Raw genomic sequence first — 144,179 nt, forward strand, 5'->3', positions numbered from 1 at the left:
AGCACCGAATCTTGTGGTGGCTGAGATTGTGTTTGTGTGGTTGTGACTGTGTGTTTGTGTTAATATGGCTATGACTGTGTTTGTGTTAGTGTGATTGTGTGCATGTGTTTGTCTGATTGTGTGGCTGTGATTGTGCGTGTTTGCATGCTGTATCTGTGTGTGCAATTTTGTATGTGTTTGTGTGACTATGTGTGTCTGTATGGTTGCGACTGTATGTGTGTGTCTGTGTGGTTGTGACTGTATGTGTGTGACTGTGGGTCTGGGTGTGGTTGTGACAGTATGTGTTTGTGTGACTGTGTATTTGTGTTAATGTGGGTGGGACTGTGTTTGCGTGAATGTGTTTTTGTGGCAGTGTTTGCGTGACTGTGCATGTATTTGAGTGGCTCTTTTTGTGCGTGTGTGCTTCTTGGTGTGTTTGTGTGTATTTGAGTCTGCCTGTGTGTATGTGAGTCTGTGCGTGTGTGCTGGTGTCAATGTGTTGGTGTCAGTTCAGTGTGTTGGTGTTATTGTGTTGGAGTCAATGTATTGATGTCAATGTGTTGCTATGCAAGTACTTGTGCACCTGTGCTTGTGTAACTTGGCGTGTCTGTGTGATCGCGATTAAGTGTTTGAGTGTGTGTGTGTGCTGTACACGCAATCTACCAGCCCCATCCGCTGGTGTGCCTCCCCAGTGACACATTAGCCCTACAACCGCGAGTGCCTCTCAGCTTGTCGAACTAGCTTGTGCTTTACCAGCGGGAACTACCGCGGTTGAAAAGTTAACCATAACAAACATTGGCGGCGGTGTTGGTGTCTGTGTGTGTGTGGGGGGGGGGGGGGGACAATTCCTTTCCAAAATTGAGATTTGGAGTTTGGTGGAGAATGCAAGATGGATGTTGTTAAAGACCTGAAGCCAGCAGCGAGTTCAAACACAGATATGCTGCACGCTTTGCTAGCCCAGAATGATGATGGACCAAAAGGTATTCGATCATAACCTTGTACAACACCATCCTACTCTCCAGGTATAGAGTCTGTAACTGTGACCTGAGCTCCCTCACCTCAATCCCAAATAATTCTCATCATCTACCTAGACCAACACCTCACCGGCCACATCTAAACATTCGCTGGTGGATTTTGCGCTCTGGGTGTTTGACGGCGTGTTATACAAACAGTCTGATATCAAAAATCAGTCATTAACAGAAATTAGGCTAAAGAGGTTCTCATGCAGTGCCAAGCCTCGAACCAGCCAATTATCTAATTAGATGATAGTTCCCTTTTCGAACTTTTGCACCTGAGCGTTTTACTTAAAACACAGAATCAGCCATAAAATAAACCACCACTCACCCCTACCTCAGGTTAACAATCTTGTTTGGGATTTAATTTGCTAAACATCGTTGATATCGCCAATCTGATGACTCTTAATGTATTATAGTGGTCAACTTTTCGATACAAGCGCGGCGTTCGTGGTGGTACCATAATAATACCTGGAAATAAATGTCAGTGTTATAATTGCGAAACCTAATTAGCTGTTAATGCTGCAATATGATTTTAAAAAATTGTTGAAGATTCTGAGGCCCCATCTAGCGCGCACAGGTCTCTCCCTCTATTATCGGGAGGTCTTGCTCTTATTTCGGTAATGCATCGGATTATAGCTAAACCCGATGGTGGATTAGGGACATGTTGGATGTTCCTGGTGTGGCATAAGCCTGGTCTCCCCTCAAACCCCCTTTCCGCATAGCAGCTAGCAACGTGTTTCTATAAAACGCGCCCCCCCCCCCGTATTTATCAAATTAAATAAGTGTTAAATTCTGATCTCAGTTCTTCAGAGATTTCGTTTGGATTCATCTGTATGTTTTTTAAAGTATGGGTCAGAATAACAAGGGATGCGCCAGTGGCAATTAAGGTGAAGGAAGAGTGGGGCCTCAAATTCCCTTGTCGATGAGTTTAATCGTATACACAATTATATAAAACAACCTAGCTGACGGAGAGAACCGTGTGCATTTAACACTGACCGAAAGTTCCTGTAAATTGCTTATCCCCTTTTGCAATCATACGAAAATATGTTTTTTTTTAAAAGCGTATACGTGCAGTGTCGAAAATCAGTGTTTGTCCCATTTTTATTCTGGGAAGGGAGGCTGCTGTCTTCGCCTCCCCTTCCAGAGAGGGTGCAGTACAGAGCGAACCCGGTTCCAATCCAACGGGACCGAATAGAAAACACAGCGAAAGCCAGAAGTTGATCCTCACACTCTGTCCGGCATCCATTCGAGATAAGCAAGGGAAGTGAATTTGATTTTATTTAAAGAAAGCATCCCATAATAAATTTATTAGATTTAAAAAATTAAACCCGAACAAAATTATTAAAAAGGCTGATTTATTTGGAGTTTAAACTATAAACAGCTCACACAGAAACATCACAAATTAATCACCATTATAATCTATATACAACCACCGCACCGTGCATCTGACTAGAGGAAGATACAACGGAAAGTAGCAAGCTTTGCAAATTCTAGCGGTATATTTAATGATGCAGAGCCTATTGAGGCCTATTATTTGTGATGTTCTGCTGGGCCGTACGCAGAATATTTATATCTGCGTTTCACTATTGGGGTATAAAAACAAACTAGTCGTTTCAATACTTCAACAATTAATGTTGTGCATGGATGCAATTGCGTGTTTGTCTTTCTCTGGTTTTATTCCCGGCTATGCAGTTTTAATATGTCCCGTGAAGTACTTACATTTCACCAACTTGGACTTAGCATGTAAGTATACCCGTGTGTGTGTGTACATGTGTGTGTGTGCATATGTGTGTGTGTGTGTGTGTATGTGTACATATGTGTTGTATGTATGTGTATATATGTGTGTGTGTATATGTGTGAGTATATGTGTGTATGTGCGTGTATGCGTGTGTGTATGTGTATATGTGTATGTGTGTGTATGCATGTGTGTGTATATGTGTGAGTATATGTGTGTGTGTGTTTGTGCATGTGGGTGTGTGTATATGTGTGTGTGTATGTGTGTGTATATGTGTTTGTGTATATGTGTGTGTATATGTGTATATATCTGTATGTGTGTATTTATGTGTGTATATGTGTGTGAGTATATGTGTGTGTGTTTGTGCATGTGTGTGTATATGTATATGTGTGTGTGTATGTGTGTGTGTGTATGTTTGTGTGTGAGTGTACTACTCCCTCCTCCTGACCGGGGAAATCTCGCCTTGGTTCTGAACCTCGCTTGGCTGCTACCGGGGTTGGCGGGACTGCCCTACGAGAAGAGATTGGTTCGACTGTACCTGTATTCTCTGGAATTTAGAAGGTTGAGAGAACATCTGACTGAAATACATAAAATTCTAACAAGGCTGGGACAGATGCAGGGAGGATGTTCTCCCTGGTTGGGGAGTCTAGAACCAGGGGTCACAGTCTCAGGATACCGGCTAGACCATGTAGGACTGCGGTGAGGAAAGAAATCCTCACTCAAAATAATTCTCTACCACAGAAGGCGGCGGAGGCCAATCACTGAATGAATTCAAGAAAGAAATAGATACATTTTAGATTTTAATTGTATCGAGGGGTGTGGGGGGAAAGCGGGCGTTGAGATAGAGACATGATCATATTGAAGGGCCGAATGGCCTACTCCTGCTCCCAGTTTCTCTATCCATTATTCCCGTTTAATTCGCCGTTATCATTTCACTCGCCGTCTTGGTGACATTTATTGGGTTTCACTGGGCGGCAGATTCTTGCTGCATTATTGATGAAGAACCGGATCTTTCCCGTGCTTGGCAAGTCCCAATCGGTTACATCTCTCTCCCCGCTTTCAGCGTCCAAGTGTTTCAGTTTTAACGGGCTGCATTCTGAAAGCGGGGGTGAGGGGTTGGGGGGGATACTTGCAAAATATTACACCTCGTAAACGTGAAGGCAGATGGAAAGGAATCGTACAGCAATTAAAATGAGGCGAATTTATCACATAGAGAGTTTACAGCCAAATGCCAGCCGTTTTTTTGCTGATTCCAAACGGAATTAAATCAGTTTACACATTTGACAGTTTTATTATTGAATAAAGTACCAATTATCAATATTCCACTCCGGGAGTTCGAAATCAAATCGATGATTCAGTCGAGAATTTTATATATCAATAATTTCATGAATACCTGATTAATAATTTTATTAATACATTCATTTAAAACACATTTAAAAAGGTAGGATTTGTTTCCACCCTGTATGATGTGAAGTGGACGGTTCGATTAATAATTTCACTAATGCATTCGTAAACGAACCACATTTAAATGGTAGGATTTGTATCTACTCTGTAAAATGGGAGGACAGTGCTTCGATAAGGAACGCCCATTCAGAAGATAAAACCCCGGAGCATTTGCCTCGTCCTTGTTTGGCGGAGATGAGCTTAACTTTTGACTATGGGCCCGATTTTACCAATCGGAGCCGAAGGGCGGGCTCTGGGCGTAATACAGATCCGCGCCTGGAATCCTCTTTCCAGCGCGCCCATATGCGTTTTGCTGGCTCGGGTCCGATTCGCGCTGTGGGCGGGGCTTAGTGCTGCCGGAACGATCGGAGCTCTGAAATGCGCATGCACAGTTCGAAAAAAATCTGAAGCAGAAAAATAGCAGAGAGAGCGGCTCTCTGACACAGCCCATCTGGGTGGGGCGGGGGGGGGGGGGAGATGGGAGAAGAGGGGGTGTGACGTATCACCTTCTGGGGGTGGGGTGGGAGGGGAGGGGGTGTGACCGATTATCCCCTGGGGGGGGGAGGAGAGGGGGTGTAACGTATCATCCTCTGGGGAGGGGGTGGGAGCGGAGGGGGTGTGACCGATCATCCCCTGGGGGGGGGTGGGAGGAGAGGGGGTGTGACATATCATCCTCTGGGGGGGCGGGGGGGTGGGGTGCGCTGCCACTCTGCGGCCGATCGGTGGGGAGGGAGGGGGCAGGGGATTCCACTGAGGTGAATAATGACAGTCGTGGTGTTTGAAGTATGCGGCCTCTCCGGAGAGGAGGGATTTGTTCCTCCGGTGGGGAGGAGGGATCGGCCGCAGAGTGGCAGTGGAACCGCCTGCCCCCTCCCTCCCCACCGATCGGCCGCAGAGTGGCAGCGCCTCCCCCACCCCTCCCCCAGAGGATGATACATCACACCCCCTCTCCTCCCACCGCCCCTCCCCCCCCCAGGGGATGATACGTCACACCCCCTCTCCTCCTCCCATCCCCCTCCCCCCCCCAGAGGAGGAGCTGGGTCAGAGAGCCATTGCAGTCTCTTACCCCGCTCTTCGAAGACTGCAGCGGCGACTTCGGATTTTTATTCGGCAGGTCAATTAGAGCACGGATCCGCATCGGACCAGAAGACGGTAAAGTGGGATTTGGCGGTAGAGTTGGGCGCGCAGTTCATTAAGTTGATTTAAATGCATGCAAACACATTTAAATCGTCGGGCCACCCGACTCAGGCACAGGCCGGACCCACGCCAGAATCGGGTGTCGGTAAAGCCGCGATCTGCTCGGAATCAGGTGCAGATCGTGGTATCGGCCCGACGCCCAACTTTACCACGATTTTGCGCCCGAAAACGAGCGCGAAGTTTTGGTAAAATCGGGCCCTATGAGTTTGATTTTTGACTGGAGGGTGAGTGGAGAGCAGGCCAAGAGGGGGAGTTTCCAAAGCTGCCTTTAACTAGCCCACCCAGCAGCACTGAAAGGTCTTCATATCACGGCTGAGTTCAAAATCTCCCTTGGCTCTTTGGCCAATTTTAAATGGAATTAATTATCTATTTCTTATTAATATCAGTAAATGTGGGAACGGCTTCATCCCAGTAACCTGATGCAACCGTCACACAATCCAGCCTCCCATCCATTGACTCTGTCTACACTTCCCGTGGAAAAGCAGCCAGCATGATCAAGGACTCCATGCACCCTGGACATTCTCTCTTCTTCCATAGGGAAAAAGATACAAAAGTCTGAGGACACGTACCAACCGACTCAAGAACAGCTTCTTCCCTGCTGCCATCAGACTTTTGAATGGACCTACCTCGCACTAAGTTGATCTTTCTCTACACCCTAGCTATGACTGTAACACTACACTGCACGCTCTCCTTTCCTTCTCTATGAATAGTATGCTTTGTCTGTATGGCACGCAATAAACAATACTTTTCACTGTATACCAATACATGTGACAATAATAAACCAACATCAAATCATGCTGTTTGGGGAATGAAACCTGCCCTAACTGTGACTGCAGAACCGCACCTGAGGGACACTACACATCTAGACTGGAAGTGAAGAGTACATTACAGTGTACGTAAACACCTTGAGAAAATGCTGGAAGATCTCAGCAGGTCTGGCAGCATCTGTAAGGAGGGAAAAGAGCTGACGTTTCGAGTCCAAATGACACTTTGTCAAAGCTTTGGTGACAAAGTGTCATCTGGACTTGGAACGTCAGCTCTTTTCTCTCCTTACAGATGCTGCCAGACCTGCTGAGATTTTCCAGCATTTTCTCTTGAGGTTTCAGATTCCAGCACCCGCAGTAATTTGCTTTTATGCACGAACAGCTGGTTGTGGTACCCCGAAGACATCCACTTTCTCAATGGCGACAGTTTCTCAACAAGGTAGCGATCTACCTATGGGGAGGGCCTTTTGTCCCTGCGTTTTCTGCGGGACTGTAGGAATTCGGTGACCCCCCTCGCCCCCCGCGCTTCCGCCCCCTCCCCCGCAACCTGTCCCCCCCCCCCCCCCCCCCCACCACCGCCACCATCTGGAGGTCACAATGCAAAGTAAGGTTTTGCTTTATTCTCCGTTAGGGAAATGAAGTTCTTAAGCGGTAGCGATGGGAACTGGATTCATTTAATGTCAGTTCATTTAACTGGAAACTTCCACCTTCCTCACCCCCACCGCCTCCACATGAATAGATCATCCTAGATCTACAAATCAGATCGAAGGATCGGAATATCCCTTAAAAATACTAGGACACCAGAACATTTTTTTTCAATCTGGTCCTGTCTATTTCTCGGCGGCTACAATGACAGGTAAAGACCAATCTCACGTTTTAGTCTCAACATTTTTCCTTTCATTTATATTTGGCCCATTCTGCAGACTTCTGTGGCAACTCATCGAACCAAAGGCTACACTACTGACTGGTGCGAATGAGTGTGTGTGAATGTGTGTGTGCCCCTGTGTGTCAGTGTGAATATGTCTGTGTGTGTGTCTGTGTGCGTGTGAATGTGTGTGTTTGTGAGTATGTGTGTCCCTGTGCGTCCGTGTGTCAGTGTGAATATGTCTGTGTGTGAAAGTGTGTGTGCGTGTGCCCCTGTGTGTCTGTGTGAATATGCCTGTGTGTCTGTGTGTGTGTTTGTGTGAGTGTGTGTGTGTGAGTCTATGAGTGTGTGTGCCTGTGTGTTTGTGTGAGAGTGTGTGTGTGTGTGTGTGTGTGTCAGCAATGAAAATTTTCCTGAGATCGGGAGGGGAATTGGGCACAACTAAAGAGTTCGGGTTGCTTCATAAGCCCACTTTTTTGACTGGAACTGACACTGTTTAAAATTTGTACATAAAGCGGAAACACTCATTTTCATTACATCCAGGGGTTCACGCTTTTAAATGGAATTGTTCGGCACGGGAAAAACTGAATGAAAGCCAATATGCTCTGCACTAAACATTATTGCTTTAACGCTCGAACAGTAATATTTCACACTGTATTCACACAGTAATATTTCACACTGTATTCAGACAGTAATTAATATTTCACACAGTATTCACACAGAATTATTTCACACTGTATTCAGACAGTAATTAATACTTCACACTGTATTAGACAGTAATTAATATTTTACACTGTATTCACACAGTAATATTTCACACTGTATTCAGACAGTAATATTTCACATTGTATTCAGACAGTAATTAATATTTCACACTGTATTCACACAGTAATATTTCACATTGTATTCACACAGTAATTAATATTTCACACTGTATTCACACAGTAATATTTCACACTGTATTCACACAGTAATATTTCACACAGTATTCAGACAGTAATATTTCACACTGTATTCAGACAGTAATTAATATTTTACACTGTATTCACAGTAATATTTCACACAGTATTCACACAGTAATATTTTGTACTGTATTCAGACAGTAATTAATATTTCACACTGTATTCAGACAGTAATTAATATTTTACACTGTATTCACACAGTAATATTTCACACTGTATTCAGACAGTAATTAATATTTCACACTGTATTCATACAGTAATATTTCACACTGTATTCAGACAGTAATTTATATTTCACACTGTATTCAGACAGTAATTAATATTTTACACTGTATTCACACAGTAATATTTCACACTGTAATCAGACAGTAATTAATATTTCACACTGTATTCACACTGTAATATTTCACACTGTATTCAGACAGTAATATTTCACACTGTATTCAGACAGTAATTAATATTTCACACTGTCTTCAGACAGAAATTAATATTTTACACTGTATTCATACAGTAATATTTCACACTGTATTCAGACAGTAATTAATACTTTACACTGTATTCACACAGTAATATTTCACACTGTATTCACACAGTAATATTTCACACTGTATTCAGACAGTAATTAATATTTTACACTGTATTCACACAGTAATATTTCACACAGTATTCACACAGTAATATTTTGCACTGCATTCAGACAGTAATTAATATTTCACACAGTCTTCAGACAGTAATTAATATTTCACACTGTATTCACACAGTAATTGATATTTCACACTGTATTCAGCGAGTAGTTAATCTTTCACAATGTATTCAGACAGTAATATTTCACACTGTATTCAGACTGCAATTAATGTTTCACACTGTATTCAGACAGTAATATTTCACACTGTATTCAGACAGTAATTAATATTTCACACTGTATTGAGACAGTAATACTTCAAACTGTATTCAGACTGTAAGTAATATTTCACACTATTCTGGCAGTAATTAATGTTTCACACTGTATTCAGACAGTAATATTTCACATTGTATTAACACAGTAATTAATATTTCACACTGTATTCAGAGAGTAATTAATATTTCACACTGTATTCGGACAGTAATATTTCACACTGTATTAAGACAGTATTGTTTCACACTGTATTCAGACAATAATTAATGTTTCACACTGTATTTGGACAGTAATTAATATTTCAAACTGTATCCTGACAGTCATATTTCACATTGTATACAGGCAGTAATATTTCACACTGCATTTGGGCAGTAATTACTATTTGACACTGTATTCAGACAGTAATATTTCACACTGCATTCAGTCAGTAAATAATATTTCACACTGTATTCAGACAGTAATATTTCAAACTATATTCAGATGGTAAGTAATATTTCATACTGTATTCGGGCAGTATTTAATATTTCACACTGTATTAAGACAGAAATATTTTACACTGTATTCGGACAGTAATATTTCACAGTGTATTCGGACTGTAATTAATATTTCACACTGTATTCAGGCAGTAATTAATATTGCACACTGTATTCGGAGAATAATATTTCACACTGTATTCAGACAGTAATTAATAATTCACACTGTATTCAGACAGTAATTAATATTTCAGTCTGTATTCAGACAGTAATATTTCATACTGTATTTGTACTGTAATTAATATTTCATACTGTATTCGGACAGTAATATTTCATACTGTATTCGGACAGTAATTAATATTTCACACTGTATTCAGGCAGTAATATTTCACACTGTATTCAGACAGTAATGAACATTTCTCACTGCATTCAGACAGTGATATTTCACATTGTATTCGGACAGTAATTAATATTTCACTCTGTATTCGGACAGTAATATTTCACACCATATTTGGGCAGTAATTAATATTTCACTCTGTATTCAGAGAGTAATTAATATTACACATTGTATTCGGACACTAATGTTTCACAGTGTATTCAGAAAGTAATTAATATTTCGCACTGTATTCAGACAGTAATATTTCACAGTGTATTCAGACAGTAATATTTCACAGTGTATTCAAATAGTAATTAATATTTCACACTGTATTCAGACAGTAATATTTCACAGTGTATTCAAATAGTAATTAATATTTCACACTGTATTCAGACAGTAATATTTCACACCATATTTGGGCAGTAGTTAATATTTCACTCTGTATTCAGGCAGTAATTAATATTACACATTGTATTCGGACAGTAATTAGAACATAAGAACATAAGAACTAGGAGCAGAAGTAGGGCATTTGGCCCCTCGAGCCTGCTCTGCCATTCAATAAGCTCATGGCTGATCATTTCATGGACTCAGCTCCACTTACCTGCCCGCTCACCATAACCCTTAATTCCTTTACTGTTCAAACATTTATCTATCCTTGCCTTAAAAATATTCAATGAGGTAGCCCCAGCTGCTTCACTGGACAAGGAATTCCATAGATTCACAACCCTTTGTGTGAAGAAGTTCCTCAGTCTTAAATCTGTTCCCCCTTATTTTGAGGCCATACCCCCTAGTTCTAGTTTCACCTGCCAGTGGAAACAACTTCCCTGCTTCTATCTTATCTATTCCCTTCATAATCTTATATGTTTCTATAAGATCTCCCCTCATTCTTCTGAATTACAATGAGTATAGCCCCAGTCTACTTAGTCTCTCCACATAAGCCAACCCTCTCAACTCTGGAATCAACCTTGTGAATCTCCTCTGCACCCCCTCCAGTGCCATACATCCTTTCTCAAGTAAGGAGACCAAAACTGTACACAGTACTCCAGGTGTGGCCTCACCAGCACCTTATACAGCTTCAACATAACCTCGTTGTTTTTAAACTCTATCCCTCTAGCAATGAAGGACAAAATTCCATTTGCCTTCTTAATTACCTGCTGCACCCGCAAACCAACTCCTTGTGATTCTTGTACAAAGACACCAGGTCCCTCTGCACAGCAGCATGCTACAATTTTTTACCACTTAAATAATACTCCATTTTGCTGTTATTCCTGCCAAAATGGATGACCTCACATTTACCAACATCTGCCAGATCCTCGCCCACTCACTTCGACTATCAATATCCCTTTGCAGACTTTCAGCATTCTCTGCATACTTTGCTCTGCCACTCACCTTAGTGTCATCTGTGAATTTTGACACACTACACTTGGTCCCCAACTCCAAATCATCTATGTAAATCGTAAACAATTGCGGTTCCAACACTGATCCCTGAGGCATAACACTAGTCACTGATCGCCAACCAGAAAAACAGCCATTTACCCCCACTCTTTGCTTTCTGTTAGTTAACCAATCCTCTATCCATGCTAATACATTACCCGTAACACCGTGCTCCTTTATCTTATGTAGCAGTAACTAATATTTGACGCTGTATTTGGACAGTAATGAATATTTCACGCTGTATTTGCACAGTAATTAGTATTTCACACTGTATTCAGGCAGTAATATTTCACACTGTATTCAGGCAGTAATATTTCACACTGTATTCAAACTGTAATTAATATTTCACACTGTATTCAGACTGTAATTAATATTTCATGATGTATTTGCACAATAATTAATATTTCACACTGCATTCAGACAGTAATATTTCACACTGTATTCAGACAGTAATTAATATTTCACACTGTGTTCAGACAGTAATATTTCACACTGCATTCAGACAGTAATATTTTACACTGCATTCAGACAATAATATTTCACACTGCATTCAGACAGTAATTACTATTTCACACTGTATTCAGACAGTAATATTTCACACTATATTCAGACAGTAATTAATATTTCACACTGTGTTCAGACAGTAATATTTCACACTGTATTCAGACAGTAATTAATATTTCACAATGTATTCAGACAGTAATATTTCACACTGTATTCAGACAGTAATTAATATTTCACACTGTATTCAGACAGTAATAGTTCACACTGCATTCAGACAGTAATATTTCCCACTGTATTTGGGCCATAATTAATATTTCACACTGTATTCAGGCAGTAATATTTCACACTGTATTCAGACAGTAATATTTCACACTGTATTCAGACAGTAATTAATGTTTCACACTGTATTTGGACTGTAATCAATATATCACACTGTATTCAGACAGTAATATTTCACACTGTATTCAGACAGTAATATATCGCACTGTATTCAGACAGTAGTATTTCACACTGTATTCAGACTGTAATTAATATTTCACATTGTATTCAGACAGTAAGTATTAATTCACACGATTCAGACAGCAATATTTCACACTGTATTCAGACTGTAATTAATATTTCACACTGTATTCAGAGAGTAATTAATTTTTCACACTGTATTCAGACTGTAATATTTCACACTCTATCCAGGCAGTAATATTTTGCACTGTATTTGGGGAGCAATTAATATTTCACACTGTATTCAGACAGTAATATTTCACACTGTATTCAGAGAGTAATTAATATTTCACACTATATTCAGACAGTAATATTTCACACTGTATTCAGACAGTATTATTTCAGACTGTATTCAGACAGTAATTAATATTTCACACTGTATTCAGACAGTAATATTTCACACTGTATTTGGACAGTAATATTTCACACTGTATTCCAACAGTAATATTTCACACTGTAATCAGGCAAAAATGTATATTTCACACTGTATTCAGGCAAAAATTTATATTTCACACTCTATTCGGACAGTAATATTTCACGCTGCATTCAAACAGTAATATTTCACACTGTATTCAGGCAGAAATTAATATTTCACACTGTATTCAGGCAGTCAGGTTTTGCACTGTATTTGGAGAGTAATTAATATTTCACACTGTATTCAGACAGTAATATTTCACACTGTATTCAGGCAAAAATTTATATTTCATACTATATTCGGACAGTGATTAATATTTCAGTCTATATTCAGACAGTAATATTTCACGCTGTATTTGCACAGTAATTAATATTTCACACTGTATTCAGACAATAATATTTCACACTATATTCAGACAGTAATTAATATTTCACACTGTATTCGGACAGGGATTAATATTCCAACCTATATTCACACAGTACTATTACAAATTAAATTCAGACAGTAATTTATACTTTAGTCTGCATTCAGACAGTAATATTTCACCCTGTATTCAGACAGTAATAATTCACACTGTATTCCGACAGTAATTAATATTTCACACTGTATTTGGACAGTAATTAATAATTCACACTGTATTCAGACAGAAATTAATATTACACACTGTATTCGGACAGTAATATTTCACACTCTATTTGGAAAGTAATTAATATTTCACATTGTATTCAGGCAGTAATTAATATTTCACACTGCATTGAGGCAGTAATTAATATTTCACACTGTATTCTGGCAGAAATTAATATTTTACACTATATTCAGGCACTAATATTTCACACTGTATTTGGACAGTAATATTTCACACTGTATTCTGACAATAATATTTCACACTGTATTTGGACAGTAATTAATATTTCACATTGTAATCTGGAAGAAATTAATATTTTACACTATATTCAAACATTAATATTTCACACTGTATTCAGACAATAATATTTCACACTGTATTTGGACAGTAATTAATATTTCACATTGTATTCAGACAGTAATTAATATTTCACACTGTAATCTGGAAGAAATTAATATTTTACACTATATTCAAACGTTAATATTTCACACTGTATTCAGACAGCAATAATTCACACTGTATTTGGACAGTAATTAATATTTCACACAGTATTCAGACAGTAATTAATATTTCACGCTGCATTCGAACAGTAATATTTCACACTGTATTCTGGCAGTAATTAATATTTTACACTGTATTCAGACAATAATATTCCACTGTATTCAGACAGTAATTAATCATTCACATTTTATTCAGGCAGAAATTAATATTTCACATTGTATTCAGACAGTAATTAATATTTCACACTGTATTCAGACAGTAATATTTCACACTGTATTCTGGCAGTAATTAATATTTTACACTGTATTCAGACAGTAATTAATAATTCACATTGTATTCAAACAGTAATATTTCACACTGTATTTGGACAGTAATTAATATTTCACACTGTATTCGACAGTGATATTTCACACTATTCACACAGTAATATTTTATTTTGTATTCAGGCAGTAATTAATATTTCACACTATTCACACAGTAATATTTTATTTTGTATTCAGGCAGTAATTAATATTTCACGCTCTATTCAGGCAGTAACATTTCACACTGTATTCAGACATAAATTAATATTTCACACTGTATTTAGACAGCAATTAGTATTTCACACTATATTCGGACAGTAATTAATATTTCTCACTGTATTCAGACAGTAATATTTCACACTGTATTCGGACAGTAATTAATCTTTCACACTGCATTCAGACAGTAATTAATATTTCACTCATTCGGACAGTAATATTTCACACTGCATTCTTACTATAATCCTGAATTTCTTGCAAATCGGAGCCGTTAAATCTAAGTTTTGCTGAAGGAATATTTTTGAAGTGTTTAGTCTTGGACAATTCGCAAGGACACCAATGTCAGGTGAAAGCAACAAATTCGCAACTTGGACAAAAAGTCTAATTATTTTCGGCAAGGCTTCGGATCTGAACTACAAAGCGGCTCCTTAAATATTTGTTTTAACATTGGTTAAACCGTTTATTTTTTCACGATTGTCCTTGTGAACTTAGGGTTAATAATATCGGGAAGATTAATTTTCCAACAAATGCAAAAATACCGCTTGCTAAATTGTCGAAGAACTGCGTTGATGGTTTGACGGCGCCGATGCGGATTCACTTTAACCCCTCGGAAATCAGCCCCCTTGTGCAGAGGCTGTGTCTGATTTCCCGTTTGCCGTAGAATGTAATTATCCCGGATAATAAATTGCCATGTTAATTTTAAACGCCGTTTAATCCCTTCGATAGAAATGGCTCAGTGTCACACGCCGGGGCTGTTAAAAAGGGGGGCTCGTATCGTGAATGCAGCTCCCAGTCTGCAGTGTACATTCCCTTTAAATTAGTGGCTGTTGCAACGAACAATTTTTATTTTGAGTGGGCGGAAGTTTCCTTGTCGTCTGTTGCTGGAAATTGTAGAAATCAATTTCACTTTTATTAAACCTCAGCTCGTTTCAATATTGCTGGCTTGGATAGCAAATCGGGCACAAAAATTCTGAGAAATATCCCTTTAGCCACCTGCCCCCACAAACAAAATCAGCGAGAAGTTCAACATCTTGTGACGATTAGAATGATAGAAAGCCTGATAGTTTTTTTTAAAAATAAATCTAATAATTCCCTAGAGCAATAACTGCAGAAGGTTAGTAGAAACAAAACAAATGCGTAGACCTTGTATTTCGATAAAACACTTGAAAACTAAATGTAAATGTCTGATCCAGAAATTGGGAACATGTTATATGAATGTGTATGTATCTCCTCATGTCACTTTGCAAGTCTCTTGCGGGAGACATGTTTGACCTGGGAAGCTGGAGGCGGCGAAGCCAACATTTGCCCCCGGAGAAGCAGTGATTGGGGATTTCACTTTCTGTTAAGTGGCAGAGAGGCAACTGGTTTGTAATTGGGAACATGCCGGGAAGTGATGGTGTCTTTCAGAAGGTTCCTATCTATATGGGGGAGGGGGTAGTGGGGGGGGGGGGGGGGGGTGGAGGGGGGGTTACTACCTGGCCTTCCATTTTCAGATTGGCTGCTCCGCGTGGCTCCCAGAAATTGGTGACCCACCCTTCCCCCCATCCGCAAACTACCCCGCCGCCCTGATTTTATTTTGGTCATCGAATTAGCTTGGGGTTAATTTTGAAGGGGTTACCTCCAAAAAGCTACCCTGAATGGGGCCCGCTTGGTGCTGTGGCAGTGTCTCCAGGAGGGGACATTCTCCATTCAGTGGGAGAGCTGGGAGGGTGTATATAAAAGGGGTTGGTTTTGTTCATTCCCCCCCTCTCCCTCCTTTACCTCCCTACCCTCAATAACACCCACCCCCGGCCTCCCCCCCCCCCCCCCCCCCCACCTCAGGCTGCTGACACCAGAAGACACCGTTGAAAAATATTCCGCCCGGTTCCTTTAACCATCCGGAGGTCACAATGCAGAGTAAGGTTTTGCTTTATTCTCCGTTAGGGAGAAGATGGGAACTAGATTTTATCGTTATGTCTGTTCACTTACCGCTCTCCCCCTCCATCCCCACCTCTCCCATACGGGGAGATAATCTCAGATCTACAAATAAGGCGGGAATACTCCTTTTTTTTCTACAAAAAAAACGAAGACAGCAGCAGCAAAAACAGAGACGTTTGGAACTGGTCTTGGCTGTTTCAGAACTGAATTGCTGGCCAGTATTGTTGAGACTGAAGGTGTGACAGTCACCTGTCTGTGTGGATGTATGTGTGTGCCCCGATATGGGCTGTCAACCTTGGAGCCTGACTTTAGCTGGCAAGTTCCATTTCTTATGAAAATGAACGAGAGCCTTTATTTAATGCTACACAATCCATTCGCTGAATTCAGCATCGGCAATTGATTTGAGTTCAGCTCCTATAACTTGTTCAAGCGGCAACCTTCAGGACATGTTCCCGTCCCTCCTGGCATTGTTCCTATTTCGATACAATGGAAGGATCCACAATTACTCAAAAATATCCGCTCTGGAAGGCTTCGGGTTGCATTTATCTGTAAAATTACTTGTATGTAAATTGCCTTGTATGTAAATGTCACCCCAGATGATGTGTGGGAAAATGTTCAGATGCAAATTCCATTTGCTCAGAACTCGCCTTTTTTATCTTTCAATTGCAAATTAAACGGGATTTTCGCTTTATTCGTCCCCCTCCAGATTAGCTGTTCTGTGGCGATTCTTGTTTTTAAAATTGTTACAGCGTTCGCGGCATGTTTTTTTTATGTTGTTGCCTGGACTAAACGAAGAGTGTTGTGTGTTGTGTTGGTGTGTGTGTGTACAGATATTCCACTATGCGCCGGCTGCAATCAACATATCGTGGACAGGTTCATTCTAAAGGTCCTGGATCGCCACTGGCACAGCAAGTGTTTAAAATGCGGCGACTGTGAGAAGCAACTGACCGAGAAATGCTTCAGTCGAGGCGACAGCGTTTACTGCAAAGAGGATTTCTTCAAGTAAGTGCTCTCTCCCTGTCTGTCTGAACCGTCTATCGTTCCACACACACACACACACACGCACGGTTTGGCTGATGGTTTGGGAAAATTAATTCTCCAGCCGTTCACGTCTCACGTCTCGCTGCCAGCGAGAACGGAGAATTTGACGCTCAGCCTAATCTCCGTCCCCTGCAGCGGGAGAGGAGAATCCCATCTTGCGGGCGAGGTCGGAGAATCCAGCCCAGGATTATTTGCGACACCTCTCAGGCGGGGGGAAGAACGACTATAAAAGAAAGACTGGCAACTTGCTTCAACCGTACAAAAGCAAGAATCGAAATAAGATTCAACGAAAAGTCCTTTTCACTGTCTTCATAAAACAGAACAGAAAAATGCTGGAAATACTCAGCAGGCCCGACAGCCCCTGTGGAGAGAGGAAAACAGACTGAGGCCTGTGACCTTAGACTACGATGTGGAGATGCCGGCGGCCACTCACCTGAAGAAGGGGCTTGGAGCTCCGAAAGCTTGTGTGGCTTTTGCTACCAAATAAACCTGTTGGACTTTAACCTGGTGTTGTTAAACTTCTTACCTTAGAATACAGCATTTCCAGCATTTTTGCTTTTAGTTTAGATTTCCAGCACCCGCTGGGTGTTGCTCTTGTTCACCACTTGGTTTCAATTAAATCCAGAGATCATCCAGACTCGAAACAATAGCCGTATTCTCTCTCCACAGATGCTGTCAGACCTGCTGAGATTTCCAGCATTTTCTGTTTCAGTTTAAAATTAATTGACCTATATTTAAACAAAAAGTTCCCGAAGAGATACCTGTACCCAATCCTACTAAATAGGACCATAAGAATATAGCTCTTAATATAGAATATTTTGGGGAAAAAAGTATATATAAAAGTAATTATATATTATTACATATAAGAGTCAATACTTGTCCCTTGCTTGAACACTGGTGACAAGAGTTGGATAGAGCACTGAACCCCACTCCTCATTTTAACCGCTGGCTGAGAACATACAAAGTTTTTATTTCAATTACTTGATTTTGCATGTATTTAAAAACTTATGATAAAGTTGCTGACTTTAATCAACTGCAGTGATCTCACCCAGGTTTCTACCTCAGAAACTCGTGGGTTCAAAGGCGTACTCCAGGACCTAGGGCACCTACTCCAGGCTGGCACTCAGGCGGTGCAGTACTTGCGGGAGGGCTACATTGTCCCAGGTGCTCCGAGCCCCTCACAGCGAGGCCTCGTCTTTCCTCTCTCAAGTCAACATCAAAAATCTGATTACAGTGTTTCTAAGGACAGCTGGGGAGGTCCACCACCCCCTCCCCCCCCCCCCCCCCCCACCTTCCATGTGTCCGGGCCAATATCTATCCTTCAACCAACACCTCAGATCGGATAGTTTGGTCATTATTGCGGTTGCTGAGGAGTGAGGTACTGTGCCCAATCCCACGCTGTCACCAGTGTTCAAATAATGGACCAGTATTCACTCTGTATAAGTAAATTTATATATACTTTCTTCAAAAAATATATTGTTTGTTGGATCCTGCTGTGCATGTTTTGGTTGCTCAGTTGTAACAGCGACTACACCTCAAAAGCAATTTATTAGCAGTTAAAAGCGCTTTGGGACTGCAGGTGAACGGCGCTATAGCAACGCAAGTCGCTTCCATTCAGCAGAAAAGGATCGGTGTTTATATTTCCAGCCAGTTAAATTTTTTAAAAACAAAAAGAAAGCTCAGATGATCCCAGAGAAACACATGGATTCCGGGTCAGGGGTCGGAGTGTATTTAAAAGGAAATCGCGCAAGCGTTTGAATGTTGCAGATTTCCGATTTTAGATGATCGCTTTCATCTGAGCGAGTTTACCACCAAAGATATCCACCACAACACAGGAAAAACAGACATCCCCTGTCACTGACCGCTGTGAAGTTGAACCATTGTACCACATGCATTTCAAACTTGTCTTCTTGACTTAACAGGAATAGTTCCCATTTATTATATGCTAGGGACTGATGTATCTGTGTATATTGTAAATTTCTATATTTGAACTTTATATTTATTAGGCACTTGCATACCTTTTTTGTTTCATATTTACTTAAAACCGTTTGTATTCTGGCTCTTAATTCGGTGCCCTTGACTTCCCAATAGTAGCTATTGGGGCAGCACGGTGGCACAGTGGTTAGCACTGCTGCCTCACAACACCAGGGACCCCGAGTCTGTGCGGAGTCTGCACGTTCTCCCCGTGTCTGCGTGAGTTTCCTCCGAGTGCTCCGGTTTCCTCCCACAGTCCGAAAGGGGCACTGGTTAGGTGCATTGACCATGCTAAATTCTCTCTCAGTGCACCCGAACGGGCGCCGGCGTGTGGGATTTTCACAGTAACTTCACTGCAGTGTTAATGTAAGCCGACTTGTGACACGGATAAATAAATATTTGTTTAAAATCATTAGCGATAACCTTAGCAAATTTCCTACTGAATTTAAGATTTGGAAAGTGATCGCTGGCTGTTTCACATGGGTTGGAGTGTTGCTGAGACACACACACCCTCTGCCTCCTCAGCACTCCGTCCAGCCACGATAAGCCGCTTATTTGTCCTCCCTCCCCCGCCCTCCTTATTTTTATTTTCGGATCTCAGATGATTAATATCTCTTTTCTATCTTCTTGCTCAAAACATGAGATTTAAAGGCGAGGATTAGTCCTTCCAAATCCGCCCCTCAGCCGCTGAACTGGGTCAGTGCACTGTCAAGCGGCGAAAGGGGGAGAGACGAGGGTTCTCTGGATCTTGAGTTTGATTTCAGTAGCACTCAGCGAGCGCCTTATTGACAGCACCGATTAGCAACCCGACTTGGAATTAAGCCAGGGTTACTATTTTCTAATTTCTGTGTTATTGTGTCTGTGTAATTAACATAGAATGTCAATATAACACAATGAACATAATATGCATAATTCATTACTATATTAATCCATTATGTATATGTAATTTTTATAATAGCGAATTGTATGAGAACTCTGTAGCCTGCTTTCTTTGTAGAGTTTCCTTAAACGCGGTTTTAAAGATCTTTATATTACATTCGAACGCACGGCACACGTGAAACATCATAACAAGATGCATCGCTTTACACACACATCTTAACGCACTTTTAACAATTAAAAATAATCTATTTGACACATTTAATTATTTTCATTTCCAGCCTTTTATGAGCGTGTAGAGAATTCTACTTAGAAAGGGGGGTGTCTCCGGCAAAAAATCAATTTACAGTCTAAGGTTGTGATAGAAGGGCTTGTGTTAGATGAGGTAGGAAGTTGGATAGACTTTGAACTTTAGTTACATCCGCTGCCCATTTACTGGGAACACTCACTTGTGAAGAGTTCCGTTTCAGTATCGATACCTATCGGTATCTGTAACAAACTTTGGTCTATTTCATTGCCGATATTGTATAGCATATTGAAAATATATAGGGATATATATATTATATCGAATATATAGGAATATTTGCTATATGAAATATATGTGTGAATATTTATAATATATAGTATATACAATATAAAGGAATATGTAATATATAGTATAACGAATATATATATATAAAATGTATTGTATATCGAAGTGAAGCCTTTACAAAGGGAATATTTTCATGCGATTAGAGTTTAAAACATGTGTAAAAATCCGAGGTTAGAACAAGGTTAAAGGATGGTGGTAAAATCCAGTTAATCCATACATTGTACATGCTTCCATTGACCATCCAGTAAATTACATTTCCCACTGTTCTCTGAGGTGAGTTTAACCATTGTTTTACAATGTTAAAATTAATGAAGATATAAGGTCGGTGGAAGGGGATATGCATTACGCTACATCTTGGATTAATAAATGCGATATAGACATGAAAACAGGTAGAAATTCTCCCTTCAGCCGCTGGGATGAATTTCGTTACAAAGGCGGGTAAGAGAGTTCTCTAAAATATAACTTCAAGGGGGAAATGGCAGAAACATTGATCACTGAATGGTACCGCGCCGTTACAAATTGGCAATATAAACAGCATTTAAAATCAGGCCATCATTAAATCCACAAATAAATGAAAGGCGAGACATGTTGTTCACTTAGTGCGGTGACACAGTGGATGTCCCTGCTGCCTCACAGCGCCAGTGGCCTCGGGTTCAATTCCGGCCTTGGGTCACTCATTGTCTGTGTGGAGTTTGCACGTTCTCTCCGTGGCTGTGGGTTTTCTCCGGGTGCTCCGGTTTCCTCCTACACTCCCCCTTAGTATCCAAAACTGTGCGGGATTGGTGGATTGGCCATGGCTAATTGCCCCTTGGTGTCTAAAGATGTGCGGGTTAGGTGGATTGGCCATGGCTAATTGCCTCTTACTGTCCAAAGATGTGCGGGTTAGGTGGATTGGCCATGGCTAATTGGCTCTTACTGTCCAAAGATGTGCGGGTTAGATGGATTGGCCGTGTCAAATTGCCCCTTAGTATCCACAGATGTGCGGGATAGGTGGATTGGCCATGGTAAATTTCCCCCTTAGTGTCCAACGATGTGTGGATTAAGTTGGTTAGCCATGCCATGGGTTACGGAGGTAGGGCGGGTGAGCAAGTGGGTCTGGCTATAATCTCGATGGGCCGAATGGCCCACTCAGAGGCAAAACAAGAAAGTACCTTTGGGGTTCCCTTTTCAAACATGCACCTTTCAAAAATGGACGGAGCTGCTCTATACTTCTTGCATTTTCTTGTGTTTTCAGCCTTCTATTTGCTATCCCGAGAACTCACTGCCACATCCACAGCTAACGAAAAATTGTCGTTTATATTTTAACTGATAATTCTCTGATGGAAATGGAAATTTCGGCGTGGGTGCTTCTTAATGCGTGGAATCGTGCGGGAATTTTCGGATTAATTTTACTGCGGCTTCCCTTTTCCTTTGACATAATTCTACAGCTAAAACAGAGTTTACACGCCAATCCCTCTCCCTTTAAAAACAATAAAGTGAAATTGGTTATGAACGAGAGAGAGGAACAAAAATGTCGAGGAGGATACAAGGCATCGGAGCTTTGGGAACTGGATCTTGTAGCAGTCGAATTTGAGCTTTCCAACATCCAACAGCAATCCCAATTTCAATCCTTCCTGCTAAACTGCACCCAAAGTGAGTGAAATAAATGGCCCACGAATAGAGGTAGAAAGAGGTAGCAGCATGCGTGGAAGAGGGAATCAGAGAAGTTTCAAGCCTTTATGTCAATAACAGGAATGTGTGAAGAGAGGGACCGCTTTTATATAGGTTCGAAATGTGCGTTAAATGGGACCTCATCTCCCTAGTGTAATGTGATCAAAGTTTGGAGTTAGAATATTAAATAATAAACCCATGTTAAAATTTCTCTTGTTTTTAAAAAAGTATGTTTCATTCACACAATACCTCAAGGAAAACATTACAAAATATTGCAGAACAGGAAAGGGCAATGATATTCGCGTTTCCCACACAAATCATAAAACACTCTGCTGTGTTTCGATGCAGTCACGAGAACACCTTTCTGTATTTTCCTTATAGAAGATATCACGATGTTCCGATTATTCGCTTTGGCCATTTTACACTATGAGCTGCTTCGACACAGCTGCCTTCACTATCCGCAGGCAAGAACAAGCTTACGGTGCTAAGCTCTACACGGTCACCCAATCCTCGGTTTTATTTTAATTATTTTCTTTAATTTTTATTCCAAGTTCCGAAGCCAGTGCTCAGAGTGGACCCGGGGGCAAATCCGAATCCATTCCCTGCTTGCTCCAAAAAAAACAATTTCGAATTCCAATCGAACCCTAGTCCCCACAAAAGAGACAAGCAAGATCCAAGCTGACAAGATAAGGCACCTTGGGCTTGATCGGAAGCTTGATCTTAGCCCGAAAGCCGAGAAGCGACGGGTTTCATTCCGTTTGCTGGAGTTTACAAGGACCAGTGATGCGGCTCGCAGACTTTCAGAGCGGTTTACCCTGCCCAAGCACTTCACGCCAAGCCACCAACCACTGACATCAGAAGTGGTTTGATTCTGTGTCGCGAACGGATTCTCATTCAAATCAAAGCTGGCTGTCCAACAATACAGTAAGAAGTCTCACAACACCAGGTTAAAGTCCAACAGGTTTATTTGGTAGCAAATACCATAAGCTTTCGGAGCACTGCTCCATTTACAGTAAGACGTCTCACAACACCAGGTTAAAGTCCAACAGGTTTATTTGGTAGCAAATACCATAAGCTTTCGGAGCACTGCTCCATCAAGGAGCAGTGCTCCGAAAGCTTATGGTATTTGCTACCAAATAAACCTGTTGGACTTTAACCTGGTGTTGTGAGACTTCTTACTGTGTTCACCCCAGTCCAACGCCGGCATCTCCACATCATATCCAACAATATCCAGCTGACAGTTTGCACTTGCCACCCTGTGTAATTTAGGTATAAATGGTCAGCGCAAATTAGCAATCAAATTTGATTTCACGGTAGGTATGGTTTAATTTATTTTAGTTCACATAGGGAGGGAGGGGGTAGAATTGAAGGTTCTATGTAACATTATTAGGAGTGTGATTGTGGAGCAGAGCAGTGTGGCGTGGAAACGCCGTTCTTTATCTAAAGAAAAGCAAATTCAGCAATTCTAAACTGAAATTGTTAAAAAAGACAGATCTTACCCGAGAAATTGACAGGGGGTTGGCATTTCTGGTAAATATGGTTCATATTAATGGAACCCCTGCGTTTTAAATCAAACAATCACTTTATAATGTCAATAACTATATTTAAAAAATAGAAAATACACTTTGCATCATAAGGACAAAAAACGGTCGGGCTAACAATGTATCTGAACCACGGTGTGGACAAGCAAAGTAATAATATGATACTTTTCTACCTCTTGCTTCTATCTATCCGAATATTTGTACCATAAAATACAATGCTGCATGCAATGTGTATTATTCCAATAAGTATTTTATATTTATCTATCTGGTAGGCATTGTAATCATTTACCTGTCTGATCTTGTCTCTTTTTATCCATCTGATATTATCATTGTGTAGTTATCAATGATAAATAGGTGCTCCATCTATTTGAATTGCTAGGGTGGCACGGTAGCACAGTGGTTAGCACTGCTGCTTCACAGCTCCAGGGACCTGGGTTCAAATCCCGGCTTGGGTCTGTGTGGAGTTTGCACATTCTCCCTGTGTCTGCGCGGGTTTCCTCCGGGTGCTCTGGTTTCCTCCCACTGTCCAAAGATGTGCGGGCTAGGTTGATTGGCCATTCTAAATTGCCCCTTAGGGATGCATAGGTTACAAGGATTAGTGGGTAAATATGTAGGGATACGAGGATAGGGCCTGGGTGGGATTGTGGTTGGTGCAGACTCGATGGGCCGAATGGCCTCTTTCTGCACTGTAGGATTCTATGAATGGGTTATTTATTAAATGGTTTACCTCTCAATCACCCTGACAACAAAAAATAAATACTGTGTGATTCATTACCTCAGGATATCCCAATGAGGTATAGTCACTTTTCCAATACAGGAAATGTGGGAGCCAATTTGTACACAGCAAGCTCCCACAAGCAACAAGGTGATAAGGACCAGTTAGTCTGAATTTGAGATGTCAGTTGAGTGATACATATAAGAAGAACCACCAGGTAACTCTCCATCCTTCATTGAGTCCTCAATTGAAGTTGTAGTTGAATCCTTGAAAAGTGCAACTTTAAGTGAAACAACTTTAAATAAATCAGATTGAAACCAATATAAAAGCTACAGTAAAAGTTATGTTCTGTAAGATATTATCTGTTAAAAAAACATTAAAACCCTGTAAGTTGGAATACTTAGCATTGCTAATTTCCCATATTGGCCAATTAAATGACTTTGAAAGTTAAAATCAATTTTGAAATATGGAAGAAATCTGATAACTTTCCACTTGCCCCTGGCTGGCGGTGGATCCTGTTTCTTGAACATTCAGGTTACCATATCTCCGTTTCCTGACCCTCCTCCTTGCTCTGACCATCCAGCTGGCGGTGTCTGCGGTTCCTTGGCCCTCCCTTCTCGCTGCTGATCCTCCCTCATGCTGAACCTCCTGCTCCATGACTCTCCCACTTACTGCTTCCCTCTCCCAAACCCTGGCTGCGAGCGAGGGCTCTGAGGATGAGAGGCAGGTGGGACAACTTCAATTTGCATGAGGAAGGTCCTGAACTGAGGGGTGGGCAGTGAGAGGGTGGGACAAGGACTGGGAGAGGTCACAAACCGGAGGTTGAGCAGTGAGGCAGGAGGTCAGTAAGTGGGAGAATCTGGTCAATTTGGTGCTGGTTGGCATTATGTCAGACCCAATGCAAAACGATTTTAAAACAAAACTGGTTACGCTAAATGAGGATACTAACTCCATTGAGTGACTGATGTGAAAGGGAAATCCCTTAAAACAGGACAGCTTAAGAGGACTTATTGTAGTGCATTGGGACCATCTATGCTATAGAATTCCTACAGTTCAGGAGCAGGCCATTTAGCCCATCAAGTCTGCACCGACACTCTGACAGACAGAGCATCTTACCCAGGCATGTCCCCATATTCCCCACATATTTCCGTCACTAATTCTTCTAACCGACACTGAGGGACAATTTAGCATGGCCAATCTGCCTAACCTACACATCTTTGATCTTTGGAGTGTGGGAGGAAACTGGAGCACCCGGAGAAAACCCACGCAGACACGGGAAGAACATGCAAACTCCACACAGTCACTCAACGCTGGAATCGAACCCGGATCCCTGGTGCTGTGAGGCAGCAGTGCTAACCACTGTGCCACCGTGCTACCCTGTTCATTGAAAAGGGCAGATGGGACCTTGGTTTAGCATCACATCCAAAGGGCAGCATCTCTGACAGTGCAGCACTCCCTCAGTACTGCACTGTAGTGTCAGCCTAGGTCTTTATGCTTAAGCCTCTGGAGTGGAACGTGAACCACAGTGTCCTGACTCAGAGATGAGAGTACTACCAAGCGAGCCACAGCAGACACCACTCAACTCCTCATGTCACTTTCCCATGTTAGTGAAAAGATGCAAGCTTGCTCTTCCATCACCTCCCTTCCCATTGTCCAGGGCCCTGGCGACTCCTTCCAGGTGAATCAATGATTTACACTTGTTTTCCATTCAATATTTGCTGCTCACTCTCTTTCACCATGTGACATTGCATTTTGGGTGGCTACTTTGTGAAAACCTCGGCTCTGTCCAAAAGCATGGTCTTGAGCTTACGGTCACCTATTGTAGTGACCCTCAGCAGCATTCCCACTCTGACCTCTCTGCACTCATCTCCCACTGCACTGCTCCAATGGAGTTTGACCTTAATTCAAGGGACAACACCTTGCCTTTCATTTAGGCAGCTTACAACCTTCTGCATTCAAAGTTGTGTTCAACAATTTCAGATCATAGCCTCTGCTTGCATTTTTATTTTTATTTTTGGAATTTTTTAATTTTTGGAATACAACTGTAGCTGATCCTTCTGCTTTTCACATTTACACCTTTTATGGACTCATCAGTTGATTCTTGTCCTGTGACTACTCACCATCATTTCATCTGTCATTTAATTTCTGGTACATTCCAGCCTATCATAAATCTTCTCTTTTTTCTTTCCATCCATCACCACTTTCCCTGCCTCTGTATTTGATTAAAAACCGTCACATCTCCACATTTTTCCAATTCCAATGAAAGAGGAAACATTTGACTCTCTTTCTCTCCACAGATGCTGCCAGACTTGCTGAGTATTTCTTACATTCTCTGTTTTCACTTTGTATTTAAAAAAATATATATATTTAACTCCCGGCCCCCATCCAATGTCTATTTCCATGACTAGTTCTTTCCTGGAATAAGTTACCAAGCCTATTGCCAGAGGCTACAGCTTAAGGGATGCCACTCTGCATCAAGTATGGCTGATCAAGAGACTCTCCCACCCTCACTGCCCGGATGATTTGCAGGTTGATAATCAACCTCCCTCATTGTATTAATGTACCTTCCTTGGCCATCACACCCTGGAGTGGAATTCAAACACAGAGGCTGGAATTCTCTGGCCTCCTAGCCACATGTTTCCTCCAGTGGCGCATTGTTTGCTAGCGGCGGGATTCTCTGTTCCCGCTGCTATCAATGGGAATTCCCATTGACAGCTGTGGGAAACCTCTGGGCGGGGGTGCTCTGTCAGTGGGACAGGAGAATCCCACCGGCATGAATGGCTGGAGAATTCCGGCCCAATTTCTGTCTCAGGGGAAGGGATGCTACCCACTGTATCACAAAACCTCCCAATATTTATTTAGCTATGTACCCTAATAGGCGTCGGAGTGTGGCAACTAGGGGATTTTCACAGTAACTTCACCGCAGTGTTGATGTAAGCCTATGTGTCACACTCATAAATAAACTTTCAAAACTTTAGATGCACTATCTATCTCTTTTTTACTGCATCTATTTATCTATCTGGTACAGTATCTAATGTCTATCTGCCTGGAGACAGTCTATTTAGTTACCTGGATGCAGTCCCTATTTAAGTCCAGGTCGGTAATTTTTTCATGTATTTGGGTACATTTTGTATCTATTGCTCTGGGTGTTGCATCAATTTATTTCTCTGGCTACTTTATCTAGAATTAATCTTGGTATTCTAACCATTTTTCTATTTGGATACTGTGCAGATTTATAGATCAGAATCATGCAACTACTTGTTTTTAGTCTTTCATGAGCTGAGGATGCTGCTGGCAAGATCAGCATTTATTCCTCATTTCTATTTGTCTTTGTGAACTGAGCGATGCACTGCTTTCTTGAACTGCTGCAGTCTGTGTAGTGAATGTATTCCGGGAACTTGCAGGTGGCGGTTGTCCCCTTGCACTTGCTGCCCATGTCCTTCGAGGTGGTAAAGGTCAAGCGTTTGGGTGGTGCTTTCAAAGAAGGCTTTGTCAATTACTGCAGTGTAGCTTGTACTTGGCATACACTGCAGCCATGGTGCATCATGGGTGGAAGGCATGAATGTTTAAAATTATGGGTAGGATGCCAATGATCGAGGCTGCTTTGTCCTGGTTGGTATTGAGCCTCTTGGATGCCATCCAAGTCTTCTTGCATGTGGGCACGAACTGTTTCACTGGCTGGGGAGTTTAGAATGGAACTGAAGATTGTTAAGTCATCAGCAAGCATCCCTTATGATGGAGGGGAGGTCACTGATAAAGCAGCTGAAGACGGGTGAGCATACTACACTACCCTGAGAAACACCTATAGAACTAGAGCTGAGATATTGACCTCCAACAAATATTTTTCTTTGCGCTTGGTATGACTCCAATGAGTGGAGAGTTTTCCCATAAGACCATAAGACATTGGAGTAGAATTAGGCCACTTGGCCCATTGAGTCTGCTCCGCCATTCAATCATGGCTGATATTTTTCTCATCCCCATTCTCCTGCCTTTTCCCCATAACCCCTGATCCCCTTATTAATCAAGAACCTATCTATCTCTGTCTTAAAGACACTCAATGACCTGGCCTCCACAATCTTCTGCGGCAAAGAGTTCCACAGATTCACCACTCTCTGGCTGAAGAAATTCCTCCTCATCTCTGTTTTAAAGGGTCATCCCTTTAGCCTGAGGTTGTGCCCTCTGGTTCTAGTTTTTCCTACTAATGGAAACATCCTCTCCACATCCACTCCATCCAGACCTCGCAGATTTCCCTGATTTCTATTGCCTTTGATTTTATTAATGTTAGTTGATGCCATGCTTGTTCAGCTGTTGCCTTTGATGTCAAGGGCAGTCACTCGCACCTCAGCCCTGGTTGTCAGCTCTTTAGTTTATGTTTGGACCATGGCTGCTTCAGAGGCTGAGACTGGCAGAAACCCAATTTTTGCAACAACTGTTGGCAGCGTCTGCTGTTGTTTTGCTGGCATCTCGCCTCTGAATGGATTTATAACTGACAGTATTGCTCATCCCAAGTAGCTTTATGAGATGTAATATGGTACCAGAGGATTTTGTGATTAGCGCGTAGGTAATCTAATAATTTTGGGAGTCTGGCATCAGGAAAGTATAATTATCAGTTGTAACTTGTGTTGGCACTATTTTGGTGTAGAATTGTATACCAAACAAAAACATGAAAAAACACATTGTTTTCCTATCCCTCGAAAACTAGGGTCGACTTATACACGAGGTATATGAAAAATTAAGGAGTTTTTGGCCAAAGGTCGGGGGTCAACTTTTACACGAGATCGACAATTACTCAAGTGCACACGGTATTTATCTAGCTGGGTACAGTATTGATTTACCTATCTGAATGCTGAATCTATTTATCAATCAAGAATTTGCATCTATTTATGTCTTTGACTACAGTGTCTACTTATTTATCAGGAAGTGTTCCTACTTATCTGGGTGACGTATTTTTCTACTTCATTGTCATGATGTGGGTGGGCATCAGAGGTAAAGCCAACCCTTATTGCTCATTCTGAATTACCTTTATAAAGATTGTGGTGAGCCAAGTTAATGAATATAATTAGGGAACATTTCAGAGGGCACTTTGGAATCAACCACATTTCTGTGGATCTGGATCCATAGATAAGACTGGGTATAGCTGGCAAATTTCCTTCCCTAAAGGGGCATTAGTGCACCAGCTTTTTGTAATGACAGTCCTGCAGTTCCATAGTTACCATTATTTGTGCTAAATTCCAGATTTATTTAATTAACTAAAATTAAATTTCCCAACCGTGTGGTGGGATTTGAACTCAGAATCCCTACAGTGCAGTAGGAGGCCATTCAGTCCATCAAATCTGTACCGACTCTCCGATAGAGTATCTTACCTAGGCCCACCTCAGCTTTATCCCCATAACTTCACGCATTTACCCCACAATCACCCTAACCTAAACATAGCCAATCCACCTAACCTGCACTTCACTGGACTGTGGAAGGAAACTGGAGCACCTGGAGGAAACCCACGCAGACACGGAGAGGACATGCAAACTGCACACAGACAGTCACACAATGCCAGAATTGATCCCTGGTCCCTGGCACTGTGACGTAGCAGTGCTAACCACTGTGCTATCCTGCTGCCCTTACTAGGCATCTGGACTACTAGCGCTGCAACATAATCATGATACTACTATTAGCTCTCCGGGTACTATGAGCACAACATTTCATTGTGTAGCGCCTATATTTTTAGCGTGACAAGTGTCATTTTGTCCCAAAATGGTGTCTGCACTGTGTGCACACTCTTTATAGTGTGGGCCATCCTGTTTGCCTTTTTGCTGGTGGTTGGTGGGAATGTGTGTCTGTAGAATGCAGTTTAGGCAGATTGTGACACCACTCAGTCTATAACATTGGTTTGACCCTCGTGATGGCAGTGTTGACTTCAACACAACATGCCCTCTCGTAATCTCATACAGCTGAACACAACTATTTAAAAGGACGATGAACCACTTTCTGATTAGTTACTGATTAGTTTCTCCTGACTGTTGATGAGGTAGAAGTTTATCTGCTTTTCAAAGTTGGTAAAATCTACGAGTAGTTTTTGTGCAACTTGGTGAAGACTTGCTTCGCACTTCAAGGGTTCCTTTTGTTTCCAGTCAGGGAGCTGTCATTTCTAACCCCTTGGCCTGAAGCATGATAGGGAGATTGAGCAGAAGTAACAGAAAGCTTTTTGAAAAGAGCGGAGGAGCTGGGGGAGAAGAGCTCTCAGCCAGAGGCCATACCCACCCTCAGTCTTTAGGCAACAATTCTCCTGTCTCAACCTCAGTAAGGAATAGTGTGTGTGTCATCTGGGCGGCACGGTGGCACAGTGGATTAGCACTGCTGCCTCACAGTTCCAGAGACCTGGGTTCGATTCCCGGCTCGGGTTACTGTCTGTGTGGAGTTTGCACATTGTCTGCGTGGGTTTCCTCCGGGTGCTCCAGTTTCCTCCTACTGTCCAAAGTTGTGTGGGTTAGGCCATGCTAAATTGTCCCTTTGTGTCCCGGGATGCATTGGTTAGCGGGGTGAGTATGTGGGGTCACGGGGATAGGGCCTGGGTGGGATTGTTGTCGGTGCAGACTCGATGGGCTGAGTGGCCTCCTTCTGCACTGTAGGGCTGCTATGATTTCTATGATGTGAATTCTACTATAGAGGGGCTCACCGAGGCCTGACAGCTGTAGCCTCAGGGCACTGTGAGGACAGCATTGTCAACGGTTGTAAAGGTATTGTGGCTTTGAATTTCTTCATGTCTGGCTCCTCCCGACGCCACCTCCAACATTGTGCATTTTATTGTCCACTCACGTATAAGAGAGATAGCAACCCTCTGTACACTAAAAGAAGGGCGTATACAGTATTTTCTCTTTCCAGAATGAAGCAGGTGTAGTGAGTATGTAGCATTGTCAACATAATGGGCTTCTTAATGGTGTGCAGTGCCATTGACCACACATGTGTCACCTTGTTGACACTGCTTGTAAACTCAGAAATTACGATGACCACAAAGGTTATCACTCCCTCATTGCTAACTTGACATGTGACTATATTCAATGTTAAAGTTTCAGATCGAGATGACCCAGAAATTCTTGTGAAAGGTCAACTCAACCTGAAACATCGATTCGATTTTTCTCCACAAATGCTGCCTGACCTGCAACTTCTGTTTCTATTTTAGATTGCCTGCCTCCGCAGTAAGTTTATTTATTAGTGTCACAAGTACTCTTACATTAACACTGCAATGAAGTTACTGTGAAAATCCCCTAGTCACCACACTCCAACACCTGTTCGGGTAAACTGAGGGAGTATCTGGCACTGGCCAATCCACCTAACCAGCACATCTTTCAGACTGTGGGAGGAAACCGGAGCACCCGCAGGAAACCCACGCAGACACGGAGAGAATGTGTAAACTCCACGCAGACAGTGACCTGAGGCCGGAATTGAACCCAGGTCCCTGGCGCCGTGAGGCAGCAGTGCTAACCACTGTGCTGCCCTAAATCATGCTTTTATATTATTGACTATATTCAATGCCTCATTGCCCACTTTTCTCAAATCAGTTGTGATTACTTAATTCTGTGGCAGTCCTCATCTGAGCCAATGTGGCAAACCAGGAGGGACCACTTGGCCAGGTGGCACGGTGACAAGGTGGTTAGCACTGCTGCCTCACAGTGCCAGGGACCAGGGTTCAATTCTGGCCTTGGGTGACTGCCTATGTGGAGTTTGCACATTTTCCCCGTGTCTGTGTGGGTTTCCTCCGGGTGCTCCAGTTTCCTCCCACAGTCCAAAGATGTGCAGGTTAGGTGATTGGCTATGCCAAATTGCCCCTTAGTGTCCAAAGATGTGTACGTTAGAGGGATTAGCAGGGTAAATGCGTGGAGTTATGGTGATAGGGCAGGGGAGTGGACCTGGGTAAGATTCTCTGTTGGAGAGTCAGGGCAGACCTGATGGGCCAAATGGCTTCCTTCTGCACTGTATGGATTTTATGATCTACTCCAGTGTGCATGCCACATACACACATGGGCAGCATGCTTCTATTGAGTCATATTGCTGCCTGGCATGTATCTGTGCAGACCATTGGGATACTTAAATAACTCACTGCTACCTGCATTGCTCTGGAATGGCCTTGCCGTACTCTCCAGGGAATGTGTCACCATCAGTATTGGTTTGCAGTAACCAGCATAATCTCACTATCATGAGGCCCGTTGCCACGAGGTGTGCAGAAAGTAACTGCAAAACAAGAGGAGGATGAGGAGGAGAAGGAGGTGGAAAGAGAAGGGGCAGGAGGAAGAGAAGATGCAACTAACAGAGTCACATTCTGGCTGGGCTGTTGGTGATTTGCTCGGTCAAATGTCGTACCATTGAATGCAACCCAAATGAACATTTACATAAATTATGCGGCTCCACAGCGATTTCCGGCACGGAGCTGATAGCATCGGAAATCCAGCACTGGGAGACTTGCTGAGGTTCGGGCGCCCAGCGGGGTGCCCCCGATATGGCTCCTGCTGGAGTCTCCAGGCCCGCTGTGCTAAAAATGTCTTTAAGACCTGGCTGGTTGTAGAGATTCGCATTCTAATTAGTATTCTGTAACTTGATTTCTGTGTCTGTGCACTGTTTGAGAGCAGATATCCACTCCATCTGACGAAGGAGCAGTGCTCCGAAAGCTTATGGTATTTGCTACCAAATAAACCTGTTGGACTTTAACCTGGTGTTGTGAGACTTCTTACTAAAAATGCAGCACAGCGGGATGGGAGAATCACCCCCCAAGTTGTTGCTATGGTTCAGTCCTTCCATTAAGCCAGTCTTTTTGTGGGGTATCCGAAACATCCCTTTTTTCCAGTCCTACTCAGGTCCCCTCCCCCAATCTTTTCCTGGTACACGGATGACTGTACGGGGGCCACTTCTTGCTCTCACTTGGAACTGAAAAAATAAAATCAATTTTGCTTCCAGTTTCCATCCTCTCTCACCTCCACATGATCCATCTCTGACATTTCCCGTCCCTTTCTTGACTTCACTGTCTCCATTTCTGGGGAGAAACTGTTCACCAATATTCATCATAAGCCCACTTACTCCCATAGCTAGCTCAACTTCAGTTGCGAAAAAGAATCTATTCTATTCTCCTAGTTTCTCTGTCTCCATTGCACCTGTTCTGATTATACTAATTTCCACTTTCAACAAGTCTCCCTATATTCTCAAATGAGGATTCCTCACCCCATCTCTGTGGTTGACAGGGTCCTCAACTGTTGCCGACCCATTTCCCACACTTCTGCTCTCACCCCTTCCCCTCCATTCCAGAACCAGAAAGGGGTTCCTCTAGTCCTCTCTTTCCACCCCACCAACCTCCACATTCAATGGATCATCCTCTGTCATTTCTACCACCATCAAAGACATCTTCCCCTTAGCTCCCCTGCCAGCATTCCAAAGGCACTGGTCTCTCTGGGATACCCTGGTCCACTCCTCTGTCACTCTCAGGACCTCATCCTCTTCCCATGCAGCTGCAAGAGGTGTCACACTTCCCCCTTTACCGTAGGCAGCACGGTAGCACAGTGGTTAGCACTGCTGCTTCACAGCGCCAAGGACCCAGGTTCGATTCCCAGCTTGGGTCACTGTCTGTGTGGAGTTTGCACATTCTCCCTGTGTCTGCGTGGGTTTGCTCCAGTTTCCTCCCACAGTCTGAAAGATGTGCTGGTTAGGTGCATTGACCTGAACAGGCACTGGACTGTGGTGACTAGGGGAATTTCACAGTAACTTCAGTGCAGTGTTAATGTAAGCCTTACTTGAGACGAATAAATAAATTTTAACTTTGGTCTCCTCTGCATCTGGGAGACCAAACACAGCCTAAGGTGATTGCTTTGCAGAACTCCTCCACTCAGTCTGAAAGCATGACCCTGACCTTCCTGCCGTTTCAATTCAACATCGTGTTCTCACACCCACATTTCTGTGCTTGGTTCTGCAATGTTCCAGCGAAGCCCAATGCAAATTGGAGGAACATTCCCTCATCTTGCGCTTCGGCACTTTGAAGCCTGTGCTCAACTCTGAGTTCAACAGCTTCAGAACTCTGTCTTCCATTTGACTTTCCCCCCACTCGGTTCCAGTCTGTATCTTGTTTTCATGTTTTGCCTTCATACAGACCTTTATTCTGCTATTGACGCTTACTTGAAACCAATGCCTTGCTTCTTTACTGCAGCCATTCCCTTTACCTTTTTATTCCATGACATCTTTGTCAGTTTATCACCCCCATCCCTGGCCCCTTTTGCCCCACCTGCCCCTCCCTTTCTCAACAGTATAAAACCCATCAAAATTCGACCTGACTCTATAGAAGAATCATAGTGGACTTGAAGTATTAACTCTGTTTGTTGCTCTATAGATTCTGCCAGACCCGCTGACTTTTCCAGCACTGTTTACTTTATGATAGGAGTGTGTAATGTGTTGATGGGATAGGGCATTTGGCAAATGAAGGTGCAACCTGTGTGCAATCTTGACCACTTGTGTGAGGTTATTGACCTTCTTGTGGCACTTGGATATTAACTGCGATGTGCTCCTTTGCAATGTCTGTCTGGAGGGTCTCCAAGTCCACTGTAGATAAAAGGAACTCGCTCCTCCTCCTGCATCACAATCTCCAGTGCTGCATTGAAGAACCTTGAAGTCCACCCTCTCCCCTGTTGCAGTATTGGCACTCTCCTTGCAAGTTAGACATACACCTCCTCAGCACTTCCAGCACCTGCTGCAGTCAAGATGCATTGTCTCTTTATGAAGTACAAGCTGGGTTTAAGTTGGCTAGTTTGATCTCATGCTAGCTGCAAAATGTATATCGTTTGCATGCTGCCTGCATTGGAAACAACAGTAAGAAGTCTCACAACACCAGGTTAAAGTCCAACAGATTTATTTGGTAGCAAATACCATCAGCTTTCGGAGCACTGCTCCTTCGTCATTCGGTATCTTGTCTGCTTTCTTGCATGATTGTAGAAACTTGATGTCTGTGTCGATATGCGCGATCTTCTTGGAGATCCTCTCCACTTGGAGCCGGCAGTTTGCGGTGTCGATAGTAGTCATGATGTGGCCAAAATTGAATTGAACCCCCCAATTGAAACCGGAGCACCCGGAAGAAACCCATGCAGACAATGTGCAAACTCCACACAGACAGTGACCCAAGCTGGGAATCAAACCCTGGTCCCTGGCACTGTGAGGCAGCAGTGCTAACCACTGTGCCACCGTGCCCCCCCCCCCCCCCAACTAGGGGAATGTTTTATGGTAGATACAAATATAAAGTATATATAAGTTGAGTGTTTAACATCTCTGCCATTTCCTCATTCCCCATTTGAATTAATTCTGTATTGTATCTATGAAGTTAACTGGGTGCTATGGCCACTTTACTATCTGAACACAGTATATAGATGTTGTGAGTATTGATCTGTACACATCAACACAGCATGTGTAGTCCAACGCCGGCATCTCCACATCTTGGAAACAACAGGCATGGGTTAATTGCACATCATGATCACTGCTCCCAATTTTAGCCTTATTGAATGGCATGACCTATATCTACCCTTCTATCTGGACACCACGCTATCTATCTGGGTAAACTATTTATTTATCCATCTGTCTAATAAATCTATTTATATGTCAGGGTCCTGCATCTATTCATCAACAGGGATGCTCTGTCTATTTGTCTATCAGGATGAAGTATTTATTCCTCTATTAGGGTACTCTGTATCTCTAGTGGCTAAAGGGATCAAGGGATATGGGGGAGAAGGGAGAGATCAGGATATTGAATTTGATGATCAGCCATGATCATAATGAATGGCGGAGCAGGCTCGAAGGGCCGAATGGCCTACCCCTGCTACTATTTACTATGTTTCTTTGTTTTACTCAATTTCTTATTCTATTTAGGTGTGGTATCTATTGATCTTTCTGGGTAAAATATCTATTTATCTATCCAACAAAAGTATATATCTATCTAGTAGTGTACCACATCTATTTTCCCATCTTAGTACATAAGAACATAAGGACGTAGAAATAGGAATAGGCTATTCAGTCCCTCGAGCGAGCTCCACAATTTAATAAGATCATGGCTGATCTTTCACATCAGCTGCACCTTCCTGCCCTATCCCCATATCCCCTGATTCTGTTAGTATTCAAGCTCTGTCAATCTCGGATTTGAATTTGCTCAGTGACTGAGCATCCCCAGCTCTCTGGGGTAAAGGATTCCAAAGGTTCACTGCCCCTAAAGTGAAGAAATCTTTCCTCCTCAGTCCCAAGTGACAGAATACTGTATAATTCTGAAACCTCTCATTCCAGATTCCCCAGCCAGGGGAAATATCCCAGTGTCTCCCCTGCCTGAAGGATTTTATATTCTTTAATAAGATCAGCTTCCTTTCCTTACAATCTAGAATATATAGTATGTAGTATATAGAAAAACAAAATTAATGCACCCGTACTCTACGAAGAGCTCTCTTTAAAACCCATAGACTATCACACGCAGGGAATTCGTTGCTTTTTGTGCCATTAATTTCTCCAGTACATTTTTTTATGAACAACAATATTCTTAACTTTCTCATTTTACAGAAGGCGGCCATTCGGCCCATCAAGTCTGCACCGACCACAATCCCACCCAGGCCCTATCCCCATAACCCCATGCATTTACCCTAGCTAGTCCTCCTGACACTAAGGGTCAATTTAGCATGGCCAATCCACCTAACCCGCACATCTTTGGTCTGTGGGAGGAAACCGGAGCGCCCGGAAGAAACCCACGCAGACAATCTGCAAACTCCACACAGACAGTGACCCAAGCTGGGAATCAAACCCGGGTCCCTGGCGCTGTGAGGCAGCAGTGCTAACCACTTTGCCACCGTGCCCTCCCCCACCCCACCAGGGGAATGTTTTATGGTAGATACAAATATAAGGTATATATAAGTTGAGTGTTTAACATCTCTGCCATTTCCTTATTCCCCATTTTAATTAATTCTGTATTGTATCTATGAAGTTAACTGGGTGCTATGGCCACTTTACTATCTGAACACAGTATATAGATGTTGTGAGTATTGATCTGTACACTGAATCTGTTTACCTATCTGAATACAGGATCTATTGATCAATCTGTATATCGTATTTATCTAAGTATTGCATCTATTTACCTGTTTGAGTACACGTTCTATGATCTATTGGAGTATAGTATCCCTTTAACGATTTGAATATTTGGTGCCTGTATCTATCTGGTATTGTATCTATTTTTCTACAAGTATCTGGATAATGTATTGATTTTTCTATTTGGATACAGTATCTATTCATCTACCTGGATACAGTTAATAGGGAACTGTGCACTACATTTATCTATCCATCTATTATTAGGATTGTTTTTCTGTTTTGATTTTGTATTTATTTATCTGTTTGGCCACAGTATTTACTCATCAACTGGCAGCCATGAATATTTCTCTCTTTTGGTAGGGTATTTATCTATTTGGTTGCAGTATCTCTGTTTTCTATCTGCAGACTGTAAGTATTGTCTCATTGGCTAATAAATCTAGTTATCTATCTGGGCACAGCATTAATTTTTCTGAGCACAGTATCCATTTCTCCATCTACATACATCTATCTGTTTACTGTTTCTCCGTGGGTACTCTATCTATTTATTTAACTGTGTATGGAGTGTATTTATTTAACTGGGTAGATATCTAATTGGAAACAATATTTATTAAGTATCTGAGTACTCTACCTATTTATTATCCTGAGCACATGGTTTATCTGAGTATCCATTTACCTATCATGGAACATTGTCTGGCTATTACTCTGGGTATCGCATCCATTTAACTAACTGGTACACTATCTATTCATCTATCTCGGTACTGTAACTATTAACTTATGTAAGTGCATGCATTTACTTATCTATCTGGGTACAATATCTCTTTATCTGTCTGTATACTTCAGCTATTTATCTCTCTGGGTACTGATGGATTTATCCATCTGGGAATGTATCTATTTATCCTTTAACTAAATATTCATTTATCTAACTGGGTACTGTGTTTATTTATCTATTTGTGCACAGTATATATTTATCCATCTGAGTACTGTATCTATTAAATACACTATCAATTTATTTATTGTACCAGTATAGTGCATGTATTTATCTATTTGCACACAGGATCTATTTGTCTATCTGGATGAAGTTGCTGAGTAATACATGTTTATCTATCAATGCCTTATCAATTTGCATCACTGTCTAGGTAGAGTATCTATTTATGTATTCGAGAAAACCATGCAATTATCCAACATGATACAAAAGTTAAAGTTTATTTATAAGTCACAAGTAGGCTTACATTAATGAAGTTACTGTGAAAATCCCCTAGTCACCACACTCCCGGCACCTGTTCGGGTATACTAAGGGAGAATTTAGTATGGCCAATACAACTAACCAGCACGTCTTTCAGACTGTGGGAGGAAACCGGAGCACCCGGAGGAAACCCACGCAGACACGGAGAGAATGTGCAGACTCTGCACAGATAGTGACCCAAGCCGGGAATCGGAACCCAGGTCCCTCGTGCTGTATCATGTTTGATAACCACTACTAAGTCGACTTAGTTACATAAATTGACACTGTGCCCAGATGAATGAGCAGTACAGGATTTATTCATCTATTTGTGTACAGTGTCTATCTTTTAGAGTATGATATCTATTTATCTGTATATTGTGCCCACCTCTCTGGGCACTCCATTTCTTAGCTTTACCTATTTATCCCTCTGGGTATGGTATATATTCTTCTACCGAGTACTGTTTTGATTTTCTCTGATACTACAGTATCAATTTGTACCTGGGATGTATCGACTTGTCTTTCTGGATGTGGTATCTATTTATCCTTGTAAATGCATGTATTGTTTTTCTATCTGGGTACAATATCTATCGAGGAGGATGCAATATCTATTGACTTATCTGGATGTTGTATGTATTTATTGTCAGGGTATTCTGTCTGAGAATATATTTATTTACATCTCTGGGTATGTAATTCTTTATCTATATACCCACTGTATTTATTTATCTATTTGGATATGATGTCCATTTATCTATCCTGGAACTGTATCTATTTATTTTATATGTACAATATAGATTAATTTGTTATCATACAGAATTAATTTATCTCCCTGAGTATTCATCTATTTGCACACAGTATCTATGTATCTATCTGTCTACAAAATCTATTTATCTATCTGGATACAATAGCTATTTAAGTCATGGGGTGCTGTATCTATTAGTCTACCTGAATATAATGTCTGTTTTAAATTACTGAGCACTGTATCTGCTTATTTATCTGGGTAAGAAGTTTAACAACACCAGGTTAAAGTCCAACAGGTGTTGGACTTTAACCTGGTGTTGTTAAACTTCTTACTGTGTTTACCCCAGTCCAATGCCAACATCTCCACATCATATTTATCTGGGTACAGTATCGATTTATGTATCTAAGTAGACCTTGTGGTTATCAAACATGATGATGATAATACTGTTTCAATGTATGTTGCTGAGTGTTGTGTCAATTTATCTGTCTAGGTTTGGAGTTATTTTTTGATCAGGATATGCTATTCATTTAACACTATGGGTATTTTAAGTATTAATCTGTTTACTTAATCTATTTACCTATCTGATCATGAAAGCTATTTGCCTACCTATTTATCTATCTGGGCACTGAATCAATTTATTTGTCTGGATAATATATAAATTTATCTATCTGGGAATGGCGCCTATTTATCTACCTGGGTGTGTTTCTATTTATCGATCAGGCTACAGTATATATTTATCTGTAAGTGTATGGTGCCTATTTATTTATCTTTCCGTGCCCTATATTTAACTATGTATCATGAAATATTTCATAACGTATCTATTTATCTGTTGCGGTCCAGTCTCTGAGTGCAATATCTATACAAATCCCAAGCTATTGTGTTTATCTCACTGGCTGCTTTTTCTACTTTTTCTGGGTACTTGTAACTCTTTATTTAACTGGCAAAATATATATTTAACTCTGCAGTGTTTTTATTAAGTTTGAAGTTTATTTATTAGTGTCACAAGTAGGCTTACACTGCAATTAAGTCATTGTGAAAATCCCCAAGTCACCACACTCTGGCACCTGTTCGGGTACACTGAGGGAGAATTTAGCATGGCCAATGCCCCTGACTAGCACGTCTTTGGATTGTGGGAGGAAACCAGAGCACCCGGAGGAAACACATGCAGACACGGGGAAAACATGCAGACTCCGCACAGACAGTGACCAAGCTGGGAATTGAACACAGATTCTTGGCACTGTGAGGCAGCAGTGCTAACAACTGTGCCACCGTGCCGCCCCATCTATGTTGCACCTATTCAGCTATCTGGATGCAATATGTCTTTATCTATGTGCATTCAATGCCTACTTAAATCATTGTTATATAGGCTCTCTGGGTAGGTGCCCATTTATTTTGCGAGGTGCTGTATTTACCTCTTTGAGTAGTGTGTCTATTTATTTTTCTAGATATCATACCTATTTATCTATCTGGCTACTTTGTCTGTATCTATTCACCAAGGATTACACATTGTTCAATTATTTTTCAACCTTCCAGGTAGGGAAAAATTAACCTCACATGCAGCATGACCTGTACAACATTTTGATTTGAACTGATAAGTGACCAGATAAGTGCCAGATAATGACCATCTAGACCATCTAGAAATTAGTATATTCCTTGATGTTCAGTGGAACCACGATCACTTAACGCTCCACCATCAACATCCTGGTGGTCACCATTGACCAAAAACTTAAGTAGATGAACAACATAAGTACTGTGGCTACAGGAGAAGTTCAAATGCTGGCTAGTCTGCAGTGAGTAACTCACCTCTTGACTTTTCAGAGTTTACTCACCATCTACAAGGCATAAATCAGGAATGTGATGGAATAGTTTCCTCTTGCCTGGATGGGTGCAGCTCTGACAATACTCTTGAAGCTCGACACCATCCAAGGCAATGCAGCACTTTTAATTGGCATCCCATCCACAGCCTCAAGAATTTCTTCATTGCGCCAATGGTACATCTTAGCTGCAGTGTGTAAAATCTGCAAAATGAACTGCAGAAACTCACCAAGATCACTTCTGCTCAACTTTCAAACGCGTCACCTCTACCACCTAGATGACAAAGGCAAGCGGGTGCATGGAACACCACCATCTTCATATACTTCCTGACTTGGAAATATATCATCATTCCTTCATTGTTGTTGGGTCAGAATAGTGAAATGTCCTGCCTAACTGCACTGTTTATGTACCTACAACACATGGACTACAGTGGTTCACAAATACAGCTGGCAACAACAGCTTGAATGAATAATAATAAAAAATTCAGTTTCTTGTATCCATTTCTATGTCTGCGTGCTGCATTATCTCTCTTTCTGGATACAATATCTATTTATTTGTCAGGTTGTGAATTGGTGGCATTCTCTCAACCAGAAGTTGTAGACGCTCAATCAATGAGTATATTCAAGACAGAGATCATTAGATTTTGGGGTAAAGGGGAATTAATGGATATAGGCGTAGTTTATGGTGGTGGAGTTCAGGAAGAACTTGCCATGATCTTGTTGAATGGTGAAGCAGGCTTGAAGCATCAAATGGTCTATTCCTGCTTCTATTTCTTATGTTCTCACGTATCTACTTATCTACCTGACTACTCTACCCTATTAATCTATCTGTGTACTGTATCTATTTGTCTCTCTGGGATTGGCCTCTATGTATCAGTCTAAGTATGGTATCTACCTGCAAACTGTATCTATTTACCAGGGAATAGTATCTATTTGTATAACTGTGTGCAGTAATTATTTATCTATGTGTACTTAAACGATTTATTTATCAGGGTACTGTATCAATTTATCTCTTTGGCTGATGTGCCTATTTATCTATTTGGGTATGGTTCTAGTTATCCATCTGTCTACAGTATCAAATTATCGATCTGGCCACTGTATCTTTTATTTATCTCACTGATCATTGTATCTCTTTTTCCTTGGGTATCTAATTGGTACCTGTATCTATTTAGCTCTCTGATATTGTATCTATTTACTTATGTGGGTAATGTATGTATTTATCTGTCTGGATTCTGTGTTTTTTATCTTTATTATGTTTTCAATTTATTTGTCTGTGTACACTATTCTTTTATTTTTCTGGGTACAACACTGATTTATCAGTGCTGGGTACCGAATTCATCTCTCCGAATACTATATCTATTAATCCATCTGAGCACAATATCTACTTATCCATCTGGGCATTCTTTATATTTTTCTATCTAGCCACTGCATTTCATTGCCTACCAGAGTGCAGTGTCTGTCTCCAAAAGAGAAAATGCTGGAAAATCTCAGCAGGTCTGGCAGCATCTGTAAGGAGAGAAAAGAGCTGACGTTTTGAGTCCAGATGACCCTTTGTCAAAGCACTTTGATAAAGAGTCATCTGGACTCGAAACGTCAGCTCTTTTCTCTCCTTACAGATGCTGCCAGACCTGCTGAGATTTTCCAGCATTTTCTCTTTTGGTTTCACATTCCAGCATCCGCAGTAATTTGCTTTTATGCAGTGTCTGTCTGTCTGTCTATCTATCTAATCTCCCAGTGTACTACATCTATTAATCCAGTTGAGTTCAGTATCTATATATCTATCTGGTTAATCTGTCTAAATGTATTTCCCTGTGTAACTTATCTATTTTATATGGGTACTGTATCAATATATTCCATTGCATATTGTACTTCTTTATCTATCTATATACGATATATATTTAACTCTCTCTGGACTGTAAATAGCCACATGAGTTCCCAGTCCAAACATTGTCTGCTGTTTTATCAATGACCTTCCCTCCTTCATTAAGTCAAAAGTCAGATTGTTGGTTATCATTGCACAATGTTCAATTCCACTTGCAACTTCTCAGATAATGAAGCAATCATGTTTGCGCACAGCAAAACCTTGGCAAGATTCAGTCTTGTGCCAACGCAACTTGGCAACAGTGCGTATACCATGTACAAAATACTCGGCAGAAACTCACTACGGCAACTTTAACAGCACCTCCCAAACCTGTGACCTCTAACATCAAAAAAGACAAGGGCAGCAGAAGCATGGGAACATCACAACCTGGAAATTCCCCTTCAGGTTATGCACCATCCTGATTTGGAAATATATCGCTGTTCCTTTATTGTTCCTGGGTCAATATATTGGAATGGACTATCTGGGTATTGTGGGTGTGCATACCTATGGACTTGAAAAAGGCGGCACATCACCACCTTCTGAAGGGCAATAAGTCATGTCGATACTCCAATATATCAGTATAGCTATATAGCTATATATAGCTATTTATATTTCTAAATACCAAAGCAATGTATCAATCAGACTGCAGTATTTATTTATCTCATTTATCTATTTGGATACTGTATCTATCTCTCTGGATGCTGTATCTATTTATTCACCTGCATACATTCTGTCTCTAGGTTGTATATCCATTTATCTGCCTGGGTGTTGTATCTGTCAGTATTTGGTATATTTTTACCTATATGTGTATACTGTCTGTGGCCACTCATTATTTACAGTACATCTATTTTTCCAACTTAGAAACATAGAAAAACTACAGCACAAAACAGGCCCTTCGGCCCCACAAGTTTGTGCCGAACATATCCCTACCTTTTAGGCCTACCTATAACCCTCCATCCTAATAGAATAGAACTTGACTTTGTAGATATTTGATGTCTAGCAAAATGAACACAGAAAATGCTGAAAAAACACAGCAGGTCTGGTAGCATCTGTGGAGAGAAAAACAGAGTTAGCGTTTCGGGTTGAATGACTCCTTGAGAACTGCTAGGGAACAGTTCCAAAGAAGAGTCATTGGACTGTTTCTCTCCCCGCAGATGCTGCCAGATCTGCGGAGTGTTTCCAGCATTTTCTGTTTTGATTTCAGATTTTCGAAAGCATTTTGCTTTTGTTTTATGAATAGCCCCTGCTTGCAGTGTTTAGGGCAGGAACAAATTCTGTGTGGTGTTTATCAGTGGACAGGAATTGCTGCACACATTATATATTCATTGCACAACACGATATGGTACAGTAAGCATGACTAACAACTTACATTTATGTAGAACTTTCAACGTAATAGGCGGCGTGGTGGCAGGGTGGTTACCACTGCTGCGTCACAGCGCCAGCGACCAGGGTTGGATTCTGGGCTTGGGTCACTGTCTATGTGGAGTTTGCACCCCCCCCCCCCCTCCCACCCCACCCATGCTTGCCTGGGTTTCCTCCAGGTGTTCCTGTTTTCTCCCACAGTCTTGATGTGGAGATACCATCTCCTACAGTCTGAAAGACGTGCTGGTTATAGATGCATTGGCCTTGCTAAATTCTCCCTCCGTGTACCCGAACAGGCGCGGGAGTGTGGCGACTACTGGATTTTCACAGTAACTTAATTGCAGTGTTAACGTAAGCCTACTTGTGACACTAATAAATAAGCTTAAAAAGAAACTTGCCGTGTACATTACACAGCTAGCTAACCATTGAGGATATGTGTATGTGTGTGTGGCTATCTGTTACTCTTTAACTCGCGAATCGACGTTAGGGCAGGAAATGAGATCCCGAGCGCTTAGATCTGTCATAACAGCTTTCACGGATGGAGGGCTAACTGTGGCAGTCGGGTTGTACAGATCCATCCCAGTCCTGAACCTGGATTCCATTGAGCCCCTTTTCTTTGGCCGTTGCAGGAGATTTGGAAGGAAATGCGCCGCTTGCCAGCAGGGAATCCCCCCTACCCAGGTGGTCCGCAGGGCTCAGGATTTCGTGTATCACCTGCAGTGCTTCGCCTGCATCGTTTGCAAACGCCAACTCGCCACCGGAGATGAATTTTACCTTATGGAAGATAGCAGACTGGTCTGCAAAGGAGACTATGAGGCGGCGAAACAAAGAGGTAAGTTACACCCCTCCCCCAGGCATTTAGAAAACAGAGAACCATTTCATTCCACCGTAACTTCCAAATAACATTAAATATGCAGATTTAATTTCTTGCTGCAATTAACACTACGGTCAAATCATGTTTAATTGACAGAAATTGCTCATAACGTGAAATTGGGCATGTTATTGAAACATGGACCAGGAAAACCAAGAGATGGATCTGACATTTTTTGACTTGGTTGTATTTAATATTCTCTTTTGATCCAAAATGAATGGATACATTACTGGTCCGTTTACTTTTCCATTCTGTGTGGACAGAACAGTGAATCTGAAGCTTGTTAACTGTATTAAAGAGGTGCAGATACGTAGAGCTAAAGTTTCAATAACTTTGGAGTGCACATAATATAAGCAGTTGTACACAAGATGTGAACGTATAATTCATACAGTTTGGGGGCAATAAAGTCCACATTTTTAGGTTTTATTATAACTGTCATCTTTTGTGATATATGAATCCATCTGACTTTTCAAAATCGTTGAAAGCATTCTTTGTGAAATCAAATGAACATTAACATTGAAAATATATGCCTGTATACATAAAGTAAGAAGTTTAACAACACCAGGTTAAAGTCCAACAGGTTTATTTGGTAGCAAAAGCCACAAGCTTTCGGAGCGCTGCTCCTTCATCAGGTGAATGGAGAGATAGGTTTCACAAACATGGACAAAGACACAATAATAGTGTTTCTGTCTATATATGCCGTGCCTGTGAAACCTACCTCTCCACTCACCTGACAAAGGGAGCCTCCCGAAGATACAGAAGGCAAACACACCCGGCTGTCCCATCGTATCGGGCAATGGGACCCTGTGCGAGAACCTTTCCGGCTACGTCGAGGGCATCCTGAAACCCATTGTACAAAGAACCCCCAGCTTTTGTCGCGACACTATGGACTTCCTACAGAAACTCAGCACACATGGAGCAGTTGAACCAGGAGCACTCCTCGTCACAATGGATGTCTCGGCACTCTACACCAGCATCCCCCACGATGATGGCATTGCTGCAACTGCCTCAGTACTCAACGCTGACAACTGCCAATTTCCAGATGCAATTGTACAACTCATCCGCTTCATCCTGGACCACAAACTCTTCACCTTCAACAACCAGTTCTTCATCCAGACACACGGAACAGTCATGGGGACCAAATTCGCACCTCAATATGCCAACATCTTCATGCACAGGTATGGACACGACCTCTTCACCGCACAGGACCTTCAACTGATGCTATACACTAGACACATCGATGACATTTTCTTCCTTTAGACTCATGGTGAACAATCACTGAAACAACTATATGATGACATCAACAAGTTCCATCCCACCATCAGACTCACCATGGACTACTCTCCGAAATCAGCTGCATTCTTGGACACATGCATCTCCATTAAGGATGGTCACCTCAGCACTTCACTGCAGCGCAAGCCATCGGATAACCTCACGATGCTCCACTTCTCCAGCTTCCACCCTAAACACGTTAAAGAAGCCATCCCCTACGGACAAGCCCTCCGTATACACAGGATCTGATCAGATGAGGAGGATCACAACAGACACCTCCAGACACTGAAAAGATGCCCTCATAAGAACAGGATATGGCGCTCGACTCATCGATCGACAGTTCTGACGTGCCACAGCGAAAAACCGCACCGACCTCCTCAGAAGACAAACACGGGACACGGTGGACTGAGTGCCCTTCGTCATCCAGTACTTCCCCGGAGCGGAGAAGCTACAACATCTCCTCTGGAGCCTTCAACATGTCATTGATGAAGACGAACATCTCGCCAAGGCCATCCCCACACCCCCACTTCTTGCCTTCAAACAACCACACAACCTCAAACAGACCATTGTCCGCAGCAAACTACCCAGCCTTCAGGAGAACAGTGACCACGACACCACACAACACTGCCACAGCAACCTCTGCAAGACGTGCCGGATCATCGACACGGATGCCATCATCTCACATGAGAACACCATCCACCAGGTACACGGTACATACTCTTGCAACTCGGCCAATGTTGTCTAACTGATACGCTGCAGGAAAGGATGTCCCGAGGCATGGTACATTGGGGAGACCAGGCAGACGCTACGACAACGGATGAATGAACACTGCTCGACAATCACCAGGCAAGAGTGTTCTCTTCCTGTTGGGGGACACTTCAGCGGTCACGGGCATTCGGCCTCTGATCTTCAGGTAAGCGTTCTCCAAGCTGGCCTTCACGACACACGACAGCGCAGAGTCGCTGAGCAGAGACTGATAGCCAAGTTCCGCACACATGAGGACAGCCTCATGTGTTCATGTCACACTATCTATAACCCCCACAACTTGCCTGGACTTGCAAAATCTCACTAACTGTCCTGGCTGGAGACAATACACATCTATTTAACTTGTGCTTAACCCTCTCTCCACTCACATTGTCTGTACCTTTAAGACTTGATTACCTGTAAAGACTTGCATTCCAATCATTATTTTGTAAATTGTGTTTGTGTCTTTATATGCCCTGTTTGTGAACACAACTCCCACTCACCTGACGGGGGGCAGGGGGCAGCGCTCTGAAAGCGAGTGGCGTTTGCTACCAGGTAGGCCTGTTGGATTTTGGCCTGGTGTTGTGAGACTTCTTACTGTGTTTACCCCAGTCCAACGCCGGCATCTCCACATCGTGTTGTGATCTATCAGGGGTTACACCATGTTCCCACACCCCACTTATTGCTGATCTCACATCATGTGCCTCTGGTCCATGTTGTGTGAAGCCATCTCATCACAGTGAGTTTCCGTTTTCTGCTCTTCTCCAATATCAGTGAGTGTCACCCTCTGTGTTAAAATTGTTGTGGGAGGTCTCACAGCGCCAGGTTGGGGGTCCAACAGGTTTATTTGGAATCACGAGCTTTCGGAGCGCTGCCCCTTCGTCAGGTGAGTGGAGAGGTAGGTTTCACAGGCATGGCATATATAGACAGAAACACTATTATTGTGTCTTTGTCTGTGTTTGTGAAACCTACCTCTCTATTCACCTGATGAAGGAGCAGCGCTCCGAAAGCTTGTGGCTTTTGCTTCCAAATAAACCTGTTGGACTTTAACCTGGTGTTGTGAGACTTCTTACTGTGTTTACCCCAGTCCAACACCGGCATCTCCACATCATGTGTTCATAAACTCAGATATACTGACATTGTCATATCCACCGACTTTCCAAATCGTTGGAAACATTATTTGTGAACAATCCCACATTAACATGGATAAGATATGCATGTACACATAAACTCAGATATATTTACATATACAGGGCAGCACGGTGGCACAGTGGTTAGCACTGCTGCCTCACAATGCCAGGGACCCGGGTTCAATTCCCGGCTTGGGTCACTGTCTGTGTGGAGTTTGCACCTTCTCCCTGTGTTTGCATGGGTTTCCTCTGGGTGCTCCGGTTTCCTCCCACACTCCAAAGATGTGCAGGTTAGATGGATTGGCCATGCTAAATTGTCCCTTAGTGTCTCAAGATGTGTAGGTTAGGTGGATTAGCGGGGTAAATACTTGAAGTTACGGAGAATAGGTCTGGGCGGGAATTCCCCTTAGCGTCAGGGGGATTACATGGGGTTACAAGAATAGGGCCTGGTTGGGATTGTTGTCAGTGCAGACTCGATGGGCTGAATGGTCTCCTTCTGCACTGAAGGGAATCTATGATACACGACATGCTCAGAAAAGCCCACCCAGCACATTCTGATGTACATCTACACCCAGTCACCCAAGCAAAGGCACACAATGATGATCTGTTGTATCCTCTCCCCACATCACCCCTAACCTAGCTCACAACTCAATCCAGCCTGCTGCAGTCCATGCAGTTGATTGTTAAGCGGGTTCTGGAAGAATTGGGCACACTTCACTCTGATCACCAGACTTCTCATTTACTTTCAGAAGCGGAAACTAATGCCAAGAGGCCACGCACCACCATCACTGCCAAGCAGTTGGAAACTCTGAAGAATGCCTACAACAACTCCCCCAAACCAGCTCGCCACGTGCGGGAACAGCTCTCCTCTGAGACTGGCCTGGACATGCGTGTGGTCCAGGTATGAAAACAAACACGGTTTATTTAATATAAAAAACTGCTAAGTGTTGGAAATGTAAAGGAAGAACAGGGGGAAGGTTTCTTTTTATTCATTCGTGGGACATGGGTGTCACTGGCTGGCCAGCAATTATTGACCATCCCGAGTTGCCTGAGGGCAGTTGAGAGTCAACCACATTGCTGTGGCGTTGGAGTCACATGTAGGCCAGACCAGGTAAGGGTGGCAGATTCCCTTCCCTAAAGGGCACTAGTGAAACAGATGGGGTTTTCCCCCACAATCGACAATGGTTTCATGGTCATCAGTATGTTCTTAATTCCAGATGATTTTTATTGAATTCAAATTCCACCAGCTGCCGTGGTGGGATTCAAACCCGGGTCCCCAAAACATTAGCTGAGTTTCTAGATTAATAGTCTAGCGATAATACCACTAGGCCATCGCCTCCCCAGTGGAAAGGCAGGGAGAATGGGGATGAGAAAAATATCAGCCATGATTGAATGGCGAAGCATACTCGATGGGCCGAGTGGCCTAATTCTGCTCCTATGTCTTATGGTCTTATGGAAATGTACAACAGGTTCATTGGGAAAGAGGGATACGAGCCTCTGCTCAGAACTAATGAATGCAAAAATCATTACCCATTACATAGAAGCATAGAAACTAGAAGCAGGAGTAGGCCATTCGGCCCTTCGAGCCTGCTCCGCCATTCATTATGATCGTGGATAATAATCAAATTCAATATCCTGATTCCCCCCCTTCCCCCCATATCCCTTAATCCTTTCAGCCCCAAGAGCTATATCTGCTTCAAATCTAGTTTAATTGACAGAAATTACTCGTAACATGAAATTGGGCATTCTTCTCTAACTTCATCTGCCAATTGAACCTATCTTTAGTTCCTCCATGCTCTGCCTTTAGTTCCTGTATAGTAACATGCAAACTCACTGCCCCGAGATTTAACAACCTTAAATTTGTAATGATCCTGCAGGAACATATATAAAGTTATTAAGTTAAAAGGACATTCTCTTCACGAATAAACGTTGGACAAATCCTTTTAATTTCTAAACTCACTAAATACAATGAAAATGAAAATGACCCACACAACTACAATTTGGCATTCAGATGATCACACAGAAATAGGTTGTCATGCTTGTTTTGAGTGAGAACAGTGTAACTTGAAATTCTGTTCAGATGAGTAATGATTGTGCTAGAAAAGGGGCCCTTCCTCGGCTCTTTGCCCTCAGCGTAAATATTCCCCCTCCCAGATGAGCCCTTTTATCTTATGAGCACAGTGATCAGCACTGCTGCCTCACAGGACCAGGGACCTGGGTTCGATTCCTGGTTCGGGTCACTGTCTGTGCGGAATCTGTGTGCTCTCCCCATGTCTGCATGCGTTTCCTCCGGGTGCTCCGGTTTCCTCCCAAAGATGTGCGGGTTTGGTGGATTGGCCATGCTAAAATTGCCCCTTAGTGTCATGGGGACTAGCTAGGGTAACTACATGAGGTTATGGGGATAGGGCCTGGGTGGGATTGTGCAGATTCAATGGGCCGAATGGCCTCCTACGCTGTAGGATTCTAAGATTCTAAAATGTGAGTAACAGTTTAACTATAGTTATAAGTATTCGGATATTGCCAACACTGATGACTTGTGGAGTTTCATCCGCTCACTCACTGTGTCACAATGAAATGGTGTCAACATTCAGCACACTCGAATCAAACTGCTCGATGCGTTACATTTATGGTGAAGTCCAGTGACATATTGCAAATCGCAAGAGGGAGAAGTTTGGAGCAAATGTGTTAACTGTTTCCTAGCATAACATCATGGACAGTGATGCCACCATGCTTACTAAATTTCACACTGAATATTGTGCAACAAAGCAAACCATTCAATTCAAACCACTCCACAGAAACTACCAGCGCCCACCCCCCGCACCCGCCCACCCCCTTTACTTCATCTAATCGGACAAGTGACAAGGCGGCATGGTAGCACAGTGGTTAGCACTGCTGCCTCACAGCACCAGGGACCTGGGATTAATTCCCAGCTTGGGTCATCGTCTATGTGGAGTCTGCACGTTCTCCCCGTGTCTGTGTGGGTTTCCTCTGGGTGTTCCAGTTTCTTCCCACAGCCTGAAAGACGTGCTGGTTAGGGTGCATTGACCCAAACGGGTGCCGGACTGTGGCGACTAGGGGAATTTCACAGTAACTTGTGACTTACTTGTGACTAATAAATAAACTTTAAAGTCTCAAGAAGAATCAAACGTTAACTCCGATTTTTCTTCCCACAGATGCTACCAGATCCACTGAGTCTTTCCAGCATTTTCTGTTTTGATTTAAAAATATTTCTGGACCTTGTGAGTGTCATGTCAAAACTATTATGTACAGGGTTAAGCAATTGCATTTTTCTAGTATCTGGCGAGAGGTGTTAGAAATAACATCAAAGACATTAGTGGCAACGTTATATTTACAAAGTGCCTTTCAAGTAACGGTTGAGTCCCAGGGTGACTCACGGGGGCATACTCACAAACTGACACTGAACTAAAGGATGGGATATTTCAGGATAGGCGGCCAGAAGCTTGGTCAAATGAATATGTTTTAAGCGGGCCCTTAAAAGGAGAAGTGGAGAGGATTAGGGAGAAAATCCCGGAGCCTAGGTCCATCAAAGGGGCAGCAGAGTGACCGGGGGGGGATGCACGCTATGTGTACAGAAAATGGTGTTGCTGTATTGATTCTATAAACGTTTATTGGTGTTCCAGTGGTAATTAGATGATAATGATTTACCAATAACATCAGAAATGCGACCATTGCCTTTGTTGTTTGCTTATGGTCCCATTGGGCCCGGTTGTCCAATTAGTGTCCAGTTAAAGGACGGATTACATCTCCATTACCCAAGCTTACGAGGATAGCCATTAGGTCAGATTCTAAGCCAGAGGAGGTAATTATATAGAAAACAAAAGGAGATTGTTATAACTGGTAAAGGAAAGGTTACAACTGCCCTTCTGAAAGTAATTCCTAATGTTCGACCAATGGATGCAGGAACTGTGGAATTATCCAAAATACAATGGAGCAAACCCTTGCAACACAGTGAATCTGAATCAGCTGCGTACAGAGCACATGCCGACTCCACAATGGAGTAAAGGGGTTTCCACTATACTGCTAACATGACCCTCCTGATCACGGCTGCATTGTATCGCTGCTGTCCCGACCTTGGGCTGTGTGGCTGATGCTCCGATCATGGGGTTAGCCTGGGGAGGGATACTTTTTCACACACAAACAAAAACAGAAACTGATGGAAAATCTCAGCAGGCCTGACAGCATCTGTGGAGAGAGAATAGAGCCAATGTTTCAAGTCTCGATTACCTTTGTCAGAGTCCTTTTTCTTGGCAAGTGTAGGGGTGTCTGGCGATTACAAAGTCACCCAATATTACAAAGTACCTATCAAGGAGCAATAGGCCATTCAGCCCAACAGGTTCGTGCCAGTACTTATGGTCCACAGAAGCTTCCTCCCATCCTTCACCATCCAACCTCTTCTATTCCTTTCTCTCTTAAATGTTTATCTATCTTCCTCTTAAATATGTTGAAGTTATTCATCTCACCTACTGCTTGTGCTAGTGAGTAATGCATTTTAAACACTCTTTGGTAAAGACATTTCTCCTGATTATCCAATTGGATTTGTTAGCGACTCTATCACCCACTTCTAGTCTCACTGTGTTCGCTACATCAACTCAATCAAGCCTTTCTGTATTCCTAAAGACCTCTAACAGGTAGGTCACCCCTCAGGATGTCCCTGAGATGGTACATTGACCATGGAAAGAAGCGGGCATAATGGGATCGATGCCCGGATTGCTTATCATGTGTCTCTTGGTGAATTACCCAGTTACGGAAAAAGCATCTTTGACTAAGTGCTCAGTTACACTGGCTGCTCACTGAAGGTCACCAATATGGCAAGGCTTGAAAATCAGTGCACACAGGCTGCTAATGGCATTACATTCAAAGAGTTCCGATTATTCAGCATGAATAATAGTCAGTTGTAAAATAGAAACCTTAATCCCTATGAATGGAAAGTAATTGAACACCCTGCAGAGTGGTTAACTCTTTCATTTATTTTTTTTGTAATTGGCCAGAGCTCAGCCTGACTCACCTCTCTCTGGCCTCCTGGTGGAAAATAAAACTTCTACCCTGGGTGGAGGGAAAAGGATAAAGCTTCATTACATTTGTTGCCAATCTGATTGGTGTCTAGAGAAAATGGTTTTCTATTAGGCTGCAAATTTCATAATGGGGAGAAACTTTATTCATTCATGGGACCTGGCATCGCTGGGCGTCACCAGCATTTATTGCCCATTCCTAGTTGCCCTCAGAGGGCAGTTGAGAGTCAACTACATTGCTGTGGATCTGGAGTCACATGTAGGCCGGATCAGGTAAGGATAGCAGATTTCCTTCCCTAAAGGATATCAGTGAACCAGATGGTTTTTTCACTCTGCTGGCGCCATTGCCCATGCTTGAAGCACTATTCATGCCCATTGTTCTTTGAGGAACCTACCAAGCCCAGTGCCAATTAATAATATATCTGTTCCCTTGTTTCACCCTTGCTGTTTACATTGATATACTATGAGAACCAGTGTTTGCTTAGCCACATGGGTATAAATGTTACAAAATTTGAGAGACCAGTTTTCAACCAGTTTTCAACCAGGTTAACTTTGTTTGATGCCACTTAGAGTATAACTTCTGTCTAATGTTAAACCTGGTATAAAAAGTATACACAGATTTCATGGATACCCTGAGTGTTCTCTAAACCCATTTGAAGTTGACTTAGATGTTTAGAAAGTGTGAAAAAACCAACTTCATAGAATCATAGAATCCCTACAGTGCAGGAGGAGGCCATTCAGCCCATCAAGTCTGCACTGACTCTCCAAAAGAGTATCTTACCCAGACCCACCCTATCTCTGCAATGCATCCACCATGACCATTCTAACCTTTACATCTTTGGAGACCAAGCAGCAATTTAGCATGGCCAATCTGCCTAACCTGGACATCTTTGGAATGTGGGAGGAAACTGGAGCACCCGGAGGAAACCCACGCAGACACAGGGAGAACATGCAGACTCCACGCAGACAGTGGCCCTAGGTCGGAATGGAACCCGGGGTCCCTGGTGCTATGAGTCAGCAGTGCTAATCAGTGGGCCACCGTGCCACTCCTTCTGTTCTCTAAATATTTAAAATTGAACACAGAACTTTTCAGGGTAAAAGAATTACAATTCAAACAGAGTAGCATAAATGAAGTGCTGGCTTGTTGGGTCCCATAGTGCATCTAATGAGGATCTCAATTTGCCATAATGCTTCCCTTTTACAGACACTTCAGTTATGCTGCAGTTCCTGCCTCAATGTGATACCATTTCTGAAATGCAGTATAAGATTACTGATCTGAGTTCAATCCTAGATCGAGTTATAAAGCTGGATAGTCTGGGACCTTTTTTCCCTGGACCGTAGGAGGCTTAGGGGTGATCTTATAGATGTCTATAAAATAGTCAGGGGCATAGATAAGGTAGATAGTCAACATCTTTCCCAAAGGTAGGGGAGTCTAAAACTAGAGGATAGAGGTTTAAGGTGAGAGGGGAGAGATACAAATGGGTCCAGAGGGGAAATTCTTTCACTCAGAGGGTGGTGAATGTCTGGAACGAATTGCCAGAGGTAGTAGTAGAGGTGGGTACAATTTTATCTTTTAAAAAGCATTTAGACAGTTACATGGGTAATATGGGTATAGAGGGATATGGGCCAAATGCAGGCAATTGGAACTAGCTTAGTGATTAAAAACTGGGTAGCATGGACAAGTTGGGCCTCTATGGCTCTATGACTCTAGTTACCTTGACTCTTACTGCTTTGGGTTTCACAGCAATTGTGATATACTTCAAAGACTGTTACTAGGAACTTTTTTTAACCACTTTTTAATAAACAGTAAAATTACATTAGTATTCTGACTCAAGAAACCTGAGTACAGTCATGAACAACTGATGGTTTAACTCGTTGATCTAAGTTGTACACAAGGCTAAACCAGTAATATAGTGCTATTTCTGCCACATTCACATCCAAACACTCTGCAAAAGTGCTGTGGATCTGGAGTCACATGTAGGCCGGACCAGGTAAGGACAGCAGATTTCCTTCCCTAAAGGATATCAGTGAACCAGATGGTTTTTTGACTCTGCTGGCACCATCGCCCATGCTTGAAGCACTATTCATGCCCATTGTTCTTTGAGGAACCTACCAAGCCCAGTGCCAATTAATAATATATCTGTTCCCTTGTTTCACCCTTGCTGTTTACATTGATATACTATGAGAACCAGTGTTTGCTTAGCCACATGGGTATAAATGTTACAAAATTTGAGAGACCAGTTTTCAACCAGGTTAACTTTGTTTGATGCCACTTAGAGGCAAATTACAGCCCTTAGTATCATCTCCAACAACCCAGTGTTGGAGTTAGGTTATTTGAAAGATTATCTGACTTCAATGGGCATTTGACTTTGAACTAAAACCAAATCATAATACACACACACACACACACACATGCACGCACACACACACACCTTCAAATGTTCTCAAGCTGTGAGTGATACCGGCAAGGTTACAGTGACCTCTCATTCCTAATTGCCTTGTGAAGGCGTTGCTTTGCCTTCTCCTTGAACCACTGCAGTGATCACCAGGATATTTACCCAACAGCAGTGATAAGTTTGTGACTTGGAGAGGAACTTGCTAATTTACACATTATTGATCCACTCAGCAAAAAAGGGTGGAAGTTTAAAGTTTTTTTTAAAGATTATTGATTAGTGTCACAAGTAGGCTTACATTACATTAGGTTACTGTGAAAATCCACTAGTCGCCACACTCCAGTACCTGTTCGGGTACACTGAGAGAATTGAGCATGGCCAATGCACCTAACCAGCACATTTTTTCAGATTGTGGGAAGAAACCGGAGCACCCGGAGGAAACTCACACAGACACGGGGAGAACATGCAAACTCCACACAGAAGTGACCCAAGCTGGGAATCAAACCTGGGTTCCTGGCGCTGTGCGGCAGCAGTGCTAACCACTGTGCCACCGTGCCGCCCAAACTTCCTTTGTAAAGAGAATGTAATTTTTTTAAAAACAGGCAAATGTTATTTTGAAGCCAACTAAATATTGTTGAGATAAAAACATACTGCAGATGCTGGAATCTGAAACAAAAACAGAAAATGCTGGAAAATCTCAGCAGGTCTGCCAGCATCTGTGGAGAGAGAATAGAGTCAACGTTTCAAGTCTAGATGACTCTTTGATGAAGGGTCATCCAGACTCGAAAAATATTGCTGTGTTTGCCCTGCTTGTGAAATGTCTGGCACCATATGCCCAAGCTTGAAGGACTGTTCATGCCCACTGCTGCCTGAGAAACTGGCAAAAACAGAACCAGTGAGCAGTATATCAGGCCTTCTCTTCCATAAACCTGTTTAGACAGAATATTGGCAAGTTACTTAGCTAACTTCCTAATAGTTAGCTAATAGAGGGGCAGCATGGTGGCACAATGGTTAGCACTGCTGCCTCACAGCGCCAGGGACCCGGGTTCGATTCCTGGCTTGGGTCACTGTTTGTGCAGAGTTTGCATGTTCTCCCCGTGTCTGCATGGGTTTCCTCCGGGTGCTCCGGTTTCCTCCCACAGTCTGAAAGATGTGCTGGTTAGGTGCATTGACTCGAACAGGCGCCGGAGCATGGCGACTAGGGGAATTTCACAGTAACTTCATTGCAATGTTAATGTAAGCCTATTTGTGACTAATAAATAAACTTTAAAACTTTAACCACATTGGGTAACTAATGATATAACGGCCTGCAATGAGCTACTTGAATGTTGGAATACGCTCAAGGAGATGGATGATTTAGTGCTGTGGTTGTATTGCTAATGAAACTTGAGATTCCAGTTCTCAACCACTTTGAAGAGGTGGATTACTTCAATGCAGATCTGGTGCCAATGTGGGGCCTTCTACGTTGCGACTATGATGGCCCACAGTTGATAGTAGGTGAATGCAGTTTGGTGAAGGAGGATGAAGAGTTCCTTGATGCAGGAAGTTATCCATTCATTCAGAATAAAGATGTTTAAGATGATGGTGTGAAGGATGATTCTCACCCCATGGTATGAACCATTGCACCACACTACGGGGTGATAGGACAATTGTTTGCATTCCCCAAAACTGGAAAATCCTCCATTTCTGCTGAAATATTAGGAGGAATGAAGAGTATTCAGAATTTTCTTAAGCTTTTGTAGTGATGTGGTGTCTGATGTTGCCACAATATGGATTTCTCTCAGGCTACCGATTACATTTGAAAGAAGCAACTTTATATCGTGCCTTTCATGAGTTCAGGGTGTGCCAGTGCACTTCACAACTAATGAAATACTTTCGAAGTGTAGTCACAGTAAGAAATGCAGCAACCAATTTGCACACAGCCTACTCCCACAAACAGCAATGCGATAATAACCAGATTATCTCTTAATGATTGAAGGATGAATATTGAGCAGAAGACTGGGCAGAACTCCACTGCTCTTCTCCAGAATATTCCATGTGAGAGAGCAGATTGGGCCATAAATTAACATTTCACCTGAAAGACCGCATCTCCAACAATACAGCACTGCCTTAGTACTGCGCTGGACTGCGAACTTAGATTATGCTCTCGAGGGTCTGGAGTAGGATAACCTTCTGACCCTGATGCAAGAGTTCTAAGTTTAAAGTTTATTTATTAGTGTCACAAGTAGGCTTACATTAACACTGCAATGAAGTTACTGTGAAAATCCCCTAGTTGCCACACTCCAGTCCCTGTTCGGGTACACTGAGGGAGAATTTAGCATGGCCAATGCACCTAACCAGCATGTCTTTCAGCCAGGAGGAAACCGGAGCACCCAGAGGACCCATGCAGACACAGGGAGAATGTGCAAACTCCGCACAGACAGTGACCCAAGTCCGGAATCGAACGCGGGTTACTGGCGCTGTGAGGCAGCAGTGCTAGCCACTGTGCCACTGTGCTACCAAAACTCTTCTAGGGTGGCACGGTGGCACAGCGGTTAGCACTGCTGCCTCACAGCGCCACGGACCCGGGTTCAATTCCGGACTTGGGTCACTGTCTATGTGGAGTTTGCACATTCTTAGAAACCCTACAGTGCAGAAGGAGGCCATTCGGCCCATCGAGTCTGCACCGACCACAATCCCACCCAGGCCCTACCCGCTAATCCCTTTTTTTTACCCGCTAATTTACCCGCTAATCCCTCTAACCTACGCATCCCAGGACTCTAAGGGGCAATTTTTAACCTGGCCAATCAACCTAACCCGCACATCTTTGGACTGTGGGAGGAAACCGGAGCACCCGGAGGAAACCCACGCAGACACGAGGAGAATGCGCAAACTCCACACAGACAGTGACCCGAGCCGGGAATCGAACCCGGGACCCTGGAGCTGTGAAGCAGCAGTGCTAACCACTGTGCTACCGTGCCGCCCCTTCCCGTGCCTGCGTGGGTTTCCTCCGGGTGCTCCGGTTTCCTCCCACACTCCAAAGATGTGTGGGTTAGGTTGATTGGCCATGGCAAATTGCCCCTTAGCATCAGGGAAATTAGCAGGGTTGGTGCAGACATGATGGGCCGAATGGCCTCCTTCTGTGCTGTAGGGATTCTAGAGCAGGCTCATTACTTTCCTGGAAATTATTCTAAAGGTTCACCACCAACAATGCCAAATATTTCTCACAATTGAGTTATTGTTGAGACAGTTTTTTTGGCACTGTATGTTGTCGAATTTCAACATTAAGTGACAGTGCCCCTGTACTTTCAAAGGATAAGTAGTTCCAAACCCTTCTACCACCTTGAAGGATAAGAGCAGCAGATACCTGGGAACACCAGGATTATAGAAAAGTTTGATTGAGTAGCTGTAGCGAACATAGTTCCATTTGCAGGTGAGACTAGAACTGGGTAATAGGAAAAACTAGAACCAGAGGGCACAACCTCAGGCTAAAGGGATGATCCTTTAAAAGAAAGATGAGGAGGAATTTCTTCAGCCAGAGAGTGGTGAATCTGTGGAACTCTTTGCTGCAGAAGGGTGTGGAGGCGAGGTCATTGAGTGTCTTTAAGACAGAGATAGATAGGTTCTTGATTAATAAGGGAGTTATGGGGATGAATATTAATAAAGGAGTTATGGGAAAAAGGCAGGAGAACGGGGATGAGAAAAATATCAGCCATGATTGAATGGCGGAGCTGACTCGATGGGCCGAGCGGCCTAATTCTGCTCCTATGTCTTATGGTCTCATGGTCTTATGGATGATATAGTCACTAACAAATCCAATAGGATATTCAGGAGAAACTTCTTTACCAAGGAGTATTTAAAATGCATAACTCACTAGCACAGTGAGTCGGTGAGGTGAATAACTTCAAAAGTAACTTTTTTTTTGTTTAGGTGGGTGCATTCTGGTAACTTTGAGCATATTGGCTTACCCTTTGTATTGTTTATCAGCTGTACCAGATAGCAATGCCGCTTAAAGTGTGTGGCTGGTTTTGGTATTTTATACAGTGCAGCAGACACCATGGGCCACTGTTTGGTGGTTCACAATGATCAACAGTGAGGTTATAAAAACACCTTTGCTTTTGTTTCCAATAGGTTTGGTTTCAGAATCGACGGGCTAAGGAGAAACGATTGAAGAAAGACGCCGGGAGACAGAGGTGGGGTCAATATTTCAGGAACATAAAGCGATCCAGAGCAAGCTCCAAATCAGACAAGGAGAGCACCCAGGACGATGGGGTGGCTAGCGATGCTGAAGTGTCCTTTACAGGTTGGTGTCTGATAGTTAAAGGTTTTTAAAGCTTATTTGTTAGTGTCACAAGTAGGCTTACATTATAAAGAACAAAGAACAGAACAGCACAGGAACAGGCCCTTCAGTCCACCCAGCCTGTGCCGATCACATTGTTCTATCTAGACCAACTGCCTGTATCCCTCTATACCCCGCCTGTTCATGTGTCTGCAATGAGGTTACTGTGAAAATCCCCTAGTCGCCACACTCTGGCACCTGTTCGGGTACACTGAATGAGAATTTAGCACAGCCAATGATTCTAATCAGCATATCTTTGGATTGTGGGAGGAAACCGGACCACCCAGAGGAAACCCACACAGACATGAGAACATACAGACTCCGCACGGAGAATGACCCAAGCCAGGAATTAAACCTGGGTCTCTGGCACTGTGAGACCCAGGGCAAGATCTAGGGACCAGGATTCGAATCCCACCATGGCAGATGGTGAAATTTAAATTCAATAAAAAAATCCGGAATTAAACGTTGAATGATGACCATTGTCGATTGTCGTAAAGACCAATCTAATTCACCTTTAGAGAAGGAAGTCTGCTGTCCTTGCCTGGTCTGGCCTACATGTGACTCCAGATCTACAGCAATGTGGTTGACTCCCAAATGCCCCGTGAAATGGAGGCCATTTAGGGATGGGCAATAAATGCTGGCCCAGCCAGTGATGCCCACATCCCATAACTGAATTTTAAAAAAAAATATTGTGTCTTATAGAATCATAGAATCCTACAGTGCAGAAGAAGGCCATTCAGCCCATCCATCTTTCTCGGGTTGTTGGATGTTAATGTGTATTTGTTGTTCTTACATATAGATGAACACTCGATGTCAGACATGGGTCATGCGAACGGCATGTACAGAAGCATGAACGACACCTCTCCAGGCCTGGGCAGGCAGACTGCGAGCAACGGAGGCTTCTCAATTGATGGCGTGCTCTCCCAGGACCAATACCATGACCTGAGGTCCAACAGTCCATACGGTATCCCTCAGTCACCAGCTTCTCTGCAAGCCATCCCATCCCATCCGCCCCTCATGTCCGGCCTGGTGTACCAGGACACAGGCTTGGGCATCCTGGCTCAAGGAGGGGGACAAGGCATGAGCCAGGCCATGCGCGTCTTAGGGGCAAACGGACCCAGTTCGGATCTGTCGACAGACAGCAGCGGAGGTTATCCGGATTTTCCGGCTAGTCCAGCATCCTGGCTGGACGAGGTGGAACACGCACAATTTTAACACCCGTACGACCAACAACACCCTCTCCTCTCTCACACACACCCACACCATCCTTAAATAAACTGCCCCTTTCCACCCGAAAGGGAGACATGAAAGAGTTGGGCCATCAGCCAGAAATCCAGAACTGCAGGATTGTAACTTTTACAAAGCAAACTCTCAGTAACACACTTTTTTCAACTTCCTCCCCATATTCCCTCCTCTTCTTTTCTTTTGAGAAACTAATATGTGGCAACGGCTTGTTGAACTCTGGGGGAAGATTTGAACAGACCCTTTTCAAATAGGAACACGAACGATGTTTGTAACAACTGGCCGAAGCAGCGTCCCTGGAGAGAGAACCTGAGCTGATTTCCATCAGGACACGTGTTAATGACCAATTTGCTGTTAAGTTGCCAAGCTTCCTCACCCCCCACCCTCTCACGCTGCGCCTGTCTGTACGAATCTTAATGTCCATAGTAACGCTCCTGTTTCTGATCATGTTGTAAACTTCAACACAACAGAGTGGTGGAATTGTCAATGCTAATCATACCAGTGGATGTGATTATTTAAGAAAATGCCTCCGAGCAGTTATTGAACAGAAGATGTGGTGAAATTCTCTGAATGTTAAAATGCCCGATATAGTCCACAATCTACCATAAATTATATGCATTCACTCCCTTTAATAGCCTCGAAGTTACTGTTGGCATATTGTCGGTGGCAGGTGATGGTTCATGGGCAATAGTCCAGGAGGCATACACAGAATCCCTACAGTGTAGAAGAGGCCATTCGTCCCATCGGGTCTGCACTGACTCTCTGGCAGAGTATCTTACCCAGGCCCTACGTCCATAACCCCACACATTTACCATGGCTAATCCATCTAATCCATCTTTAGACAGTAAGGGGCATTTCAGCATGACCAATCCATCTAACCTGCACATCTTCAGACTGTGGGAGGAAACTGGAGCACCCATAAGATAAAGGAGCAGAATTAGGCCATTCGTTCCTTCGAGTCTCCTCCACCATTCAACCATGGTTAATAAGTTTCTCAACCCCATTCTCCTGCCTTTCCCTCTAACCTTTGATCCCCTAACCAATCAAGAACCTATCTATCTCAAATATACCCGGAGGAAACCCATGTGGACATGAGGAGAATGTGCAAACTCTACACAGGCAGTCACCCAAGGCCGAAAATTAAACCCCAGTCCCTGGAGCTGTGAGACGACAGTGCTAACCATTGTGCCACCCATGTATAAAGGAGTATCATGGCAACCCTGTGTGTGGGATCTTGCTGTGCGCAGTCGAATCCTCCCCCCCAATACAGCAGCAGACTGCACTTCAAAAGATCACCCCCCCCAAATCACCTCCCCTCCCATCCCCCCTGACCCCAGTTGGCTCTAACGTGCCCCAGGGACTGTCTCGGGGCTGTGAATGGCGCTATCTAAATGCAATTCCTTTCTTTTGAGGCCATTGAGAAGAAGATGGGCGCCTGTCCTGAAAGAGGAAAAGCAGTGGCTGTGTTGTATAAATGTGTTTCAATCGTGGGCAACAGTGATTTCCAAGCTTGTGTCTTTTTTTCCTGGGGGGAGAGGGGAGGGGGGAGTTGGGGGGGAGCGAATTTTATTTACCAATTGCACTTTTTGCAATACCTGTTTGTTGCCAAATATACATTAACCCCCCCCCCTACCCTTTACCCCACAATCCCCCCACCCCCTCTCCAACTCCCCCGTGACCCCCCCGTGGCTGGGAGGCAAAACGACCCGAATTTCTGTAAAGTGTATTTTTATTGTGGATAAAGGAAACCGGTCTCTTTAGTGGTATTTTTAGGATCAAAAATAGTGTTGCAATTTTAGAGAAAAAAAATACTTTAAAAAATGCAAAAAAAACGAGAGGACGGATTCACTTCTTGTTTGAACCTGGCTACTTGACGTTTGGGCTCTGACAGTAGTTGATACAGCATTTTGTCAGCGAAAGTTATAATGTGTAAGGTGTTTTACATTTACAGATTGGATCTGGAAGTTATTATAGGTCACGTGTAAATGTTTTACTGTCTTTTATTTATTCTTTCTGAATGATCAGTAAGACAAATCTTTAATAAATTTATCAGCTAAAGTTAACATGGTATGTGTAGCGACCAGTGATTTATCTGGTGCTGTTAACCGAGTCGGAATAACATTGGCAAGTGGAAATCTGAAAACTGCACAGAAAATGTTGGATAAAGGCAAAATACTGTGGATGCTGGAATCTGAAACAAAAACAGAAAGTGCTGGAAAAATCTCAGCAGGTCTGACAGCATCTGTGGAGAGAGAGTAGAGCCAGTCGGCTCTGAAGTTTACCGGCACGCCCACTCCGGGGCGGGTGAGGCTCACAGGATGGCATTCTCCGGGACGTGATCCCATGAGCCTTGGGCGGGCGAGACGGGCTCTATTCTCTCTCCACAGATGCTGTAAGAAGTCTCACAACACTCACTTGATGAAGGAGCAGTGCTCTGAAAGCTCTGATACCAAATAAACCTGCTGGACTTTAACCTGGTGCTGTGAGACTTCTTACTGTGCCCACCCCAGTCCAATGCCGGCCTCTCCTCCACAGATGCTGTCAGACCTGCTGAGATTTTCCAGAAAATGTTGGAAGTGCTCAGCAGGTCAGGCAGCGTCTGTGGAGAGAGAGTTGTTGTTTCAGGTCGATTACCGCGTCCTATGCTGGAACCTTTTTAAGGTTAACGCCTTGATCTTGACAATTCCACACTTCGGTGATCAGAGGTTTTGCTCCATCTGGAACTGGAGTTTGATGAATCCAGTCCTATATTTGCAATGCAGAGCCTGTGCCGGAACATTACTGCTGTGTATCGAATCAAAGTAATCCGGTTTACATTGTAGCGTCTGACAACCGAACACAATGGTGAGCTGTGAACGCTGGTTACATCTGACAACCTCGATTTATGTAAGTCTCCAAAATACTCAGTGATAATGGAATCATAGACCAGAAGGAGGTCATTCGGCCCGTCGGATCTGTGCTGGCCCCTTTGGCAACCCCACTCCTATGCTCTTTCCCCATCGCACTTCATTCATTCCCTTCTCAGGTATATAGGCAATTAATTCCACTTCGTTCTTTCTCAGGTATATAAGCAATTAATCCCATTTCGTTCAAAGGCAATTAATCCCATTTTGAAAGCGACAATGAAAGCCGCTTTCCCTAATCCAATCAAGCAGCAGATTCCAGGACAAACCTCATTTTCCATCAAACTCCCCTTTCCCCTCCAGATTTCTTTTCCCCAGTTTATCTCCAATCTCTGTCCTCTTGCTTACCGGCCGTCGGTGGAAACTACCTCCCCTTGTTGGCCCTCCTGATTTCGTTCGTCTCCGTCAAATCTCCCCTTAACCTCTAAAACAGCAGCACAAACCACATCAACTGCCAGTATTCTAGACCATCTCCTGAGAATGAATAAAGGGAGGTTATGGATAGTGACCAGGTTTTAAGGAGGTTTGTGAAGGAGGGTGGTGTGTAGGTGGGGGGGGGGGGGGGGAGGGGGGTGGTGGTGATGATGGAATAAGATGAACAAGTTTGAGATAATTCCAGAGTGTGGGGCTATGACTAGTGTTAAGATTTACACAACCTCAGTTGACCACCCTGCAACATTTACCATTCCAGAGGACTCTCCTGACCGAATGTTCCATGTCTTTCCCCCCACCCCCGTCACCTGGAATTTTGCCAGTTGGAGGCTAAAGGGGTCATTGTGGAAGTGTGTTGCATCTGGTATAGTGGAAGGGTTAAGAGGTTTACAATAAATGAATGAGACTTGAAATTAAGACTCTAGATTTTGGGAAAGTTTGCTTAATAGTTGCTAAACATAAAATCATATTATTCAAAATGGTGGTTACTTTGTATGTTTTTCTAGCTAAGCAGGATGTAAGGTCAAGTTAGTGTGAATTCAGATTTGCATTTGGGTCTGATAGTCTTAGAAACAGAGGAAGAATTGGTGCAAACAGCCTTCTGGCGGGCACATGATACAACGATAATGAAGTTCTTGACTAAACCATTGTAATCAATCTCCAGCAGTTAGTCTACAACAGACCCAGTAAGATTTATTCCAGATTTTTGAGAACCATGGAAAGTTCAGGGAAGGTGCGTATACAATGTGGCCAAGCAGGTTGGTCATCAGCCTGCACGCCGTCCTCATACACCTGGTGCCAGGCAGTAAGGAGCAGGAGAGTTTCCTGCTCAGCCACACTACAGAAGGCAATGGCAAACCGCTGTGTTACTTGGTCAAGGATAACCAGGGACCAATACAATGGAAGCCCATGGACTTGGGGCATGGGACCAGGAGGAGGAGGATACACAGTCACCTTTTTCCTCAAAGCATGCTACACTTATAAATAGCTCATCTTGTATTCCAATGCTGTAATGTCATTGCAATGTTAGTTTTGTATCAATGGATAGAACATTGAGCCTGCTCCAGCATTCGTGGCTTCAGCTCTACTTTCCCCACCCACTCTCCACATCCCATCAAAAATCAGTTTACCTTGGCCTTATAATGTTTTAATTATTCTTTCATGAGATGTGGGCATTTCTGGCAAGGCACATCCCTAATTGCCCTAACAAGGTGGTGGTGATCTGGCTTCTTGAACTGTTGCAGTCAATCTGGTGTGGTTACTTAGGGAGGGAATTCCAGGATCTGATCCCAAAGACAGTCAAGTCGGGATGGTGTGTGGCCTGGAAGGAAACCTGCTCCCATGCATCTGAGCCCTTGTCCTTTTAGGTGGTGGAGGTCACTGCTTTGGGACATGCCATCAAAGGAACTTTGGTGTTGCTGCAGTCCACCTTCTAGATGGTGCACACTGCTACCACTGTGGGTTAGTGGTGGAGTGAATGTTGAAGGTGATGAATGGGCTGCTGAATAAGCAGGCTGCTTTGTATTGGATGGTGTTGAGCTTATTGTGTATGTCTGCTGGCAAGCAGACAGCATTCCATCACGGTCCTGATTTGTGCCTTTTAGATGATGGACAGACCTTGAGGAGTCAGGGGTGAGTTACTAGCCTCAGACTTCCCAGTCTCTGACCTATTTTTGTAGCCACAGTATTTATATGGCTGGGTCCAGTTTAGTTTCTGGTCAATGGTAACCTCCAGGATGTTGATAGTGGGGGATTCAGCGATAGTAATGCCATTGAATGTCAAAGGGAGATAGTTAGATTCTCTCTTGTTGGAGATAATCATTGTCTGGCACTTGTGTGGTGAATGTTGCTTGTCACTGGATATTGTCCAGGTCTTGTTGCATTTGGGTATGAACTGGTTCAGTATCAGAGGATGCTGAATATCCACAAACGTCCCCATTTCTGACCTTATGATAGAGGGAAGGTGAGTGAATTAGCTACTGAAGATGATTGTGCCTAGGATGCTACCTGAAGGAACCCCTGCAATGATCACTAGGCACTGAGATGATGACCTCCAACAACCACAACCATCTTCCTTTGTGCTAGGTATGGCTCCAACCAGTGAAGAGTTTACCCCTGATTCCCATTTCAATTTTGTCAGAGTTCCTTGATGGTTCCTTGATATTTAGTCAGCGAAGTATTGCCTTGATGTCAATGGCAGTCACTCTCACCTCCCCTTCCCTCCTATTCAATAATGGTGCATTCACAACCCTCTGGGGCAGAGAATTCCAAAGATGTACAGCCATTTGAATGAAGAAATTTCACCTCATCGCAAATCCAAAATGATTGGCCCTTTATCCTGAAATAATGCCTCCTTGGTCTAGATTCCCCAGCCAGGGGGAACAAGCTCTCAGAGCCGACCCTGTCAAGCCCCTTCATAATCCTACTTGTTTCAACGGGGTCACCTCTCATTCTTCTAAACTTCAGGGAATATAGATACAGTTTACTCAGCTTCTGTTCATGACCTGCAAACCTCCCAAAGAGGAACGCTCGGAGTGCAATCGCTGTTCGCTGTTGCAAGGTAGGAATTACTGCAGCCAAATTGTACACAGCAAACTCCCACCGTGATGAAACCAGATGATCAGTTTTTGCAGGTGTTTGACTGAGGGACAGATGTTCAGTAAGAAGTCTCACAACACCAGGTTAAAGACTTCTTACTGTGCTTACCCCAGTCCAACGCCGGCATCTCCACATCATGGATAGATGTTGGCCAGGGCAGCAACACTCTCCTGCTATTCTTTGAAATAGTGTCAACCTGATAGAGCAGTGGGGTCCTCGGTTTACCATTTCCCCCCGAAATAGGACACCTCTGACAGTGAAGCCGTCCCCCTGTACCGCACCGGGGGAGGCGGGGGGTGGCGGTCAGTTTCGATATACAGACTCCAGACTTCGGAGTGGAAATTGTACTCACAATTTTCTGATTTAGAGGCCAGTGTAAAATGCAATTTTCAATCAACGATCGGTGAGTGCTGCCGGATTCATTGGAGAGGCGGTGGAAGAAAATAGGATTCAGAAAACACTCATGAAATAAATTCATTACCAATCCGTGTTTTGATCTTTAGGGGGAATTTGATTCTTCGGTGGAATTAAATTAAGGGTTTAAAACTTCGAATCATTGCTCCCAGCTTCCCAGACGCCGATTCTGGGGGTTAAATGCGAATATAAACGCTACAAATTCTATCCTTCAACTTGAAAACGTACCTCCAATCCTCAAAGTGGGTTTTTAGAAACTTTTTTGAAAGGGGATATCTCCCTGTTTGGGCAAAAAAAAAGCCTTTTTATTTGGAGTTTATTGAGTTAGAATTCTTCAAATAAATAAGATCCTGAAAGGTACTGGACAAGGTGGAGACGGAAAAGTGATGATAGGACACTAAGATGTTGTAGGAAACCAGCTATTGGAGAGAGGAGGTTTTGTGTCTTTAAAAAAAACCTGAGGTTTATATAAAAAGTGGGTGTGTCCAGAATTGGTGGGGGGGTCGCACTGTTTTAAAATTAGTGGGGGACAGAGATGAGGAGAATATTTTTCTCTGCCAGAGCTGTGTAAATTTGGAACTCTCTGTCTTAGAAGGCGGTGGAGAGGAAGGGGCGGTGGAGAGGAGGGGGCGGGGTCACTGAGTATTATTAAGGCGGAGGTAGATAGATTCTGGTTGGATAAGGAAATCAAATGTTAGGGGGTAGATGGGAATGTGGGACCAAACACAAACAGATCAGTCATGATCTTACTGAATGGTGGAGCAGGCTAGAGAGGCCGAATGGTCTTCTTAGTCGTTTGGTCAGAAGTGTAACTAGGTGGGATTTGACTGCACAATGGGACTGCCGTTACAGACCACACACACCCTTCTCATGCAGAGGAATCTCTGGATTAACCGAATCTATGGAAATTGGACCTTCCATGGGAAATCCCCCAACAATGTACTTGAAACTTAGGATGTTGAAATCTGTGAAACTGACAAGGTCTGGTAAATTTCATTGGATTGAGGTATCCCTTTGGTAAAATTGTCTCCAAAAAATGTGATTGGGATTCCCCACCCCTCCCCCCACCCAATCAGAATTTTAACCCAGATTCGTTTTTCATTAGTTGGATTTCTTTCTTCCACTTATTATATCCGCTTCCCGCACAGCGCCAGGGATCCAGGTTCAATTCCTGGCTTGGGTGACTGTCTGTGTGGAGTTTGCACGTTCTCCCCGTGTCTGCGTGGGTTTCCTCCTGGTGCTCTGTTTTCCTCCCACACTCCAAAGATGTGCAGGTTAGGTGGATTGGCCATGCTAAATTGCCCCTTAGTGTCCCAAGATGTGTAGGTTTGGGGGGATTAGTGGGGTAAATTGCGTAAGGGGTTGGGTGGGATGCTCTGTCGTAGGGCTGGTGCAGACTCGATGGGCCCAATGGCCTCCTTCCGCACTGTAGGGATTGTACATAGATGAACCCGTTTGTCTTTATCCAGATGAGTCTGAGCGAGTCTTCCTGTACCTACTATACTTCCCTGGCGTTTCGCAAGAACACCAAGCGCTTCCATACCGTGAAAAACCCCTGTACAAACTCAAATTCGTTCCTCGGATAACAATATTTTCGAAAACTATTTTATTTTAGTGAACGAATGAGCTTACCGTGTATTTAAAAAGAAGCATTATTGGCAGCCACTGTCGCTATTAGACTAATGGGTGGCTTCTATATGAGTAGGGTCATTTGATCTCACTGAGGACTGGGTGACTAACCCAACGGGCCAAACACGAAGTTTAAAATCGTTCAGGTAAAGCCTTTTTTTTTCTAATCGACTTATTCCGCCCCACTGAGTTTGAACTGTGATAGCTCTATACTGGGAAAGTGCAGGTGGCGTAACCGAGGCGAATCTAAAATTCTCAGTGAATGAAGTGGAATGGACAAATAAAACAGCAACCCCCTCAGTGAGGGGACAGTGTGTGCGGGAGGTAACCCTTTTCCTCACGACTCGACTCTCAATCAAGTATATTCAAAGACCACATTTTCAGAATGAGGTTAAACTCTCCCACTTTAACAGCTCCTTAACAAAAACTACTGTCTTTTTAAAAAAAATATCGTTCTGTAATTTTAAAGTCGCCGATGACAGGAGTCAGGAATCAGCTCTTTGCCCTCACACATTAAGATACACATCGACAATATCACGGGCACACACCGTGTACACTGACAAATATTTATATTTTAAACAGACAGAGCCAGAGAGATAACTAGACCGCAGGTACATACACATACAGAGGCTTCTGCAATGACTACGTGATTCAGTGTCTAAATAAAAGACACAGATATGCACATTGCATACAATGTATACAATTGTATACAAACATCATTGACCCAGGGATAATCACTGTTTGTACATAGCCACAAACACTGACATGATCACTCACTGATATAGCTACTCACTATTAAAACTGGACACACACACTATAACACACACACAGTGTAAGAAAATTGCGACATGGCTACACACAAGCAGGGAGGCGTGTAAATAACCTGAGAGGTGTACAAAGGCAGGGAACGTGTACACTGGCAGAATGAGGTGTACAAGGACTGGGAGAGGTGTGCACGGGCTGGAAGACGTGTATACGGAGTGGGAGTGGTGCACACGAGCTTGGGGGCGATGTTCGCGGGCGGGGAGTGGCGCACACGGGCTGAGGGAGGTGCACACGGGCTGAGGGAGGTGCACAAGAGCCGAGGGAAGTTTACACGGGCTGGGAGAGGTGTACACGGGTTAGGCGAGGTATACACAGACAAGGGGGGATGTACACGGGCAGGATCAGGGCTACACGGGCTGGGGGAGTTGCAGCCAGTTCACGCGGTGGGGTGTTGGGCAAATCGAAACAGTGAATGCAGTTAACATTCATTCATTGCGAAGCATTTTGGAACATTCCGGTATGGTGATAAATGTTATTTTTTTAAAGAATACACAAAGGTACAAGGATACCAATGCGGAATCGGTGGTGAAGTATGTAGACAGGAGGAGGTCATGATGTGGAGATGCTGGACAGGAGGAGGGACAGGTATCACACCCCATATACTCATGTCACTTTTCCATGCAATTGTTTGCGGGGTTTAAATGTATTTTAGTTGCATCGCAAAGAATAGTCTTTTCTTTAAGATCTCAGTTAGGCCACGCTACCCAAACAGTTTTAAAGTTTATTTTATTAATCACAAGTAAGGCTTACATTAACACTGCAATGAAGTTACTGTGAAATTCCCCGAGTCGCCACACTCCGGCGCCTGTTCCGCTCAATGCACCTAACCAGCACGTCTTTCAGAATGTGGGAGGAAACCGGAGCACCCGGAGGAGACCCACGCAGACACGGGGAGAACGTGCAAACTCCACACAGACAGTGACCCAAGCCGGGAATCAAACCTAGGTCCCTGGAGTTGTGAGGCAGCAGTGCTTGCCACTGTGCGCTAGAGTGTGGCGATTGGGGGGGGGGGGGTTCACAATAACTTCATTGCAGTGTTAATATAAGCCTACTTGTGACACTAATAAATAAACTTTAAACAGTTAATTGATGAAGGGCTTGCAAAAACCATGATTGGAAGCTGGAAGGGAAAAAGCCGGCTGGCAAATTGACATTATTTCAGAATATCCCCAGATGCACAAACAAGTTTCCATCCCTTTATCTTCCACAGTCTCACAACACCAGGTTAAAGTCCAACAGGTATATTTGGAATCACCAGCTTTCAGAGCACTGCTCCTTCATCAGGCGAGTGGAGAGTTGGGTTCACAAACAGGACATATATAGACACAGGCTCAATTACAAGATAATGGTTGGAATGCGAGTCTTAACAGGTAATCAGTCTTTACAGGAACAGACAATGCGAGTGGACAGAGGGTTAATCACAGGTTAACGAGGTGTGAATTGTCTCACGCCTGGACAGTTAGTCGGATTTTGCAAGCCCAGGCCAAATGGCGGGGGTTACAGGTCCCCCAACAGGTTACAGGTATTCCGACACTGAATCATCTCTATCTCTCACACACACACACCACATCTACATCTAGACAGTCCCACTCAAAGACTGCAACTTCACCATGGAGATCATGCAGAGAGCGAGAGATCTGTAGACACAGCGCCAGGGATCCAGTTTTAATTCCCAGCTTAGGTCACTGGCTGTGTGGAGTTTGCACGTTCTCCCCGTGTCTGCATGGGTTTCCTCCGGGCGCTCCAGTTTCCTCCCACAGTGCGAAAGATGTGCTGGTTAGGTGCATTGGTCATGCTAAATTCTCCCTCAGTGTACCCGAACAGGTGCTGGAGTGTAGTGACTAGGGGATTTTCACAGTAACTTCATTGCAGTAGAAGTAAGCCTAATTGTGACATGAATAAATAAACTTTTAAATGACATTAGAAATCATCGAAATATATTGAAATTATCTCATCTAAAAATCGTTGAAATTGCATTTGGAAGAATTGAACGAATGTTTAAATTTGGGCTGTTCTGTCAGTCGCATTCTGATGTAGGTTTTTTTCATGTTTTCTTTGTGAACTGTTTTCGGCTGAAGGTTATTCCACCGATCTGGGACATCTTGTGTGGGATCTTTATCATCAAATCATCCTAAATCCCAAATTCAATTAAAGAAAACCTGTTTTAATGAGGATTAACTGAGTGAGTTTGTGCTTATTTTGGTTAACCCTGAGTGAGTGAGTGTGTGTGTGTGGATTGTCAGTGATCACCGAGAGGGTCCCAGGACATGTGCGGCTCAAAGTGAAAAAGCAAAGAGAAACCAACTAACAAATTAATACACGGATGGTGAAGATGGCCCGTAACAGTTGAATTGATGGCGAGGTGCTGTAACAGAGAGGGGGATATGAGCTGAGATTCTTTCTACATCAATCACACTCCGGGTTAATATGTAGCATTTTTTGGACAGCTTGACGTATCCATTACCCACTCGATTCACACCTTCTTAGTCAGACTGTATCTCACCCAGCTCCGTTCCACATCTGAATCCCCTGTTACAGAACCTTTCAAAGGACAACACCGTCTTTCTCACCCCACCCCCCTCGGGAACTATTCAAAGGTTTGTACTGCGAGATTTGGATGTTTATCAGAAACATTTCGCCTGTCTGAACCTTCCGTCAGCTTTCACCAATGTTTCGGTTTAATTGTTTCAATACAGAAGAATTACATTGTTACAAACAATAGCATTTATTTTATTTTTTCACTTTCCGGTGACTGTATGTCGAAACAAAAACAGTTCGTTGTCTGTGTGAGGAGCTGAGGCCGCGAAAGGCGCTACATCAATGCAAATCCTTTCCTTCATTCCAGCCCTTTCTATTTCACAGAATTAAAGAAGAATCATAGAATGGATTTTCACAGTAACTTCATTGCAGAATATAAGCAAATTACTGCAGATGCTGGAATCTGAAACCAAAAGAGAAAATGCTGGAAAATCTCAGCAGATCTGGCAGTATCTGTAAGGAGAGAAAAAACTTAATTGCAGTGTTAATTTAAGCCTACTTGTGACACGGATAAATAAACTTTAACTTTAAACTGAACTTTTAGAATCCCGACAGTGCAGAAGGAGGTCATTCGGCAGTAATGCCATGTTAATGCAAGACTACTTGTGACACTAATAAATAGACTTTAAACTTATTGTTGTCGAACCTGCATAGACAACAATCCCACCCAGGCCTGTAACCCCACATATTTACCCTGCTAGTCCCCCTGACACTAAGGGGCAATACACCTAACCGGCACATCTTTCCCCTCTCTTTAATTTCAATGTCCTCTTCCTCTTGTTCAGACACCCTTTCTGCAGATTGTGTGGAGTTCCGCAGCGGTAAATCCCAGTTAGTTTGAGCAGCTCTGTAGGTGGGCTGATTATTCAACTTGCCCTGAATTGTAACAGCAATGTTATTAAGCACGGTTCAGAGGGAGCAGCCCATGGCTGTACAGTATGGCTGAACGCGTGGAGGCTGCCAGTGGGCGGTCTGGCTGAACCCAGGAAACACTCTCCCTCACCTCCCCCTGGGGCAGTGGGCTGCCAGAGCTGATTTCCCCAGGGGCTGGGTGGAGGAGGGGTGGGGGGGGGGGCGGGGAGGTGGTGGTGGTTTCATCTTCCACAGAGGAGAACAGTGGAGACTGGAGCCTCCAAGCTACTGCGACTGATTAGAATGATTATGCAGCAAGTATAACCCGTATTTACATCTCCCAAATTAAAGATAGTCTTGTGGTATCAGAGGGATCATAGAATCCTACAGTGCAGAAGGAGGCCATTCGGCCCATCGAGTCTGCACCGACCACAATCCCACCCAGGCCCTACCGTGTAACCCTGGGTATTCACCCGAGCTAGTCCCCTTGACACCAAGGGGCAATTTAGCATGGCTAGTCCACCTAACCCCCACATCTTTGGACTGTGGAAGGAAACTGGAACATCCAGAGGAAACCCACGCAGAAACGGGGAGAATGTGCAAACTCCACACAGACAGTGTCCCAAGCCAGGAATTGAACCTGGGTGCCTGGCGCTGTGAGGCAGCAGCGCTAACCACTGTGCCACCATGCCGCCCAGGTAGGTCTGGTTAAGGGGTCTTGGCCCCGATGAAGTTTTTTTTGGGGGGGGCCGGACATCATTTTTTGGGGAAATGTTGCTGTGATTGGCATCATTTTACAGGGAATATGGGGGCAGGAGCAGCCCATTCGGCCTGTCAAGCCTACTCCATTATTCAGAGAGATCATGGCTGATCATCTACGCCTGCCCCACCCCAGTTATTCCCATATCCCCTGATGTCATTAGTCTCCAGAAAGATCCTGAGGGGTCTTGACAGGGTAGATGTGGAAAGGATCGTTGGAGAGACAGCGAAGAGGAGAATTTTTTTTCACAAGAGAGAGTTGTGAGGCATGGAATCATAGGGCAGGATTTTCCAGCTGCACTCGCCCCAAAACCGGAAAATCCTGCCCAAGGTCAATGGACCCTTGCATTGTTCTCTCCCCTGCACCCAGGGTTTCCTCTGGGTGCTCTGGTTTCTTCCCACAGAATAAAGATGTGCTGGTTAGGTGGTTTTGCTATGTTAAATTGACCCTAGTGTCATGGGGATTAGCAGGGTAAATGTGTGGGGTTACAGGAATAGGGCCTGGGTAGGATTGTGTTTGGTACAGACTTGATGGGCTGAATGGCCTCCTTCTGTACTGTAGTGATTCTAGGATTCCATGAGAATGAGGCCCTTTGACCTTCGCGTCTAGGCTAGCAATCAAGCATCTTCCTATCCTAACCCTATTTTCCAGATGACTAGAATCTTGATTAAAGTTTCAGGAAGAATCTTATAGGAGGAGAGGGAGGGATTTCCGGAGCTCAGGGTCCAGGCAGCTGGAGGCATGGCTGCAAATGGTGGACTGAAGTAAATTAGGGGTTTTCAAGAGGCTAGAAATGGAGGAGTATAGTGCTTGATAAGAGTTGTAGAGAGACACCATGGACGAGTCGGAAAACAAGAGCACTGGAATTCTACCATCCAGCCTGCCACGGAATCGGAGCAGGCAAGGGATGGACAATGAAAATGTCTGTTAACCTCAGAAGGGAATATCTGCTCTTGCTCAAGCCAGGCCATAAAATCCCACCCTTAATTTGTTAAATGATGAGGTACAGGTATTGGTCAGCAGTGATAAGTGAATGCCACCTCACTGTCGCACGATGGCACAGTGTTCAGCACTGTTGCCTCACAGCGTCAGGGACCTGGGTTTGATTAAAGGCTTGGGTCGCTGTGTGTGGAGTCTGCACGTTCTCCCCGTGTCTGCATGGGTTTCCTCCGGGTGCTCCGGTTTCCTCCTGCACTCCGAAATATGTGCTGGTTAGGTGCATTGGTCATGCTAAATTCTCCCTCAGTGTACCCGAACAGGCGCTGGAATGTGGTGACTAGGGCATTTTCACAGTAACTTCATTGCAGTGTTAATGTAAGCCTATTTTTGTGACACTAATAAATAAACTTTAAATTTCACTATTCAACTGGATTCTTAAAGAATGGAAAATTGATCACGGATTGCTAGAAACAAGTAATGCTAGCTTGTCATTTTCTGCAATCTAAGAAACTCTGGTGTAGCAAGTTTAAGTTTTTTTTGTGTCACAAATGGGCTTACATTAATACTGCAACGAAGTTACTGTGAAAATTCCCCTAGTCGCCACACTCTGGCATCTGTTTGGGTACACTGAAGGAGAATTTAACACGGCCAATGCACCTAAGCAGCACGTCTTTCGGACTGTGGGGGAAAACCGGAGCACCCAGAAGAAACCCACGCTGACAGTGGGAGAACGTGCAAACTCCGCACAGTGACCCAAGTCGGGAATCGAACTCGGGTCCTTGGTGCTGTGCTAACTACTGAGGTGTTGTGCTGCCTGTATTAGATTAGGTAATATAATTTAATAAATGACTCAATCTGTGTAGTTATTGTGTAAAGTGGTGGGTTATAACTGATCAGGAACCTCATCACAGTTGAAATCTGCGGGGGAAATCTCTGGCAGGACTCATTCAATAGTTCTTCCACCTTCAGGAAGTAGAGTTGAATGCAGTTCAGATGAAATGAGCGTCTTCAATGGATGCAAAGTCCAAGTAATTAGATTAATTTGATGAGTTTCACCCCCTTGTCCTAGTATGTGTGAACTTACAGCTATGTTTAATTTGGCACAACATTAATAATCTAATTTGGATAAAGTGGGGCCAATGTGAGAAATATCAAATATCAGTAGATCTGTATTCCTCATCTCAATATCTAGGCAAAGGATTACACTATGAATGGTCGGACCCTGGGAAGTACTGAAGATCAGAGGGATCTTAGAGTGCATATCCACAGATCGATGAAGGTGGCAAGGCAGGTAGATAAGGTGACTATTTGATTTGATTTGCTCTATTATTGTCACATGTATTGGCATACAGTGAAAAGTATTGTTTCTTGCGCACTATACAGACAAAGTATACCGTTCATAGAGAAGGAAACGAAAGAGTGAAGAATGTGATGTTACAGTCGTAGCTAGGGTGTAGAGAAAGATCAACTTAATGCAAGGTAGGTCCATTCAAAAGTCTGACAGCAGCAGGGAAGAAGCTGTTCTTGAGTCAGTTGGTATGTGACCTCAGAGTTTTGTATCTTTTTCCCAACAGAAGAAGGTGGAAGAGAGAATGTCCGAGGTGCGTGGGGTCCTTCATTATGCTGGCTGCTTTTCTGAGGCAGCGGGAAGTGTAGACAGAGTCAATGGATGGGAGACTGGTTTGTGTGATGGATTGGGCTACATTCATGACCTTTTGTAGTTCCTTGCGGTCTTGGGCAGAGCAGTTCCAATGTTTCTCTTACAGACTTAAACCCTTCTTTAAAATTAGTTAGCAAAACACAAGCGTACTTGTTTTGACTTAGGTTAAGAGTCTTGGAGCTTTCAGAAAGTCTCTGGAGAGAGAGAGAGACACTTCTTTCTTTTACTGGCAGCAACTGTCCTAGGTTTTTAAAATGGAAATGAAATTGTCTTTTTCCTGTAAGCCTAGCTCCTCCTATTAATCACATGACTCTGTCCCTGTCAGTGAACTTAATCTAAACTCACATGACTCTGCATACCTAGTCTAAAATTCCAGGAGAACCTAAATAAACAAAATGTCAATTAATGCTACAAATTAACACATTCCGAGCTAAAATCAATTATAAACCTGCATTCTTAGAATCAGCTGCATGTTTTCCCAGATAACCATCTCTTGTAACAAAACACTGCCTCTTAAAGGAGAGGCATGGGCTCAGTCAGTATAGGGCTAGCAGGGAGGTCAAGGTGGCTGGGTGTACAGAAGAAGCTACTATCTTGTGGCTAGAGTCTGCAGGCAGCACTCCAACTATCTCAACATGTCCGAGGTTCAGTGCTGAAGGAAGCTTCGCCTCTCTAGGGGCACAGTGACAGCAATATGCCAAATGATTGGGCCGGGAATCACTTCCAACTGCAAGGGCAGACATCACGTGCCAATGGCTTTGAAGGTCACAGTGGCCTTCAACCTCTACTTCACTGGTTCTTTCTAGATGCCTCATCCATCTCTCACACTGGCAGTGACCCCTTGAGTTCACTGCCAGTGTGTGGGCTTACAGATCCGAGCATAACCCCAGGTGCGTCCGACTCTGTACCTGAAGGATGCCTCTCCATGGGAGTCGCTGCGCTTTCACTGGGAGGCTGTGTGCTTGGAGCTCAGGGTTAACACAGTGCTCACACTCCACATGGACTCCTCCACGACAGAGACCATGGCACGCAGACCCTCGGGGATTTCCACCAGATCTCCCCGGATTCCACTGGGCATCCAGCATCTGCCATCTGATGGAGGAACTCCAGAGGCTCTCCATTTGCCTTCAACTACTCTGACTGCCAGCACACTGGGACCACTCTGCCCTTGCCAGTTCCTCAGATGAGTGTGATGTGCCCTCACCCCTGTGCAACACCTACTGAGCTGACAACCTAATGCCCACCAATGTGCTATGATCAGCATTGGTGCTTTATTCAAAAAGAGAGTGAGACGCTGATGTAAGTGTCAGTGTTTTGTATTCAGAGATTGAAGGGGGGGTCAGGGTCACTGGAGACTCTTGTGGATGGCACATCTGTGGGAGGCAGACAACATATCAACGCATTCAATCATCATATAGCCAAAGTGCATGTGAGTTGGGCTGATGAGACAAGGAAGATCTGCAGCATGGTGCCATCCGCACTGGAGCTTCCGTGGACACTCATGTTGCGCTATTTCCATTTCAAATGAAAGGATCCCATAACACCTGCACTCTTCACCACTCACACCTGTGCATGGCGCTCTGTGGTCGGAGACCCGACTACAACAATACTTTCAGCAAGGTAATGGCAATATTATCTGTAAGAGCAATTGTGACAATGAGAATCAAGCAGGCTGGGATTTTTGGTCAAGCTTTAATCAAAAACAGATGCAGGTCATAAAGTTGCTGCAAGCTGTGACCTGGCCTGCGGACTGTGACCTGACGCTTCCTGTGCTGACCAAATATGGGAGGATGTTTGGATAAGACTAAACTCTGTGGTGCTAAGATTTCCTGCCATACCCATATATGGATTAGGGCTATGTGACCTACGTGGAATTTGAACTAAGCATTATGGAGTTGTTTGTGAGTAACTCCATTGGCCCGATTAAACAATGTGATCGGTTCCCAGTTGCGCCATGGGCTGAGTGCCACGGAACTTTCTGGAAGATTGGAACAGTTTGTGGATAAAAGGTGTGTCTCAGCCCTTTGTCTTCAGCGAGAACTCAGAGACCAACCATCACAAGTGTGCCTTGAAGGAATGTCTTCAGAAAAGACAAGGAACCACAATGAATCGACATTGGGAATGGACTTGGCCACTTTGTTCTGAACTGGTTAGTATCCATTTTCAACTACAGTTAGAGCTTCAGTTAAGAGTTAATGTTAAAGTGGCAGAGATAAAGTATTGCAATTACTTGAGTTTGAGTTTGGTAGCTAAAGTGTTAAATAAAAAAGTTTGTTTAAGAGGTTTTGAGTTAACTTATGTCCTTTTGGTTTCTGATACTGAACTAAGTACCTGGAAAGTAGTTTATGTTTAGAACCAAGTAACAACTCTTACCTTCAGCCGAGACCCCTGCTCCACAATGATGGGTGGAGCAAGTTCCATGGTGGCATCCCATTTTTGGTGCATCCATCTGATGTGAGTCAGGACATGCAGATTCGGATCCCACCATCTGTTCTTTTGCGCTCTGCTGTATTATTGCTTCTCTTCTCCTGAAAGAGCAGAACAGAATTCACCATTAGTGCTCCCTCTCTCTGAAGCATCATTCCAACTTGCCAACTGCTCACCCCTCACCCCCCCTCCCCCCCCCCCCCCCCCCCCCCACTCCTCCCCACCCACCCACCCACCACCGCACAACATCCAACATCCCAAGAGGCAGGTTGCAGGGCGTGCTGAAGTGGCACATCTCACCCTCCAATGCACCCAAGCCAAGTGTGCAGACACGCCTTGGCAATGCAGGCTTCACAGCTAGTTCACACACCCACTCTTACACCCCTGAGCGTCACGATGAATGGCCACCCAGCTACACTTCTCCACACTGTTCCATGCCATCTCTGTACTCACCCTTGCCGACCATAGAAGATCGTTGAATCTTTTGCGGCTCTGAAGCCATGTGCAGTGCACCACGTTGTGCCTGTTGGCCTGGTCAGCAACCCCTGCCCAGGCCTTCTGGGCGACATTCAAAGACTTCCTCTTGCCATCCCTGGTGTGGTGTGGCACTGACCTCCTGCAGCAGAACTCCAAGGCATTCATCAGAAAATGAGGGTGGGGGGCAGCAGAGTGCCCACAGGGCTTGCCCTCTGACTCCCATGCCCACCAGATGCTGACAACATTATCGCAAACAATGCTTCCATCTTCCATTGTAGAAACCACCCCCTCTGCCTCTCCCACAATCCCTGGCACTCCTCACCCTGCTGCCTGCAGAGTTTTTAGACCACTACCGGGTCCCCACTGGGCAGGCCATAATTCTACATCCACTTCCAGGCCCGTTGACTTGGCGAGCACACCAAGCGTGAAATTCAGGCCCAACATTTGGTCATCAATCCCAGAAATCCTTATGTGACTTGGTGACACATTTTATTTGCTAAGACTGGAAATATGGAGAGCTGATGGCCTAGTGGTATTATTGCTGGACTATTAATCCAGAAACTCAGCTAATGCTCTGGGGACCAGGTTTGAATCCCGCCACGGCTGATGGGTGAATTTGAATTCAATAAAAAATATCTGGAATTAAGAACTTACCAATGACCATGCAACCATTGTCAATTGTTGGAAAAACTCATGTGGTTCACTGATGTCTTTTAGGGAAGGAAATCTGCTGTCCTTACCTGGTCTGGCCTACATGTGACTCCAGAGCCACAGCAATGTGTTGACTCTCAACTGCCCTCTAAAATGCTCTAGCAAGCCACTCAGTTCAAGGGCAACTAGGGATAGGCAACAAATGCTGGCCCAGCCAACAATGTCCATATCCCACAAATGAGTAAAATAAAATATCATGGATCGACAAAGAGACACCAATCTCTGCAGTTAGTGCTGGATGCTTTAAAAAGTTTGAGCATAATTATAGGACCAAGGATGAGAGGAAAATTAATAAATAACGTATCCCTTTCCAGCGCACCTTATCATCTCAGAGACGTCTCACACTGCTTTGCACATATTAAATCACATTTGGAATGCAGTGACAGTGTAGAGATTGTAAAGATTAAGTATTCTGTGGGTTTCTTTTCTCCTTTGATTTAGGGGTTTGAACATCAGTGGGCACAGTTCATTTTCAATCTCCAGATAAAGGGCAAGATCTCTTGGGTGATTGCAGGAGCAGGTAATGGGCCAACCCTGTGTATAGCAACACAGAGCACCGAGAGCACCTCGCACCTGATGACCTTACTCACAGTGACGAGGTAGTGTCTATCCTACATTTCTAGTTTCTGTTTCACCACAGTTATTTGATTTGATTTGATTTATTATTGTCACATGTATTAGTATAGAGTGAAAAGTATTTTTTCTTGCGCACTATACAAAAAAAGCATACCGTACATAGAGAAGGAAAGGAGAGAGTGCAGAATGTAGTGTTACAGTCATAGCTAGGGTGTAGAGAAAGATCAACTTAATGCGTGGTTAGTCCATTCAAAAGTCTGATGGCAGCAGGGAAGAAGCTGTTCTTGAGTTGGTTGGTATGTGACCTCAGACTTTTGTATCATTTTCCCGAAAGAAGCAGATGGAAGAGAGTGTGTCGAGGGTGCGTGGGGTCCTTGATTATGCTGGCTGCTTTTCCGAGGCAGCGGGAAGTGTAGACAGAGTCAATGGATGGGAGGCTGGTTTGTGTGCACTTTGTGATGCACTTTTTCCAATTTGTGGCACATGCCCCTCCAAACCATATTCCAAGCACCGTCATGTAATCAGACCTAACGGTGAAGGGGACAAAGGATCGATTGGCCGAGTTTGTAAGGAACATGTCCTTGCTCTTGCCATGATTCACCTTGGCTCCCAAGACCAATTCAAACAAGCTGCAGATACTCATCATTCTGTCAACTGACAGCAGAAACTGAGTGGAAGATGTCCAGGAACACTTTGACCTGAGTGCCTCTGCTGCTCGGGATCCCATCACTCTAATGCCTGCATCATTCCTGATGGATTCTCAAAATGTTTCATACAGCACACGGACAAAACAAGAGGAGAGAGCACAGCTCTGCCTCAATCTAGACATGAGCGGAAAACTTTTAGATTCCCACTCATTGTTTGTGACAGTGCTACTGATGTTTATGTAGAGCAGTTGGATCCAATTGTGGATTCTCTCCCCAAAACCCCATTTTGGGACATTGGGACATGGGCATCGCTGGCCGGCCCAGCATTTATTGCCCATCCCTAGCTGAGGGCAGTTGAGAGTCAACCACATTGCTGTGGGTCTGGAATCACATGTAGGCCAGACCAGGTAAGGACGGCAGATTTCCTTCCCTAAAGGACATTAGTGAACCAGATGGGTTTTTATGACAATTGACAATGGTTTTATTCAGTAGATTCTTAACTCCAGATATTTTTTGTTGAATTCCAATTTCACCATCTCCCGTGGTTGGATTTGAACCTGGGTTCCCAGAACATTAGCTGATTAATAGGCTAGCGATAATACCACTAGGCCATTGCCTCCCCCATCATGTACGTGTGCGATATTCTGTCAAAGGCCTTCTCCTGGTCCAAGCTGATGAGGGAGCTGTACAATGGTATGGTGGCACAGTGGTTAACACTGCTACCTCACAGTGCCAGGGCCCTGGGGTTAATTCCAGCCTGGGTGACTGTGTGGGGTTTGCAGTTTCTCCCCGTGTCTGTGTGGGTTTTGTCTGGGTGCTCCGGCTTCCTCCCACAGTCTAAAGATGTGCAGGTTAGGTTGATTGGCCGTGCTAAATTGCCCATTAGTGTCAGGGAGACTAGTGGGGTTATGGGGATAGGGTCTGTGTCAGATTGTTGTCGGTGCTGGATTGATGGGCTGAATGGCCTCTTTCTGCACTGTAGTGTTTCTATGACTTTTAACCCACATATAGGTGATTATATCCCTGAGTTGTATGAAATTATCAGAGATTTTCTTGCTGGGCACAGTGCAGGGTCTGATGAGGATGGATCACTAACTCCAGAGCAAACCTGACCTGCTTGGTGATAACCTTGGACAGAATTTTGCAGTTCACCTTAAGTGGTGAATTTCCTGCTCACCACGGGAATCGGAGCGGGCGAGGGGTGGACTATAGAAAGATCTGTTGACCTCGGGTGGGATGTTACGGTTTCGGGACGAGCGAGACCGTAAAAAGCCACTAATCTCCCTGACACTAAGGGGCAATTGAGCACGGCCAATCAACCAAACCTGCACGTCTTTAGATTGTGGGAGGAAACCGGAGCACCCGGAGGAAACCCACGCAGACACGGGGAGAATGTGCAGATGCTGCAGAGACAGTGACCCAAGGCCGGAATTAACCCCAGGGGCCCGGCACTATGAGGTAGCAGTGCTAACCACCGTGCCACCATGCCATTTTACAGCTCCCTCATCAGCTTGGACCAAGAGGAGGCCTTTGACGGAATATCACACACCTACATGATGGGGGAGGCGATGGCCTCGTGGTATTATCGCTAGACTATTAATCCAGAATCCCAATGCCTTTCCTCGTGGATTCTGACAGGTTGACCACGGGTGTGTAGACAGCAAATTTGTGCACACAGTATTAGTGTACAGTGGAAAGCTGGGATGAGTACTGACGCAGAATGAACAAGAACCCTCCTTACTTTGGGAATGCCAAGGAGGAATGAATGACTTCTCAGGGAAATTATCCAAACAGTGGGCAGCTAGAGGAAGAATAGTCTCAAAATCGATACATATTGAAAAGTGTTTGCTTTGCTTTTGATGCTTATGTATGTAAATGCTTCTCGGCTCGATTTCTGCCCTTTCCACTGGTTCCCCAAGGGGAGGTTAAGCTCTGCCAGAGCCTTGTCAAAGAGTTACAGGCAGGCATTTAATACAAATGAATACACCCGCTCGTATAGACTCCCCCTGGCGATGAGCACCCAATCAGCTGGAGGGATGTAAATCATTGCTGACACTTTACAGTTCCCCAGAGGGTCTGGAATTAATGTAACAATTTTGCGGGAGATGCAACAGAAAGGTGATCCCAGAGGGGCAGATTGGAGATCGCAGCAACAGCAGGTTATTTGAACTCAGTATGGGACCCCCCCGCCAGTGCATTTTTTACACTCTGATGTCGGGGTGAGGGGCAGGGGGAAAGTATTTCAATCACACTAAAGGAACTGCAATCTGTGCACTCATTCATTTCAACTTCCCTTTAAAAATTAGAATTTTTATTTGGCAGCTCTTGTGTTCATGTTTTTAGTTTTAATCCGTCAGAATGTTTCTGTATCACGAGAAAGCCGGAGCAATTTAAAGAATTAATTACTCATACAGTTTAATTTTCTTTACATTTGTTAGCTGCAGGAGTTGCTAACAAATTCTACATGAATTCAGATCATGGGACACTGTCTGACAATCTCATAGACTTGTTATAGAGTCCCTTGTGTCCATTTTCATCCCTGCCTCAACTCATTTGCTGCTGAAACCATCATCCTTTATCTTCTTACCTCCACATCTAACTATTCCAGTGTCCTTGTGGCGAGTCTCACAACTTCCGTAATATTGAACGCATCTAAATTCCTCTGTCTGTATCCCAACTCACGCCAAGTCCCCTTCACCCATCATCACCTGTGCCTGGCGACTTATATTGTCTCCTGGCCTGGGGGCAAGTAACTCAATTGAAAAAAAATACTCTTTGTTATCTCTGTAACCTTCTCCTAGAATCATAGAATCCCTACAGTGCAGAAAGAGGCCGTTCGGCCCATCGAGTCTGCACCGATAACAATCCCACCCAAGCCCCTATCCCGAAACCTAGAAACCATAGAAATCATAGAAACCCTACAGTGCAGAAAGAGGCCATTTGGCCCATCGAGTCTGCACTGACCACAATCCCACCCAGGCCCTATCCCTATATCCCTACATATTTACCCGCTAATCCCTCTAACCTACACATCTCAGGACACTAAGGGGCAATTTTAGCATGGCCAATCAACCTAACCCGCACATCTTTGGACTGTGGGAGGAAACTGGAGCACCCGGAGGAAACCCACGCAGACACGAGGAGAATGTGCAAACTCCACACAGACAGTGACCCAAGCCGGGAATCGAACCCAGGTCCCTGGAGCTGTGAAGCAGCAGTGCTAACCACTGTGCTACCGTGCCGCCCCCACACAGACACGGGGAGAACGCAGCAATTCCACACAGACAGTCACCCGAGGCCAGAGCTGAACCTGAATCCCTGGCGCTGTGAGGCAGCAGTGCTAACCACAGTGTCACCGTGCTGTCCTAATATCTCCTTATCAAAGAATATGTCGGGGGGGGGAATCAGGCTCTTGAGTTGGATGATCAGCCATGATCATAATGCATGGTGGAGCAGTCTCGAAGGGCTGAATGGCCTCCTTAGAAATCATAGAAATCATAGAAATCATAGAAATCATAGAAACCCGACAGTGCAGAAGAAGGCCATTCGGCCCATCGAGTCTGCACCGACCACAATCCCACCCAGGCCCTACCCCCACATATTTTACCCGCTAATCCCTCTAACCTACACATCCCAGGACTCTAAGGGGCAATTTTTCTAACCTGGCCAATCAACCTAACCCGCGCATCTTTGGACTGTGGGAGGAAACCGGAGCACCCGGAGGAAACCCACGCAGACACGAGGAGAATGTGCAAACTCCACACAGACAGTGACCCGAGCCGGGAATCGAACCCGGGACCCTGGAGCTGTGAAGCAGCAGTGCTAACCACTGCCCTACCGTGCCGCCCTTCTGCTCCTATTTTCTACTTTCTATGTTTTTATGTGATTCCGCATCAATTTTTGGCTGATTACTTTCCTGGGAAACGCTTTGGGATGTTTGCTATGTTGAAGGTGCTATGTAAATGCAATTTGGCATTGTTGGTGCACATATGGTCACATATAGGAAACCCTAACAATTGCATAGGAACGCAATCGTTAAATGTTTACTCACAGTTTCATAAACCAATTTAAACAGTCTAATCTCTGATTTACAGAGAATATTGAATGGCTGAGAGTAATTATGAGGTAGTAATCTAATTAAAGGCTCTACGTAATGTCTGCCTTGGATCCGTTAGTAGCTCTTCTGCTACTGATTCAGAAAGGTTATGGGTTCAAACTGCTTCCACACGCACACAGCAGCCTTGAGCACATAACCTGGCTGGAACTACAATACAATACAGAACTGAGAGGGTGCCGTACTTTTGCAGGGATTATCTTTTTGGGTGAGATATTAAAGTTTATTTATTAGTGCCACAAGTAGGCTTACATTAACACTGCAATGAAGTTACTGTGAAAATCCCCCAGTTGCCACACTCCAGTGCCTGTTCGGGTACACTGAGGGAGAATTTAGTATGGCCAATGCACCCAACCAGCACGTCCTTCAGACTGTGGGAGGAAACCGGAGCACCCGGAGGAAACCCACGCAGACACAGGGAGAATGTACAGATTTTGCACAGACAGTGAACCCAGGTCCCTGTCGCTGTGAGGAAGCAGTGCTAACCATTGTGCCACCGTGCCATCCCTCAAAGTGCGACCCCTTGTGATTGCTTGGGTGGATGTTAAAGATTCTGCGGCACAGTTCAAAGAGGATTGGGAAACTCTTTTTCAAATAGTGTCGGCATGGTGGCACAATGGTTAGCACTGTTGCCTCACAGTGCCAGGGGACTGGGTTTGATTCCCGGCTTGGGTCACTGTCTGTGTGGAGTCTGCACATTCTCCCCCTGTCTGCCTATGTTTCCTCCGGGTGCTCTGGTTTCCTCCCACAGTCCAAAAATGTGCGGGTTAGGTTGATTGGCCATGCTAAATTGACCCTAGTGTCAGGGGGACTAGGAGGGTAAATATATGGGGTTACGGCAATATGGTCTGGGTGGGATTGTGGTCAGTGCAGACTCGATGGGCTGAATGGCCTTCTTCTGCACTGCGGGGATTCTATGATGATTGTATGAAATCGCTGCTTTTCCTATTTCATTTTCCTTACAGATATTAAATTATTTTGCATGATCTCTGAAATTGGACTGTTGAATTAATATTGACATTTTTATTGACAATTTTATGGTCATGGAAATCTCGATGTGGAGATGCCGGCGTTGGACTGGGGTAAACACAGTAAGAAGTTTAACAACACCAGCTTAAAGTCCAACAGTTTTATTTGGTAGCAAAAGCCACACAAGCTTTCGGAGCTCCAAGCCCCTTCTTCAGGTGAGTGAAGAAGAAGGGGCTTGGAGCTCCGAAAGCTTGTGTGGCTTTTGCTACCAAATAAACCTGTTGGACTTTAACCTGGTGTTGTTAAACTAATGGAAATCTCCACAGGAATGAAATTCTTTTCTGTTTTCTTTCATTGTTCCTGATTTAGTATATTTCATACATTTCAGGAAAACATTCAGTCACTGTAAGACAGAACTCAAACTCTCTCAATTCCTCACCCCTCCTTGGTCCTGGTTGGTCTCACAATGGAGTTACTGTCGACTGACCATTCCAGTGCTGAATAAAGCTCGCACCCATTACGTTGCCTGATTTTCCTGATTCAGATTTGTGCATTTTCTGAATTAAACCTTTCTATTCCTGGTTTCCGGCAGCCCCTGGCCTTCCCATTTTCTATCAGCAAAAATGGCCCATAATTTCTGATCTCCGGATGTCTTGCGGGGGGCGGGGGGGGTTGCAGACATACCCCAAAGATGCACTGCCTACCCCCAAACCTCAAAATCTCCATGTAAGGATAGCATGATAATTATCCAGGAAGCTTTAAACTTCTGTTGGGTAATTGCACTTAGAACCATCCACAATTTTCATTTAAATTGTATTCTTTGGATGGCTCTGATTGTTGTAAAGGAATAGTTAACGAAGTAAAGTTAGAAAAATTAAAATCACTTCGAACTCCAGGGTAACTATAATATATTAGCACCCATCATGAGACACCCACATGCCGACAACTATAGATAAGAAAGCCCATCAACGCCTCTACATTCTCAAAAAACTAAGGAAATTTAGCATGTCCGCTACAACGCTCACCAACTTTTACAGATGCACCATAGAAAGCATTCTTTCTAGTTGTATCACAGCTTGGTATGGCTCCTGCTCTGCCCAAGACTGCAAGAAACTATAAAATGTCGTGAATGGAGCCCAATCTATCAAACAATCCAGCCTCCCATCCATTGACTCTGTCCAGCAGCCAGCATAATTAAGGACCCCTCACACCCCAGACATTCTCTCTTCCACCTTCTTCCGTTGAGAAAAAGATGCAAACTTTTGAAGTCACATACCAACCGACTCAAGAACAGCTTCTTCCCTGCTGCTGTCAGACTTTTGAATGGACCTTCCTCGCATTAAATTGATTTTTCTCTACACCCTAGCTATCACTGTAACACTACATTCTGCACTCTCTCATTTCCTTCTCTGTGAACGGTATGCTTTGTCTGTATAGCGCGCAAGGAACAATACTTTTCACCTTATACCAATACGTGACAATAATATATCAAATCAAACCCGACTACATGCCCAACCCTTAGACACCCCTTTGACCACTTGAGTCACCCAATGACCATCCAATACCCCCCAACGATCAATTAGATCAGACGACCCAACCCATCCATCATTGATCACCTGACCACCCTCATTGACCACCCAACTCCCGTCATGACCACCCAACACGTCCCTCACAGATCACCTGACTCCCCCATGACCACTTGACCCCCCTCGCCACCAATCAACTGAACCCAAATACCTGGCCCAACCTCCAACAATCACCCAAATTCCCCTCCGTTCAACTGTACCAGACTACCCAATCCTCCCCTTTATTGATCACCCAACTCCCATTCACCATCCACCTCGCTCAATGACCACCTGTCACCCCCTCACAGATCACCTGACTTACCCATGACTACCCGACCACCCCCGCCACCAAACAATTAAACACAACCACCTGCCACAATCCCTAACAACTACCCCACTCCCTGCACCCAGCAACTGCACCTCCCCAAGGATCACCCGAATCCCCTCACCCCCGCCGCCCCACTTCCTCCAACCGATCCCTACAGTGCAGAAGGAGGCCATTTGGCCCATCGAGCCTGTGCCGACAACAATCCCATCCAGGCCCTGTCCTAACCCCATGTATTTACCCTGCTAGTCCCCCTGACACTAGGGTCAATTTAGCATGGCCACTCAGCCTAACCCGCACATCTTTGGAGTGTGGGAGGAAACCAGAGCACCCGGAGGAAACCCATGCAGACACGGGGAGAATGTGCAAACTCCACACACTCACAGTGAGTGACCCGAGGCCAGAATCGAACCTGGGTCCCTGACACTGTGAGGCAGCAGTGCTAACCACTGTGCCACCGTGCTGATCAACTGAGCCACACAGCCCAACCCCCTCTTCATTAATCACCCAACCCCCGCCACCAACCACCCCCATACCCTGCTCAATGACCACCTGACACCCCCCCTGACAGATCACCTGACTACCCCCCCCATGACCATCTGAAACCCCACCACCCTGCCACTGATCAACTGAACCCGGCCAACCCTCCTCCCCTGCACCCCGCCCCCCCCCCCCCCCCGGCATTCTCCACACTACTGCAGCCCACCATCTTATCCAATTACCCATCACACCCCACCATCCTATCCAATTACCCACAACACCCCACCATCTTATCCAATTACCCATCACATCCCACCAACTTATCCAATTACCCACCACACCTCACATCCTATCCAATTACCCACACACCCCATCATCTTATCCAGTTACCCACCACAACCCACCATCCTATCCAATTACCCACACACCCCATCATCTTATCCAATTCCCCACCACACCCCACCATCCTATCCAATTACCTTAAACACTTACCATCCTCTCAGCTTCTCAAAGTGGCTGCAATTTTAAATGTACCTGCTTTACAGCAACAAGTGCTGTAAAAAGAGGGAGCATATCTTCCTCTTCCCTGACTTTCCTGCTTCCCCCCCAACCTCCCCACCCCATGTGAAGGCATCAGACCCCGCTGCACTGCACCTCTCTCCCAAGTCAGAAGGTCAGGTGAGAAAGGTGCGACTACATTTCAATGTAACTAGGAGCGGCAGTCCAACTGTGATTGCCACCACATGGAAATTTTATAGAAGGAACTAGACGGAATAGCATTTTCCAAATCCTCAGGACATCCTGAATCACTTCACAACAAATGAATTACTGTTATAATGTTGGAAACACGACTGCTAATTTGGACAGCAGTGATTCATTCGTGGGACACAGGTGTCACTGGCAGGGGTACCAAATGTTGCCCATCCCTAGTTGCCCTTGAAACTGAGTGGCTTGCTGGGCCATTTCAGAGGGCAGTTGAGAGTCAACCACATTGCTGTGGCTCTGGAGTCACATGTAGGCCAGATTAGGTAAGGATGACAGATTTTCTTCCCTAAAGGACATTAGTGAACTAAATGAGTTTTTCTGACAATCGACAGTGGTTTCATGATCATCAATGAATTCTTAATTCCAGATTTTTTTTATTGAATTTAAATTCCACCATCTGCCGTGGTGGGATTCGAACCCGGGTCCCCAGAACATTAGCTGAGTTTCTGGATTAATGGTCTAGCCATCACCTCCCCATAAGTGAGATAAATGATTGGGCCATCTGTGTTGTGCATTGATTGAGGGGCATGTGTTGGTAAGAACTTAGAGAGGATGCTCCTCCAATAGTGCCATTTATATCCATCTGGGATATAACATCTCGTTTTAACATCTCATGTGGAAGACGGCACCTCTAACCATGTAATGATCCCATAGTACTGCACTGGACTGGTAGCCTGGATTACTTGCCCGGAGTAAAGAAGAAATGAGAGAGCAACCACAGAGCCAAGTCTGTTTTTCGGATAATTATTTCCTTTGTTAAACGTTGAGAAGAATAAAGTCTTTTTTTGGGGGGGGGGGGGGGGTGGCACAGTGGTTGGCACAGTGGTTGGCACTGCTGCCTCACAGCGCCAGGGACCCGGGTTCAATTCCTGGCTTGGGTGACTGTCTATTTGGAGATTGCACATTCTCCCCGTGTCTGCGTGGGTTTCCTCTGGGTGCTCTGGTTTCCTCCCACACTCCAAAGATGTGCGGGTTAGGTGGATTGGCCATGCTAAATTGCCCCTTAGTGTCAGGGGGATTAACAGGGTAAATACGTGGGGATTTGGGGATAGAGCCTGGGCGGGATTGTTTTTGGTGCAGACTCGATGGGCTGAATGGCCTCCTTCTGCGCTATGGAAATTCTATGATTTTCCCATTTTAACGTAGATTTATATCAATGACGTTATGAATGGAGAGGATTGCCACCTCCATACTGAGCTATCTCACAGCAAGAATGATGCTTTTCGACTGAAGTTAAGAATGGAAAATATGCGCTTTAAACTGTAGCCGAACAGTTCAAAGTCCCAGTCCACAGTCCAAAGATGTGCACGTTAGATGGATTGGCCATGTTAAATTCTCCCTCAGTGTACCCAAACAGGCGCCAGAGTGTGACGACTAGGGGACTTTCACAGTAACTTCACTGCAGTGTTAATGTAAGCCTACTTGTAACTAATAAATAAACTTTGACTTTAAACATTGTAAGTTTTTACACTGTATCCATTACTGTGACTTATTGATGTTACTATCCAGCGGATATCAGATGTTGGATTTTTACACAAGTGCAATCAAAACTCCATATTTAATGGCTTCCAATGAGGATGGAGTGGGGTAGAAAATACCTTTGATCTCAGTGCTTCTCCTTCCAACAGAACGACTGGCTCAGTATTCATGTAAAAAACAATCTAATATATTAGTTTCCTAACTTTCAGGCTGAAAATGGAATAAGATCCTTTTAACCGTGGCACTGCACTTGACACATTTTTACTTGCAAATCAGTGATAAGGATGGGATTACAATAAACAGAGAAATAATTCTGCTGAAGCCAGTCCCAAGGGTGTCTGTTGGGTCGAGAACCCAATAGCATTGGCTTGTTAAACTCTATAGTCCTTAGCACTGCGGTCTTGACAGGTTTATAAACTGCAATCTCCCTCCGGGATTCTAAATCTCTTTGCAAGTTCAATCAGTCATGACTCACTCAGCTCAGATATAAGAGAGAGGAAATCCAAATTAATTCTGGAAATGTGGTCTGTATTTTTATCTCTGGAATGATTATTATGGAATAAATGTTTGAGCTACTGCTCGACTTTCCCCACTTTCTGTATAAAAATTTGCCTTGCAGTTTCTACAGTTGACAAACATGTTACTTTTTTTCCTATTTAAAATATGTTGACAATCTGGTGAAGTATTGAGGGAATGCTGCATCATTGGAGGTGCCATCATTCGGAGGAGATATTGAGGGAGTGAGTCACCACTGGAGGTGCCATCATTCGGAGCAGATGTTAAACCTCATCATGCTCTCAAGTGGACATAAAGAGATTCCGTGGCCACCATGTTGAATAAGAGCAATAAGGTTTCTCCCTCATGTCCTGGTCAATATTTATCCCTCGGTCAACATCACTGAACAAAAGGGATCATAGAATCCCTGCAGTGCAGAAGGAGGCCATTTGGCCCATCGAGTCTACACTGACTCTCTGACAGTGTATCTTACCCAGGCCCACATTCGGCCTATCCCTGCAACCCCACGCATTTACCCTGATAATTCCCCTAACCTGCACATCTTTTGACACCAAGGGTCAATTCTGCATGGCCAATCCATCTAACCTACATAACTTTGGACACTAAGGGGCAATTTAGCATGGCCAATCCACCTAACCTGCACATTTTTGGACTATGGGAGGAAACCGGAGCCCCCAAAGAAAACACACACGGAGACAGGGAGAACGCGCAAACTCCATACCCAGAGTCACGGACAAAGTCGGAATTGAACCCAGGTCCCTGGGAGCTGTGAGGCAGCAGTGTTAACCACTGTGCCACCATGCTACTCATTTCCAGAGTTTGAATGCTGGCATAGACTAAAGTTGGGCAGATAGTGTGCTGTGATTCTGTATAATTTGTTCAGTTGCTTTAAATAAATTGGGTGGACTGGACATGGTCTGTGAGAAGGTTCAGAGTTGGATTATTCCAATGCTTCTTACTTTCTAATGCACATTGACACCATTGTTCAGGGCTCCTGGGTTTAACACTATGGAGGGTAAGCTGACTCCTCTGACAAGACACAATGATATTTTTTAAAGTTAATTCATGTGTTAAATACCAACAGCTTTCTAAATGTGAATACATTGTTTATGTATAACATGCCCCTTGCTACAACTCTTTGGAGGATTGAAGGGAGAATGCATTAAGGTTCTTTTGGGCGGCAAAGCGGCACAGTGGTTAGCACTGCTGCCTCACAGTGCCAGGGACCCGGGTTCAATTCCAGCCTTGGGTCGCTGTCTGTGTGGAGTTTGCACGTTCTCCCCGTGTCTGCGTGGGTTTAATTCGAGTGGTCCGGTTTCCTCCCACAGTCCAAAGCTGTGCGGGTTAGGTTGAGCGGCCATGCTAAATTGCCCGTAGTGTCAGGGGGAGTAGCAGGGTAAATATCTGGGGTTATGGGAATAAGGCCTGGGTGGGATTGTGGTCAGTGCAGACTCGATGGGCTGAATGGCCTCCTTCTGCGCTGTCGGGATTCTATGATTCTTTTTGTTGTTTAATATTTAAATGAATGGACTTTCCAGTCTCACTCACCAAGGGAATAATTGTGGGGGAGGGGTGGGGGGCAGGTGGTGTTGGTGGGATGACACAGAAATTTGACAGACCAGCAAAAAATCCATTGACTTTGGGTGGGACTTTCCGGTTCCTCAGAGGGTAAGACCGGAATGTCTGGTAATTGTAGAAAGCTGGACCACATAAACGGAATCGAAAATTTTAAAAGTTTATTTATGAGTGTCACAAGTCGGCTTACATTAACACTGCAAAGAAGTTACTGTGAAAATCCCTTAGTTTAATCCAAGTTAAATAAAAAAGCCCATCAATACTTTGCATGCACTTTACGAAGAAGAAACTTTAAATGACAAAAATTCACTCTCATAAACCCCAAAACCTTAAATAACATTGACAAATAGGGACCTTAGTGATGATCAAATGTTTTCACTTAACAAAATACAGTTTAAACTTCATCAGACATAATGCAAAATAAAAATCAACATCTCCATCATCGTGTAATAATATAACTTTTTATATTGCACTTTTCAAATTAGTAAAATGCTCCAAGACAGTTGCCAAAAATTTATATTGTACCTTTCCAGCTGTCCCAAAGCCATTTACAGCCACTGAAGTATTTTTGAAATGTTGTCACTGCTGTAGGAAGAGAAAGAAGTGAAGAACATGGAATCGTAGATTCATGTATGGAAGGTGCCTATTCAACCCATCAGGCTGGACAGCCAACTAGATTAAGGGAAGGTAATCAAAGACTTGGCCAATGAAATAGACATTGTCGTAGCTTTAACAGGAAGGAGAAAGGTATACCGCAGGGAGGAGAGATTTAGGCAGAGGATTCTGAATTGGTGGCAGAATTCTAATTAATTAATTGCCAATGCCTCAGTTTGAATCAAGTATGCTGTCTTCATAGAATTAATCAGAATCTCGACAGTGCAGAAGGAGGCCATTCGGCCCATCGAGTCTACACCGACAACAATCCCACCCAAACCTTATCCCCGTAACCCCACACAATTTACCCTGCTAATCCCCCTGACATGAAGGGGCAATTCAACATGGCCAATCCACCTAATCCGCACATCTTTGGAGTGTGGGAGGAAACCAGAGCACCCGGAGAAAACCCACACAGACACGGGGAGAATGTGAGTAATTTGAGTCAAGACAAGTGGTAAGTGTACCATTTCAGGGAGCATTCCAGGGAGGAACGGATGACTTTGGAGCTATGGACCCCAAAGCTCTCCATTAGTGGGGTTTTCCTCATTCCATGGCTGGGTCTGTTGTAAACTAATTGATAGATATTGATTGTTGTATGATTAGTCAACAACTCCATTACCATTGCACCTTGTGACTACCCAGATGGTAGGTGACAAACTCAATGGATTGGTCTTTTTATAGTTATCAATTCCTATGTTCCTATCCCATCTCTAGGTTCTTTAGCTCACTGTGCCTCTATTAGTTATTACAGTGTGCATCAGATTTCATTGGGTTCTTCTTCAGAAGCCTCATTCACTTCCTCTGTTACTAACATTTTCCCTAAATCCCTTATATTTTCCCTGTTATTTTAAACTAGTAATATTGTCTATGATGTTTGATATCTCTGCCAATCAAGATCTTTTAATACTAATCTTGCTTATGTTTATGGGATGGTCTGTTTCAGTGCACTTTATAAACCTACATGTAGGTTGCAGATAATAGTAAATGTATTCATTGTGTGATGGGCTGGGAGATGTTTCAATGTGATAAGGCACTTTATGGATATAAGACCTTTTTTAGTGAGTAATTTGACAATTGTACAATAAATGAAGCCTCCAGTTCAGGGTTACAGGATCATAGAATCCCTTCTGTGCAGAAGGAGGCCATTCAGCCCATCGAGTCTGCACTGATTCTCCAGAGCATCTTACTCAGGCCCACCCCTCATCCCATTCTCTTAACGCCACGCATTTACCATGGCTAATCCTCCTAATCTACACATTTTGGGACACTAAGGGACAATTTACCATGGCTAATACATCTAACCTTGTTGTTGGATTACTATCGGTGCAGACTCGATGGGCCAAATGGCCTCCTTCTGCACTGTAGATTCTATGATTCTATGAACCTGCACATCTTTGGACTTTTGGTCTTCCTTTAGTAAGAAAATAGTCATCCTTTGACCTTGCCTATAGATCATGCCTTAATAAGGATAGTACACATAGCCATTCAGTTATATAAATTACTCTCTCTGGATCAGTCGATTAATTCATTGCACAGACTTGAAACTTGTTAAGGTGTGAGATTTGAAATTCCAGTCCATGTGTGAACGGAGTGGTGAGGGGAGGGAACCTTACCAGAAATCCAGTGGGATCTGCATACACTGAACCCCCTCTTGTGGGTTTGTGGATGTCAGCTAAGGGCTCTCCTGTGTGTGCTCACCATGGTTAAATAGTGTACCCCCTCCCTGGGCTCACACAAGGATAACAATTTAAATGATGGGGAATCGCTGATTTCCATTGAAACAGAATCTTGCTTCAGACACTGCCTTCAAGAGAGCTGAGTTTACATGTTCTGCCATGTCTGCGTGGGTTTCCTCCAGATACTCCGATTTCCTCCCACAGCCCAAAGATGTGCAGGTTAGGTGCATTGGCCGTGCTAAATTGCCCCTTAGTGTCCAAAGATGTGAAGGTTAGGTGCATCGGCCATGCTAAAATTGTCGCTTAGTGTCCCAAGATGTGCAGGTTAGGTGCATTGGCCATGCTATAATTGTCACTTAATGTCCCAAGATGTGCAGGTTAGGTGGATTGGCTGTGTTAAATTGCCCCTTAGTGTCCCCAGATGTGTAAGTTAGGTGGATTGGCCGTGTTAAATTGCCCCTTTGTGTCCAAGATGTGTGGGTTAAATGGATTAGCCATGGGAAATGTGTGGGATTAGTGGGGATAGGACGGAGGAAAGGCCTGAGTTGGTGCAGACCCAATGGGCTGAATGGCCTGCTTCTGCACTGCGGGTAATCTATGATTCTATGATCCTAAAGAATTGACTAATTTGTTAACTGAAGTGGCATATTTTAGTTCAAAGTGATGTAGCCAAGAAGACAGAACTTGCATTGATATAGTGCTTTACACAATCTAAATCCCAAAGTGTTTCACAGGCAATGAGGTAGTTTTGAAGTGTAACCATTGACATAATGTAAGAAATTCAGCAGCCAATTTGCACACAGTAAGCATTAATGGACAGGTAAGCTAGCCATTGATAAATATTGGCCCAGTCACCAGGGAGGGAACATCTGCAAATAGTGTTGGAGGATCTTTCATTTCTATCATGAAATTATATGTCACCAACAGAGCTGCATTCCCTCTATATTGTACTGGACCATCAGCCTGGATTATACATACAAGTCTCTGGAGTGGGACGAGAACCCATAACCTTCTGACTCCAAGACCAGATTGCTACCCACCAATCCACAGCTGATGGTACGTTTAGCATGGTGGCTCAGTGGTTGGCACTGCTGCCTCACAATGCTCGGGACCAGGGTTCTATTCCGGCCTTGGGTGACTGTCTGTGCGGAGTTTGCACATTCTCCCCATGTCTGCGTGTGTTTCCTCTGGGTGCTCCGGTTTCCCCCTACATTCTAAAAATGTGCGGGTTGGGTTGATTGGCCATGCTAAATTGCCCCTTAGATTTAGGTGGATTAAATACGTGGGGTTGCAGCGATAGGGCCTGAGTGGGATTGTTGTTGGTGCAGACTCGATGGGCCAAATGGCCTCCTTCTTCATTGTTGGGATTCTATGACTCTAGCTCCTAATTCCGTGTTATGTTTACAAGCAAGGGTTAAAACCTGGCTTTGTAGCCTAGAAAACATTCGGACTGGTTTAATTGATGAGACAATATATAGCCAACTAATTGTCTGATAAATACTCAAGCAGCTTTCTTCCCTATAACCCCCTCAGTATGACAGCACCGGCAGACTTTAATTAATTAGCAGAACACTACTACCACATAGCAGGTGTACAGCGGCATCTCTGCTACAAGTCAATAAATCTAGCAGAGTTCGTGTTTTCAGTGTATTCAGAGAATGTATTCAGCAAATGCTATTAATCAAGGGCTTTTCAGTATGTTCTGTTTAAATTCCCCATCCATCTGCAGAATATTAACCATCACATGTCTATAAACTGCAACTACAGTATGACATGTGGTGCCAAGTTACGCTGTAGAGCGTTTGTTCGGCTCATAATAGCAGAGGTGTCGGATGTCCTTGAGTAAAGGAAAGGACTGGTTAAACTGTCCAGGAAGAGGGTCACATGTACCTTCACATGTCTACTGTACCCTCACGTGTACAATTCATGGAAAGATAGGAAACTGACTTCAATCTATAATTCTTTTCCAACAATAAATTAGCTGACAGCCAGTCTCAGAGAAAAAGGAAAACAAGCCTTGAATTTATATTGTGCCCTCTATGACCTCATTATTGCCATTCAAGCAAGGTTGAAGTGTAGTTACTATCTTAATGTAGAAAATTTAGGATAATTGGTGAACAAAATCCTTGGGTTGGTGTAAGGGAAGAAATTCTTTTTACACGGCGAGTTGTCATAATCCAGGATGGAATACATCAGAGATCATAGGATCCCTCAAGTGCAGAGTGAGGCCATTCAGCCCATTGAGCCTGTAACAACAATCCCACCCATCATCATAACCCCACATATTCATCTTGCTAGTCCCCCTGACTCTAAGGGGCAATTTAGCCTGGCCAATCAACCTAACCCACGAAGCTTTGGACTGTGGGAGGAAACCAGAGCACCCGGAGAAAAACCATACAGACATGGGGAAAATGTGCAAACTCCACACATACAGTCACCCAAGGTCAGAATTGAACCCAGGTCCCTGGTGCTGTGAGGGAGCAGTGCTAACCTCTGTGCCACCATGCTGCCCCAAATGGTGGAAACAAATTCAATAGTAAATTTCAAAGAGGATATGATGTGGAGATGCCGGCGTTGAACAGGGATGGGCACTGTAAGAAGTCTCACAACACCAAGTTAAAGTCCAACAGGTTTATTTGGAATCACGAGCTTTCGGAGCGCTGCTCCTTCATCAGATGAAAAAGGATAGGCAGGAATATAGTCAGGGAGTGGGACTGTTTTGGATAGATCTTTCAAAGGATTGACACCATCATGTTAGGCTGAATGGAGGCTGTATCATTCTCTGATTCTAAAATGTGTTTTCCCAAGTGTTGTAATTGATTGGTTTATTGATATCCCAAAACGGGGCGGCAGAAGATTTCTTGGAAGTTTTATCAAAGGTTAGCCACTCCAATGAATAAGTGTGGTTGGGTTCGTTGGAAGGAATGGGCTTGGTGGGGAGTGAGGGCCTCCTGTTGGTCTTAATTTGCCTTTTAACGTACCAATGTTCACAGACTCACGGGCTGACAGGGCCTTAATTTTCAGTTCCTCATTCGGATTTTCAAATTCCTTCATCCCTAACTCTGTAGCCTCCTTGACAACCCTCCGAAATATCTGTGTTCCTCCAATCCTGGCCCCTTGTGCATCCCTGATTTTAATTGCTCCCTCATTGATGTTTGTGCTTTCTGCTGTCTTGAAGTTATGGAATTCCCTCTCCACCTCTATACCTCTCAAGAACCTCCTTAAACCTACCTCCTTGACCAAGCTGAGGGCGGCATAGTGGCACAATGGTTAGCAAAGCTGCCTCACAGCGTCAGGAACCCGGGTTCGATTCCGGCCTTGGGTGACCGTCTGTGTGGAGTTTGCAAGTTCTCCGTGTCTGTGTGGTTTCCTCTGAGTGCTCCAGTTGCCTCCCACAGTCCAAAGTTGTGCAGGTTAGACTGATTGGCCATGGCTAGATTGCCCCATAGTGTCCCAAGATATGTAGGTTAGGAGGATTAATGGGGTGAGTATGGGTTATGGGAAAGGGCCTGGGTGGGGTCTTCTGCTGAAGAGTTGGTGCAGACTTGATGGGCCAAATGGCCTCCTTCTGCACTGTAGGGATTCTATGATTTGTTCTGACATCTCCTTCTGTGGCCTGTTGTCAAAAATATTTATAATTGATGCTAGAAAAGCGTTACAGATCTGGCATAATTTCCAGCATTTCTACATCTGTAGCACATCGCTCATGTTAAGTGCTTCAGGGCGGTTTACTACAGTAGATGTGCCGTATAAACGTAAGTTATTTTCTTAAATGTGAAATCTCAAGAGGTAAGCAATTGCAAATGGCAACTTGGCTTTCTCAAGACAATGCAGTGAGATTTTTCTTAGGGATGTCTGAGAGGTTACGGAATGATAACAAGGCAATAATGTAACAAAATCAGAGCTAAATGGGTGATAGGTGGACAGTGCTAACTCCAAACTGGCAGTGACATGCAGGAACGAGTGAGGAAGATTGCTACGTAAGAAGGAACAGCCGGCTAGATCCTGTCAGTGGCAACACATGCTCACTATTTGGGGCAAAGGAGGGTAACGAATAAGGCAACAGGGATTGGGATATCAATGCATGTGATCACTCTGATTGGAGATAAATCCTTATTAATGTCCTAGAATGCTGTTTGTTACCTAGATTGGTGAAAATCACAAGAGTGGACATAAATCCACAGTTCACGGGATCCATGACCCCATGACACCAGTGACATAATTACAGAAAGAATAATGGATGGTTAGCATTTAGTTACAGATGTGTATGTTGACTTGAGTTACTTCATCGCTTGCACATACTTGCACACTTTCCAAAGCAATGCAAAAGCCAATACGTGCCTGTGGTTCACCTCATGGGTACAATACACGCGCAAATTCTCCTCCTCCCTCACCCCTTTGCTTTTATTTCCAAAGAACAGGTTTCCACACACCAAGGGGTGTTGATTACATGGACAAGGCAGCCACCTGCAATTCTACGAACGTGGAAACAATTCAGTTAAGAGGCAAATCACTGGGATGTAATCTGTAAAGTCTGTTGGAAGCGTGACCAATGCACATTTACATTTCAGAAAATACTGGGGTGAAGAAAATAAAGTGAACCACTGCAGCACGGTGGTTAGCACTGTGGCCTCACGGCGCCAGGGACCTGGGTTCAATTCCTGGCTTGGGTCACTGTTTTATGCTTTGTCTGTATAGCGCGTAAGAAACAATACTTTTCACTGTATACCAATACATGTGACAATAATAAATTAAATCAAATAAATTTTATTTATTAGTGTCACAAGTAGGCTTACATTAACACTGTAATGAAGTTACTGTGAAAACCCCCTAGTCGCCATACTCTGGCGCCTGTTCTAGTAAACTGAGGGAGAATTTAGCACAGCCAATTCACCTAACCAGCATGTCATTCAGACTGTGGGAGGAAACTGGAGCACAGACAGTGACCCAAGCCGGGAATTGAACCCGGGTGCCTGGTGCTGTGAGGCAATAGTGCTAACCATTGTGCCACTGTGTCGTCCCATCTGTGCGGAGTCTGCACATTCTCCCCATGTCTGCGTGGGTTTCTTCCGGGTGCTCCGGGTTCCTCCCGCAGTCCGAAAGACGTGCTGGTTAGGTGCATTGGCCGTGCTAAATTCTCCCACAGTGTACCCAAACAGGCACTGGAGTGTGGCAACTGGGGGATTTTCGCAGTAACTTCATTGCACTTTTAATTTAAGTCCAGTTGTGACACTAATCAATAAACTTAAACTTCAACACATGAATAATTATTTTTCGTTGGTCTGCTTGTATTTCATGGCTGAATTGAATTTCGGTAAGCAGTCTCACAACACCAGGTCCAACAGGTTTATTTGGTAGCACAAGCTTTCGGAGTATCGCTCCTTCTTCAGGTGAGTGAAGAGTTGTGTTCACAGACAGGGCATTATCGGTGGTCAGAACATGAAAGAGGCAATCAGCACCCAAAGGGTTAACGCGGTTGCAATTTTAACCACAAGCTATTTGCTCCTCAGCGCAGGAGAAATTCAAGGGGCCCTGGGCACAGGCTGAAACAAGTTGTCCTGGGAAAGGGGTTAGGAGAACATAATGAAGAAATCTCCCATTATTTGCTCTTCAATGCAGGCCTGTCACTCCTCATTGCGGGGACTGTGTTGCACAAGCAAGACGATAGCAGTGCCCATTCAGCGAGTGGGATTTAGTTATTGGAGTACTCGCAGGTTCCTGTTACTTCCAGCTAGATGAAAGTGCTCCGCAAACTTTATGTTGATAACCTGTGCTGGTAGGGAAAGGTCAACGTCGGGTCAACCACTTTGACTTTCATTGCATTATTTATTTCAATACTGCCTCATAATTTGCAGGGTGGTTGACAGGCTGGATGCCAATTGTACTGATTATTAATCATAATACAAGATACAATTCTGCTATCATGACTTCATCCATAAAATAAGCAGGATTTTTAATCATTCAGACAGAAATTTATGTGAAGAGTTCACTGCTGGAGCATGAAAAAACCCTATATTTTTATTTATTTATCAAAGTCTCTTCCCCAAGCTTGGGGTGCGTTTAATCAATCAGCGGCCCAATTTCCTGCTCTCTGCCCCCAGAACCCTTCTTGCTTTTCTGAACATTGTTGTTTCAAGCAGGAGCCTTCGCACAAAAACGGCGAGCCATCAGAATCCAATAGCGAATGTTTCTGGGCTCTGCCAATGACTAAAAGGCATCGCAGTCAGGCCATAATCCCATCCAATGTCCAAATTAGATATCCAGATCACCAACAACCTGTCCTGGTCCCCCATGCCGACACTATAGTTAAGAAAGCCCAGCAACGCCTCTACTTTCTCAGAAGACTAAGGAAATTTGGCATGTCAGCTACGACTCGCACCAACTTTTACAGATGCAACATAGAAAGCATTCTTTCTGGTTGTATCACAGCTTGGTATGGCTCCTGCTCTGCCCAAGACTGCAAGGAACTACAAAATGTCATGAATGTAGCCCAATCCATCACGCAAACCAGCCTCCCATCCATTGACTCTGTCTACACTTCCTGCTGCCTCGGCAAAGCAGCCAGCATAATTAAGGACCCCACGCACCCCGGACATTCTCTCTTCCACCTCCTTCCTTCGGGAAACAGATACAAAAGTCTGAGGTCATGTACCAACCGACTCAAGAACAGCTGCTTCCCTGCTGCTGTCAGACTTTTGAATGGACTTACCTTGCATTAAGTTGATCTTTCTCCACACCCTAGCTATGACTGTAACACTACATTCTGCACTCTCTCGTTTCCTTCTCTATGAACAGTATGCTTTGTCTGTATAGCGTGCAAGAAACAATACTTTTCACTGTATGTTAATACATGTGACAATAATAAATCAAATCAAATTACCGTCCCAACTGAAGGCAGACTATTCAGCTGACTGGTTATTGAACGTGGCACCTTCATCAGACAATCCAGCTTACTATGTCACTGTCAATGAGACTGCACACTCACTCAACCTCGAAAGATAAAACAAATGGCCTGAAATGCTATGCATTTTCTACAGGAAGTAACCTACTTCTAAATTTGATTGCTAGTGTAGAACAGGTGATAGTGTAGAACTAGGCAATGGCCTAGTGGCATTATTGCTAGACTATTAATCCAGAAACTCAGCTAATGTTCCGGGGACCCGGGTTAGAATCCCACCACAACAGATGGTGGAATTTGAATTTGTTAAAAGATATCTGGAATTAAGAATCTACTGATGACTATGAAACCATTGTCGATTGTCAGAAAAACCCATCTAGCTCTCTAATGTCCTTTAGGGAAGGGAATCTACCGTCCTTGTCTCACAAATGAATTTAAAAAAATTTTGCCACCTGTTATATATGTAAACATGGAATCATACTGAACAGAAGGAGGCCAGTTGGCCCATTGTGGCTATCCCAACTCTTTGAAAGAGCTGCCCAATTAGAATCTTAGAATCCCTACAGTGCAGAAGGAGGCCATTCAACCCATCGAGCCTGCACTGACAATAATCCCACCCAGGCCCTATCCCCGTAACTCACGTATTTACCCCGCTAGTCCCCCTGATACTTAAGGGGCAATTTAGCACGGCCAATCAGCCTATCTCGCACATCTTTGGAGTGTGGGAGAAAACCTGAGCACTCGGAGGAAACCCACGCAGACACGGGGAGAACGTGCAGACTCCGCACAGACAGTCACCCGAGGCCAGAATTGAACCCGGGTCCCTGGTGCTGTGAGGCAGCAGTGCTAACCACTGTGCCACCATGCCGCCCATTAGTTCCATTCCTCTTGCTCTTTCTCCTTAACTCAGTGGTTGCCTCCCCTTCAAGTATTTATCCAATCACCTTTTGGGAGTTAGTGCTGAATCTGCTTTCTTCACCCTCTCAGCCAATCCAGATCATAACGATTTGCTGGTTTAGTATCTCCACAATGCCACCTCACCCGCGATTTCTTCCCCAGTGATCTTAATGCTGTGTTCTCTGATTACAGGTCCTTTGGCAGTGGAAATAATTGCACCTTATTCACCCTTTTCAAAAAACCTATAATATTTTGAACACCTCTATTAAATCCCCCCTTAATCATCTCTGCTCTAAGTCTCTCAATTTTTATTTGCACAATGGATGCCCATTTTATACCATTAGTTGGTATTTCTAAGAAAAATCAGTTCCTTTGTAAATTCTAACCCTGTTTTTTCCATGCAACCAATTCATACACAGTAAGATCCCATAAATGTAGCCCCATTTTACAGGCTCATATAGGCAAAACGTAGTTCCATCGTATTTCAAACACTCCTGTATAAACTTATATAATATACATATATATGCCTATGTCAACACAATTGTCCACCATCATACACCACCAAGTTACACCAACAAGTCATGATCATATAATTTAAAAAACATTTCTTTAATTTCCAGAGAGTTCATGCAGACTCGAAGGGCTGAATGGCCTCCTTCTGCACTGTACGGATTCTATGAATGAATCTATGATACATAATGTACAGTCATTTCCTATTGCTTCTCTGCCATTAAGATAACCTGTCAAAGAACAAAGAACAAAGAAAAGTACAGCACAGGAACAGTTCCTTCGGTCATCCAAACCTGTGCCAATCATGATGCCCTAACTAAATTAAAAAGAAAACCTTCTGCTCTTACTCGGTCCGTATCCCTCTATTCCCTCCCTATTCATGTACCCATCCAGATGCCTCTTAAATGTTGCTAATGTGCCTGCTTCCACCACCTTCTCTGGCATCATATTCCAGGCACCCACCACTCTCTGTGTGAAAAACTTACCCCACACATCTCCCTTAAACTTCCCCCCTCTCAACTAGAACCTGTGCCCCCTTGTAATTGACACTTCCACCCTGGGAATAAGCCTCTGGGTATCCACCCTGCCGATGCTTGTCATAATTTTGTAGACCTCGATCAAGTCTTACCTCAGTCTCCATCTTTCCAGTGAAAACAATCCTAGTTTATTCAACCTCTCCTCATAGCCGACACCCTCGAGACCAGGCAGCATCCTGGTGAACCTTCTTTGCACTTTCTCCAAAGCTTCTAGGTCCTTCCGGTAGTGTGGTCTCTCTCCAAAGAGTCAAGTCAAAGCAACTTCAAACAGCAAAATCAACAAGCCTCTAAATATACCCACTTATGTGACTAGTTGGCCTCAAAGGAACAACCCAAACTGGCAGGTATACACCATGGTTGCATTCCAGGCGATAGTACAGCTAATCAGCAGAAATAATTTAAGTCATTTTATCTTGAAGTACTATTAAGGTGAGGGCAACCAGTGTTTCAGTGGGAACATCAAGTGAACATGGGCGACACAGTGGCGCACATCTGTGTGCCTCGCAGCACCAGGGACCCAGGTTCAATTCCTGCCTTGGGTCACTGTCTGTGTGCACGTTCTCCCCGTGTCTGCGCGGACTTCCTTCGGATGTACCGGTTTCCTCCCACTGCCCAATCACCTGCAGATCGGACAGAGTGGTGAAGAAGGCATTCAGCATGCTTGGTTTCATTGGTCAGAACATTGAATACAGGAGTTGGGATGTCTTGTTGAAGTTGTACAAGACATTGGTAAGGCCACACTTGGAATACTGTGTACAGTTCTGGTCACCCTATTATAGAAAGGATATTATTAAACTAGAAAGGGTGCAGAAGAGATTTACTAGGATGCTACTGAGACTTGATGGTTTGAGTTATAAGGAGAGGCTGGATAGACTGGGACTTTTTTCTCTGGAGCGTAGAAGGCTGAGGGGTGATCTTATAAAGGTCTATAAAATAATGAGGGGCATAGATCAGCTAGATAGTCAATATCTTTTCCCAAAGGTAGGGGAGTCTAAAACTAGAGGGCATAGGTTTAAGGTGAGAGGGGAGAGATACAAAGTGTTCAGAGGGGCAATTTTTTCACACAGAGGGCGATGAGTGTCTGGAACAAGCTGCCAGTAGTAGAGATGGGTAGAATTTTTTCTTTTAAAAAGCGTTTAGACAGTTATATGGGTAAGATGGGTATAGAGGGATATGGACCAAATGCGGGCAATTGGGACTAGCTGAGGGGTTTAAAATAAAAGGAGTGGCATGGACAAGTTGGGCTGAAGGGCCTGTTTCCATACTGTAAACCTCTATGACTCTATGATTCTATGGCTATGCTAACTTGCCCCTCAGTTTGTGCCTGTAATGGACTGGGGTCCTGGACTGGCGTCCCGTCCTGGGTATTGCCTGCCTAATGCCCAGTGTCTGTCAGGGTAGGCTCCGACTCTCTGCGACACTAATTGAAGTAAGTGATCCAAGTGAACACCGATTGGATTTCCTGGATTAAATGAACGTGGAGAGGCATTGAGGGAAGGGGGTAGAAAAACAGGAGAAAGGCACAGGATCCGAGCTTGTGCTGGAGCGGACATTTGGGATGAAGAAGAGGAGCAATGGAAGAGACAAAGCTAATGAAGCAGTTGAGCCGATGATGCCAATCTGAGTCCACCAGCACCTCCCAGTTGGATTGGGGGTGTCGAGGAGAAGGATTTAAGGAGATGATGGTGGTGGAACCTGTCTTAATTTAATAGAACACTAATATTAAAAGGGCACTCAAAATTTATCTCAAATGTTACTTCTCACCTTGGCTAATTGCATCTTGTGTTTGTAATGATGGGCTGGATTTTACGGCCATGTTCATCCCGAAACCTAAAATCCTGCTTGAGGTGAACGGACCTTCCCATGCTCCGCCCCTCGCCCGCTCCAATTCCCGTGGCGGGTGGGCCGGTAAAATTCCAGCCGATATCTCTTGCTATCTGCTACCCAGCGGCTAAGAAAATGTGGACGTTGAAAATCCATCATTGTGCCGCCTAAAGGCATGACTGGTACTGCACCCAAGTGTTAACACCATTGTGTCAGCAATTGGCTTTTCCTTTGGACAGAGCCTAATAGAACAGCTTTTAGTGTACTTGCAAATGGAATGCTGTTATTCATTTATTTTAACATGTAATAGTGTGTGTGTGCCACTCAAAACCAGGTCTGCTGGGCGAGATGAGTTGTTTGTATGCCTAACACCAGACTCACAGGCCGGTATTTTATGACCTTGCTCAAGGCCAATGGAGATTTCTGTTCTGCGAGCCACACCCACCACAGTTCTGGGGCGGGTTTGGCGGTAATATTCCGGCTTAGAATCCCTACACTGCAGAAGGAGGCCATTTGGTCCATTGAGCCTGCACCAGGAACAATCTCATCCAGGCCTTACCCCTGTAACCCTATGTATTCACCCTGCTAATGCTGCTGATACTAAGGGGCAATTTATCATGGCCAATCCATCTAACCCGCACATCTTTGGAGTGTGGAAGGAAACCGGAGCACCCGGAGGGAACCTACGCAGACGCGGGGAGAATGTGCAAACTCCAGACATACAGAGACCCAAGGCTGGAATCCAACCCGGTCCCTGGCACTGTGCGGCAGCAGTGCAAACCACTATGCCATCGTGCCGCTCCTGGAACAACTGCTTTACTCAGAACTCTGTCGGGCCAAGAGGACAGTGGAAATGCTCTAGCGATGTCCGCAAGGCATCCCTGAAGAGGTCAAATATCTCCACTGACTCATGGGAGTCGCTGGCTTGTGATCGGCCAGAATGGAGGCAGTTCATTCAGGAAGGTGGTGAACACATGGAGAGACTTTGCCAGGAGCATGCAGCGGTGTAGACAAGATGCCAGAGAGAGGGCACGAACCTTCCTTTACCTCACTGACCAGATCTTCCAAACACCACCAGTCCCGCATATGGCAGCATCGGCAGATCGCACCATTGGACTTATCGGCCATCTCAGAACCCATCAAACTGGAGTGGGAGTGAGTCATCCTCAACCCTGAGCGACTGGGTAAGAAGATGAGGAAGAAGGTGCGCTTCAGTCTGTTTCATTTCTAATCTGTGCTCATTGCATCTGCGGGGCAATCTTCAAAGAAAGAAAGCAGCCACTTGCTGCTGAGGATGTATATCCGGGAGCCCAAAGGTCACAAACATTTTCACATCAATAAGGTCTCTCAGCAAACAACATTAAACACTGAACAGTGGCACAATGGTTAGCACTGCTGCCTAACAGCACCAGCGACCCGGATTCGATTCCCGGCTTGGGTCACTCTCTGTGTGGAGTCTACATGTTCTCTCCGTGTCTGCGTGGGTTTCCTCCGGGTGCTCTGGTTTCCTCCCACAGTCTGAAAGACGTGCAGGTTAAGTGCATTGGCCATGCTAAATTCTCCCTCAGTGTACCCGAACAGGTGTCGGAGTGTGGCGGCTAGGGGATATTCACAGTAAGCCTACTTCTGACACTAATAAATAAACATAAAAATGTTGGAAGGCTGTTCAATGGGTGGGGCAACTAATTCAGTCCGCACCGGGGATTGGACGTAGCACTTTGCATTTTGATCTACTCCACATCATTTAAAGTTTAAAATTTATTTATTAGTGTCACAAGTAGGCTTACATTAACACTGCAATGAAGTTACTGTGAACATCGGTACACTGAGGGAGAATTTAGCATGGCCAATGCACCTTACCAGCACATCTTTCAGACTGTGGGAGGAAACCCACGCAGGCACGGGGAAAATGTGCAAACTCCACACAGACATTGATCCAAGCCGGGAATTGAACCCAGGTCTCTCACGCTGTGAAGCAACAGTGCTAACCATTGTGCCACTGTGCTGCGGTGAACCGTCACCAAATCACACAGTGGGGAAGTCACACAAAAGTACTTTTGGAGAAAATAGCCAACTTTGACATATGGGACCTAACACAATGTGAAGATCTCCATATTGACCTTTACCAAGAAACGGACTTGCTTTTATTGATCGATTTTAACTTAAAACAATCTTACTTTTTATCAGATGAACAGAATTTTACATCAGTCCTAGGAAAAGAGAATGCTTAGTAATTTGACCAACAGTAATTCCAAACTTCTATTGTCACCAGAGACTTGCTTGTATAGTTTTAGCAAGACTTCCCTACTTTTATATTCCATTCCCTTTGAAATAATGGCCAACATTCCATTTGTCTTCCAAAGAACAAAGAAAATTACAGCACAGAAACAGGCCCTTCGGCCCTCCAAACCTGCACTGACCATGCTGCCCGACTGAACTAAAAACCCCCTACCCTTCCGGGGACCATATTCCCATCCTATTCATGTACTTGTGAAGATGCCCCTTATTACCTGCTGAACTTGTATCTTAGCCTTTTGTGATTTATGCACAAGGACCCCCAAATCCCTCTGTGCTGCAGCTTTCTGCAGTCTTTCTCTATTTAAATAATATTCAGCTCTTTTATTCTTCCTAACATAGTGCGTAACTTTACACTTTCCCACATTATATTCCATCCGCCAAGGTTTTGCCCACTCACTTAATCTGTCTATATATCTGTAGACTCTTTGGGTGGGGTTTTCCGGCCGCGCTCACCCCAAAACCGGAAAATCTCACCCGAGGTCAATGGACCTTTGCATGGTTCATGTTCCATCCACTACGACTCCCGTGGCGGGCGGGACAGGAAACTTCCGCCCTTTGTGTCACCCTCACCATTTGCTTTCCCACCTATTTTGTGCCATTCGCTAACTTGGCAATAGCACATTCACTTCCCTCGTCCAAGTCATTAATAAAAATTGTAAATAATTATGGCCCCAGCCACAATTGAGCAGAGGACAACTAAAAAAGCATTAAGGGGGGAGAAGATGAAATATGAGTGTAAGCTAGCTAGTAATATAAAAGAAGATAGGAAGAGTTTTTTTCAGTATATAAAAGGTAAGAGACAGGCAAAATTAGACATTGGACCACGGAAAATGAGGCTGGAGAAGTAATAATAGGAAACAAAGAAATGGCAGAGGAACTGAATAGTTACTTTGCATCAGTCTTCACGGTGGAAGACACCAGTAGGATGCCAGAACTCCAGGAGAGTCAGGGGACACAGGTAAGTGTAGTGACCATCACTAAGGAGAAGGTTCTGGGGAAACTGAAAGGGCTGAAGGTGGATAAATCATCTGGACTGGATGGACTACGCCCCAGGGTTCTAAAAGAGATAGCTGAGGAAATTGTGGAGGCATTGGTGGTGATCTTTCAGGAATCACTGGAGGCAGGGAGGGTCCCAGAGGACTGGAAAGTAGCAAATGTAACACCGCTGTTTAAGAAGGGAAGGAGGCAGCAGATGGGAAATTATAGGCCGGTTAGCCTGACTTCGGTTATTGGCAAGATTTGAGAGTCCATCATTAAAGATGAGATCGCAGAGTACTTGGAAGTGCATGATAAAGTAGGACTGAGTCAGCATGGTCTTGTCAAAGGGAGGTCATGTCTGACAAATCTGTTAGAGTTCTTTGAGGAGGTAACAAGGAAGTTAGATATAAAAGAACCAATGGATGTGATTTATTTAGATTTCCAGAAGGCCTTTGACAAGGTGCCGCATAGGAGACTGTTAAATAAGTTAAGAGTCCATGGTGTTAAGGGTAAGATCCTGGCATCCCTGTGGCACTCCACTAGTTAGATTGAAAATGTCCCTCTTATCCCAATTCTCTGTTTTCCATCAGTTAGCCATTTGTGACTTGTTATATGGAGCATGCACGATTGGCCCATGCTTTCGAAGGCTGCTACAGTGGCAATAAAAACTAAAGTAAAGTAAAGTTTATTTATTAGTCACAAGTAAGGCTTACATTAACACTGCAATGAAGTTACTGTGAAAATCCCCGAGTCACCACACTCCAGTGCCTGTTCGGGTACACCAAGGGAGAATTTAGCATGGCCAATGCACCTAACCAGCATGCCTTTAGGACTGTGGGGGCAGCACGGTGGTTAGCAATGCTGCTTCACAGCACTAGGGACCTGGGTTCGATTCCCGGCTTGGACCACTGTCTGTGCGGAGTGTGCACATCCTCCCCGTGTCTGCGTGGGTTTCTTCCGGGTGCTCCGGTTTCCTCCCGCAAGATGTGCGGGTTAGGTGCATTGGCCATGCTAAATTGCCCATAGTGGTTTGGGATGTTTAGGTTGGAGGGATTAGCGGGGTAAATGTGTGGGAATAGGGCATGAGGTGGGATTGTTGTCGGTGCAGACTCAACGGGCCAAATGGTCTCTTTCTGCACTGTAGTGATTCTATGAAATCGGAGCACCCAGAGGAAATTCATGCAGACGCAGAGAGAATGTACAGACTCTGCAAAGACAGTGACCCAAGCTGGGAATCAAAACTGTGTCCCTAGCGCTGGGAGGCAGCAGTGCTAACCACCGTGCCGCTCACACGCTAATCCAATCAACTCCAGGATGTACATCTTAGACCTTACAGGTAATATTGATTGTCTATAGATTGTTGGAAAATGCACAAGAAACATCAGAGACCAAATGCTGAAATACTCAAATTAAAGAGAAACTCCAAAGAAATTGTACAGCGTTGATAAAATGTATGAAAATGCTCCTGGCTCTATTAATATTGTAAAATTTATTGACTGTGTATAAATGTTATTATTTATAGCTGTCAGTTAGAGTACATTTCCAGGCATATGTTTATGAGAAAAATGAGGGACAGCTCTTGAAGCTATTTCAATATATTGAGATTTTTCATCAGCGGAATAGGTGAAGGATAAAAATAGGAAGCATTGGACTAAGCAATGTGCACTCTGCTGTACACTGATACCTCTAAATGCCTGTAACTTCGGCTATGAGGAAACAAGCTGCTCGTATCTTCCCCTTTAATCCTCTCACCTTCTCTCCTGGTGGTGATTGCTGTTGGAGGTTTGGTCTACAGCCAAATTCACTCAAGGGGCCATTCTACGGCAACAGTGGCGCCAATAGATTTTTCTTTCTTGGAAAGCCGCAGAATCGAGCATAGCCTTGTGGGCAGCACGGTGGCACAGTGGTTAGCACTGCTGCCTCATAGCGCCAGAGACCCGGGTTCAATTCCTGGCTTGGGTCACTGCCTGTGTGGAGTCTGCACGTTCTCCCCATGTCTGCATGGGTTTCCTCTGGGTGCTCCAGTTTCCTCCCACAGCCTGAAAGACGTGCTGGTTAGTTGCATTGACCCAAACAGGCGCCTGAGTGTGGTGACCAGGGGAATTTCACAGTAACTTCATTGCAGTGTTAATGTAAACCTTAGTTGTGACTAATAAATAAACGTTACTTTTTTGTCCTCAATCAATAGCTATGAGGGACAGTCACAAGCAGGGCTGACGGGATGGTTACAACAAGTGATGGGTGACTAGGATTGGGTCGCATGAGTAGCCCTCCTTCATCTCAGTGGGCCCCAAGATTGAAATCGGGCTTGTTCATTCACCGTGACCCCATGAATAAAAGTAAATGCATTTAGTACACGCTGAATATTTGAGAAGGAGTTATAGAAAATGCTAAATCATTCATATATTAGTAGAACTGTCATCAACTCCAAATGGTAAAAACAAAAGAAATATTGACATTTTGGACAAAGAGGAAGCGCACGGCTCTCATAGTCAGTGTTGTGAGCAATCAGCACGCACCTCACTTCATTCGCCCTTGCTTTACATGCGAATCACTTCAGTCATACCAGTCGGAAAAAAAAACTATGTGGATGGAAATCAGTGCAATGTAGCAACCCTGCGCATGGGCAACGATCAACAAAATGTCTTCTGGGGCCATACTCAGAACCCAGATGGGCTTCATGTGTCCCCTGGGCTGCAGGTTGCCCATCGCTGGTTATAGCTAAAGGGAGCACTGGTTATTTCTTTTTTAAGTTCATATTTTATTCGTGTCACAAGTAAGGCTGACATTAACACTGCAATGAAGTTGCTGTGAAAATCCCCTAGCCGCCACACTCCTGCGCCTGTTTGGGTACACTGAGGGAGAATTTAGCATGGCCAATGCACCTAACCAGCACGTCTTTCGGACTGTGGGAGGAACCCAGAGCATCCAGAGGGATCCCACGCAGATATGTGGAGAACATGCAGACTCCGCACAGGCAGCACCCGATCCAGGAATCAAACCCGGGTCCCTGGTGCTGTGAGGCAGCAGTGCTAACCATTGTGCCACCGTGCTTCTGTTATTTTGGGAATGCTGGGGTCCATTGTTGCATTTATGTGTTTGGTAAGTTATAAAATTAACTTGGCTTGCCTTATTAATTCTGAATCGTCAGCCTTTGCAATAAATGGGCGACGTGCCCCCTTACAACCAGGAATTTATCCTTATAGCTCGATATGTCGCCACATGATAACATGGCCAGGAGAGTGTAACAATGAAACTCTTCCTCAATGAAACTAGGTGCAGAAATCCCACACCAGATAGTTCCTCCTATCTCCCACTGGGTGATTCCTGTCTCAAGTCATGGAATTTCCGGCTCTCTCCAGGGTAAAGTGACTCACTTCAGAGAATTTAGCATGAAATCTTGCTGAGGGAATGCGACACTGTCAGAGGTGCCACTCTTTAAATGAGACATTAAACCGAGGCCACAGTTGCACCCATGATAGTTATCTCTCAACCAACATCACTGAAACACACTGGTCACTGTCAGATTACAGCCCATAGGAGCTTGTTGTGCATGGTGGCGCAATGGTTAGCACTGCCGCCTCACAGCGCCAGGGACCCGGGTTCAATTCCTGCCGCAGGTCACTCACTGTCTGTGTGGAGTCTGCACATTCTCCCCGTGTCTGCGTGGGTTTCCTCTGGGTGCTCTGATTTCCTCCCACAGTCCAAAGATGTGCGGGTAGATTGATTGGCCATGCTAAATTGACCCTCGTGTCGGGGGATTAGCAGATTAAATATGTCGGGTTACGGGAATAGGGCCTGGGTGGGATTGTGGTCGGTGCAGACTTGATGGGCCGAATGGCCTCCTTCTGCACCGTAGGGATTCTATGATGAGGACATGGTCTTCACTGTGTGGCAACGACAAGAGAAATGCATCAACCCTTGTACATGGCCTTCTTTGACCGCACAAAGGTCTTTGACACCATCAACAGTGAGGGATTATGGAGCGTCCACCTCTGTAACAGCTGCCCCCAAAAGTATACGACCATCCTTTGCCTGCTCCACGATGACTTGGAAGCTGTGATCCTGATCAATGGATCCACCACGGACCCAATCCATGTTCAGACTGGGATCAAGCAAGGCTGTGTCATCACACCAACTCTCTTCTCAATCTTTCTTGCTGCAATGCCCCATCCTGCCCTCAGCAAGATCCCCGCAAGAGTGGAGCTAAACTACAGAACAAATGGGAATCTGTTCAACCCCTGCCGCCTGCAGGCCAGATCCAAGCTATCCTACCCTCATTGAGCTACAGAATGCAGATGATGCTTGAGTCTGTGCACAGGGGGAGTGGTGCGGGGGCGGGGGGGGGGGAGAGGGGGGTCGACTGTGGGGAGGGGGGCGAGGGGGTGGTGGGGGGAGCTTCAAACCATCATCAACACCTTCACCAAAGCATACAAGAGCATGGGCCTTACACTGAACATCTGTAAGACAAAGATCCTCTACCATCCTGCCCCACCACACAGCACTACCCTCACCCCCCAGATACCAAAATCCATGATGAAGCCTTGGACAACATAGACCACTTTCCATACCCTGGGAGCCTACTGCCAACAAGGGCAGGCATAGAGAATGCGGTTCAACACTACCTTCAGTGAGACAGCGCAGCCTTTGGTCGCCTGAGATGAACACCTTCAGTTCCCACACCGAGAACAGGCTGAAGCCATGTGTTGGCAGCGGAAGGAATGCATGGCAACCCGGGCGCCCCACCCACCACCATCTGTCCCATCCGTAACAGAGACTGAAGGTCACGCATTGAATTCCTCAAGCACCTGAGAACTAATTTGTAGTCTGGAAGCAAATCATCCTTGACTCCGAGTGATTGCCTAAGAAGACATCAGTGACTCAAAGGCTATCAGGGATAGGCCCCAGAATGTGGAGTTGAGGCCACAATCAGATCAGGCCCCGAGAGGCAATGGCCGAGCGGTATTATCGCGGGATTATTAATCCAGAAACTCAACTAATGTTCTCGGGACCCGGGTTCGAATCCCGCCACGGCAGGTGGTGGAAGTTGAATTCAATAAAAATATTTGGAGTTAAGGATCTACTGATGACCTTGAAACCATTGTTGATTGTTGGAGAAACCCACCTGGTTCGCCAATGTACTTAAGGGAAGGAAATCGGCCGTCCTTACCTGGTCTGGTCTACATGTGACTCCAGAGCCACAGCAATGTGGTTGATTCTCAATTGCCCTCGGGCAAGTTGGGATGGGCAATAAATGCTGGCCAGCCAGCGATGCCCATGTCCCACGAATGAATAAAAAAGAAAAGGCCCAGTCTTACTCTTAAATTGTGTGTTTGCATTTCAGAAATTTACTCCATTGGCTGTCAAGTGGTTTGGCTGCACTGAGATAACGAAAGAATCATAGAAATTATACATTCTTTCATTCTCAGATAGAATCAGAGAAACCCTACTGTGCAGAAAGAGGCCATTCAGCCCATCGAGTCTGCACCGACCACAATCCCACCTAGACCTTATCCCCATAACCCCACATATTTACTCCACTATTCCCTCTAACCTCCACATCCCGGGACACTAAGGGGCAATTTAGCATGACCAATGCACCAAACCCGCACATCTCTGGACTGTGGGAGGAAACTGGAGCACCTGGAGGAAACCCACGCAGACGCAAGGAGAACATGTAGACTCCGCACAGACAGTGACCCAAGCCAGGAATTGAACCCAGGTCCCTGGAGCTGTGAGGCAGCAGTGCTAACCGCTGTGCCACCGTGCCACCCAGGCTCTATCTAAATGCAGATTTTTCTTTTTATTGGCAAATAAACTTTAAATTTGAGTGTCACAACGTGATAATGTCAATTGAAGTATGATAGTGAAGAACTGGCACAGGCATGATGAACTGAATGGGCTCAGGCGGGATCGGGCTATTGAGTTGGGTCACCAGCCATGGTCATAATGAATGATGGAGCAGGCTCAAAGGGCCAAATGGCCTAATCCTGCTCCTATTTTCTATGATTCTATGAATGGCCTCCCATGCCGTGCATTTCCCTGAGAATGAAATAAGGCTGGCAGTTACCGATGGTCATAGTTACCATTGAACATTGCCCACTTGTTAAAAGATTGCAAGGAGCTGATAGTCACAGTGCCAGTTGGATTGACAGATTAATCATTTGGCGATGCCAAGTTGGCGCGGAATATTTGCGACAACAAATATTCTGGAGTAATGGCACGACATCTGAGAGACAGCATGGTGACACATAATGAGCAACTGCCATGAGGGGAAGAGAAGAACATTTTAAATACTCTCTGTTGATATCAATCAAGAAGTTGACTTCAAATGCCTGAAGTAAAATATGTCAGTGAAATGGAAGTGGCTGCCTGAGATCCAACAATAAATGCCAAGTTGGCCATCGTACGTTTAACAGTGTGAGAGCACAGAGCATGAGGGTAGATTCAAGCACGCTGCATTTATCACAGCATGTCTCAAATTGTTCATGCACTGGACCCAGAATGTTTATCTTCCCTGAACAAAATCTATCTCATTTGATCTGATTGAAACAATGAGTCGGGGCCATAAAATGCAAGGTGGCGATTAACGTTTACTTATTAGTCACAAGTAAGGCTTACATTAACACTGCGATGAAGTTACTGTGAAATTCCCCTAGTCACCACAGTCCGGCGCCTGTTGAGTTCGATGCACCTAACCAGAATGTGGGAGGAAACAGGAGGGAACCCACGCAGACACGGGGAGAACGTACAAACTCCACACAGACAGTGACCCATGTCACTGTTAATGAGTCCAATAAGGAGAACATTCTTTACTCAGAGAGGTTAGAACGTGAAACTCACACCACTGGGGCAGAATTTTCCCATCCCGCCCGCCATGAGAATCAGGCTGATTCCAGAGCTTCCGGGTCTGATGTATGAGGAGAGATTGATTAGGTTCGCTGGAGTTCAGAAGAACGTACAAACTCCACACAGACAGTGACCCATGTCACTGTTAATGAGTCCAATAAGGAGAACATTCTTTACTCAGAGAGGTTAGAACGTGAAACTCACACCACTGGGGCAGAATTTTCCCATCCCGCCCGCCATGAGAATCAGGCTGATTCCAGAGCTTCCGGGTCTGATGTATGAGGAGAGATTGATTAGGTTCGCTGGAGTTCAGACGAATGAGGGGGGAATCTCATAGAGATTTATAAAATTCTAACAGGACTAGAGAGGGTAGATGCAGGGAGGATATTCCCGATGGTGGGGGAGTCCAGAACCAGGGGTCACAGTCTGAGGATTCGGGGAAGACCATTTAGGAAGGAGGTGAGGAGACATTTCTTCACCCAAAGAGTGGTGAGCCTGTGGAATTCATTACCACAGGAAGTAGTTGATGTCAAAACATTGAATGTGTTCAAGAGGCGGCTGGATATAGCACTTGGGGCGAATGGGATCAAAGGTTATGGGGAGAAAGCAGGATTAGGCTATTGAGTTGGATGATCAGCCATGATCGTGATGAATGGCGGAACAGGTTCGAAGGGCCGAATGGCCTCCTCCTGCTCCTATCTTCTATGTTTCTATGAATCGTAGCGGGCAGGGACGGACCATGCAAAGGTCTGTTGACCTCAGGTGGGAATTTCTGGCTTCGGGCCGAGCGCGGCCAGAAAATCCCATCCGATGGGAAGCAATTGAGGCAAATTGTTTAGTTACTCTAAGGAAACAAGTCCATGAGAGAAACCAAACTATAAAGATGTGCTGAAGGCTGCATTTGGGGATATAACAATTGCAGGGAGTACAGTTCATTCCAATGGCAGTATCTATATTAATGGTATGACCACATATCTTATTATACTACATACTTCAAACTATGGTTAGTTTCCAGTTTCTTTCCATATCCCAATTACATTCACTTAGTTTAATCCTTATTAATCTATATTGCACTGAACCATAACATACTATATTTAATACTCAATAATATACTTCCATAATATATCATTATGGTGACACTGACACACTGGTTAGCGCAGCACCAGGGACCTGGGTTCGATTCCAGCCTCAGGTCACTGTCTGCGTGGAACAAAGAACAAAGAACAGTACAGCACAGGAAACAGGCCCTTCGGCCCTCCAAGCCTGTGCTGTTCCTTGGTCCAACTAGACCAATCGTTTGTATCCCTCCATTCCCAGGCTGCTCATGTGACTATCCAGGTAAGTCTTAAACGAGGTCAGCGTGCCTGCCTCCACCACCCTACTTGGCAGCGCATTCCAGGCCCCCACCACCCTCTGTGTAAAAAACATCCCTCTGATATCTGAGTTATACTTCACCCCTCTCACCTTGAGCCCGTGACCCCTCGTGATCGTCACCTCCGACCTGGGAAAAAGCTTCCCATTGTTCACCCTATCTATCCCCTTCATAATCTTGTACACCTCTATTAGATCTCCCCTCATTCTCCGTCTTTCCAGGGAGAACCATTCTCTGTCTTTCCAGTGAGTTTACACGTTCTCCCTGTGACGGCGTGGGTTTCCTCCGGGAGCTCCAGTTTCTTCCCACAGTCCAAAGATGTGCAGGTTAGGTGGATTAGCCATGGTAAATGTGTAGGTTAATGGGGACAGGGTAGAGGAGAGAGTCTCATAGAGTCATAGAGGTTTGCAGCATGGAAACAGGCCCTTCGGCCCAACTTGTCCATGCTATCCAGATTTTACCATTAAACCAGTCCCAATTGCCCACATTTGGCCCATATCCCTCTATACCCATCTTACCCATTTAACTGTAGCATGTAACTTTTTAAAAGACAAAATTGTACCCACTTCTCCTACTGCCTCTGACAGCTCGTTCCAGACACTCACCACCCTCTGAGTGAAAACAATTGCCCCTCTGGGCCCTTTTGGATTTTTTCCTGTCACCTTATCTTAGGATACCCTGTCAGAGAGTTGGTGCAGACTCGATGGGCCGAATGGCCTCATCTGCATTGTAGTGATTCTATGATTACCTTCTATTCTTAATCCTGATAAACCTATAATCTACAATATCCATTCTATATTATCCTTTCTCCTCAATTTCCTGTCATTAAAAACTACCCTGCGGGCTGGTAAGAAATCTGTATCCTGCTATTTAATGACATACCCTGTCGGGTTGGTAGTATTGTAATTGATTAATTCTTAATAATTCATGAACTCCACTATCTGATTACTGCTGAAGATAACATACAACACTGAAGTAAACTTGAACTCCTCGCAGTGCTAGCACAGTATATACTCAACTGACAGGGAAAACTGCAAGTGCACAGCTGGACCAATATAACACAAAGCCCCTTCACGTCAGGAGATGCGGGTGGGATTTTCTGGCCCGTCCCAAAACCGGAAAATCCCGCCAGAGGTCAATGGACCTTTGCATGGTCTGTCCCCCCCAGCCCACTATGATTCCCGCAGCGGGAGGGATGCATGGATGCAAGACTGGGGTGACATAGATGGAAATGGGAGGAGACTCCCATGGACCAGTACAGACTGGTTGGGCTGAATGGCCTGTTTCTGTACTATATATATTTAATGTAATTCAACGCTAGCCTCTTTCTTGCCAGGAAATTAGTTCGATAGATCAAACACTCACTACCAGGCCATGCGCCTCCAGAGCGGGTTGTCCAAAACACCATGACCACTTACAGTAACAGTGAAGATTGGAGAAGAAGAGCTCACAGGACAAAGGCTACAAAGTTCAACAAAGCTCAGTAACCAAAAAACACAAGAGGAAATGCTGGAAAATCTCAGCAGGTCTGGCAGCATCTGTAAGGAGGGAAAAGAGCTGACGTTTCGAGTCCAGATGATCCTTTGATGATGAACAAAGCATCGTAGCTGTGAAGGACAGCTCGGTGGATAGGATATTGGTATGTAGATAGGCTGGAAAATTGGGCGGGGATCCTGGATTCAGGATTCAATCCTGGACCGGGGAGCGGCGCGGGCTTGGAGGGCCGAAGGGCCTGTTCCTGTGCTGTATTGTTCTTTGTTCTTTGTTTCTTGTTCTTTGTCAAAGCTAAAAGGCAGAGAAAGTGGGAGATATTTATACTGCAGGGTGGGGGAATGAAAGATGAGTCATAGCCACAGAAACCCAGAGAAAAGGCTGCTAATGGCAGCCCATAGAGAGAATAGAAGGTGTCAATGGCCAAACGGCAGAGAAGCTGAAATCAGAGGGTAAATTGTGACGGATGAAGATGTGGGGGGAGGGGGAGAAATGGGTAGGAGAGAGGTAAAATGGAGAAAAGGGGGGAAAGCAGAAGCAAAAGGTGAGAAAAGGAAGGAAGAGGAGGTTAAAATAGGGGGAAGGGGGAAAAAGTAAAAAAGACAATAAAGAAATAAAAGGTAGAGAACAGTTAAAAATTAAATAAAATGAAAACAAAGGGGTTGAGGTGGGATAGAGCGAATCATCTGAAGTTGTTGAACTCGATGTTGAGACCGGAAGGCTGTAAAGTGCCCAGCCGGAAGATGAGATGCTGTTCCTCCAGTTTGTGTTGAGCTTCACTGGAACATTGCAGCAGGGCCAAGGACAGACATGTGGGCATGGGAGCAGGATCATGTGTTAAAATGGCAAGCAACCGGAAGGTCAGGGTCATGATTGCTTTGACTCAGCAACCAAAAATGTTGCCTTGTACAATAACTCAGCCAAGTGTAAGGCAAGTGTGGAATAAGATAATAAGTGAACAGGAGCAGGCTGTGGACTAGATGGGCAGAATGGCTTCCTTCTGTGTCAGAATAACTCTAATGGCTGGAATTTTCTCCCCATCCCCCATGCGGGGTAGTGGAGGTATCTCGCCATTGCCTGCTGGCGGGATCTTCCAGTCCCGCTGATGTCGATGGCTTTTTGTGTGTCTTACCCGTCCCACTGCTAGAGAACCCCGTGGACGGAGGGTGGGGGGGGGGGGGGGGGGGGGGGGGGTGGGGTGGGGAGGGGGGAGCGGGGAAGGTGTCATCTTCAGTGGGACCAAAAGATTCTGGGAAGGTCTGGAAAATCCCACCCCAAGACTCTCTTCAGTTTCTCTGGCCGTTGTGCCATTCAATTTAGTTTGTGGCTGATCTATATCTGAAATCCATCCAGCTGCTCTGCTCCAGATAAACACTTCAACTCAAGGCAAACCTACTCTTTGATTTGATTTGATTTGTTATTGTCACATATATTGGTATACAGTGAAAAGTATTGTTTCTTGTGCACTATACAGACAAAGCATACCGTTCATAGAGAAGAAAACAAGAGAGAGCAGAATATAGTGTTACAGTCGTAGCTAGGGTGTAGAGAAAGATCAACTTAGTGCGAGGTAGGTCCATTCAAAAGTCTGATGGCAGCAGGGAAGAAGCTATTCTTGAGTCGGTTGATATATGACCTCAGATTTTTGTATCTTTTTCCCAACAGAAGAAGGTGGAAGAGAGAATGTCCGGGGTGTGTGGGGTCCTTAATTATGCTGGCTGCTTTGCCGAGACAGCGGGAAGTGTAGACAGAGTCAATGTCTGGGAGGTTGGTTTGCGTGATGGATTGGGCTACATTCACGACATTTTGTAGTTTTTTGTGGTCTTGGGCAGAGCAAGGAGCCATACCAAGATGTGATACAACCAGAAAGAATGCTTTCTATGGCGCATAATGGGGTCCTTAATTACGCTGGCTGTTTTGCAGAGGCAGCGGGAAGTGCAGACAGAGTCAATGGATGGGAGGCTGGTTGGAATTTTGAATCAATCTTGGGGGGAGGGGATATTTTAGCTATCTTGCAACACAAACATAGGTATGTGTAACAGAGAATCTGAATGTTGCTTTGATCAGAATATACAGAGCAGGCACGATATGAACAAGATGCAGATGAGCAAAGGAAATTAAATGTGGGAAACGAGAATAGTTACAGATGTTGAAACAGCAAGGAAATTTGACCATAATCCTTGGATTATCATAGAAGTTGCATACAGCTGGACTGAGGAAGCTTTTCTCTGCAGGATGGGTGTTCATTTATTTTTTATTCATTCATGGTATGTGGACGTCACTGGCTGGGCCAGCATTTATTGCCTATCCCTAGTTGCCCTTGAACTGAGTGGCTGGCTAGGCCATTTCAGAGGGCGGTTAAGAGTTAACCACATTGCTGTGGCTCTGGAGTCACAAGTAGGCCAGACCAGGTAAGGATGGCAAATTTCCTTCCCTAAAGGGCCATTAATGAACCAAATGGTGAGGTAATGATATAGTGGTATTGTCGCTGGATTAGTAACCCAGAGACCCAGAGTAATGCTCTGGGGACCCAGGTTCGAATCCCACCACGGCAGATGGTGAAATTTGAATTCAATAAAAGTCTGGAATTAAAAGTCAAATGATGACCCTGAAACCATTGTCGATAGTCGGAAAAACCCATCTGGTTCACTAATGTCCTTTAGGGAAGGAAATCTGCCGTCCTTACCTGGTCTGGCCTGCATGTGACTCCAGAGCCACAATAATGTGGTTGACTCTTAAATGCCCTCAGGGATGGGCACTAAATGTTGGCCAGCCAACAACGTCCACATCCCATGAACGAATAAAAAAAACCCCACAATCAACAATAGTTTTATGGTCACCATTGGATTTTTTTTTTAATTCCAGATTTTTTAAAATATTGAATTCAAATTTCACCATCTTCCGCGGTGGGATTCGAACCCGGCTCCCCAGAGCATTACCCTGGTCTCTCTGTTACTCGTCCAGCAAAAATATCACTACACCACCACCACGATGACATGACCCTTGTACAGAACACTTCAGTGAGCTGCACAATGCACTGGAACCTTAAAGACGCAGGCAGAATCAGGAGACTCAAATCATAGATCAGCAAACCTATTGTTTTAATCTTGGATGCTCTGCAGCGTTACTGCACACAGTACTTTTGCATCATCTGCATTTAGCAATTCGCCACCTTTCGCAAGTGACAACCTGTTTCTTGTGATTGTCTAAAATGGTCTTAGACAGGAAATCCAGCAAATCCGGTTATCATACAATCAGCGTGGGAACTGCACTCCAGGACAAGGGCACAAGCCCGGTAAGGACGGAACTCCTGCTGTTTTTGTGCTCAGAGACACATTCAATTGAGGTATTGATACAAAGGTCCCATGTGAAAGATCTGGCAAACTGAGACATCACCCACATCATTAAGCTACACCCTTATTTCCTACCTAGATCTATTATGTTCAAATACATCTGGACTCTCTGTGGTCACTCCACCCCTGGCTAAGTGGCCATTCTCTTGAAATTCCTGCAATAGCCATGGTTCAAAAGATGTTTTGATTTGATTTATTATTGTCACGTGTATTAACATACAGTGAAAAATATTGTTTCTTGCGCGCTATACAGACAAAGCACACCATTCATAGAGAAGGAAAGGAGAGTGCAGAATGTAGCGTTACAGTCATAGCTAGGATGTAGAGAAAGATCAACTTAGTGCGAGGTAGGTCCAATCAAAAGTCTGACAGCAGCAGGGAAGAAGCTGTTCTTGAGTCGGTTGGTACGTGACCTCAGACTTTTGTATCTTTTTCCCGACGGAAGAAGGCGGCAGAGAGTATGTCCAGGGTGCGAGCGGTCCTTGATTATGCTGGCTGCTTTTCCGAGGCAGCGGGAAGTGTAGACGGAGTCAATGGATGGGAGGCTGGTTTGCGTGCTTGACTGGGCTTCATTCACGACCCTTTGTAGTTTCTTGTGGTCTTGGCCAGAGCAGGAGCCATACCAAGCTGTGATACAACCAGAAAGGATGGTTTCTATGGTGCATGTGTAAAGGTTGGTGAGAGTTGTCGTGGACATGCCAAATTTACTTAGTCTTCTGAGAAAGTAGAGGCGTTGGTAGGCTTCCTTAACTATAGTGTCGGCATGGGGGGACCAGGACAAGTTGTTGGTGATCTGGTCAGCTGAAAACTTGGAGCTCTCAACCATTTCTATTTCATGTTGTCATTCCTGTGGGGCCTTCATGGCTGAATTGCAATTAAATGCCTGCTTGACTCAATTAGTGGCATAGGCACTTCCTAAGTCAGAGAGTCATAAATTCAAGTCCAGCCCTCGGACTTGAGTGCCTAATCTACACTGGCACTTCAGTGCTGTACTGAGGGAGTGCTGTCTTGCCTTTTGTAGGCGGTAGTTGGCTTCAGAAGTTTGGGCTTCAGGGAGAAAATGTTAGGCAGGATCTTTCCGTTTGTGATTACTTTCTCCCGTAAGAGCTGCTGCATTGAGTGTGTGTATGCTGGAATGGGGTAAGGAAAAGATTACAATGCCTCCCATGGTTGATTAGTCATACCAATTCCCAGATTAAAAATGGTCACTAACGGGAGGCCACAGGGGCCTGTGGAGGACTCCAAGCCATCGAGAGAGAAGTAAATAAACCTGACAAGGGAAGAGACTGGAATCATTGTATCGGCAGTAAATCTCGGCTGGAATTCTCCGACCTCGCCCACAGCTGGGATTATCCAGTCCCGCTGCAGTGAATGGAGTTTTGGCTGTGTGCCAAATTCTCTATTCTCCCTGGCAGCGGCAGCGGGGCATACGAGACCGGAGAATCCCAGCCCTCTTTATATAAAGGCACAACTCAGAAACAGGCCATTCGGCCCAACTGATCAATGCTGGTGTTTTATACTCCACACTATCCTCCTGCCACCCTTTTTCATCACAATCTATCAGTATATCCTGCTATTCCTTTCTCCCTCATGTGCCTATCGAGCTTAAATGTGTACATAATATTCACCTCAAACACTGCAGTAGTTGTGCCTTTTACATGCTAACAGCTCTCTGAGTAAAAGTTTCTCCTAAATTCCTTATCGAATTTATTAGTAACTACCTTATATTAGCCCCTAGTTTTGGCCTTCAGCATAAGGGCGGCATGGTGGCACAGTGGTTAGCACTGCTGCCTCACTGTGCCAAGGACCTGGGTTCAATTCCAGCCTTGGGTAACTGTCTGTGCGGATTTTGCACATTCTCCCCGTGTCTGTGTGGGTTTCCTCCGGGTGCTCCGGTTTCCTCCCAAAGTCCAAAGATGTGCGGGTTAAGTGGATTGACCATGGTAAATTGTCCATTAGTGTCAGGACGATTAGCAGGGTAAATGCATGGGATTACGGGGATCGGGCCTAGGTGGGATTGTTGTTGGTGCAGGTTCGATGGGCCAAATAGTCTCCTGCACCGTAAGGATTCCATGATTCTATCTCCATGCCAACTTTGTCATTTTAGAATGCCTTCATCCTCAGAAGTTGCAGAACAGCCTGCGGAAGTCCCATCCATTTTACATATACATGGTCTGGTCATAGAATAAAATAGAATCCTAACAGTGCAGAGGGAGGCCATTGGGCCCACCAAGTCTGCACTGACTCTCTGACAGAGCATCTTACCCAGTCCCTCTCCCTTTCCCTAGACCTGTAACCCCCGCACACGTACCACGGCTAATCCATCTAACCTACACCTCTTGGGAAACTAAGGGGCAATTTAGCATGGCTGATTCATCCAACCTGCACAGCCTTGGTGCATGAAATCATATTTACACCTGCGGATCTGTGCTCTTTAAGGAATGTTGGCAGATCAGCTGTCCCTGGTGGGGGGTTGGGGGGGGTGGGAGGAGGAAATCGAGAGAGCGCAGCTGGTGGGCTGAATGTAATTTCCACCTTCTTGTTAATGACCTTGCGGAAGATTAGAGTGGCCTTGTCCATATGCCGATAGATTGTGCTCACGGGCAGCTGGTACTAGTGCCTGAGACCAGGGACGCTTTCATTAGAGGCTGACATGGGGCTGCCCTCGCCATCGTCAATTCTCCACTGTCAGAACCTCGGAAAGCAGAAGAGTTGCCGACGTGATTTATTGAAGACTATCAATTTTTTTGTTTGTTGGCGGGAAGTAAACAGGGGCTGGGAAAGATTATTGCAGAACTATAGCTCAATTATGGGGATGTGCTTTGTTCTGGTCTGTCAAATCTGCATTTTAAAATAAAAAGAAACTATCACGTAGCAAGAGAGGCAATGTGATATAACCACCCCCCCCCACAACCCCTCACGCTATCCACAATTCCTTATTTTCTCCCCTCCCACACTACTTTCTGGATTCTGCTGACTCGGAGGTGCCAACCTTCCAGGACATTCTTACCGTCTCAGGAATTAAAGATTAATCTTCTAGACACTGTGAGCGAAACACCAAGAGAAACTGCTGAGGGGGGTATAAAGAAAAAACTATTTCCCCATTTCCTTTCAAAGTTTTGTTTGTGCTTATTAGATATAGAAATAGGCAAAGATCTGGCAGAGGGGGTATAACGTTTGATCCGGCTTGATTTATTATTGTCACATGTATTAATGTACGGTGAAAAGTATTGTTTCTTGCACACTATAGAATCATAGAATCTTACTGTGCAGAAGGAGGCCATTTGGCCCATCAAGTCTACAATGACCACAATCCCACCCAAGCCATATCCCCATAACCTCATGCATTTACCCTCGCCAGTCCCTCTGACACTAATAGACAATTTAGCATGGCCAATCTGCCTAACCCGCACATCTTTGGACTGTGGGAGGAAACCAGAGCACCCGGAGGAAACCCACACAGACACGGGGAGAATGTGCAAACTCCACATAGACAGTCACCCAAGCTGGGAATCGAACCCAGGTCCCTGGTGCTGTGAGGCAGCAGTGCTAACCATTGTGCCACCATGCCGCCCATTATACAGACAAAGCATACCATTCATAGAGAAGGAAAGGAGAGAGTGCAGAATGTAGCGTTACAGTCATAGCTAGGATGTAGAGAAAGATCAAATTAATACGAGGCAAGTAATGTGGGAAAACATGAAGTTGTTAGACCATAAGACCATAAAAAATAGGCGCAGGAGTAGGCCATTCAGCCCTTCGAACCTGCTCCATCACTTAATAAGATCATGGCTGATCTAACATTCACTTTTCTGCCTTATCTCCGTGACCCTTAATTCCCCAACTGATTAAGAACCTATCCATCTCAGCCTCGAGAATGTTCAAGGCCTCGGCCACCGCAGCTTCCTGGGGCAAAGAATTCCAAAGATTCTTTGAGAAATGAAATTCTTCCTCAAATCCGTCTTAAATGAGCCCCCCACCAATCCTATTCTGCGCCCATGGCCGAAATCTTACAAGAAATGTTGAGAGTCTGCCCACCTCGGGTGAAAGTTCAAACTGAAAAGCTGAACCCTTACCCCAGGGGGGCCTGCAGTACCTGACGCTCATCTTAAACCTTTTGTGAAGACCACCATGTGCCCGCTCATTGGCAGGGAACATTCAGCTCTCTCTTAGGCAGGAGTCGGCCATAGCGCTGAGGATGAGAGGAGCATCGCTCTGTCCGCGCAGCAGGTCACCATCACTCTCCTGCAGAACCTGGCCAATGGCTTCAGCCCCCTTGCCCATGAAGATGTGGGTTGGATGATGCTGGCACCACTGTGGTGAACCACTGTTACTACATGTATGTACCTGGACACACCCATGCTGCACCTGGCCCGAGACTCCTCCCTTTCCACCTGGGACCCCTCCCTTTCCACCCAGAGTGGGGTATAAAGGTGATGGTCCCTCCTCCTTGCCTCAGTTCAGACCAGGTCAGCTACAAGGGTGTGCTCCTGTTCTCAGTGAATAAAAGCCTATTAGCTTTCCCTCACTCTCAGAAGTCTCCGCGTCGTAATTGATAGTGCATCAACCACATTCTTTGTTTGACCTGGCACCCATGGGAGGAGGGCTTCGCCTGCTTATCCCCAAAATGAGATGTTGCATGGGCCTCCCTGGTTGGTGGCCCATTCTGGTCCTGTCCGTAGCCCTGTCTTCTTCCTCCTCCTCCTTGGCTTCATCATGCCCACCTCCCTCCTCAACATCCTCCTCATCTGAGGAGATGTGTCGCTCACCCATCTCCTCCTGTTCCAGGTAGTATCACCTCTGCTGCACTAAGTTTTGGAGTGTGCAGCACACCACAGTAGTATGAGTGACTGAGGGCTATATTGTAGGACATTCTCCAACTGGTCCAGACACCAGAACCCCATCTTCAGCAGTCCAATGGGCTGCTCCACCAGCATGTGCATTGAAACATGTGCCGAGTCTCTGTTGATGTTTGTGGCCTCCGTAGTGGCACCATCAGCCACTTTTTGAATGAGTACCCATTGTTCCCGAGGAGCCATCTCTCCAGCTGTCGCTCCTCCTCAAGGACGGTTGGTAATTGCGAGCAACCCAAGATACAACTATCATGGAGGGTCCATGGGAAATGGGCACGCACCTGTATGATGCATATTGTGTGGTCACAGATGAGTTGGACGTTGAGGGAGTGGAACCCCTTCTCATTTATAAATGGCCTCGCCTGCCAGGATGGTGACTTCAGAGCCACATAGGTACAACCAATGATGCCTTGTTCCTGTGGCATCCCTACTATGAGGGCGAAACTCTGGTGTCCTAGCTTACTGATTCCCATCTAATTTAATAAATATCTCTGCCCTGGCATACGGGGCACCTGTCACTCCCTGATACATTAGTGAGTGGCAGACTGAGAGATGTGGCAGATGTCCCCAGTGCTGCCCTGAAAGGAGCCGCTAGGGAAAAGGCTTTGTGTGGCTGTAGCTTTAAGGGCCACAGGCATTGGGTGTCCTCCAGTTCCATGGGCTGCCAGCTCATGCAGTATGTGACAGAGGTGGTCCGCCGATTCTCCGGGACAGACACAGCCTTCTCCGGCACTGAGGTTCAGACATCCAAAGGTATGAGCACCTTCGCCCTATGATTCTAGGCCAGTACTGTCTCCAAGGTTGATCTCCAGCTCCTTGGACAGCTGCAGGCCTTTGGTCTTGGGCACATGCAGCTGTACCTCTTTCTTGAAGTGTCAGTCATCAGGGGACATAGGTTCAAGGTGAGGGGCAGGAGGTTTAGGGGCGGATGTGAGGAAAAGCTTCATTACCCAGAGGGTGGTGACGGTCTGGAATGTGCTGCCTGGGAGGGTGGTGGAGGTGGGATGCCTCACATCCTTTAAAAAGCACCTGGCATGTGATAACATTCAGGGCTATGGGCCATGTGCTGGCAAGTGGGATTAGGTGGGAGTTCAGGTGTTTCTAATGTATCAGTGCGGACTCGATGGGCCAAAGGGCCTCTTCTGCGCTGTATGATTCTATGATTCTGATGCACTATCAATCAAGCAAAGACTAGTTTGTATGCAAGAACAAATAGGCTTTTATTCGCAAAAGACTTGGAGCACACCCATGCTGATGAACTGGTCCAGAGACTGAGGCGGGGGGGTTGGGAGCAGTCACCTTTATACCTGGACCAGGGGGGGAGGAGTCTCAGGCAGGGCCGGCAGGGGCATGTCCAGGCATGTCACACACACACACACACACACACACACACAGGCAATAAGCTTAACAATGGTTTACCACAGATTCTAAGTACAAATCTTCGTCACAGATTTAGATTGCAACCGTAAAATCATTTGCCAAAAGCTTCAGTTTGTGTGGATGCTTTCACTTAGGTTATTTTTGAGCGGTTTTCCTTTGATCGAGGTAGTGGTTCAGCGTGGTCACTGACTGTCTGTGGGCCCCACATCCTTGGTTTGTGATCATCTTCATGTTGCAGGATTAATGATCACCTTTGCTGAGGATTACTGAGAATTAATCTGCTGCTGATTATCAACATATTCTTTGTGCCCCTGTATATAACTTAATGTTACAACTTAATCTTTGTAACATATACGTCCGTGTGTATCCAATCTTCTTTTTATATGAGCCTTTAACTGACTGTGTTACTTCTTATTCAAATCAGAAAATAATCAAAATAGTGGAGAAGATCAGATAGTAATTTCCATCTCCCCATCCCCCCTATCCCCTGCTTCAATTACCCTATTAAGGACGGAGGAAAGAAATCTGCTATGCAAAGACTTGGGGATTAAATCTTAGCTGGGCGGCATGGTGGCACGGTGGTTAGCACTGCTGCCTCACAGGAACCCAGGTTCAATTCGAGCCTTGGGTGTCTGTCTGTATGGAGTTTGCCCGTTCTCCCCGGGTCTGCGTGGGTTTCCTCCCACAGTTCAAAATATGCAGGTTAGGTGGATTGGCCATGCTAAATTCCCCCTTAGTGTCCAAGATGTGTGGGTTAGGTGGATTGGCCATGCTAAATTGCCCCTTTGTATCCAAGATGTGTGGGTTAGGTGGATTGGCCATGCTAAATTGCCCCTTAGTGTCCAAGATGTGTGGGTTAGGTGGATTGGCCATGCTAAATTGCCCCTTAGTGTCCAAGATGTGCAGGTTAGGTGGATTGGCCATGCTAAATTACCCCTTAGTGTCCAAGATGTGCAGGTTAGGTGGATTGGCCATGCTAAATTGCCCCTTAGTGTCCAAGATGTGCAGGTTAGGTGGATTGGCCATGCTAAATTGCCCCTTTGTATCCAAGATGTGTGGGTTAGGTGGATTGGCCATGCTAAATTGCCCCTTAGTGTCCAAGATGTGCAGGTTAGGTGGATTGGCCATGCTAAATTGCCCCTTACTGTCCAAGATGTGCAGGTTAGGTGGATTGGCCGTGCTAAATTGCCCCTTAGTGTCCAAGATGTGCAGGTTAGGTGGATTGGCCATGCTAAATTGCCCCTTTGTATCCAAGATGTGTGGGTTAGGTGGATTAGCCACGAGCAATGCGCAGGGTTAGGGCATGGAATTGGCCTTTGTAGGGTGCTCTTTCAGAGTGTCGATGCAGACCTGATGGGCTGAATGGCCTCTTCTGTACTGTAGGGATTCTATGACACTCTGGTCCAGTGCGGTATTGAATCGCAACAGTCCATTCAGATCTATTCCTGTTCTATAACCATCCTCACTAAACTATCTCACGGAAACACCTCTTTGAAACCCTGCTAGGGTCATTAATCTATCATACCTCCAGCTTGCATTCACACGGTCCCTTGCTTTGATGACACCTCAACCGTTGAAAAATATGACCAGGATACTACCAACAGAAAAATATTACAACATCTTGGGTTTTCCTGACAGCCTTTGGGTGACATGTTTGTTTGATAATTATTTCTGTGAAGAATCCTGGGATGATAAATAATGCTATGTAAATACAAGTTGTTATTCCCATCATTTCATGCTTGATATTGACAGGAATTCACCGCGACAAACGCTGATCAGCTGCTCCTGTTCTGATTTTGTTTTTGTGGGGGACACGGGTAGTGTAGTTGGGGGTGCTCCAAAACATCTGAGTGATTAAGTTAGTAAAGTCTGCTTTTCTGAACTGTATCAAGCCAACTCCCCTTTCATGAGCAAAGGAAAGAAAGGCCACTTATTACTAAGACACAGGAGGATTAGGATAATCATGCTGACCCAAATATAGAGTCCCACAAGAACTTGCATTTGGCTCATCAATTTAACAAGTATTTACATGCATTTATTATAATGCCTTTGGGCTTTACTATCAGAGAATAGAATCATAGGATCATAGAATCCCTTACAGTGCAGAAAGAGTCCATTCGGCCCTTCGTGTCTGCACTGACAACAATCCCTCTCAAGGCCCTATTCCCATAACCTCATGCATTTACCTTGACACTGAGGGGCAATTTAGCATGGCCAATTAACCTAACCTGCGCATCTTTGGACTGTAGGAGGAAACCGGAGAACCCGAAGGAAACCCATGCAGACAGGAGGAGTATGTGCAAACTCCACACCAACAGTGACCCAAGGCCAGAATTGAACCCGGATCCCAGGCGCTTTGAGGCAGCAGTGCTAACCACTGTGCCACTATGCCACCCGTTCTGAGGACATTTCTATATATATTTCAATGATGCACTCGCTTATCTAACATCGTTGACAGTTTATTTATTCACTTATTTATTATTGTCACAATCAGGCTGATGCACCATCAATTCACGAGGACTATAGCAAGTGTGAAATAAAACAGGCTTTTAATCACAAAGAACTGGAACACACCCTTGTAGCTAGCCTGGTCCAGACTGAGGCACAGGAGAGGAACCGTTACCTTTATACCTCGATCAGGTGGAAAGGGAGGAGTCTCGGGTCAGGCGCAGCAGGAGTGTGTTCAGGCATATAATACGTAGTTACAGTGGGTCACCACACAGGCTTACATTAACACTGCAATGAAGTTACTGTGAAAATCCCCTAGTCACCACACTCCGGTGCCTGTTCGGGTACATTGAGGGAAAATTTAGCACGGCCAATGCATCTAACCAGCACGTCTTTCGGACTGTGGGAGAAAACCAGAGCACCCGGAGGAAACCCACACAGACACAGGCAGAACTTGCAAACTCCAAATAGAGAGTGACCTGAGCCGGGAATTGAACCCAGGTCCCTGGCGCTGTGAGGTGCTATGAGGACCTGTGAAGCACTGTGCCACCATGCTTCCTGTAAACCACTGTGCGATCTTGTTAAACATTAGCATCACTTTAAACTGTTAGTCCATTCTGATTGAAAGCGCAGGGTTTGAATTCAGAGGCTAGTGCACTGGATTGATGGTAGATTAAAGAAATGTATCAAGAGTCTAATCTCCAAGCAACAGAAGCCATGATTTGTCCTAGGGCCCAGGTACCTGTGCATCATGGAAAAGTTATTGTTCTATAATTGGCTTATGGCTTTAAATGAAAATCATTTTTGTTTTTAATTTTGTATGTTTGTACAGTTTCAGATTATCTGAGATGTTGAGGTCAGGGCAGCATGCAGGATTTGTACCACGATCTATCTTTTCTTGGACTCTGGAAGCTGGCCTATCAGAGCTTGTTTTTCACTCTGTCAGTGGACAGAGGAAAGGACTTCCCACATTAGCGACAGTACAATCCAGATTTTCAAATAACCGCTGCCTGTTATTTGCTGCACACGGCAGCACGGTGGCACAGTGGTTAGCACTGCTGTCTCACTGCGCCAGGGACCCGGGTTCAATTCCCGGCTCGGGTCACTGTCTGTGTGGAGTTTGCATGTTCTCTCCGTGTCTGCGTGGGTTTCCTCCGGGTGCTCCGGTTTCCTCCCACACTCCAAAGATGTGCAGGTGAGGTGTATTGGCCATGCTAAATTGCCCATTAGCGTCCAAAGATATGTAGGTTAGGGGGATTGGCCATGCTAAATTGCCCCTTAAGTGTCCAAAGATGTATAGGTTAGGTGGATTGGCCATGCTAAATTGTCTCTTCCTGTCCTAAATTGTGTAGGTTAGGGGAATTGGCCATGCTAGTTTGCCCTTTGGTGTCCAAAGATGTGTAGGTTAGGGTAATTGGCCATGCTAAATTGCCCCTTGGCGTCCAAAGATGTGTGGGTTAGGTGGATTGGCCATGCTAAATTGCCCTCTCTTGTCCCAAGTTGTGTAGGTTAGGGGAATTGGCCATGCTAAATTGTCCCTTAGTGTCCCAAGATGTGTAGGTTAGGGGAATTGGCCATGCTAAATTGTCACTTGGTGTCCAAAGATATGTAGATTAGGTGGATTGGCCAGGCTAAATTGCCCCTTCTTGTCCCAAGTTGTGTAGATTAGGGGAATTGGCCTTGCTAAATTGTCCCAAGATGTGTAGGTTAGGGGAATTGGCCATGTGAAATTGCCCCTTAATGTCCAAAGATGTGTAGGTTAGGAGGATTAACAGGGTAAATATGTGTGGTTACACAGATAGAGTGTGGGTAAGATGCTCTATTAGAGAGTCAGTGCAGATTCGATGGGTGACATGAGGGAATGGTGGGCAGGGGCCTGTTGTGCCAGATGCCCTCTCATCTTTCTGCATTTCCAATTTTGCGCATCTTTCCCAGTGAAGTGGCTCGAAGTGACTTCTCCAAAATGGAGATGTTTGTGAGGTGAGCATGGTGTGATGATATATCCATCATCGCCTCATTTACACTCTGCAGACATACGGATCCCAGGCATAAGCGCTCACGCGAAAAGAACATACTGTCCTTGAGGTCTCTGTCCAGAGGGTGGGATCTTGCAGATACCCCTCGAGTGGTCACCCACCCAGGGTGGAGTTCAAACTGAGTAAGTACCATGGGTATGGAGGATAGGGAGTCTTTCCAGTTATCCAGTAATTCTACACCTACACTCAATGTTGTGCCAGCATTCATACCTTTAAAAGTAGGAGACATGGGTTCCCCCAATTAAATTCTTTAATTTAATTTAATTTAAGGGGCGGCATGAGGGCATGGTGGTTAGCATTGCTGCCTCACAACGCCAGGGACCAGGGTTCAATTCCGGCCTTGGGTGAGTGCCTGTGTGGGGTTTGTACGTTCTCCCCGTGTCGGTGCCGGTTTCCTCCTACCGTCCAAAGATATGTGGGTTAGGTTGATTGGTCATGACAAATTGCCCCTTAGTGTTGGATTAGGAGAGTAAATTTGAGGGGTTACAGGGATAGGGCCTGGGAGAGATTACTGTCGGTGCAGACTCGATGGGCCAAATGGCCTCCTTCTGCACTGTAGATTCAATGATTCTATGAATTGCCCCTTAGTGTCCAAAGATTTGTAGGTTAGGGGGATTAAGAGTCTTCCCTGGAGACTCCCCCTTGACCATGTTGTGAAGGTTTACATGTTCCTGTGACTCTGACTACACTAGTGGAATTATAAGTCCTGGTGTGAACAGGTGGACCCAAGGGTAGGAGGAAGCAAAGGAAAGATAATCCACTGTTTGGGTGAGTTGAATAAAAGCACATAAAAATAACATTCACTGCGGAAACATTGCAGAATGGGTCATTTTGACTTGATGCAACAGAGTAAAATGGGCAAGTTGGAAATAAAAAATATTGAGAAATACGTCAAATAGACTTCATTGAATCATCAAAGCTCCTGGATTCAAAATCATTGGATAAAGAGCAAGGGGCAGACAAGAAAGACCTAGTTTGTCCAGAGATTTGCCTGGATCTGGAACCTTCCACCTGAAAAGTTGATTCTTAATCTTAAAAAGGAAATTGCCCAGGTATCTGAGGATGCAGGGGTTATGTTCAAAAAACAGGAATGTGTTTAAGTGCAACTGCGCTTTCAAAGAGCCAGCACAGACACAATGGACCAAATGGCCTCCTTATTTGCAGACTTTGGGTCCTATTTTACCATTTTGATTCTAAGTTCTCGGCGGACTTGAAACTGGTTGTTTCAGATCCGACTTTTAGACCATTTTTCAGGCGCCCCCATACTCTGCCTGAACAAATATCAGCGATTCCGAATCGTGCTGCAGAAGCCTGTGGGCGGGGCTTAACGCACCCAAAATCCTGCAGCTCCGATCGGCACCTCCAACTGCGCATGTGCAGAAAAAAAAAATAGAATGCGGCTCCCCTGCCACATCGCTCCCCGGCTGGATAATGCCTCCCCCTGGCTCCCACAGACATTGTCCCACCCCACAACGTTACTGACCCCCTTATCCCCCCCACAGCCCCGCCCACCCAGACCGATCGCGGGCCCCTCACCCCCTTCCCCCTCACTGATCACAGGCAGAGTGGCAGTGGACCCACATCCTGCCTCACTGATCACAAGCAGAGAGCCATCGGACCCTCGGCACTTACTCCTCACTAACAGGAGCGCCCGAATCAGACTTTTGTGGAGGATGTCTGATTCTGGATGGGCAAGCACGGTGGTAAAAGGGGAAGTGCTGGCAAGGTTGGGCGTGCAGCCCGTTAAGTCAATTTAAATGCATGCAAATGATTTAAATGGCTGTCGCGCCCATTTCAAGCGCGATCCCAATTGTGGCCATTTTCAGGCCTTGGTAAAGGGGGAACCGATGCTGAGGCGGGCGTGGATCGCGCTACTTACCTCACACCCGACTTTACCAAGTTTTCACACCTGACAATGGGTGCAACTTGATGGTAAAGTTGGGCCCTTTGAGTTGACATAGCACTTCTCAGGGCCTCAGTGCTTTCCATAGCAACATATAGCCAATTTTCATAGTTCAATCCACTGTTGTAAAGCAACTAATTTGCACACAGGAAGATCCCACAAACTTCCATGCTTTTGCAATGTTAATTGAAGAATGAGCATTAGAGTGGACACTGTGGAGAACTCTGCTGCTTTCCCCTAAACAGTGCCATGAGATCGTTAGTGTCCAGCTGAGTGAGAAGCCAGGACCTTGATTAGCTTCACGACAGAAAGTCAGGGCCTTCAACAGAGCGGCATTCCCTCAGTGCCGCAAGCGTCAAACTAGGCAGGATTTTTCACACAGCTTTTTAGATCTTAGGCCCTCCTGTGCCACCCGCTGCGGGGATCGTAGTGGGTGAGACAGAAAATTCAGCGGACCATTTAAAAGTGTGTTGAGCTCGTGCAGGAAGTTCCAGTCCTGGGGCACGCACGGCCCGAAAGCCCTGCCCTAGATCTATCCACAAACGTGGGGCCAGTGACAAGCTCTGATGAATGAAACCAGTGCCAATAATGACTGTTTATTCCTTAATCCAGCACCAGCAATCCTCACTTTAAACAGCATAAAAATTGTGAATGAAATGTGACTGGCTGCAGATGTAGTCAGACTTCGAGGTGCTACACTGTCCACTTGCACATTGAGAATTCAGCCGCTCAAATTTGTCAATACACTTGCTGCAGATTTTTTCGCAGTTTTTCTCCTGACGGTGGGTCTGGTCCAAGTGTGCCTTTGAGCCTCAGCGGTGAGCGGCATCTGGGCTATTCGGTCATGGGCTGTGTTTAAGCCAAGCAGGCTCTTCTGTACTCGCCTGTGTCCTGTCGTTCAACGTACAGCAACCGCGGCCTGACGTCCCACTCCCTAGACAGTGACCCAAACCAGGAAATGAACCCGTGTCCCTGGCGCTGTGAGGCAGCAATGCTGACCACTGTGCCAACATTAGTGAACCTGATGGGGTTTTTCCGACTATCAGCAATGGTTTCATGGTCATCATTAGATATTTAATTCCAGATTTTTATTGAATTTAAATTTCAAAATCTGCCGTAATGTGATTGGAACCTGGGGCCCTGGGCGAACCTGGGCAGCATGGTGGCACAATGGTTAGCACTGCTGCCTCACAGCGCCAGGGACCCGAGTTCAATTCCAGCCTTGGGTCACTGTCTGTGTGGAGTCTGCACGTTCTCCCCATGTCTGCGTGGGTTTCCTCCGAGTACTCCGGTTTCCGCCCACACTTCAAAGATGTGCTGGTTTGGTTGATTGGCCATGCTAAATTGTCCCTCAGTGTCAAAGGGATTAGTAAAAGGGGTTACGGGGATAGAGGCTTGGGTGGGATTGTTATCAGTGCAGGTTCAATGGGCCGAATGGCCTCCTTTCGCACTATAGGGATCCTATCTCTGATTTATGACCTTGGGTCTTGCAATCATTAGTCCAGTGGCAATACCATAATGCCACCATCTCCCCTTAATAGGTGCCCCTATTAGACCCCATAGGTCTAACCATGTCCATACAATTCTCCAGTCAACTGACAGAACCTGCAGTGCTATGGAGCTGGTTAATTCTATTTTTGAATTATTGTTACTCATTTTGAAGAGGGTTTGGGGTATTAATATAGAAGATAATACTTCTCTCTTTCTTTGAGCTAGTTAATCTGGTGTTCAGAGTTTATCTGGAGATTATATTTTTGAATTGATATAGACTAGAAAGCAGTTTACTCAGCGACTGAATCCTAAGGTCTCCATAAGAGGCTCATAAGAGATTTTTGGGTCACAATAAGAAACGCTTTAGTCCGTTAGCTTTGACTGGAACTTGACATGAGGTCGAACCTCAGGGAGCTTTTAACAGCTTTTTAATTTCTGTGAGGAACTGTTTGTCACTGACACAAGGCCGCAAAGCTTTCTCACTGGCAACGTGGTTTAGTGGGCAAATCAAATGCTAAGTGTGGCATAGGAACATAAAGGCCAAGAGGACCCCAGCTCCAATTCCTGGTACAACCTGTGATCTGACCTCACCCAGGGAGGAGAGAAATGTCACCACAATAGTCCCTATTCCAGAGAGAGTGGGAAGCGGTGAGTCATTCATGGAACATGGGAGTAAGAGTTGGCCATTCAGCTCCACAAGCTTATTTGGCCTTTCAATCAAATCATGATTGATCTGCATCTTAACTCCATCCACTTCCTTTACCTCTGCAGCCTTGGCGGGCAAACATTTATTAATCCCAGAACCCGGGTTCTGGGGAACTGGGTTCGAATCCCAACACAGCAGAGGATGGAATTTGAATTCAATCCAAAACAAATCTGGAATTAAGAATCTACCGATGATCACAAAACCACTGTCAATTGTCGGAAAAACCCACCTGGTTCACTAATGTCCTTCAGGGAAGGAAATCTGCCCTCAAAGAAAGCTCAAAGAAGGAGAAAAGTATTATTTTCTATATTAATACCCAAAGCCCTCTTCAAAATGAGTACCGATAATTCAAAAATAGAATTGACCAGCTCCATAGCGCTGTAGTTCTGTCAGATGACTGGAGTACTGTATGGACATGGTTAGACCTATAGGGTCTATTAGGGCACCTCTTAAGGGGAGATGGTGGCATTATGATATTGTCACTGGACTAGTAATCCCGAGACCAAAGGTAATAATGTCCTTAACTTGTCTGGCCTATATGTGACTCCAGAACCACAGCAATGTGGTTGACTCTCAACAGCCCTCTAAAATGGCCACTCACTTGTATCAATCGCTCAAGAAGGCAGCTCACCTTCTCAAGGGCGACTAGGGATGTACCATAAATGCTGGCCAGCCAGTGTTGCCCAAGTCCCACAAATAAATGAATAAATAAATTAATAATCTGCTGAGCTAGCCTCCATCTGTTGAGCTAAGCATCAGCTGCTTTTTGTGGGAAAGGGTTCCGCATTTTTACCTCCCTTTATGTGAAGAAGTGGTCCCTAAATTCTCTCCTGAGTTGCCTGGTTCAGATAATTTGTGATGTTCTGGTCTCCCCTGTCCAGTAAGAAGTGGTTCTCTCTTTCTGAGCTCTCAATTGCTTTAAAAATACTAAAAATCTCAATCAAATCACCTTTTAACCTTCTTTATGATGAGGAAAAACAAGCTTAATTTATGTCATCACTCCTCATAATCTAACTCTTGGGAGTCCTGGTAACATTCTGGTGAATCTGTTCTGCACATCTTCGAAGGCCAGTGTGTCCTTCCTAAGAGGCAGTGCACAGTGTGCCAGGTAACCAGCCCCATCACCAACTACACACCTGCTATTGGCCACCTGACATATCCATCCTCAAAACGCATCCCTTCCCATGCCAATCTGAAGGCTGATTGGATGACTCCTGACTCAGTCAAAACAGCCAATTTGCCCATCTTCTGACAAACCTGGAGGAGGCAACCTCATCCAAAAAGTGCGTTTCTCTGACTTGCTACATTATGAGCCTCCGATATCCAATGAGGAGTAGACCCCCAAGGTTTCCCCATTGTGGAGGAAGAAGTAGAAAGCCCACCAACTAGGCCGCTTTTGTTGGCATCCCATTGCCCGCTAGGGTTCATATTCCGAGCTTTTCAGTTATTGTATGCTAATCAGGGGTGGGAATCCTCTCCAATTTTCACCTCCCTGTCAGTCAGGGAGACATCAAAGCCATTTGTAGAATGCACCACTCTCCCAGCTGGCGATGGATTCTGGAACTTTCCTGGCTTGTAGGTGTCAAGACCAGACCATAAATGAAGGAAAGACTTGCACTTACATAGCACCAGGTGTGTCAATGTGCTTCACAGCCAATGAATTACATTCAAAGTGAGTTCCAATGTGCGAAACGCAGCAGCCAACCTGCATCCAGTAAATTACAAACAGCCACAGAGTAATGAGCAGATGATCTGCCTTCTTTTTGTGATGTTAATGGAGGGAATGTGGTGAACCATCGTTGGTTCCCACTAGATAGTACTGAGCCAGGGTCTGGCCAGTACTACAAGTATGTATATATGTTGCTGTTGGGGTTAGGGTTGGGCTGTTACACCTTGTATTATAGTTATTGTGGTACATCCCAGTCGGGCTCCGCCTCCTGGGAGAGGTATAAAGGTCACTGCTCTGTCTGGGACCCCTCAGTCTGGGATCGTGTATATAATTAGTAGCTTCGTTGTAACAGTAAATAAAAGCCTTTATTTCCTGAGCATCTCAAACCTCGTGTGTGATAACGCGCATCAGGGAAAAACATTGGCCTGGACACTGAAAATGACTCCCCTGCTCTTCTGTGAAATAGCGCCAAGGGATCTTTTACATCCCCCAGAGCAGGCAGATAGGGCCTGGGTTTAACTGTTTACCCCCTTGCTACTGCGCTGGTGTATCTGCCTTGATTTTGTACTCAAGGCCAAGATTTGAACGCACCACTTTGATTTGATTTATTATTGTCACATGTATTACCATACAGTGAAAAGTATATTTCTTTCACACTATACAGACAAAGCATACCGTTCTTAGAGAAGGAAAGGAGAAGATGCAGGATGTAGTGTTACAGTCATACAGTCAGGGAGTACAGAAAGATCAACTTAATATGAGGTAGGTCCATTCAAAAGTCTGACAGCAGCAGGGAAGAAGCTATTCTTGAGTCGGTTGGTACGTGATCTCAGATTTTTGTATCTTTTTCCCAACTGAAGAAGGTTGGAGAGAGTATGTCCGGGGTGAGAGGGATCCTTAATTATGCTGACTGCTTTTCCGAGGCAGCGGGAAGTGCAGACCGAGTCAATGGATGGGAGGCTGGTTTGCGTGCTCAACTGGGCTTCATTCATGACCCTTTGTAATTACTTGCAGTCTTGGACAGAGCAGGAGCCATACCAAGCTGTGATACATCCATTTTGGTAGGAATAACAGCAAAATGGACTATTATTTAAATGGTAAGAAATTGCAGCATGCTGTTGTGCAGAGGGACCTGGGTGTCCTTGTGCATGAATCACAAAAAGTAGATTTGCAGGTGCAACAGGTAATTAAGGCGGCAAATGGAATTTTGTCCTTCATTGCCAGAGGGATGGAGTTTAAAAACAGCGAGGTTATGTTGCAGCTGTATAAGGTGCTGGTGAGGCCACACCTGGAGTACTGTGTACAGTTTTGGTCTCCTTACTTGAGAAAGGATATACTGGCACTGGAGGCGGTAAAAGGAGATTCAGAAGGTTGATTCCGGAGTTGAGAGGGTTGGCTTATGAGAGACTGAGTAGACTGGGGCTATACTCATTGGTATTCAGAACAACGAGGGAAGATCTTATAGAAATATATAAGATGATAAAGGGAATAGATAAGATAGAAGCAGGGAAGTTGTTTCCACTGGCGGGTGAAACTAGAACTAGCCTCAAAATAAGGAGGACCAGATTTAGGACTGAGTTGAGGAGGAACTTCTTGACACAAAGGGTTGTGAATCTGTGGAATTCCCTGCCCAGTGAAGTAGTTGAGGCTACCTCATTGAATGTTTCCAAGGCAAGGATAGATAAATTTTTGAACAGTAAAGGAATTAAGGGTTATGGTGAGCGGGGAGGTAAGTGGAGCTGAGTCCACGAAAAGATCAGCCATGAGCTTATTGAATGGCGGAGCAGGCTCGAGGGGCCAGATGGCCTCCTCCTGCTCCTAGTTCTTCGGAAGAACACTTTCTATGGTGCATCTGTAAAAGTGACTCAGAGGCAAGAATGCTACCAACTGAGATACAGCTGTCTGTTACTAAAATGAAAATAATATCCCTCAACTTGTAAAATCCTTGTACATTTCATGAGATTCTGTGGTATTTTGTCCAGTGTGTGTGAGGGAAAGAAATTGGAATCAATTAACTTCAATCTCAAAATGTTTCTTTAAGTGCAGTGGCTCCAGGCTGTTTAAGTTAGTGAGTACATACTGCCTTGTGGCAATTAATTTCAAAAACAAATGGTCTTCGCTGCTTGTTTGGCACCTTGACATTTGAACTTTCCTTTCATGTTCTTTATCCACAATTATTGAAAAGGGTTTGTGCCTGTAATAAATACAGCACTCATTTACATACTAGGGGAGCCTAAAAATTTTAATATTCCTTTGCCTATCTCCATAAAGAAATTGCATGCAAGGTCATTGAATATGTGCAGATGCTTTTCATAAACTAATGGAATTACTGTTTCAACCTGGAGAGATTAGTCTGGGCAAAAAAGTGCATCTCTGTCAGGGTAAGAGAGCAAAGTTCAAGGTTCAATCCTCATACATATTATTCATCTGCCTAATAACATAATAGCATGCATATATTACATGGCCAGATGCTGCCTGACCTGCTGAGTATTTCCAGCATTTGCTGTTTTATTACACCGCCATGACCTTGACCTTGAAGAATAAAAGACAGAACTTTATCCTGTCAGCGAAGCGTGGTTCAGAGCAGAAACTCACTTCCTCCATGGATCAGTGATTTGCAACTGTTTCTTAGCAATGGCTAACAGTCAGTACAAGATGCCTGATAGAAAAGTCCAACAGTATGTACAGCGCAAATAAAATTATGTAAGTAACATTTTCTCTATATGTGTGCCTATATACATGTGTGTTTGTATGTGTGTAATTACACATATAACTGTGTCAGAAGAGAGAACATTCATTTATATAGCACCTTTCCCAACTGCAGGATGGCCCAAAGTGTTTTACAACTAATAAATCGACATATGAATGTTTCTATGTATGTATGTGCGTGATTCCAGATTTGGTCTCCTTCATGTTCATCACTGTCAGCAATGCCTTCAGTTGCCGAGGCATTATCATAGAAACAGAGAGTACAGTGCAGAAGGAGGCCATTCGGCCCATCGAGCCTGCACCGACAGCAATCCCACCCAGGCCCAATCCACGTAACCCCACTTATTTACCCTGCTAATCCCCCTGACACTAAGGGACAATTTAGCACGGCCAATCAACCTAACCGCACGTCTTTGGACTGTGGGAGGAAACCGGAGCACCCGGAGGAAAGCCACGCAGACACGGGGAGAACATGCAAACTCCACACAGACAGTCACCCAAGGCTGAAATTGAATCCGGGTCCTTGGTGCTGTGAGGCAGCAGTACTAACCACTGTGCCACCGTGCTGCCGCTCTACAATTCACTCCCTAACCCTCCCCACTTCTCCCTGTTCCTCCAAGACCCTCATCAAAACCTACCCCTTTGACTGAGCTCCTTATCACCTGTATTAATATAGAATCATAGAAATCATAGAAACCCTACAGTGTAGAAGGAGGCCATTTGGCCCATCACGTCCGCACCGACCACAATCTCACCCAGGCCCTATCCCCGTAGCACTATATATTTACCCTGCTAATCCCCCTGACACTAGGGTCAATTCAGCATAACCAATCAACCTAACTCGCACATCTTTGGACTGTGGGAGGAAACCCACGCAGACACAGGGAGAATGTGCAAACTCCACGCAGACAGTGATCCGAGGCTGGAATTGAACTCAGATCCCTGGCGCTGTGAGGCAGCAGTGCTAAGCACTGTGTCATAATATTTCCTTATGTGGCTTGGTGTCAAAGATTTGTTCAATAATCGCTCATGTGAAGCATGTGGGGATGATTTACTCAGTTAAAGGGTGCTATATAAATGCAAATTGTTGTTGCAATAGATTCTAATATACGTGTTGCAATGAGAAAGGAGGAAGAGGATGGCTTCTGTTTTGACACTTCATCATGTGGAAAGTTTTGACCGATTCAGCAATTGATGTGAGCCAGACAGTGAAACTATCTAGGAATCAGGAAGCGATGGCAGTGAGGCTGAAACAAGTGTCTTATTGCTGAAAGCAGGTTGCTGCAGCACAATAATTCATCTTAAACATGACCGACCCCACTGTCCTGCTCAGGCCAGTAGAAACAGAAACCTTTTCAATGTGTGTGTCTGACAGTTTTCCAGTCTCTCCATGGTCTCTGCCTCTCCCTTTATCGGCAAAACTCCCCCAACAAGAGGAGGTACAGCAGCATAGTTGCCAATAGATGGGTAAGACACATGCTGGTTATGTTACTGGATTAGTAATCTAGAGAGGGGAGTTTAAATCTAGCTGTGGAATTTAAATACAGTTAATTAAATAAACCTGGAATAAAAAGTCCAGTGTCAGTAATGGCGACCACAAGAGTAGCAAGATTGTAATTAAAAACCTAACTGGTTCACTAACGTCCTTTAGGGAAGAGAATCTACCAAACCCCCCAAGTGCGTGACTCCAGGCCCACAGTAAGGTGGTGGGCTCTTAAATGCCCCTCTGTAAAAGACCCAGCAAACCAACGCACTTATATATAACACAGTGGCAGGATGGTTAGCACTGCTGTCTCACAGCACCAGGGACCGGGGTTCAGTTCCAGCCTCAGGGTGACTGTCTGTGTGGAGTTTGTACCTTCGCCCTGTGTCTGCGTGCGTTTCCTCC

The 144,179-nt window shown here is 44.6% G+C and overlaps 1 protein-coding gene across 1 annotated transcript; it reads left to right on the top strand.

Moving 5' to 3' along the window:
* The first annotated feature begins 868 nt into the window (after nucleotides 1–868).
* On the top strand, nucleotides 869–61,554 carry lhx3 (LIM homeobox 3). Its single transcript, XM_078227546.1, has 7 exons — nucleotides 869–959; nucleotides 16,505–16,645; nucleotides 16,948–17,119; nucleotides 45,211–45,413; nucleotides 49,348–49,499; nucleotides 60,132–60,303; nucleotides 61,139–61,554. Exons 1-7 carry the CDS (start codon nucleotides 869–871, stop codon nucleotides 61,552–61,554), a joined length of 1,347 nt encoding a protein of 448 aa, XP_078083672.1.
* Nucleotides 61,555–144,179: the final 82,625 nt, after the last annotated feature.

The sequence above is a fragment of the Mustelus asterias genome, chromosome 13, assembly GCF_964213995.1.
Source record: "Mustelus asterias chromosome 13, sMusAst1.hap1.1, whole genome shotgun sequence".
NCBI classification, from domain to species: Eukaryota; Metazoa; Chordata; class Chondrichthyes; order Carcharhiniformes; family Triakidae; genus Mustelus; species Mustelus asterias.

Bases quoted from the DNA above. Each gene is read 5' to 3' on its own strand.
- lhx3 (XM_078227546.1), top strand. From the start codon at position 869: ATGGATGTTGTTAAAGACCTGAAGCCAGCAGCGAGTTCAAACACAGAT. The intron at 49,500-60,131 runs GTATGAAAACAA...TGTTTCCAATAG, and splicing joins TGGACATGCGTGTGGTCCAG to GTTTGGTTTCAGAATCGACG. The intron at 60,304-61,138 runs GTTGGTGTCTGA...TCTTACATATAG, and splicing joins TGCTGAAGTGTCCTTTACAG to ATGAACACTCGATGTCAGAC.